The sequence below is a fragment of the Malaclemys terrapin genome, chromosome 11 (assembly GCF_027887155.1).
Source record: "Malaclemys terrapin pileata isolate rMalTer1 chromosome 11, rMalTer1.hap1, whole genome shotgun sequence".
Lineage (NCBI taxonomy): Eukaryota > Metazoa > Chordata > Testudines > Emydidae > Malaclemys > Malaclemys terrapin.
Genome location: NC_071515.1, coordinates 40,405,494 through 40,529,588, shown reverse-complemented (window position 1 = coordinate 40,529,588; position 124,095 = coordinate 40,405,494). Strand labels below are relative to the sequence as shown.

Genomic DNA, 124,095 nt, shown 5'->3' with positions numbered 1-124,095 from the left:
AGCCTAGGGTTAGAGATTGGGCAGATAGGGGATAGGACAGTGTTAAGGATGGGGATGGTATGCATCCCCAAAGGGTCACTTAGGGCCAGCAGGTGGTCACATGTTAGGGTTAGCTGGTAGCCCTAGGTTATGGTTAATTTGGGGCTTGGTAGGAGGCCATAGGGTAGGATTGAGATTAGTTGATGGGAGACATGATAATATACTTATGTATAAGGGTAATGTCTAGGAACTTAAACAATGGTACTTTCAGGAAGTGAGAGAGGTCTATATATGTGGAGAAAAGGCAACATTCATGCTTTTTCTGTTTTGTCTCTTCCTTGAGCAGTGAGAACATAGTGTCAGAAGAGAAGCGAGTCCGCAGATACATGAAATAAACTAAGAATATTACAAACGAACCAAAACACTCAGCATACCAGATCCTGTCCCAAAGAAAATGGACATGGGCTACCATGTGCTCCAACAGCATCTACATATGTCAGCAACAGATGAAGAATTCAAGTAAAAATCTTAGCTGTCCTCCCAAAGATTCCCCTCCTCCCCACAAAAAGTGTTCTATATTATAGTTATTTTTTCAACAATTGTGATTAAAAAAAAAAAATCAGGAGAAGCAATAAATCAGCATATTGCCAAACTGTGCAAAATAGCTGACTCATGCAATTATTATTCCTGGGGGAATTATGCACTACTGGGCATGCACATAATTAATGAGATGCACATACTTTAATTTTTTTGCACAGAAGAAAGCTTCTGCCAAAATGTTGCTGCAGTTCTGCCTCTTGCCCTTTGGAGGGCACACTGGTGCTAGAACACAGCAGCAGCTCCCAGCTAGCTAGCTAAGAGAAAGAGCCTGCCTTCTTCCCAGTACCTGTCAGGCCAGGTCAGGAGACGGGCTATGGGGAGACAGTGTGGGGTGCTGGGGGTGGAGGAGAGATCAGACAGAAGCTCATAAGGGCTAGTGTGGGGAGGACAGACTGAGGCAGAGGCTGAATGGGAGTGGAGGCACTGGGAGGAGGGAGGTGCAGAGCTACATAGGGACAGGGGAGTGGCTGGGTGAGGGCACAGAACCACAATTGTTTGTGAGTGGATGCCTGAGTTGGGGTGGGGGGACACATGGGGGCAGGGGCAGATGTGCCTGACTGAATGGGAGAGGCTAGGGGTCAGCTACGGTCTGCATGAGGGAAGCTCCCTAACAATCCCCCATTCCCCCCAACCTGTTTTATACTTTTCTCACCCAACGCAACAACCCTCCAAGTTCACATCCAGGCTTCTTCTCAGCAATTTACTTCCCTCTCCCTCAGCTCCTCTGTTACCCCGACTCCCCGAAGAAGCCTTTGCACTGCTTCTGAGGAGTGCAGGAAATACGGTTCTGTATTGTAGTTTACAAGAATTATTACTCAAAGTTCTGTATTAATATGCTTAGTAAGGAATCTATTTGTCAAAAAACATTTCCTGAATCTTTTTTGTTCTCTGTATTGTTACAGACATGCTTGTTGACAGGTATTTTGAAATAAATGACCAAAAATAATTGAAACTGGTGTGATTATAATGTGTCATTTTGACAAATAAAATCTGCAGAATTTTAAAATATTGTGTGCAGAATTCCCCTAGGAGTAAATTATCAGTTTTTAAAAGATTAACTAATTTGTGATAGATTAGCAAGAGGGATGAAAGAGGCAGGAGCTCAATGAGAATGCTCAAAGAGTCCACGCTACTCTACCAAGAGCTAAAACACATGGGAAAAACTCATGAACAAACTCACATCTAAATGCAGAGAGTAAGTGGAACAGACACAGGTAATGCACTATGTAACAAAGAAAAAAACAAAACAAAACACGAAAACTCATGCAAGACCAAATGCACAAAGCAGAGTACATGGAAAAAATTCAAAGGCAGACATGTGGGTACAGTAGAGTAAAACTATGGAAAATGCTCCACGTGTGGGGTCATACGTAATAATTGGGCAAGAGGAATTATACTAAAGCTTGCAGATAAGAAAGCCAAAGAAAAACCAAACCCACCATATTGAGGAAGTAAACAGTGACTCGGGATGAGATTTTGCATGTATATGACACTTGTGCAGTGCCAAACAGCAAAAGTTAATGGTTTGTAAAGCTCAGACTAGCACCAGTTGCTAAGAAAGGCAACAAACACACAAACCAGAAATTGAATGCCAGATAAACAGTGGGTCACCAGTGAATGTGGTAAGCTACGAAGACTTCCTCAGCATTATGCAACAAAGGAAAAGCAAAGTCAAATGAAAGTTACATGATGACATGATAAAAATACCATGAGGACAACATAAGTTACAAGTAGAACAAGAAAGTGGTTTGAGCATTGGCCTGCTAAACCTAGGGTTGTGAGTTCAATCCTTGAGGGGGCCATTTAGGGATCTGGGACAAAAATCTGTCTGGGGATTGATCCTGCTTTGAGCAGGGAGTTGGACAAGGTGACCTCCTGAGGTCCCTTCCAACCCTGGTATTCAGTACACAGGCTGAAATTTCAGGTCATACAGAAGAGACTGCTTTCAGCTAAACAAGTGAATTCCCAAAAACCTAGTGAAATTAAACCTGGGACAAAATGACTCATACAACAGAGACACAAGCAAAACTAAAAACATATCCAGAGCAGACAATTCACTGTGGCATACCTGCAGCAAACCCACTGAAAGATTACTGTGATGTTTTAAAAAGGACTGGGATGTCTTCCAGTTACATTACACCTGGAAATAGGTAAACCAATTCAGCCAGTACAGAATCTGGGATAGGAAACAATTTGAGTTGAAACTGACCATAAACCTCTAGAGAGCATTTTTTAAGAGCCATTGCTGAGGGGACCCAAAATGCCTGTAAGTACATGCTGCTGAAATTGCAATGCTACAACTTGTGTGCACACTACAAGAAAGGAACTGAGTCAGTAAGTAACTGACTTCTTATCCAGAACAGCCCTGCAGCATGAAAATATGGCAATGGAACAAGAATAGGAAATCCTCAACCTGACAGAAATACAGAAAACCTCGAAGATATAAAAAGCATCAGCCCAGATAGTTACCTGCCAGTTTCAAGACAGGGGCTGGAAAGAAGCAGAGAACAACTTTCTGACCTTAGAAGTTATGAAACCATAAAGTACAAAAATTTACAAGTGCCCACATCCCCCATTCTGTCAGGATGGGCAGACACCAAGGGAGAAACTCTACCTGCCCCTAAGTTTACTAGAACTATTGAGATGAGCATGCAGGATACCATCATATATACAGGCAATAAAATCATAGTACCCAGGATTATGGAGAAGAGAAACTATCTCAAGAATACATTGGAGCTATTCTGGAATGTATCCAGAAGCCTGTAGCCAGAATATATGTGGGGGAAATGCAGACCAAGCAGCATAAAGGGACAATGAAAATACACAGGTTCCCCAACAGACTTGTGTATTTTCTTGTTCCTGGTAAGCGGTCAGAGGCAAAATGCACCCTTCTGGATCCAAGACACAAGCTTCTGCTTATGTCTATGCTAGCAGCATTACCTGCATCTCTGGCCCAAACCATCCAGGACTCCAACTCTCTCACTGCACTGGGCAGTTATCTACTTAACTTAGTCTGGTCACCCATCTCGTCTGTGTGTCAAGTTGGAATCACACTGTTTTCACATGTTCTGCCCCCACTGGCTAGCAATCGCTGAAAGTTAATGTTCAAGACTTTGGTCTTCTAGTCTCTCTCTCTCTCCAGGGTAACTCCATTCATATATTGACACTTCTCGATAGTTCATTAATTTCACCCGTGTCTTGCCTACTCTCTCTGTGGCTCCTACCCAGTCCCAGGAAAGAAGTTAACCCCTTCAATCCCAGTAGGTAGCTATATCATCTTGAGTGGGGAAACAGAGTTACACATCTGTTATAAACATAATACTGAAATTTCCCACATTCTTGATGCTACCACCTCATTACAGAATACTATTTAGACTTCTGAGAACTAAGTGAACTGTCAAACCTGACAAAATGCCCCCTATGGACAAAGCTGTTACATATTCTTCATAGTGATACGATTATGACATCTTGCATAAAATGCATTATAATTAGAAGTCATGTGAGATGTCACTGAAAACGTTATGATTTGCTGAATGATTATCCTATTTGTATGCATGTATCATTTTTGTATCTGAAGTTATGAATATTAACTATGTCTCTATTTCAAATGTAGTTACACCTGGGTAACGCCCACTAGACAAGATGCTTTCATTCTAGATAGTGGGTGGGGAAGGGCCTATTCAGGGCAATGAGCTATTGGGGAAAAAACAATAGGTCCTAGGATGAGCTCATCTCCCATCTGGGGAGCCTTCCGTAGAATGCTACAGACAGCCTCCGAGCAATGGCTGCTATGACTTTACGAAGATGTGTGATGTGACATGTGTTTTGACCACGTCTCCAGATTCCATCTTTGGGATGTCAGTGTTTTTCCAAAGATCGGTCTGGGAACCAAGCTTTGAAACACAGGGCTACCGCCATATGTAAAAGCTATACCAGGCGGGGAGTGATACCTGATGTTCTTCGCTCCCCACACAGGACTCCTGAAAACATCTGAGGAATAAAGACTGAACTGGGGGAAGTGCTGGACCCAGGCTAAAAGGATTTTTAACCTGTGAATGGAACACTTGGGGATTCCAAGCTGAAAGCAAGTGCAGCTTGCCCCTTAAGAATCTCCTATTCATACCCAAATCTATTTAGTATATTAAGTTTAGTTTGTGTTTTTTTTTGTGTATTTACTAGGTAATCTGCTTAGATTTTTTTTTTTTTACTGATAGCAAACAGATCAATCTTTTGTAGTTAATAAACTTGTTTTTACTTTATCTAAACCAGTGTGTGGGAATCATAACTTGGGGGCAAAAGGCTGTTGCATATTCCTCTCCACATCTATGTAGGGGGCACATTTTTTGAGTTTACATTGTACAGTTCCCTGTGCAGTATAATTTTGGGTTTATACTCCAGAGGGAGTCCATGCCTGAGGAGCTGATAGTTGCTCTAGCAGTAGCCTTCCCATGCAGGGGGCTGGCCAATGAACCTGCATGTAACTGCACCTGGGTGTGTCCCTACCTGTATGTATGCTCATGAAAGTGCAGGCTGGAGAGGGCTTTGCAGCTTGTCAAAGCAGTAGGTCATAAAAGGGAGCCCAGGCTGGTGGGGTCAGTGGTACCCCAGTTCCAGGTGGCACCCCAGGGAGAACCCATCACAAAAGCAATGAAATATTTCAGCAGGTCTGGTATCCCAAACTGCATAGTATCAAACAACGGACTTCATTTTACTAGCAGTTTGTGTGATTTACCCACATATCATAGGATATCAAAACCATCAAATACAAAGTTAGAAGCAGTTAGAATTGCTAAGACTATTAAAGAAAGCTGCAAAAAGCAAAGAAAACAGTAGCTACTTTATTTCCCAATACTGCAGCTATCCCAGGAACCATAAGCAAAGCAGACCTAAAATACTACAGACTTGTGGAGCAGCTAGAGCTACAATGCGATGCCTCAGAGAGAGGCCTAGGAGCAACACTGATACAAAGCCAGCAGTGTTACCGGTCAGCTCTGTGTTCTTGCGGAACCAGGGCGTAGTACCCAGCCTGTCTGATTCATGAAAGACCTTCCCTCCAACAACCCCCCCGCCCCTCCCCCGGCCTCTGCTTGATCAAAGCTGATCAGAAGAAAGACTTACAAAAAGCAATGAAAAGGCCGTGGAAGACACACCTAAACTCCTGGGACAAGGGTGACAGGATTAAGGAAACTCCCCTAGCCTCATTTGCATCAAAGATGGGACACGGAGGCATCTCCATTAGCATACAGAATGGAGAACAGAGATTCCAAGGCAAGAACCGCATGGAACTCTGGGACCAGAAAAACAGGGAAGCACTGCATGATGGGGATCTCTGCTCCAGATGTTAATGAACTCACACCTGCACACACCCAGCCCAGTAGTTATCAGACAAATTATAGTAATAAATCCTTTATTGGTATCCAAAATAGCGAAGGTCCCTAACTGCATTGTGGGCTCCCTCCGAGAAACAACGCCCATAGCCAGGAATGATCAGTTCCCACTGTCTAGCCTGAACAAAACAACTTTGGCATACTCCATTGAGCCATCAGTTTACCCATAAACAAATATAGTGTTCTCCCTTGAACCACTGTTGTTTCCCTACAAAAACCCCTACCCATGCTCAAGTGTTCTGCTGCCTGGATCCGAAATCTGCATCAGTTCCATTGGGACTTCATCTTCTCCTGAGTGATAGTGCTGGGAGCTCTGCCTGTCTCCAGCACTCCGGCACCGCAGCTATTATCACCACCTGGGACCCCCCATTGATTCAAGCTTCATGGAGTGGTGAGAACCCATCTCTCTCTCTCTACGTATAGCCTTCTGACCCTGACTTGTGTGATCAGTTATAGTTTTCTAAACCTGACTTTTATAATCAAATTTATATTAGATTTAATATTATAACTGTTTTGTTTGTTTGGGTCCCCTTGTATGGTTATTACCTGGCAATAAAATAACTTTTATGGTTAAGCTAGTTGCTTCTCCCATCGAGGGTGTTTTTTTTTGGCTTCCCCATTAGCTCTGCAGCAACGCTCCTTGTACTTAAGCTAAAGATCCCTGCAGCACCCAAAAATCCTGTGGGGTTTGCTCATCAAGTGGGTTACTACCAGAACTATAACATGAAAGTGGGGATCGGGACATGCTGAACCTGGGACATATAAGGGTCGCAGATTGAAAGTGCTGCACGACCTAGCCTGCTTAGGCATACTCTGTTCTGGTGTGGTGCCCATGGTATATGAGGGTGGCAGCTTGGAAATACTGCTTGACTGAGTCCAGGGACATATAAGGGGTCAGCGTGGGAGTGCTGATTAACCTGCTCCTCTCAGACACGCTTTGTTAATGTGTGTTCATCACATTCTGGGGCTGGAAGAACCCAGGCCTTGCAGGATAGCTCCATTGGGAGGGAACCTACAGAAGAGAGACGTGGAGCTCCATATGAGAACACAAGTGACACAAGCAGTACATTGATAGAATTACACCCCACCCCCTGAAGAGTAACCCTAATAAATGAGCATACCCAGTGGTGAGCTGGAGCCAGTTCGCACCGGTTCGTGCAAACCGGTTGTTAAAGGGATGGGCAATTGGGAGAGGGAGATTTGTCTGTCATTAATCCGGCCCACGAGATAGTCCTATCCGGCCTACCTGAGCTCCCGGGTGGGGAGGCTCCCCCAGCCCCTCCCCCGCCTTCCCCCCTCTCGCAGAGCCTCAGCGTGCAGCACCGCCAGCACCAGCGCTCTGGACCGCTCCTGGGCAGCCCTGCAGCTCCTGCCGCTTTGAGTGGCACGGTAAGGGGATGGGACTGCATGGCATCCATACACGCATGGTAAGGGGGCCGGGGTTGGATAAGGGGCAGGGAGGGGTGTGTGTGTGTGTGTACGGAGAATGGAGGGGTTGGGCAGGCATGTGAGTTCCGGGGCTATTCCGGGGTAGTGCTGGATGAGGGGGTCGGGGCAGTCAGGGGACAGGGAGCAGGGCACGTTGGGTAGGGGATGGTCAGGAGACAAGGAGCAGGGGGGATTGATGGGTTGCGGGTTCTGAGGGGGGCAGGATGCGGGTGGGGGTCGGGGAAGAGGGAGACAGGCTGTTTTGGGAGGCACAGCCTTCTCTACCCGGCCCCCGATACAATTTTGCAACCCCGATGTGCAGGGCCGGCTTTAGGAAGTGCGGGGCCCGATTCGAACAGTTTCGATGGGGCCCCAGCAGGGATGACAAAAAAATAAAACACCACATAAAAAAAAACACCAGACGTGGGGCTTGTACTCACCGGGTGGCGCTCCAAGTCTTTGGTGGCGGGTCCTTCAATGGCAAAGACCCGGAGTGAGTGAAGGGCCCGCCGCTGAAGTGCCGCCAAAGATCCGGTAGGGAACCGGTTGTTAAGATTTTGGCAGTTCATCACTGCGTGTACCCCAAAGCAATGGGCAAATCTGGTAACAGCAGACCATAACATTTACAAGTAGAGCCCTGGCAGATACAGAAAGGGGATATGCTCAGATAGAAAAGGAGCTATTAACTGTGCTCTTTCATCACTTCACCTTTTGCTCAAAGGTGGACATGTGGACTGATCACAAGCCATTAGAAAGAAGCATGAAGCAATCACTGCTGAGTGCACCCAAGCAACAAACACATTATTGAGATTTCAGAGCTATGAGGCGAGGATAAGGTTCTGCTCAAGAAGTCAGTAATATTGGCTTATATACTGAGCAGAGCATACTTCCCAGAGTACAATACAGGACAGGAGAGAGTCTATTAACATGTTCCAACCTTTACATTTCTGATGGGAGGCTCCAGAGAGCAAAATGATTCATACTCTAAGACTTAGCAAAGCATCCAGAAGGTTAAAACCTACTATAAGGTGAGGGATGAGCTGTATGTGCAAGATGGAATTTTGTTTAAAGGGGATAGAGCAGTAATCCCAGGAAATCTAAGAGCTGATGTCATGAGATGGATACCCACTTCACACTTGGGGACAAAGGCATGTCTGAGATGAGCCAGAACATATTTCTACTGAGTGCCCAATTGACAGCATACATGGAACAGTGTGAGAGCTGCAAAGAGTATAGTGATTGACAACAAGGGACGCTGCAGCCTCATGAAATCTCATCCCTACTTAGGGAAAGGTCGGAATATGAGGTCACAGTTCAGGGAAACTGCACCTTTATTTCCCTTTAGTGCTCCAGCAAGGGCACCCACTCTCAGGATCAGGACCGGCTCTAGGCACCAGCAAAACAAGCAGGTGCTTGGGGCGGCTCATTTCCAGAGGCAGCATTCCCGCCATCCTCTTCCAGGAGTTGAGGCTTTCGGGTATTGCAAGGAAAAGAGCACCTGCCTGTGTGCTTACTCACTATTCACCAGGTTTACTGTACAATTGTCCACTAGAAAAGAGAAGCTGGGTGCATGGAAAGCTAGAAGGAGCTCAGGTGCTGGGAACAGAGCCTGGGGCTGGACCAGACAAATTTCTGCAGGGTCTAGTTCTCTTTAAGATCTTGCCATCCTTACTAATGGGACTGACCCCACTGGCTCCGGTGGAACAATTTGTGCGGTAAGGATTACTCAGGCTAGGAAGGGTTTGCAGAGCCACTTTCAAAATCCCAATGGAGCTGAGATCAAGAACCTCTCCGAACGCAGACCTCACTGTTTCCAATCAGGTTTACTTCTCTGGGCTTGAATCCATGTAGGGTTTAAACAGAAATCGGTACTGTTTCCAAGCTAACCAGTTTGCATCAAACTCAGAAGCCCTCAATCCTGAATTTTGGGGGTGTGCAAGGGGCCAGCACATCTGGAAAGAGGAGAGCACATAGGGGCTAGCACAGACGTGTAAGCCAATGCAGGGTCCCTTCACTGGGATGCCTTGTAACCGCAATGGTTTGTAATGTAAGAACGCAGTAAGGCATCTGAGGGGAGAGAACAAATAGCTGGTTTATGGATCTCCAGAGTGAAGTTCAGCGTGACAGCTAGATCCCACGTGCATCGACCCTGTCCTCTAAGCGAACGTGGACTGGAAGAGGAGAGCGAGATTTAGGAGCTGAACTGTCCAGGTGAGGTTTTTTTCATGGCTCTGGGACAGACTGAGTGGCACCCCAGACCCGTTGTCCTAATCACCCCTCCACACCCCCCCCCCCCACTTCCCTTTTGATTTGTAGGATATTTACCGACCCTGGACATGAGGCATTCGCTACAGGAGCAGGTCACTGGAAGGAGGGTGGTGATGGGAAAGCGGGGACTGGGGAGTCAGGGGACATTCCTTCCAATTAAGGTGAAAGGGAAAGACACCAGAAGCCTTTTACCGAAAGGTGGGAGAAGTGGGGGGAGGAAACACTTGTGGGTTTTGGACTTCGAGTGAAACTCTGATCTCGCTTCCAGTCTGGGTGGGAAGTGAAGTTGGAGGGGCATGCGCTGAAAGAAGAGCAAAATGCAAAAAGAGATTCTCCTTTAATAAGACAAGTTGCCCCCAGTAAACCAAGTAAGAATACAAGCCCCATCTTTCTTTTGAATCTAAAAGATGCCCTTGGAATGAGGTTAAAGAGCCATCATCAGCCATTGCTGAGCAGAGTGGAAAACAACGCAAATCAGGTGCTGTGCAAACATGTGTAAAAGCCAAAAAAGGGCTTTTCTCTAAGGGCGGGGAGGGGGGGGACGGGACTTTTTTGCTTGGGGCAGCAAAAAACCTAGAGCCGGCCCTGCTCAGGATTCCAGCTCCCCACCTGTTGTCTCTTTTGGGTGGAGACCCACATCTCACTCCCTTCGGACCAGGGAATGTCCAGGCCACACAGTTCCCTGCCTTCACTGTGAATTTCCCAGCAAAGAGAATCTGCCTAAAAAGACCTGCTTGCTTTCTCTTCAGATACTGGTACCAAGGGGATTGCTGAAGATATAAGTTACCACACAGTACTTTCTAAGCAAAAACTACTTTATTAGTATGTTTCTCTATAATACTTTTAATCTTAGGAATAAATTTACCAGAGTTCCCACTAACATGAATTCTGGCATGTCCTTCCAACCCTACCCGAAGGATTGTGGCCCTTTGCGGAGCAGGGTCCTGCCAATGTGCTGATTCAAGATGGTACCAAGTCAGTTTAAACTCAAGCTATTTATCCAAGAGTCATTTCCTGGTCGGTTGGCCTCTGGAGAATCCACTTTGAACAAATATATACACCCATCTCTCCAGGGGAGTTGCTCCAAAAGCTGATAACGAAGGAAGTTAATTAGCATACCTCTCCCTACTAAAGAAGGTACATATAATGCCATACCACCACATACACAATTGCATTTGTAATACAATGTACCCCAAGGGTATTAAGTTAAACCTTGCTGAATTAAAATTCAGCCAGATTTGTTCAGAACATTACAGCTACTGTTACATAGACCTGTACACTTTTACTGACAGGAACTATGTGGTCACAGTATAATAGTCCACCACGAGAAATTGGAGTATCTGGAAGAAACTCAGGCAAGAACTGTGTGAAACAAGGCACATTTCGCAAGGTATGGCACACCTGAAACATTCTGCTCTGACAATCGGTGCTCAGTATACTACAACAGAATTCAAAAAATTCAGCACCAAATGGGAGTTTGAGCACAAGAGGTCTTCCCCTAGGTACCTAAAAAGCAAATGGGAATGTAGAGTTGGTAGTAAAGTCACAAGATATTTGTTGTGCAGAGGCCTGTATTCTAAGCCAGGGGTGGCCAACCTGAGTCTGAGAAGGACCCAGAATTTACTAATGTACATTGCCAAAGAGCCACAGTAATAGGTCAGCAGCACCCCCACCCCCAATTAGCTCCCCCACTCTGCTCCCAGCGCCTCCCACCGACTCACAGCCCCACCGATCAGCACCTCGCTCTCCCTCCCAATCAGCTGTTTTGTGGTGTGCAGGAAGCTCTGGGAGGGAGGGGGGAGCGAGGGCACTGCAGACTCAGGGGAGGGGGCAGGAAGGGGTGAAGTGGGAGCAGAGCCTGTGGCATAGCCGGGGGTTGAGCAGTGAGCGCTGCACCGGAACACTGGAAAGTTGGCGCCTGTAGCTCCAGCCCTGGAGTTGGTGCTATACAAGGAGCCTCATATTAACTTCTGAAGAGCTGCATGTGGCTCGGGAGCCATAGGTTGGCCACCCCTGCTCTAAGCTGGCCAAGGTAACAAAAGTCCAACTCTACCTGTTATAAGCAATGTTATGTAAGTCATCAAAAACTACAGACAGACAGATTTAATTAGTCCAAACAAAAAGGCCTGCTGATACAAATGTAGGATTGTTTACCAGATGGGATCTTAAGACAAGAAAAGTGTGGACTTGAACTCAGTGAATCAGGTGTATCTGAAATTAAGTCTAATTGGCAGACAAAATAATGTGGGTGTGGCATATTCTACCCATAACTCACTTTTGTAGTCCTTAAAACAAGACTGCTGGGGGAGAATCAAGCAGGCTGGCTGGGAACTGGGCAATCAAGGAGTGAGCTTCACCATCATGACTACCATCCTCACAATCTCTTGGCGTCACAATGCATCATGACACCACTGGGCCTTTGTCATCCTGCTCCTGAGAGATAATTCTGCCCAGACTGGGCCAGAGAGGGACCTAGATGGTATCACCACTGACTCTGACTTAATCCTGAGCATTGCCTGGCATGAGACACTCCGGTTCCTGCTGTTACCCCTTCCTTTGTGTGTTTTTCCTCCTTCTCCACCTGATTTATCTTTCCTATCCCTCTTCTGTTTAATAAGGGTCTGACTTAGCTGGCCAAGACTGCATACACTGCTATAAGGCTGTGACCAGAATAATCACTAAAAGCAATGCCCTCAACAGCCTGATGCTGGTACAAGTTTGCCAACTCTCCGGGTGCTGGGCAGTGTTTCCTCTAGAACAGTGGTCCCCAACCTTTTTGTGGCCAATAGCATATTCATGTTTCCAGAAGAGTGTGGCGGGAACCATCAATTTTTCAAGGGTTATTTTGTATTTGTACAATAATACGAAAATCATCATATTTAATATTACATAATACACTTCTACCCCGATACAACGTGACCCGATATAACACGAATTCTGATAGAACGCGGTAAAGCAGTACTCCGGGGAGGGCAGGGCTGCGCACTCCGGCAGATCAAAGCAAGTTCGATATAATGCGGTTTCACCTATAATGCGGTAAGATTTTTGGCTCCCGAGGACAACGTTATATCGAGGTAGAGGTTATATGAATCCATAAGATAAAAAAGGTAATTTTACATGCAAAAAGGTATTAAATTATTCAGCAATGACTTTCACCATACCATGTGAATTTGCTCTTTTTTATCTACCTGTAAGAAAATTAAGGAGTTTTTACAAAATAAATATCAAACAGTTTTCATCTTATTTATTTTTAAAAAGTAAAACATTGTTGAACTGCTGGTCCAAATATACTTATTATTCTTACTTTAACATAGATAGCCAGTTATAGTTAATTAAAAAATATTCTTTGTATTGTTACTTGTATCTGGATTTCAATAAAAACAAAAAAGTTAAACGCAAGTTAATCATACGCACTCATCAGCACTTAATGGAAAATAGGTATAATTAATTCACGTGTTTTTTCTAATAAAGTCAGTGTGATTTTTGACACTGCATTTCTTCAGCCAATTTTTCGTAGTTGGGAGAGTAGGATGATATTCCCGTTTGTAAGCAAGAGGGGCATCTATAAGCCGAGATCTGTATTTTGATTTTATGATGTTTGTTTTTGAAAACAGAACTTTGCATAGATAAGTGGAACCGAAATAAAAAAATATAGCATACAAAATAAAATCTTAAGGCAGGAAACTTTTTTCGGTCAACCAGATTCCGAAAGTTTTCATCTGTTGTGCAGCATTTTAGAACAATATCATTTTGAAGGTCCAAAATCTCCAGTTCCACGTCTTCTGTTCTTACTTGAATGAGACTCGCAATTGATGTAGCCATTTCTGTTACCTCTATTTGGCAAGTGAAAGGATTCACAAGAAAGGCAACTACAGGCTCAATGATGGTGAACTGTTGAAATCTCTTTTCAAATTGTTCCAGAAGTGTTTGATGTGGATAACAAATGGTGATGGGTTAAAATCACCATCGCATACCATTTTCTTCATACTTGGGAAATGTACGAGAGACTTCGTCTTCATATGTGACATCCATAAGATCAGTTTTGCTTTGAATGATTTTACATGAGCCACATGTTTGTCTTTTCCCTTGAGCTCAAGATTTAAAATGTTCAATTTGTCAGTGATGTTGGCAAGAAAAGCCAAGTCCATTAATCAGCTGGAGTCTTCTAGTTGCTCAAAGTTCTGATTTGTGGACTTCAGAAATTCTTTGATCTCTTCAATTAGGCTTAAAAAACGTGCAAGAGCTTTACCTTTGCTCAGCCATCGTACTTCTGTGTGCAAGATCAGATTGTTTATCATCAAAATCTTCCAACAGGGCCTTAAAAAGTCACTGTTGCAAAGGTTTCGCTCGAATAGAGTTAATTATTTTAATAACTACTTTCATGACATGTTGAAAAGAAAGAACTTTGATGCACAAAGCTTCTTGGTGGATAATGCAATGAGAAGACAAAGTTTGGAAAGGATTCATTCTTCTTGCAGAGTGCAATGAATCCATTGGTGCTGCCCATCATTGCTGGTGCCCCATCAGTGGTGATTGCAGACAGCTTGTGTAGTGGCATACTAATTGATGTTGCATATGATTTGAATAAATTATAGCTGTCCTCACCTTTTGTTCGCCCTTTCATAGGCAATACTTTTAGTAACTCTTCTTTTACGGTGAAGTCACTAAATACCACCCTCACCATAACTGCCAACTGCACTGCATCCGATATATCTGTCGACTCATCGAACTGCAGTGAAAACCAGTTCACCTATTTCGAAGTCATCCTTTAGCTGAGTTTGCATGTTGCTTGAAATTGCATGTATCCTCCTCGTAACTGCATTGTCTGATAACTACAAGTCTTGTATTGCCGACAAAATCTCACACTTGTTAGGAAATCCTTAAATCAGGCAATCAGCACCAGTCAAAAATGCTTCCTTCAACAATTCACCATCTTGAACGGGTTTTTTCTTCTTTGCGAGCAGATGAGCAATTTTAAAGGAAGCAATAGTAGCACTTTTAGACTTTACCACTTGTCTAGTGAAAACAGATTGCTAGGCAGATAGAAGAAAATTAATCAACTCAAATCAAACCTTTCTCAACGCAGATTTAAGTGGATGGCTAATGTCAAAAGAGCCATGATTAGTTTGGAAATGGCGTTCGACATTATGTTTTTTTGGCACTGCAACAGTACCACCGCACAATAAGCAAACACATTTCCCTTTATTTTCAATAAAACAATAGGATTCTTCCCACTCTGCGTTGATATAATACGTATGTTGTCTTATTTGAATCACTCACTTTGGGGCAAAATGTTAAAAAAATAATAAATCGCAAAGCACAAGAAAACAGCAATATCAGTGCAGCAGAAGAATACTCACATACAGGGCCGGCTCCAGGCACCAGCGGAGCAAGCATGTGCCTGGGGCAGCACATGCTACGGGGTGGCATTCCGTCCATTCTTAGGGCAGCAGAGTCCAAGCGGGTTTTTTCCCCCCTCCCCCGCTTCAGCAGTTCAGGTGGGTTTTTCTGCACACTTTGGCAGTTCCAGCGGCGGCAGTCCAAACCGTTATTTTTGGGGGGGTGGGCAGGGTGGAGGGCCAGTTCTGGGCAGCGCGGAGAGAAGCCGCGGCCCTGCGCCTGCCGGGGACAGAACACCAGCACCCGCAGTGCCCCCCCACCCCCCACCGGTTTCTCTCGCCTGCTGGGCACTAGGCGGACGCACATAAATGTCCCGGTGGGTGCAGGCAACGCATTGGGGACCGCTGCTCTAGAAGTAAGGTTGCAAGTAGGAGTCAGCACTACAGAAAGAAGCTGCATTTCTCTCTTTCGTCTGGTCTTTTCTCCTCTTGTGTGTGGCTTTGTCTTCTTTTCTAAGACTTTAAACAACAGCAACAACCACCGCTCCAGCTAGGGTGACTAGGTGTCCCGATTTTATAGGGACAGTCCCGATTTTTGGGTCTTCTCATATAGGCTCCTATTACCCCCAACCCCCGTCTCGATTTTTCACACTTGCTGTCTGGTCACCCTAGCTCCAGCTCATCTCAACTGACTTTCTCTTTCAACTCCCCTCCCTCCAAAAGGGCAATTATTACCATCTTCTAATGCCATCTAAGAAACTGTCAGACAGAGGCTTTTTCCTTAAAAAAGTTCTATAGCTAAAAGGAATCAAGGATATTGTTAAAATCAAATCCTTACCTACTCCAGCCTAAAGGAGGAACAACGGACAAGAGTCTGCCAAGCTAAGAGTTAAGCAGCCTGCTACAATCAAGGAGACAAGGACTTGAGGCTACTATGCACAGGTGAGTATGTCTGGGTCTAACCATCAAATAGTCACAAAGCAATGGCAAAAGGCAACAGTCCACGTTGCAATAGGACACAGGTCATATGAGGTAGATACAGCAAGAGAGACGAAACTGAAGGCAACTGCGCAATAGGCAAACAGCATACCCAGACAGTCTGGGCAAAGGCCATCCAGAAACAGATGGACAGTCTCTGACATCAGCTGGCCTGATGCACAAGCAATAGAAGAAACTAGGTAAATGAGCAACACAGAGGACCAAGGCACAGTCCAACAGAATGAAGACAGTTTACAGTAACCGGGTGATGAAACCAAGTCCCTCACCAACAGCAGCTTCCATTCGGGGCCAACCATAATCCTCGCCAGAGACCTTCTACTGGGTTCAGTCCTACTGTCTACAGAGACCATAATTTGTCTAAATTCCTACTCCTAGATTGGTATGATCATCCATGGACTATTAGTTGCCTTTATAGTTAGTATCCCTAACTACAGATAACATGCAGTCTGTAAACACTAAACACTACCATCAGTCCCATGCCTAATACTAGACCACTGGTACTAATCTCTGTGGACTATCAATTGCTTTTGGTTAAGTTTAACGTTCTGACCTATTGCTGGCTCCAAGCACAGGTTACACTTTGGGGGACACCCCCACCCACCCTCAATCTAGGGTTTAGAGATGAAGCTGAATGATTATCCTGTACAAAGGTTGGTGCCAAAAGGCTATGGTTATTTTTGCATCCCACTAGGCTAGGGATAGTGATGGAGCCAGTTTGTGGGCCTGGGCCAGGGTTAGGATGGGGACTAGATGGCGGGACAGTGCCATAGTTGGTATTAGGGCTGAATGATGACCAGGAGCTAGGAGGGCTTGGGATCAAGTGGTATTTTCCATTTAGGGTTAGTGGTGGGTCAAGAGGGTGCCCCACAGTTAGGTGACAGCTCTGGGTACTAGATATTTCCTACACAAAGAAGCCAAGAGTGGCACTTCCAACTCTTATCTGAAGGAATAAATACTTCTCACCAACTTGCACCTTAAAAACTGTGGGCAAACTTTGCATAAGCCACAGCTTCCCACACCAACATCTGAAGGGCCTTTTTTCCTCCCTCTCCTTTCCCTGAAAGTCCCTGTTACTTCAAGTTACAGCTGATGTCTTTTCAAAATTTAAGGTAGTAAAAGAAGCATGTGGGGCAAAGTTCTATCTTAAATCCCTTTTTGTTGGCACCCAACAGGAAAAGAAGTTCTCAGTAGCTCCGAGTGATGGGAGGACTCTGAGTTACTACAGAGAATTCTTTCCCAGATACTTGGCTGCTGGATCTTGCCATGCTGAAGGTCTTTCCCCAGGTCAGGTAGGTGAAAAAATATCAAGGCCTCTGCCATCCTCTGCAGCATGAGGCATATGTCACTTGCAGCTTTAAGCTAGTGTAAATGGTGGATTCTTGTAACTTGAAGTCTTAAAAACATGATTTGAGGACTTTGGTAACTCAACCAGAGGTTATGGGTCTATTACAAGAGTGGGTGGATGTGGTTCTGTGGCCTGCAATGAGGAGGTCAACCTTTCCAGTCTACTGTACCCCTTTCAGGAGTCTGATGTTTGCGTACCCCCAAGTTTCACCTCACTTACAAAATCAGACAAAAATACAAAAAAGTGTCACAACATACTATTACTGAAAAACTACTTACTTTCTAATTTTTACCATAGAATTATAAAATAAATCATAGAGAATATAAATACTGTACTTACTTTTCAGTGTATAGTATATATAGCAGTATAAACAAGTCATTGTTTGTATGAAATTTTAGTTTGTACTGATTTTGCTAGAGCTTTTTATGTAGCATGTTGTAAAACTAGGTAAATATTTTGATGAGTTGATGTACCCCCGGAAGACCTCTGCGTACTTGCAGGGGTACATGTATCCCTGGTTGAGAACCACTGGACTAGATGATCATGATGGTCCCTTCTGGTCTTAAAGTCTAGAATAATGATGTTATAAGGTTTAATAAATTAATATTAAATGCATTATTTTTGTGCTAAATTAAAGACTTAAGGTACAGGGGAAGTTTCTTATTTGGTATTGCATAGATTTTAAGGCCAGAAAGGAACATAATGATAGTGTTATCGGACATCTTCCGTAACCCAAGCCAAAACATTTTATAAGGCTATTTATTCGGTCCTCAAATTATTCTCTAGGCTCTTCTCTGAATACTTTCCAATGTTACAACAGGCTTTTTGAAGTGTGGACTGGACATAGTAATGCAATAGTGGTCTCACCAATACTGTACACTGAGGTAATATCCTGTGTACTCATACATTTCTGGGTGAAGGTGTCAGAAAAATATTTGTTTTAAGATTGTCACTTGAGATGGCAGATTCTAAAAATGAAACCTACATCTATCTCTGAGCTGTGAAGAATATGTATTAAGGTTATAACACCCAACAAGAATACACTTTTATATAGAAATCCGTGATTAAATCCAGTCTTCCTGATGAGTGATTTAAATCAAATCCACCCTGCCTACATCCCAAACTCCTCATCCCCAGTCCCACCCAAGAGCCTGCACCCCCATCCGGAGCCCGCACCCCCTCCTGCACCCTAACCCCAATTTTGTGACCATTTTTGGCCTGTCATACAATTTCTATTCCCAGATGTGGCCCTTGGGCCAAAAAGTTTGCCCACCCCTGAAATAGAGCATATCTTTTAGAAAAGCAGCCAAACAAGAATTATTTCAGGGAAGTGCTATGGCCAGTGTTATATGGAAGTCAGACTAGATGATCACAGTGCCCTTCTAGCCTTTGAGGGTCACCAATTTTGAGGAGAAAAAACAGGGGCATTAAGTCACTGTCACAAAACCATTTTATGCAAGTTAGTTAATGAACTAATTTGCTTTGGTGTAATTTTTTTTTTTACTGATTTAGGGCTGGAGAAAGGTCTCTAGCCAGCCCTGGCAAATTAACGGTATGACAGGGCAGCAGTAGGGCAAACTTGCCACAGGCACTTCTCTGCCAGCATGCCTCATCTCTAACGGGGGGGAGACACGGGGAGGTCAGTCTCCCCTCAGGGCTTTCTTGCCTACGGACAAATGTATCAACCCAACTCACCGGAGCGTCCCAAGAAAATAAACTGCTGGCTGCTTAGCAAACCCAACGCCTCTCTCACCGCACAAAGGGTGTGTGTGTGGGGGGGGGGGGCTGTAAGTGACATGGACAAGTTCCCCGGCACCAACAGGGGCTCCCAGGAGGGTCAAGCGGGCCAGCCGTGACAGTGCGGAATTCAACGGGGGGTCCCTGGCGAGGTGCGGGGCCGGCCTTCCCCGCTAGGGCTCGCTGTATGGCCAGGCCCGGGCCGAGCCCAGGGTTCCTGCCTGGCGTAGCGGACGGGGGCGGTCCTGGCCCCTCTCTGAGGTGGTGTCTAGGTAGGGAGGCTCCGCTAATCAAACCTCTGCGCCATTCCCGCCCCCACCGGCGGGGCGCGGCGCCGAGCAGGGAGGGAGGCGGCGCCTGGCCGCCCTTGCCCGCCCGCCCGATCCTCCGAGGGACGCGCAGTGCAGGAGGCCGCGGCCCGGGCAGGAGCCGGGGCTCCGGGCAGCTGCACAGGCGGGAATGGTGGCCGGGCCGGGCTGAAAGGAGCGGAGCCGCGTCTCGAGGCTGCCATGAGGCTGCTGCGGGCTCTGCTGAGAGGCGCCTCCCCGGCCGGCCTCCCGCAGCAGGTGGATTTCTACGCCCGCTTCTCCCCGTCGCCCCTCTCCATGAAGCAGTTCCTGGACTTCGGTGAGTGCCCTGCCCCCCCCCCCCAGCCCGGGCCGCCAGGCCGCCCACCCGCGCTGAGCTGGGGGTGGCAGGACCCCGACGGGCTGCGCTGACCCGTCCGTCTCCCCGGGGCTCCGGTGCAGGAGGCGGTACCGCGCCACCAACGCCACGTGGGCAGAGGAGCCCCTGGCCCCCGTCTAGAGACCGGGCTGCAGCGTGAACGCCCCCAGCCTATGTGACCACCAGCGGGTTGAGGGCTGCCAATTCCGCCTCTACTCCGTGCTCACCCCCAGTCCTCCCAAGGCTTACCTGGGCTCCTCTGGCAGCGCCTGCGGTTCCTCAGCCCCCAGGCAACAAGCACCTCTTCTCCCCCTCCGGGGTGGGCTCTGCACCCTCCTCCCCTTCCCAGTCCTGCAGAGGTGGAGAGAGCGGACTGGGCTCATTGCTCACAGGCGGCGACCCCCGAGTAAGTTGCTGGGCTTCTGGGCTCCCCAACTTGGGCTCCCCCCCAAGAGGCCTGATTGGCTGCTCTTTCCCCAGGAAGCGGGATGGTGGGGCAGGCAGCCAATCAGAGGGGGTTTTCTGACCAGGCCAGGACTGAAATTCAATAGAGCGCTGACGCTTGAAGCCTCTTCAGGAGACTGGTTACAGCTGTGGCCAAAGTTGTCACGCTAGTGAACAAATGGGTGACAGTTGGCAAGAAAGCAAAATATCCCGAGTTTTTAAAATCAGATTTGCAGTCTACCACTAGAGAGCGAAGTGCCACACACAAAACAATCTTAGAGGCAGACATTAGCAACCTTATCAAGTCTGGGTATGGAGTCACAATGCAATTAATCCAGTTTCTGTAGGTTCATCTCTGATAAATTATATGTACACATACCTGGGGAACTGGGTCTAACACCCTTGTCCATCAGGATTCAAAAACACAGGCTTCTGCTATTTCAGTTAAAGAAGATACCCCTCAGCTGTTCAAAGTTAAAGGACCCTTTATCCAGTCAACATTTTTTGCATCATTATTCATTTTACAATATGTTATGTAAAGACAAAAGTGTATCCTTTATATATAAAGTCTATTCTAAATAATAAAAAAATAAATAAAATTATTAAATTAAAAAAATTAAAATGATAAATGATCGACAGGATTACACAGTAACAACTGTAGTCATTCTATGTATACTATATTTGAACAAGGATTGTAGTATTGTTCACAGGTACTTTTAAATACAGATATAGGCCCCAAACTACTGTCTCCCCCTTACAATGGGAATTTGCTTTCAAGGCAAATATTTCCCACAGCAAAGCAGTAATTTATGGACATCAATGCTTAGACATAAGGTCATGGATAACGTGAAAAAATGTTCAAAATATATCAACTTTTTGACAGATTCTCAAAAGCTAGAAAATCAGCTGCTGAGGCTAAAAATTGTAGTAGATATGATTTTGTGCTCAGAGGTAGGAGTCTGACAATAGTACATGATTCATAGATTCTAGGAATGGAAGGGACCTCGAGAGGTCATTGAGTCTAGACCCCTGCCCTCATGGCAGGACCAAATACTGTCTAGATCATCCCTGATATTTAAGAGTAGGTTAGATAAATGACTATCTCCAGAGATGCAGATTCCACAACCTCCCTAGGCAATTTATTCCAGTGTTTAACCACTCTGACAGTTAGGAACTTTTTCCTAATGTCCAACCTAGACCTCCCTTGCTGCAGTTTAAACCCATTGCTTCTTGTTCTATCCTTAGAGGCTAAGGTGAACAAGTTTTCTCCCTCCTCCTTATGACACCCTTTTAAATACCTGAAAACTGCTATCATGTCCCCTCTCAGTCTTCTCTTTTCCAAACTAAACAAACCCAATTCTTTCAGCCTTCCTTCATAGGTCATGTTCTCAAGACCTTTAATCATTCTTGTTGCTCTTCCCTGGACTCTTTCCAATTTCTCCACATCTTTTTTAAAATGCGGTGCCCAGAACTGGACACAATACTCCAGCTGAGGCCTAACCAGAGCAGAGTAGAGCGGAAGAATGACTTCTCGTGTCTTGCTCACAACACACCTGTTAATACATCCCAGAATCACGTTTGCTTTTTTTGCAACAGCATCACACTGTTGACTCATATTTAGCTTGTGGTCCACTATAACCCCTAGATCCCTTTCTGCCGTACTCCTTCCTAGACAGTCTCTTCCCATTCTGTATGTGTGAAACTGATTTTTTCTTCCTAAGTGGAGCACTTTGCATTTGTCTTTGATAAACTTCATCCTGTTTAACTCAGACCATTTCTCCAATTTGTCCAGATCATTTTAAATTATGACCCTGTCCTCCAAAGCAGTTGCAATCCTTCCCAGTTTGGTATCATCCGCAAACTTAATAAGCGTACTTTCTATGCCAATATCTAATTCGTTGATGAAGATATTGAACAGAGCCGGTCCCAAAACAGACCCCTGCGGTACCCCACTCGTTATGCCTTTCCAGCAGGATTGGGAACCATTAATAACAACTCTCTGAGTACGGTTATCCAGCCAGTTATGCACCCACCTTATAGCAGCCCCATCTAAATTGTATTTGCCTAGTTTATCAATAAGAATATCATGCGAGACCGTATCAAATGCCTTACTAAAGTCTAGGTATACCACATCCACAGCTTCACCCTTATCCACAAGGCTCATTATCCTATCAAAGAAAGCTATCAGATTGGTTTGACATGATTTGTTCTCCACAAATCCATGCTGGCTGTTCCCTATCACTTTACCACCTTCCAAGTGTTTGCAGATGATTTCCTTAATTACTTGCTCCATTATCTTCCCTGGCACAGAAGTTAAACTAACTGGTCTGTAGTTTCCTGGGTTGTTTTTATTTCCCTTTTTATAGATGGGCACTATATTTACCCTCTTCCAGTCTTCTGGAATCTCTCCCGTCTCCCATGATTTTCCAAAGATAATAGCTAGAGGCTCAGATACCTCCTCTATTAGCTCCTTGAGTATTCTAGGATGCATTTCATCAGGCCCTGCTGACTTGCAGGCATCTAACTTTTCTAAGTGATTTTTAACTTGTTCTTTTTTAATTTTATCTGCTAAACCTACCCCCTTCCCATTAGCATTCATTATGTTAGGCATTCCTTCAAACTTCTCAGTGAAGACCGAAACAAAGAAGTCATTAAGCATCTCTGCCATTTCCAAGTTTCCTGATACTGTTTCTCCCTCTTCACTAAGCAGTGGGCCTACCCTGTCTTTGGTCTTCCTCTTGCTTCTAATGTATTGATAAAAAGTCTTCTTGTTTCCCTTTATTCCTGTAGCTAGTCTGAGCTCATTTTGTGCCTTTGCCTTTCTAATCTTGCCCATGAATTCCTGTGTTGTTTGCCTATATTCATCCTTTGTAATCTGTCCTAGTTTCCATTTTTTATATGACTCCTTTTTACTTTTTAGATCATGCAAGATCTCGTGGTTAAGCCAAGGTGGTCTTTTGCCACATTTTCTATCTTTCCTAACCAGCGGAATAGCTTGCTTTTGGGCCCTTAATAGTGTCCCTTTGAAAAACTGCCAACTCTCCTCAGTTGTTTTTCCCCTCAATCTTGATTCCCATGGGACCTTACCTATCAGCTCCCTGAGCTTACCAAAATCTGCCTTCCTGAAATCCATTGTCTCTATTTTGCTGTTCTCCCTTCTACCCTTCCTTAGAATTGCAAACTCTATGATTTCATGATCACTTTCACCCAAGCTGTCTTCTACTTTCAAATTCTCAACGAGTTCCTCCCTATTTGTTAAAATCAAGTCTAGAACAGCTTCCCCCTAGTAGCTTTTTCAACTTTCTGAAATAAAAAGTTGTCTGCAATGCAGTCCAAGAATTTGTTGGATAGTCTGTGCCCCGCTGTGTTATTTTCCCAACATATATCCGGATAGTTGAAGTCCCCCATCACCACCAAATCTTGGGCTTTGAATGATTTTGTTAGTTGCTTAAAAAAAGCCTCATCCACCTTTTCCACCTGGTTAGGTGGCCTGTAGTAGACTCCTAGCATGACATCTCCCTTGTTTTTTACCCCTTTTAGCCTAACCCAGAGACTCTCAACACTTCCGTCTCCTATGTCCATCTCTATCTCAGTCCAAGTGTGTACATTTTTAATATACAAGGCAACACCTCCTCCCTTTTTCCCCTATCTATCCTTCCTGAGCAAGCTGTACCCATCCACACCAACATTCCAATCATGTGTATTATCCCACCAAGTTTCAGTGATGCCAACAATGTCATAGTTGTATTTATTTATTAGCACTTCCAGTTCTTCCTGCTTATTCCCCATACTTCTCGCATTTGTATATAGGCATCTAAGATACTGGTTTGATCTTTCCTCACAGTTTTGTCCTGACCCTCTTTTCTCTCTGCCAATATAGCCCATACTCCCTCTCGTTTCTGACCCATCTCCCAGGTCTTCATGTTCCCTGCTTACCTGTGGGCTTTGCTCACCTGTCCCCGTCGAACCTAGTTTAAAGCCCTCCTCACTAGGTTAGCCAGTCTGTGTCCAAATAAGGTCTTTCTCCTCCTCGAAAGGTGAACGCCATCTCTGCCTAGCAGTCCTTCCTCGAATAGCATCCTGTGTCTAGGAAGCCAAAGCCCTCCTGGCGACACCATCTTCGCAGCCAGGCATTCACCTCCATGATGCATTCCTTCCTAGACAGTCTCTTCCCATTATGTATGTGTGCAACTGATTTTTCCTTCCTAAGTGGAGCACTTTGCATTTGTCTTTGTTAAACTTCATCCTGTTTACCTCAGACCCTTTCTCCAATTTGTCCAGATCATTTTGAATTATGACCCTGTCCACCAAAGCAGTTGCAGTCCCTCCCAGTTTGGTATCATCTGCAAACTTAATAAGCGTACTTTCTATGCCAATATCTAAGTCGTTAATGAAGATATTGAACAGAGCCGGTCCCAAAACAGACCCCTGCGGTACCCCACTTGTTATGCCTTTCCAGCAGGATTGGGAACCATTAATAACAACTCTCTGAGTACGGTTATCCAGCCAGTTATGCACCCACCTTATAGTAGCCCCATCTAAATTGTATTTGCCTAGTTTATCGATAAGAATATCATGCGAGACCGTATCAAATGCCTTACTAAAGTCTAGGTACCACATCCACAGCTTCTCCCTTATCCACAAGACTCATTATCCTATCAAAGAAAGCTATCAGATTGGTTGACATGATTTGTTCTTTACAAATCCATGCTGGCTATTCCCTATCACCTTACCACTTTAATTACTTGCTCCATTATCTTCCCTGGCACATTGTTGGAGACAATGTGGCCCATTCACATACCCTGTAGCTTAGGGAAAGGTGCACAGATCTAGAAGACAGGTGATAAAGAGCTCTGGCCTTACCTTGAGCTATCACCCTGTGATTCTGGACATTTTATAGACCTTATTGCTGACAATGGTGTCAGGTCTCTACCCTAGCAAGTATCATCTAGTCCATCCTACCATGCTGAGGCGAAACAACAAAAGAGGTATTTTTTTATGACTGATAGAGGCCTGTATTGGGGATATGAAGGTCCAGGGTTCAGATCCTGTTGAGCCACATTGCTTTATGGTTGCATGTGATGACACCCTCCCCCGGTGCCACAATACTCTTTGTAAGCAACTGGCTTATTTAATTCATGGTCTTTTAAAACATAATTGTTCCTCAGTGACAAAGTAACTAGTATCTGCCAATTTTTGTTTTAAGGTGAAATAATAACAGTTTTACAAAGGGTCACATCCAAGTTATCCCTATGTTCAAACCTGGTCTAATTTAACCTCAGAGCTAGACCACAAAAATATGCAGGAAAATAGTGATCTATAGCTGTATAAAGATGTTCCACAAATGTTAACTATATTCTGATTTTTCCAAATATATTTTGATTTTAGGGTCTGAAAATGCTTGTGAAAAGACTTCATTTATGTTTTTGAGACAAGAATTGCCTGTAAGATTGGCAAACATAATGAAAGAAATAAGTCTGCTTCCAGACAACCTGCTAAAAACACCTTCAGTTCAGCTGGTGCAGAGCTGGTAAGAAGTGTCTTGTATTTATTATTTTACCTTTAAGGGTTATTGTTGTAGTAAGAAATACTAAGTATACTAAGAAACTAAGCTGCTGCGGAAGAAACTCTTCACGTACATGTTTGTTATATGGTAGCATTAAGCAATTTCTTCTGCATGTGATTGTTCCTATCTAAAATTCTATTTTGAAAACATCCTGGTCTATATTGATAGACTGAGAGAATGTTGAGTATTTTACTTCTAGCTGATCATCATGATTTTACTCCTTGCTTTTCTTTCAAGAAAAAACAGACTAGTCAGTTTCACTTCTGTTTGTAGTTCATGTTCAGTCAATTTCATTCATCCTTCTAGGTTGAAGACATTGAAAAGACAGGTGTTTATGTTTAAGATGTTTCCTAATTTTAAGGCTAGAAGGGACCATCATGATCTAGTCTGACCTCCATAACACACAGAATCTCAACCATTAGTTTCTGCATCAAGCCCATAACTTTTGTTTTATTATAGCATTTCTTTTAGAAAGATATCTAGTCTTGATTTCAAGATTTCAAGTGATGGAGAATTCATCATATCCCTAGATAAATTATTCCAATGGTTAATTGCCCTGACTGTTAAATTTGTACCTTATTTCGAGTCTGAATTTGTCTAGATTCAGCTTTCAGACATTGGCTATTATGCCTTTTTCTGCTAGATTAAGAAGCTGTCAGCTTTTTAAAAATCTCTTCATTTAAGTACTTATAAACAGATCAAGTCACCTCTTAACCTTCTTTTAGATTAAGCTTCCAAAGTCTGACGAGCGGCATGTTTCCCAGACCTCAAGTCATTCTTTTAGCTCTTTTCTAAACCTTTTCCAATTTTTCAACATCCTTTTTGAATTGTTGATACCTGAAGTGCAGTAATATCTCTCCATGCAGCATTAGTGAGACTATCACCTCCTCACTCCTGCTTAATGTTCCTGTTTATGCATCTTGTTTATGCAGGGAGTCCTCGGACTTACGACACAATCTGTTCCTCAGAATTGCGTTGTAAGCTGAAACTGCTTTTCCTATAGGAATCAACGGTATGAAGGGGGGATTGTTTCTGAACCAAGGCTTGATACACTATTTTCACCACAATAACCCAGATTTTTGTACTAAATGAATTATAGCTGACTAATGTTGCAACACCAATGTATTTACTGTACACTGTATTTTGTAAACAGCATCCAAATAAACATATAAACTCGTATATGATGCTGCTCAGAATGCAGGCAACACAGGCTTAGAAAACCAGGGAGAACGGCATATATGTTGAGCCTCAGCCAATTACTGTTCAAGCTTTCTGATTGGCTGAGCCCAGGGCAGCAACCCTACCCGGCAACAAGCTACCCTACTGCCTCAAAGCCAATCAGAAGTGACCCCTTCCAGCTCCATACAGTATAATGCAACCAGGAAGTGATTTCAAGCAAACTTTATGCAAACCGAGCGTCCTAAGGGGGAAACAAGCGTTGTAGGGGTAAAATGGGCAGTCAATTGAAAAGTGTTGTAAGTCCGAGGACTCCCTGTATATCCAAAAATTGTATTAGCCCTCTTAGCTACAGCATCACACACAAGGCTTGTCTACACTCCCCTATAGTTTGGACTACAAGGGTATGAATAGCAGCGTGCACCAAAGTGCTGCTCTCTAACTCCCCTGTCTGGATACTGTTTGTGTGAACGAAAAGGTTCCTGTTAATGTGAACTAGGAGCCTTTTAGTATGCGCTCGCAGTGTTCACACGGGGGAATTACAGAGCAGCACTTTGGTGCACACGGCTATTCACACCCCCATAGTCTGAATTGCAAGATACTGTAGACATCGCCTAAGATTTCATGTTCAGTTGATTATCTGCCATTACCCCATATTCCTTTTCACTGCCCCTGCATTCCAGGATACAGTTCCCCTTTTGTAAATGTGTTCTACATTCTTTGTTCCTAGATGTGAGTTTGCATTTGGATGTATTAAAATGCATGTTGTTCAAATGAGCCTGCCTTACCAAGCAATCTAGACCTGTATAACTGGTCTGCTCCCTCAATTTTCTACTGGGCCAATGTGTCATCTGCAAATTTTACCAGCCATTATTTCTTGATCAATAATCAAAAAAAATATTTAGTCGCTTTAAGCCAAGAAAAGATCCCTGAGGGACAACATTAGAAACACCTCCACTCGATGATGGCACCTTACTTAGTTATTTTGTGATCTGTTAACCAGTTTATAATCCACTTGATATGGACTACATTAATTTTGTGTAGTAGTTATTCCATAAAAATGTCGTTTAGGATTCAGAGACATGCCTTACAGAAGTCTAAATATATTATGTCAGTTACCTTTATCATTTTGGGTGAGATTATAACTTTGTTAGCTAAAGCTTGAAAAGACCTGTTTTCCATGAAATAATGCTGAGTGGCATTGATTATGTCACAGTCCTTTAATTCTTTGATCCAATGCAATAATTATGGAAAAGCTGATGAGATTCAGTTTCCTAACTGCCAGTTTGTACTCATGGCTATCACCTTCCTATATGTTATAATAGGGGGCCACTTAGGGATCTGGGGCAAAATCAGTACTTGGGCCTGCTAGTAAAGGCAGGCAGCTGGACTCAATGATCTTTCAAGGTCCCTTCCAGTTCTAGGAGATAGGATATCTCCATTAATTTGGGGAGGGATAGCTCAGTGGTTTGAGCATTGGCCTGCTAAACCCAGGGTTGTGAGTTCAATCCTTGAGGGGGCCACTTAAGGATCTGGGGCAAAATCAGTACTTGGTCCTGCTAGTGAAGGCAGGGGGCTGGACTCGATGACCTTTCAAGGTCCCTTCCAGTTCTAGGAGATGGGATTTCTCCATTAATTTAATTTATAATATTTTTAACAGCTACTTTCATTTCCTCTCTTAACCAGGATGGTTTTAACCTAAAAAGCCTTTGATTATGGAATTATATTTTTGGGGCAACTAGAAGCATTCTTAAACAACTCACAATTAACATTCGCATTTTGAGGTTTCAGTTTTCCTGCCACTCGTTTTGCTTGCAATTGTGTAACTTTGGGAAATTGGCGTTTTTAAAGCATTTAGTATAGGTACTACTGGTTAGGACTATTCTATTTGCACATAAATGGCATACAGTCATGATCATTTGCATCAAGGCAGCAGTCAATTTGTCTTTATCCATCAGAATGAGGTCCAGTATAGATTTACCCCAAATTGTTTGCAATACACCGCTACCTCGATATAACACGAATTCGGATATAACACGGTAAAGCAGTGCTCCGGGGGAGGGAGGGGCTGCGCACTCTGGTGGATCAAAGCAAGTTCAATATAGCACGGTTTCACCTATAACGCGGTAAGATTTTTTGGCTCCCGAGGACAGCGTTATATCGAGGTAGAGGTGTACTTGTTAGAAAGTTATCAACTATAATTTAATTATAATTAAAGTTATCATCCAAGGATGTTATACTAATTGCAACATGAGACCTCTGACTTATGTCTCCAACATTGAAGTTTCCCATCATAATGCAATTTTTCTTTCTATAAATTGTAAGTAGAAATGTAAGGAGCTGCTGATTCTGTTCCTTCAACTGATTTGGGGGTCTATAATGGACTTCCACCTAGTAACTCCATCTTGTAATTTATCGGTTAGAATGTTAATTCTTAATCATTCCAGGTCCTATTCTTCTGAATTATCAATATTTATTTAGATTCCTACCTGCCTCCCCTTCTGTCAACTCTCTTTCCTAAATAGTGTATCCAGTGATTTTAACATTCCACTTGTGACTCACCCTATCAGGTTTCAGTAATATCAATGTCAGATTTCTGATAGTAAATGAGCATTTCTAGTTCTTCTTGATTCCCAGCCGTCTAGCATTGGTATATGGGAGAATAAATTTGATTGCCATATGCCCCTCGATTCTTTATATGCGTGCTATCTAGAGTCTCAATTATATGCAATGTGTTTAGCCCCTTAGATGCACCCTCCCAACTACTCTAGCTAGTCTGTTCCCCCCAGAAGATTGGTTCTTCTTCTTCTGAGATGGAGGCACTTAAAAACCTGCTGATGCCCCAGGTCCTCCTGGGGGAATTCTGCACCAAAAAATTAAAAATTCTGGGCCCAAAATTTAAAATTCTGCGCACAATATTTTAAAATTCTGCAAAATTCTGCCTATTTTATTTGTCAAAATAACACAATATAATCACACCAGTTTCAATTATTTTGGTAATTTATTTCAAAATACCTGTCAACAATTATGTCTGTAACAATACAGACAACAAAAAAGATTCAGGAAATGTTTTGGACAAATAGATTCCCTACTAGACATATTAATACATAATTTTGAGTAATAATTAATTTAAACTACAACAAAGAAACTTATTTTCTGCACCCCTCAGACGCAGTTCAGAGGCTTTGGGGAGTCAGGGGTAATGGAGGAGCTGAAGGAGAGGGAAGTAAATTGCTGAGACGGAGCCTGGGTGTGAACTTGGAGGGTTGTTGGGTTGGGTGGAAAAAGTATGGAACAGGAGGGTTTTTTGGGTGTGGGGGAGGGATTGTTAGGGAGCTGGGGAGTCTGGCTGACCCCCGACCCTCTCCCATTCAGCCAAGCACATCTGCCCATGTCTCCATGTGGCCCTGCACCCCGTGCTCTCATCCTCATGTGTCCCTGCACCCCACTCATCCATCCCGCACCCCCTGTCAGCCCTGCATTCTCCTGCCCCCTGGTGGCCCTGCATCCCCACTCCTCCCTGCCCCAGTCTGTCCCCCAACTAGCTCTTCTGAACCCCAGTCTATGACCCCTCAGCAGCTCTGTGTGCCCCACTCTGTCCATCCCCCCCATATCCCATATCCCCTTATCTGGCCCCACAGGCATGTCGCTGTGAGAAAAGCAGCCTCTGCTGTCTCCCAGCTTCTATGGTGTGATGACTGCCCTCTATTTTGCTGCCACATCAGCCCCTGGTGGGTGAAAGGTGTAACTGCTGCACCTCTCCAGCAGAATGTATTTTCTGTGGGAAAAAAAAAAATCTGCAGGGGACATGAATTCTTCACGTGTGCAGTGGTGCAGAATTCATCTAGGAGTAATCAGGTAGAACTTATAATGAATTTAATAAGTGAAAAATTGACAGGGCGGCTGCTTATATAATAAAATACAAATGTGTCAATTAAGCAGTTACATTATGAAAGACTTACGGGAATGTATTTTATTGGGAAAGTCGCTTATTTAATGAACTTATTAAAAAAACAGGATAAAACATTTTAATATATATTATAGAAAAACTGACTTGTTTATGAGTTATCACAACCTTGAGAAGCAGTCTCAAACTTGTGTGCGTACAACCCTGCACTTAAAGGGTGTTTTAAATTGGCCAGGTAAATAGAACACTATGTTCAATCTGTTACAACCTGTTCATTGTAAAAATTGAAACTTGGCATATGCGTAGTTCTCAATAAAGCTGTCAAAATGGAGTGCAAGAAAAATGACTAACTTCAAGTGTGAAAAACATTTTAAAATGATTTTATTGAGTTTTAATGCTTTTTTTTATCCATTTGAATTATTAAAATTTTTAACAAACTTAAAAAAAATAAACTTTTGGTAGGAGAACAAGCCAAGTCATTTTCAGCATACAAGATATTATTTTGAAAGTTGAAAGTGCCTGAAAGTAGGGGCTAGTAATGAAAATGCCTCTTTAACCATAGCTATAACATGACTGTTATGGGTCTATGCCAGGGGTGGCCAGCCTGAGAAGGAGCCAGAATTTATTAATGTACATTGCCAAGGAGTCACAGTAATACTTCAGCAGCCCCCCATCTGCTCCCACCCCGCTCCCAGTGCTTCCTGCTCACCTGCAGCCCTGCCAATCAGCACCTCCCAATCAGCTGTTTTGTGCTGTGCAGGAAGCTCTGGGAGGGAGGGGGGAGCGAGGGCACTGCAGACTCAGGGGAGGGGGCAGGAAGGGGTGAAGTGGGGGCAGAGCCTGTGGCATAGCCGGGGGTTGAGCAGTGAGCGCTGCCCAGCACACTGGAGAGTTGGCACCTGTAGCTCCAGCCCCAGAGTCGGTGCCTATGCAAGGAGCCTCATATTAACTTCTGAAGAGCCGCATGTGGCTCTGGAGCCACAGATTGGCCACCCCTGCTCTATGCTGTTGTTCCTGATTACAAGCTAATAAATGTTAAAAGAAAATTGTTAATGTCTTTACAAAATCTGTAGATCTGTATGGAATATCATGACAAAAATCTACCATAGAGGATTTATGTTTTAGGTATGTCCAGAGTCTTCAGGAAATCCTTGACTTTAAGGAGAAAAGTGCAGAAGATTCAGAAGTTATTCATAGGTGAGTGTGGTTTTTAAAATACTTTAAAATATGTATATTTATAAACAATGAATGGCAATTGATGGTTCAGATGAAGAAAATTTCTAAGGGTATGTCTACTCAGCAACTAGACACCTCCGTCTGGCCCAAGCCAACCGATTTGGGCTTGCAGGACTTGGGCTGTGTAGACTTCCAGGCTCCGTTTGGAGCCTGAGTTCCGAGACTCTCACACTTTGCAGGGTCCTAGAGCCTGGGTTCCAGCCTGAGCCCAGAAGTCTACACAGCAGTGAAACAGCCCACAGCCTGAGCCCTGAATCCCGAGGCGGCTGGCATGGGCCAGCTGTGGGTGTCTAGTTGCTGTGTAGACATACCCTAAGGGCCTTGACCGTTTAGTAATGGATCATAATATGACCCACAGTTTTTCACTAAATCAAGAAAAATGAATGTTTCCTTTTGTTTGTTTGATTTACCAAAAGTATAATTCTGGTCCCCAAAACTCAGTTTCTGTGAAATTGTAGAAAGTGAGTATGAGTAGAATGGTGTGGTTTAGATAATGGTACATGCAACCTTTTACTTTTAGTCCAGTTCAAGTCACCAGTGTCTGAAGGTAGTTGCCATCTGACAGCCACATGGTGATCTGTGCAAACATTGTTGGTCTCACTTCAGTTCTTACTGAAAAATATCTATTAAACCCCCTATTATATATGGCACCTTTATTGGTAATTTCAGTTTAAATGAGACTCAAGAGTGACCTATCTTTTTCTGCTAGGGTGGTTCTATGCTATATCAGTAAACAGCGGGCTTCACTTTCCTTTGTTCATTAATGTTAGGTTTACAGATACTGTGATAACAATCCGGAACCGACACAATGACGTAATTCCTACAATGGCTCAAGGTGTGATTGAGTACAAGGAAAGCTTTGGGGTTGATCCAGTGACCTGTCAGAATGTGCAGTATTTTTTAGATCGTTTCTACATGAGTCGCATTTCAATCAGAATGCTCCTCAATCAGCACTGTAAGTACTATTGTTAAAGGGGGAAAATCATGAATGGAATGTGTTGGTATATCTTACATTTATCTTTAGGTATTGATTATTTACTCAAATATGCTGCTTACAGCATCTTCTGGATCCATTTGGAAACACCTATGTATGCCTATAAAGCATTTTTTTTTGTCATCAGCAAAGCAGATTAACCATTTTTCTTTAAGAATGCTACAGCCAAAAATTATAAACTATGCTTATTCTGTTCCATTCAGCAATGCTGAAGACATGAAAACTGAAAATTGTGAAATTGCATTGCCTACTAAATGTTATTTTCTTTGTTGGCAGCTTTGCTGTTTGGTGGAAAAATTAAAGTTAATCCAGCTCATCCAAAACACATTGGAAGCATTAATCCTAACTGCAATGTTGTTGAAGTTATTAAAGGTAAATTCAGGCAGACCAGCTGAACAAGAATTTTGAAAAGGTACATTAAAATCTATAGAGAGAACTAATATAAATCAGGTTCTTCTTATATTGTACTAATATCATCCTTATGTGGAGCAGAAAATTCCAGTTCAAATTTAATACGTTTTTGTTCTACCAATACTTCAGCTTTTGTGAGAAAATATGAAAGGTCCACAATAAGAGTGCAGAATGATTTTGGTTTTTAGTTGATGTTCTTTTCAACAAACTACAAAACATCTGAAAAAAGGAGGGAAATGTATTTTTTGTATTTACATTTTTCTGTTTTGATTTCATGTAGATGGCTATGAAAATGCTAAGAGACTTTGTGATTTGTATTACATGAGCTCTCCAGAACTTGTGCTTGAAGAGTTGAATGGTAAGTGTGTGTGGAAATTGGGGATCCTCCTCTTTCAAATGAGGAGCATCAGTCTGATCAGAAGGTTTAGGATAGTTTTCCACTGTTGGTCTAACACAGTGTCTAAGACAAGCGTTCTCAAACTGGGGGTCGGGACCTCTCAGGGGGTCACGAGGTAATTACATGGGCGGGTCGCGAGCTGTCAGCCTCCACCCCAAACCTCGCTTTGCCTCCAGCATTTATAATGGTGTTTATAAATTAAAAACACTTTTCTATATTTAAGGGGGTCGCACTCAGAGGCTTGCTATGTGAAAGGGGTCACCAGTATAAAAATGTGAAAATCACTAATCTAAGAGGTCTGCGAAAGGTTGTTGCTGTTACCATAAAACAGTGGTTTTCAACCTGGAGTCCGTGGACCATGTCTAAGATTTCCACTCCATTTGGACCTCCATTTGAAATTTTTTAGGGGTCTGCAAATGGAAAAGGTTGAAAACCACTGGTCTAACAACTTTTAACAGTCCTGTTCCCCCTTCCCCAAGATCTTTTGTATCTCTCCCCACCTTTCAGTCTTTACAGTACGTCTATAGCTTTCTCATACGCTCATCCTCTCTGTGCCTTTGTCTTATTTTTCCCTCCTAACTCCTTTTTTATTAGTACAATTCATAGATCCATTCACTATTAAAGCTGTATTCCAATTTCTCGCTTTCATTTAGCTATCAACTACTTGACTTATGGTCTAATTAGGAACTTAGATGTGGCCATGTAAACAGTTTAGGCCATGTAAACAAGTATTTGCACCACCAATTGTGACAAAACAGCTTTTGAAAATTTGACTACAAGCATTCATACAGAGATGCAGCAGAACTCTTATCTTAAAAACTAATTGGGAATTGAGGAGTTCATAAAATCAAAAATTAATGAAATTGAATATCTCAAAATTACAGTGGGCACAGTGCATAAATTGAAATATGGTGCACTGGATCACATTTTTTAGTACTTAAAATCCCGGCAAATCAATTTCCAATGCAATAAATGCATTTGAACGTGAAGGAATGTTGACTTGTTTTTTATCAATATCATTTTTGTTACGTGACTTTGGTTTTTTCCACCATTGGGAAAAATGATTTGTATAAAAGGTAATCTGTAAGATTGGGGTTTGTAAAATTGAGGTTCTACTGTACAGAAACATGCACGTGTATGCATATATTAAAGTTACTTGAGCTCATCCAAAATATATTGGTAGCATTGATCCAAACAGCAACATTCCTGCAGTTATTAAAAGTAAATTCATGCAGATCTGCTAACAAGAATTTAGAGTGATCTAAATTGCATCTACAAATAATTGCATGAGCAAAAATACACCCCCATTTAGGCCTGCAAAAATGAGGGCACACAAAGGAAAGCCTGATTAAGGTTGGACTAAAAGTGAGGCCTTAATTATATTTTATAAGCACTTACCAGTTTTATTCTTTTGACTCTGGTAAGTTTACCATTCCGTGTCAAGGTAAAATATGTTCTCCTCCATACTCTGAGCCTGAGGGTTGGAAATATTTGTAGAGAAAAGCATGTTAAATTGCTGCAGGTGCCTCTTAGAATTTTTGATCGTATTATGAAGTATGATAAATCACACTGTAGTTTACAGTGTAGTTACAGTTTGGATTTACAATCATAGAAATTTAGGGCTGAAAGGGATCTAGAGAAGTCATCAAATCCAGCCCCCGGCACTGTGGCAGGACCAAGTAAACCAAGGCCATCCCTGACAGGTATTTTATCTCATCTGTTCTTAAAAACCTGTGATGGAGATTCCACAACTTTCCTTGGAAGCCTATTCCAGAGCCTAACTACTCCTATAGTTAGAAGAGTTTTTCCTAATATCTAACTTAAATCTCCCTTGCTGCAGATTAAGGCCATTCTTGTCCTACCTTCAAGGACATGGAGAACAGTTGGATCACTATCCTCTTTATAACAGCCCTTTACATATTTGAAAACTGTTATCAGGTGCCCCCTCCATCTTCTCTTCTCAAGACTAAATATGCCCAGTTTTTTTAACCTTTCCTCACAAGTTTTGTAAACCTTTTATAATTTTTGTTGCTCTCCTCTGGCCTCTCCCCAATTTGTCCATATCTTTCCCAACGTGTGGGACCCAGAATTGGACACAGTACTCTATCTGAGGCCTCATCAGTGCTGAGTAGAGGGACACTACCTCACGTTACTTACCTCACATGTCTTACATACAACACTCCAGAATATTAGCCTTTTTTCACAGCTGCATCACATTGTTGACTCGTATTCAGTTTGTGATCCACTATAACCTCGGATCCTTTTCAGCAGTATTACCACTTGGCCAGTTATTCCTCATTTTGTAGTTGTGCATTTGATTTCTCCTTCCTAAGTTAAGTATTTTGCACTTGTAAATTTCACTTTGGTAAATTCAAACCAATTCTCCAGTTTGTCAAAGTTGTTTTGAATTCTAATCCTGGCTTCCAAAGTGCCTGCAATCTCTCTCAGCTTGGTGTCATTTTTAGATTTTATAAGTATATTCTCCACTCCATTGTCCAAGTCATTAATGAAAATACTCAATAGTACCGGACCCAAAACTGACCCCTGTGGGTCCCCACTAGATTCACCCTCCTAGTTTGACAGCAAACCATTGATAACTACTCTTAGAGTATGGTCTTTAACTAGTAGTGCACCTACCTTATGCTAATTTCATTTAGACCATATTTCCCTAGTTTGCTTATGAGAATGTCATGTGGGACTGCATCAAAAAACTTTACTAAAATCAAGATATACCACATCTATTGCTTCTACCCTATCTGCTAGGCCAGTAACCCTGTCAAAGAAGGAAATTAGGTTAGTTTGGAATTATTTGTTCTTGACAAATCCTTTCTGGCTGTTCCTTGTAACCCCGTTACCCTCCAGGTGCTTACAAATTGATTGTTTAATAATTTGTTCCAGTATCTTTCCATGTATTGAAGTTACACTGATTGGGCTTTAATTTCCCAGGTTGTCTTTTGTTCCCCTTTTTAAAGACAGCTGCTATGTTTGCCCGCTCTAGTCTCCTGGGACCTCAACAGTCCTCCAGGAGTTCTCCAAGATAATTGCTAAATGGTTCTGAGATTGTTTCGATTAGTTTCTTAAGTACTCTAGGGTGAATTTCATTAGGCCCTGCCAATTTAAAGAATATTTATATAAGTTAGATATATTCAACCTGTTCTTTCCCTATTTTGGCTTGCATTCCTTCCCCCTTGTTGTTAATATTGTGTTGAGTATCTGATTGCAATTAACTTTTTTTCTGAAGACTGAAGCAAAATAGGCATTAAACACGTCAGGCTTCTTGATGTCATCAGTTTTTAGCTCTCCTTCCCCTCTAAGTGAAGGACCTACACTTTCATCATTCTGTTGCTCCTAATGTATTTAAAGAACCTCCTCTTATTGTCTTTCATGTCTCTAGCTAGGTGTAACTCATTTTGTAACTTAGTCTGATTGTGTAGTTACATGCTTGTGCTTTTTTTGTATTCCTCCTTAGTAATTTGTCCATATTTCTACTTTGTGTAGGATTTTTTATTTTATTTTCAGGTCTCTTAAAATCTCCTGATGGAGCTCTATTGGTGTCTCACTATTCTTCCTCTCTTTCCTTTGTATCGGGATAGTTTGCGGTTTTGCCTTTAATATGATTCTCTTGAGAAACTGTCAGCTCTCCTGAACTCCTTTTTCCCCTCAGATTTTCTTCACATTGGACCTTACCTACCAGTTCTCTAAGTTTGTTAAAGACTGCTTTTTTTAAGTCCATTGTCCTTATTCTGCTGCTCTCACTCAGTTATGCTTTTTGATAACTCATCACTAATTAATATAACTGGAATTGTGTTTATTATACTAATTATGTGACTTAATTATTTGTTACTATGTTTCATACTTAGAATATATACATTTCGATTTTTAGGTACACTAATTATACAAGGTCCTGCTACACTGTAGTTATGCCTTAATGTAGTCAGCTGGTTTTATGAATTAGTGTTAATTACAGGCATTACATTCAAAGCATGGCAATAGTTTAATCACACTGTAATTGCAATGTAATTAATCATGATTGTAAAGTGTAACAATTTTTCAAGACTATCTTTTTAAAAACAATTATTTCCCCTTCCCAATTTTATTACTAGAAATATGTTCAAATAAGATCTCAGCTTCTTCCCATTCCCTGGAAGTTGTAGGGCTCTGCACTCGTGTTCCATAATCTTGTTTCTGAAAACTCAATCTCTACAACAACTAATCATGACATCACAAACACAGGATTTGGACTTCAGATGATGAATAAGCCTCAGGAACAGATTTGATGTTCTATGTCCAATACTTGCTAGCTCAGATTCTCCTGTGCATTATGGCTGCTATTTGCCATTCTGGCAATGCAACCTGGATCTAAAGCTGACATAGCCAGCTACAGGAGGATTGCCTCAGGTGAGGGAGAGCCTCTAGTGGAGAAAAGCTTCTAAACTTCACCCTATGGCTGGTGTAAAGTTATGGCCATGGATTCTCTGCACCTCAGGAATGCCTAGCTACTATAAAGGTACTGTGGGGCCATAGCAGCTAGTGCATCTTACACTGAGGGATGGGCTCTGTGCCCAATCATGGAAACACAAAGGTAGTTCAAAGCCATCTTTGCCCTTCCCAGATCCAGGGCCAGCTGTGCATTCTTCACCCACCACTTGCCTGGGCTAAGCTGAGAACTCAGGCCCCCTATATTAAGATTTGAATTTAAGGTAAAATAGCACTGCTAGCTTGAGTGAGTGACAAGGGTAGGTCTGGCGTATTTTAAGATCCAATATTTTTGACCTGCTAGTGTAAAAATAATGTTTTCATATTATTTGAAATCCCAGATGGCATACAGCACTAATCTCTAACTGTAGTGGCTGCTAAAACAGCATGGGAAAGACTATTACAAAGGTAATTAGCTTGGTGAACTGATGGAAATGTTTTTAGGGCCAGTAAACTTTTCCAAGCACTAGTCCTAGATTAGTGATCAAAATAGAAGAAAAATCTATTCATGAAAATATTCCTAGTAATTTTTGTTTGTTTTAAAGAGTGAGAACAAAGATTTGGAAACCAAGATGAGTAGAACTATCTACAAATAAAATTTATCAAAGATTTCTGGATACATCAGCAGATCTTTAAATAGACAAATGAATCCAAGAACACATTGTACTGCAGTTATTGTTCAGACATATTATGTACTCAAATGCAATGATATTGCTAGCAGAAATAGCTTTTAAAATTAATTTCTACAAATAAATTAAAACAAACTTTCAAAACTATGCAAGAATATAGATTTTGAATGAGTTTTGATAAACATGAGAGTAACAAATGTTTTCAAGATTTCTATTCAAATTTTCTTTTCATTTCTCTGTACTGTGTTTTATCAGTGAAAACAACCAAAACAAAACCAGATTCTATTTGTTATTTGAACTACTTGGATATTGCCAAAACTAACAGCGGGCTTCCAGTATGTTGTCTGATTGATTGGGTTACTTTCTTTTCCAGCAAAATCATCAGGACAACCCATGCAAGTAGTATATGTACCATCCCATCTCTATCACATGGTTTTTGAACTTTTCAAGGTTTGTACAGTCGGATTACACAATCTGCATGACATGTTTGTGTTCTGAGATGTGTATTTATTTGACATGTTGAACCAATTTTTAAATAACATGCAAATTTGTACCTGCAATTGCAAGACTCAGACATCTAAGTTCCTGACTGCACCCACAGATCAGGTAGGTAGATGTCTAAATCTCATCATTTGTACACAGATGACTGGTGTATAAAATCAGAGGCTTTGAAAATGTGTCCTTTATCTTAATCATTCATACAGGAATACTAAGACTTCTACATCAAGCCACATCTCTTCAGATACTTTTCTAACATACAGAACCTATTCATGCTGTAATTTAATCACACTATGAAACAATTCAGAACTAAAGCTACGCTTTTTCATATGCCTGTAGTAGACTAATAATTTTTTTTCAAATTGATTCTGGTTGGAAAACCAGTGAATTTATGATATCACACAACACTGATAGGTAATAATTGAGAGAGAGTCTGTGTAAAACTTTTTTTTATTAACAGTTGCTGGTATTTAACTCCAGTGGCTTAATTAATCCTTGGAGAGAGGATGTTTCTGTAAGAATTCAGCTCCTCTCCCATTAAAATAAGGCTAGCTCATGATATACATCTCTAAGTCTCCCCCAGTAAGACTGTAGCAAAGCCAGGGAAGAGCAGACTTGATATTCCTGATATTTCTGTGGTAAAAAGCAAGCAGGAAATGTTTTTGAAGAAGAAATATGATTTTTATTATATCTTTATACAAGTACAAAGTAGTAAAAATGGAAATACAATCTCTAAATGGGCACACATAAAACTGTTTTCCTAAGTTGACATATTAACAGCACAAAAGTTACAATCAAATCTATGATTTGATTAAAACTACTTATTTTACTTTAATTTTAAATATTTCTCAGAATGCAATGAGAGCCACAATGGAACACTATACTGATCGAAGCGTTTACCCTCCAATTCAAGTACATGTCACATTAGGCAATGAGGATTTAACTGTGAAGGTAACTGCTTTGTTGATGTTTACTTTGATGGAAAATAGTTCGGAACCTGGGGGAATATTTTATTATGAATGGGTGATGTGACACTGGGAGTTTGTACCAATGCTGATAATGTATTGTGTAAGGAATAAAACCTTTGTGGGATTTCAAGCCTTGGGTCAGTGATGAGTGGAAACATCATAAAGATCTCCCAAGTCTCATGTGAATGGGAGATTGTGGCATCACTTTACCCTTTCAACATATTTATTCTTTATGTAGCTATAATGTAAATAAACCATGTTTCTGTTAAAGGGTAAAGTGCCAGTTTAGGAATGGAAGATAGCCAGATTTGTAGTTTGTTCAGAGCCAGGTGTCCTATAGGTAGAAGTGACTACTTGAGTGAGGTGCAGAACAGGTGTGGAATAAAGTAAGTCCAGCACAGGTGAAGCCTGCCTAGGTTAGGCCTTGCCTTGCAGATATTTCTTTTAAGGGCAGCATCTCTGATATGGTTAGTGTTTGGACTTCCAAGGTTGGTTGTAGTATATAGGTTTTCCTTAGAATTTAACTTCATGCAAGTAGAAACAAATCTTCAGATTTGCTCTAGTAGTAAATGAGTACTAATATATTGCGCTGCTATGTAGCATCTTTGTTCCTAAAGTACTGGCTAAAGCACTGAGAACTTTGCACCCATAGGATTCAGTTGATATGGCCATTGTTGACTTTTACTGAACCTAACTTCCTCCACATGAAGATTAGAAATTGGAAGGAGGGTGAGGAAGAAAAAAAAGCAGTGCACAACATGTAAGTGGGATGTATGGCTTCTAAGGGTATATCTACGCAGTCCGCAGCAGTGAGCCTCCCAACCCAGGTCAAAATTCCGTCTTGTGCTGCTGCGCTAAAATTATCAGTGTAGACAGTTTATACTCTGAAGCCTAGAGAGAAGAGTGGGCTTCAGAGCCTGAGCACCAGCCTAAGCCATAACTTCAAATTACCACCTACACAGCTATTTATAGTGCAGTAGCATAAGCCTGAGCCTGTCAGCCTGGGTTGGGAGGCCCATTACTGCAGGCTGTGTAGACATAGTCTAAGTAATTCTGTGTAATTGTGGATGTTTTTGGTGACAGCATTTTGGGAAACATCATTAACCTCAGCTGGGGTTTTGTGTGTATATATTGCTGTGATTTATCAGATGATTTTCTTTATTACCATATATACTCGATCATAAGCTGGTTCGTTTATAAGCCAACCCCCCTCAAGATGGAGAAGTAAAAATGGAAATTTTTTTATGACCCGTTCATAAGCCGACCCTATAATTCAGGGATCAGCAAACTTTGGCTCCTGGGCCATGAGGATAAGCCGCTGGCAGGCCGAGATGGTTTGTTTGTTTACCTCAAGCGTTCACAGGCACGGAGATAAACCTAAGTAAACGAAGTGTACTGGTGTGCCAGCTGCTTACGATAGGCCGGGACAGCAACTGGTGGGGAAATTTTTTGGGGGGAGAAGCTGGGGGTCAGAGGAGTAACCTGTGACCACCCCCCACATGATCCCATCCCTAGCCCGGGACCCCCACACTCTCCCCATCCCATCCCTTCCCACCATATCTGGGGAGGATGGCTCTGGCCTGGCTGGAGCTGCTCTGGCGGGTGGGGCAGCACAGCCGCAGCATATTCCAGAGGGCTGGGCTGGGTGGCGCAGCCACAGCCTGCTCTGGGGGGCAGGGCTGAGCGACGCGGCCACAGGCTGCCAGCCCCGGAGCTGGAGCTGCTTCGGAGGCTGTGGGGAGAGCAGCGTGGCCAGAAACGGAGAGACTCTGGCCCCACCTCTTCCCTTCTGGCTGTGCTGCAACTCTCCTTGCTCCCTCTGTTCGGGGGAGGGGCTGTGTCCTACCTCTCCCTCTCTTTACCCGTTCATAAGCCAACCCCCTTCTCTGATGCTTCCCTTTTTTACTAAAAAAATTCGGCTTATGAACGAGTATATACAGTAAGTCTGATCCGATGATTTAATAAGGACAACTTGAGACTGTATAGTCTTCAGTCTTCCTTTATACTTTATTCTTTAAGAAAATCAGCTTGTGTTTCTGTTCTTTTATATACAGGAACCTAAAGTTAATAGCGTGTTCATTCATTTTGTAGATAAGCGATCGTGGCGGCGGTGTTCCGATGAGGAAAATTGACGGACTGTTCAACTATATGTATTCAACTGCACCACGTCCCCGTGTTGAGACGTCACGAGCAACACCTCTGGTCTGTAAGCCTTTTTTACTTTGTCCTCTGATAATTGGGAAGGCAAAAATTACCTGTATCTTTGTACTACTACGTGTTTTGCAGATAAGTGAATAGTCTAGCAATTCTGGTGTAAAAAGTTAAAAGTGCCTTTCTGAAAGGGAAAAAAAAATTGTAGACTTACAACATTAAACAGAATTTGTAGCCTTAATGGTAAGTAAGAAAAACACTATTTTTAATATTTACCAAAATTTAAGTTTGAAATTCTGTTTCTTCAAGCTCTGAAGGAGGAGAGAACAAGGAGCGACATTCCTTGAACTGTTGTAGGAGTTCCAGTAATCTGTTTCTGGGCGAGTACAGGACTTTGAACTTTGGTTCTGGAAGCAGAGTAGAAAAGGAAATTAATTTAGGGATAGAAATTAATTTAGGAGTTTAGGAACTTCTGGTTTTAAAATTGCCCCTTCTTTTGGATCAAGTCCATACTTGTCGTTTTGAGTGAAATAGCTGTTCAGTTGTATAATCTTGACAAAAACAAAAGTATATAGTATATGGTTATACTGATAAAGAGCTTACTCCCGTGGTCCTTGCAAACTCCTAGTGGCTTCAATAGATGTTTTAAGACAGGGGTCCCCAACGCGGTGCCCGTGGGTGCCATGGCGCCCGCCGGGGCATCCACGTGCACCCACCTACTGACCGCTGAAATGCCGCCGAGAAGCAGCAACGTCAAGAAGCGCTACCGCCAAAATGCCGCCGATGACGCTGCTTCACGGCGGCTGCTTGTCCAGTGGCCACGGTCCTCAGCGGCTAGTCGTCCGGTGCCCGCTCCACGGAAAAAGTTGGGGACCACTGTTTTAAGATATGTAAGAAATGTAGCATTGGACCCACTGTCAATAACTTCCAATTGTTGTTACCATCACATTACTCTGCCTTGGACTCCTTTTTTCCCTATGACGTTCAAACTATTGGCCTATTTTATTAATTTTCTATATCCAGTGATTGGATAATTCCCACTAGTCTAAACCCATCAAAATAAACAGTGAAAGTACCTTTAATTCAAATTATTTGGTTCTAGAGCTATTGCACAAATTAAGCTAGTGATTAAGTGAAAGGCATCATAATATTTCTAACTTTTGCTTAGTGTTTAATTGTTAACGATTTGGGACAGGGGTTTGTCAGACTTTCATAGTGTAGGCCACAAGCAAATTTAAGGAGGTTGCCTCTTGGGCCTCTCATTTGCAATCCTAACATCTGTCTTCTCAAGATCAGCAACAGCCAGACTAGTGGCTCCATGGGGATAGAGAGAGTCATCCAATGTTCCGCAGCAAGGCAGAGTACTTCCACTAGTGCTCTTGCTGTGGGATAGCTGCAAGTAATAGCACCAATGGTGTTGTATAGCAGCCCGCACAGGGAGGGTTTACTCCTTGCAGTCCCCTCCCCTCCCAACAAAGAGCTACGGTGGTTTTGGGGAAAATGGGTAGGAAAGGAGGGAAACTTGGTAACATTGGGGTAGGGAGGAGAGGTAATACTTAAGGTTTGGAATCCTCACCACCTCTCTGGCCCTATATAAGTGATTACTTTTCTCAAATGCTAACATGTGTCCAGCAATATGCTGACCCTAGCTGGATTGCCTCTAAATTTAAGTGGTACAGATATTGGTCTGCTATGCTGACAAATCTTCTGCAGATGATGCAGTTAACTCAAGTGTGCTTTTATCTCTCTGCCCCCCGCCCTCTCCCCTTTTATCAGGCTGGATTTGGTTATGGTTTGCCTATATCACGTCTGTACGCACAGTACTTCCAAGGAGATCTGAAACTGTATTCCTTAGAGGGGTATGGTACAGATGCAGTTATCTACATAAAGGTATAATTTACCACTTTTTGGTATCAGTCTTAATGTAACTTGTAATTTTAATAAAAAAATTTAATAAATGCTCAGCAAAATAGACTCCACTATATCTTCTGCTCTCTTTACAGGCTTTATCAACAGAATCAATCGAAAGGCTCCCTGTGTATAACAAATCAGCTTGGAAACGTTATGTGGAAAACCACGAAGCAGATGACTGGTGTGTGCCAAGCAGTGAGCCAAAGGACATGACCACATTCCGCAGTATATAATTGTACAACAGTCCAGAAAAAGTAAACATGCTTTTGTCGTCTGTTTGCAAAGGGATTGTTTAGCAGGTTTATACCAAACATGGTTCAAATACTTCATGTGGAAATGTTTTTAGTAGGGAATAATAGGAAGTTGAAGTCCATAACTGTTTTCCAATACTACTTTAAGGAATTAACTGAATTAAAACCAAGTATGTAGATTAAAAAATACACTCGTAATTTGTTCCACTTTGTACTTCCAATTTACTTCTGTAGCTAGATCTAGGGAGCAGTAATTTTAGATTTTATACAGGGTCTAGGGTAACTTATTTCACAGCTGGCTTGAAGAGCACAGTTCACACAACTTAAACTCTCCTGATGGAAGCATTAGTGAAATAGCAACTCGCCAGAACTGCTAATACCAGTTCTTTGCATTGAGCATTGGATGAAGTTATCAAATGATCTAAACATTGATGTATGAAACTTTAAAGTAATTATTTAAAGCATTAATAGATTTATAAAACCCATTATGCAACCTTTCACATTTCTCCACCATCTTCTAGCCGAGGAGCTCAAAAGCACTTTACAAACCTAAATAAATTTAGCAAAATTAGAAACAAATATTTGAATTTAAGTACAGAAGCTCCAATAGGCAATCATGTGTTGTTTTACTTTGTTCTGAAATCAATGAATCTGTACATACTACTAGTAGTAGATTATTCAGAGGGGCAAGGCAACAGCTGTAAACTAAACGATTCTCAAGTTGTATTTGCCTATAGTATTTATCAGCTCTCTCTTTTTGAAAATCCAATCTTAACTGCTGCCTCTGGTATAATGCATTTCATGTATACAATACCAGTTACGGGTTTTCTGAGAAACGTATTGAAAATTCATGAGAAACAGAAGTTGGCATACTTACTTACTGTGAAATAGCAGCTTCTGAGGGTTTACAGTAAAGATTTGCAGGTCTTCCTCTCTTTCTGCAGGTAATGTCCAAATAAGTTTGTGGTAAAGCCTCAAACTCTGGGATCATAGATTAGGTGACAACAGTAACTACTGTTAATATGGAGAAACTCTATTGCAAAATCTGCATCTTTACTGAGCAGATCAGTGTAATAGTAGGACAACAGGACCTACCAGTTATCCAGGTGTATTTAAAGAGTGCAATTAATGTCAACTTCATTTTGCTATGCTCTTTTTTCCTATAATATTTTAGGTACATCAGCTCTCTCTAGTGAGGGATACAACTGTGTTGATAGCTTCAACTTTTCTGCTGACCAGACCAGCTATTTAAGCCCATATAATATCTCCACGTCATGCGTGTACATCCCACTGAATTCTCTCATCCCCAAAAACTTAGAATGCTGTGGAGAAGCACTTGCAGTCCCAGCACCTAACTCAGATGACCAATCCTTAACTGCTCTATAGATGAGGGTGAGAGATGTGCATGTGCCAGAAAGCACACACTATGTTTCAGCAGTCTACCAGGTCAAAATAGAGCAGAGGATGGTGAGACTTACACAGGTCTGCTTGATCACAACCCTATGATTTCTTGTTATTGAATAGATAAGGAAAGAAGCTGGAATGGTAAGTATGCTATAGTCCTAATTTTGTGAGGGATGACTTCAGGTGAATTCCTCATCTGTAAATTGAGGATAGATAGGGATGTTGTGAAGTAAATTTTGTTTGTGTGGCATATCACCATTGTATATAAGTGCCTAAAAGGCAATACAATGTAAGACTATTTCCTGCTCAAATTAATGCCCAAATCCAGGCAGGAAACGGTTTGCAGAATGGGGTCAAAATTTATATAAAAGGAGGGAAGTGTTTGCTAAACATTTGCAACTGTCACTCTTGACAGCCTAATGCTAAAAGTAACTTTTTTATTTCAAAAATAAAAAGTTTTGAAATATATATTAACACATTGTTCTGAAAAGATCTAACATGTTAATAAAATTTTGAAATCTTTAATCATATTTCCACTTAATTCAATTGAACTGATTTTAGAATGATTTTCCATATTTGGTCTTAGACATTACTAACAGATTGCCTGCAATGAAAATGAAAATACAAGAGTTTTCATGTGGAATTACTGAAGTAGAAACCTTTGCTTGTATCTTTGCCAACTATGGCTTAACAATCAAAATGTATCAGAACAAAAGTTCTGGGCCCATAGCAAAGTATTCCAATGTAGATATTTCAATAGTTTTTTCCTCCTCTGCTGGCTGTGGTGGAAATTAAGTGTTTAGTAAATTTCAGAGTGTGCAGTATTTACTCCTAGTCATTAGAGTTGACTTGCTATGTTTTATTTACTTCACTATAGTAGCTGGTTCAAAATACTGATTTTATGTATACACATCTTCATTACTGTGCTGAAAAATAATCACTGCTACTTGGCTGTTAAGTATCAAAAGAAAATGAACTGGTTGCAGATGTAGTAAAATGGATAGTTATACTCTCTTGAAACACTGTAATTCAACCCTATATTTAGAATTTTTAGTTTGTGTGTGATAAAATTAAACTGCAATGTGATTTTTTTAAATCATATTGAAGCAATAAATGTGTCCATTAATGCAATTTATAAAAATCAAACTTTCAGTTGACTTATTCTTTGGGTGACTGGACACTGAAAAAGTTCTAAGGAGTCATCTAACCCTTTCAGGCCTCAAGTGCCAGGGAGGGAGGTTCTCTTTCAAAGAGTAACTCATGCAGCACAACCAGTCACCTTATCTGCACCTGTTCAACTGTCACAGCACTGCAGAGACAGGCTTGTGAAACTACTATTCAGATATCCTCATAAATACAGCACTTAGCTTAATGGCCCCAACCTTCAGATACTATGGAGCTGGAAGAAGGAAAAACCCTCTGACACTACATCAATAACCTCCATTCCATCGATCAGCCCTTCACTCGTTCCTCACATACACCAAGGGGGAGGGGACCCAGGGATGAGAGGGGAAACATTACCTGGCATTACAGGTCTTGCACCACTCTAGAATTCTGACCAACCTGTCCCAGCAGACAAAAATTCTCCTTTGCAAGCAACAAGAACTCCTCTGGCCACTCAACCTCTGGAAATTGATTGATTGACTAGATGCCAGGAATCATCTACCTTAAACTCACTAATTTCCTAAGAATTAAAAATAAGCAAAACAATAAGCTTCTTTTCTTAATTAAAACACAGAACTAAAAATAGAGAAGACATTTAATAGAAATATGAACTTTAAATTTTATTTGAAAATTAGTAGAGTGAATGTGCATTTCCACAAAGTCCTTTTCCTCTTCTGAATTCCAGAGAAATCTTCCATATTTTAAACACTTGAGAAATGTCAGAAGTGAAAGGATCATTTAATTAAAAATGAAAAACATTAATTCATATATTTAAAGGAGAACTTGGTCCACATAATTGCAATATTTAAACCAGCAATTCAGAATTCCAAGATCTTATAATTTTCTATTCCACTCCAGGATGGAATTAACATTTTTATTCCATTATTTTTCTGGAAAAAAAAATCTAAGGAAGTGCTTTTGTAATATTTCTACAAGCTATTATGCAATTACACAAGAACACACATCAAATCATGTTCTAAACTATTCCAAGAATCAAATCCTCCTTTAAAAAGAAAGTCTATAATAGTCTACAATTTAACAATTAAATACAATGCAGAAACCCAGTGCTTCATTGATTAAATTTTTTCTACAATTCTCATCTCCGTATTTTAAGTATGGAAAAACAGTATTGTTTAAAATTAGCAAATATATAAATTTGGTCCCCAAAAATCTTCTAGTGAGTAGAAAAAAGAGAAATACTCATTGCAAATGGATCTTATTCATAGCATAAAACTATAAAACTATATTATTTAGGAAAAATATGTAAAAAAGGATCTTTTATTTATGTTTACATCCTGTTCCAACATCCCATAGTGTAGCTTACAGAGAGAATTTAGTGTTATGCTTGGCGTAAGTAGTCTGTGAAAACTACTTACATACTATTTTCAGTAAACTGCAACAAATGAAATTCAAAAATCAGCATTACTACAGTCAATTTTGAATTAAAAATGGACCACTGGGAAAACAAGATTTTAAAGAAAACAATTCAATAAATTTGAAATACAGGCTTTGTTTTTTTAAATAAATTTGACATTGCTGTTTTCTTAAACTTAATTTTTTCACTATACAACATTAGTGGCAACAGATAAACAGTGTCACACTGAACTTGATGGCAGGATTTTCTATTGTCCATATATCAGATTAAACCCAATATTTATAGTTTAAGTCAACTGCAAGAGTTTGAATGAATACCTCCCTCCCCCCCCTAACGTCACATCCCACTTTCCACAAACATATAAGTTTCAATTGATATTTCAGGGATATGGTGTTTTTACATATCAGTCATAAAAGCACGCACAGTACTTAAGGCAGAAAATTAAATTGTCTATTAGTACAGGCAGAATCAACTAGATATAAAAATACTGAAAACATTATTTCATTTTAATGGAACATGTAATGGGGAGGGAATACAGAAATTAAAGTAAATAACCTACCATGTTAAACTGTTGCACTTTACCTCCCCAATTGTACAATTATATACAATTTTGTTGCACTTCTTCAAGTTGAAGTAAGTCTGTGCTAAAATAAAACTAAATCATTTTAACAGCTTGATTCTACAGCAGCTACCACTCTGCCAGTCTTGCGAACTTCTCTTTCCTTCTTTTGACCTTTTTCTTTCTGTTTTTCCAGTTTTTCTTGTGTTTTTTTAATATCCTTAATTTTCTTCTTTATTGTGGATCGGTCATTTTGGCTGGAAACCCCCAGAGCCTTTAAGAGAAATTGTGTTTAGTTACTCTGGTTTCAAGAAAGTATTACAGAAGCTGCAAGAAATTGTACAGCTCTTTACATCTGAGATAAAGGGAGTAAACCGATAGAAGATTATTTACAATTTTTAACTAATGTGAGATGGCCACCTTGCTGATAAATGGGGTGGTGGAGGTGAGTAGCCTAGGTTTTGTATTGTTGTTGTGAATAGTAAGTTTCACCTGGCACTTAAAGTGGAGTATCAGAGACTTTCTAATGAGTGATATAACAATCAAATTAAACTGTTTTAAATTAATCTTCTGCTGGCTCCCTTGATGCAGCTGCACTTTACATACACTAACTGCTGTTACCGTATTCCTACTTCCTTTACAGAGAAAGGGCTGGTCCACACTAACCCCCCCACTTCGAACTAAGATACGCAAATTCAGCTACGTGAATAACGTAGCTGAAGTCAAAATATCTTAGTTCGAACTTACCGCAGGTCCACATGCGGCAGGCAGGCTCCCCCAGCGACTCCGCGTACTCCTCTCACGGAGCAGGAGTACCGGCGTCGACGGCGAGCACTTCCGGGATCAATCCCAGAAGATCGATTGCTTACCGCCGGACCCGGAGGTAAGTATAGACGTAGCCAATGTTGCTGAACTCAGATCAATCATCTGCGATATTTAATAGCTTGAGAAAACTTCTACCTATGAAAACAACTTGCAGGACTCTAACAACTGTCTTAACAGTGTCACATTCAGTTAATTGAACTGCCAAGAATTGTATGAAACAAAGCTGCTTAAGCTAATGGGTGAAAAAATCCCTCTTCTCCCCCCACAGTAATACCTTTAAAATGCCAAAATCCAACTTGATTTAAAAAAAAATTTTTTTTTTCAAATCACTTCATATAGAAGCAAAAAGGGGCAGGCTCAAAAGATTCTGAACGCCCAATATTTTTTTTTAAAAATGGGACTGCAGGGTGATTTTACATTGGAAATTCAGGTTTTGTGATAATGTCTCCCTGGGCAAACAAATGAAGTTGAAAAGACAACACTGAGACATTACTTCAGATTTGAATTCAATTTGAATTAACATTTGTGAGCTCCTTCCTACCTCCTCCTCTGCCAGCACTGACCCTAGTCTCCCACAATACCTTCACCTGCCACAATGAGCCCATTCCAACCTCTTCTGCATTATTCCATTCTCATTCCCTTCCTAACCCTTTTTCTAGCTTCTCGTTGTCCCCTGATTCCTTCCTCTCACAATGCAAGCCCACCCTGGTCTCTTCTATCCTCAAAAAAACCACAACACACATCCCACAACACTGTTTGTCTCTCCAATTGTTTCACCATCTCTCTCCTCCCAGTCACCTCAACTTTTCAAATATGCAGTCTAACACTGAAGTAGTTAAAGCACTGATGGAAAGGGATTATTTCAACCCTTGCAGTCTCTTTTTTCTCCACTCTACTGAAATGATTGCAAGGTCTACCAGTCTCACGGCAGGGAGGGAGAGAACACTGCCACATGTAAGGGGGCCGAAGCCATCGCAGTGGCCAGGCTGTGGTGGGGACCAGCAGCCAGGCTCGCGGCCAGGTGATATTCCACTCCTGCCCCCCCCCTCCCTCCCGCCCCCAGCCTTGGCCCCAGGCTGGGAACAGAGTTGTGCTGAGGTTGGGGATGGGAGCAGGCGCGGGGACTGGAATGCCACTGGGGGCGGGGAGGGGCCGGCCGGCGCTTCCTCCCCAGAGCTGCGGCCCCGCTCCCAGCTCCGGGGGATGGTGGTGGTGCGGAGAGGGATGGGGGGTGAGGGGGGGGACGGACGGGACACAACCCTCAAAAGTTTGGAGACCACTGCTTTAAAGCTTTAATGTAATTGGGAACTGATTATCTGAGATTGCCTCTCACCTTGGTGCCACATTTTTCCCATGGGTCTGTCATCATCTTGGATCGGTTAACCTCCAGGTAATATTGTAAGGGCCAGATTTCCCCCCAGACATTTAGGAAGGGAATATTATTTACTTATTAGGAGCCATTTGTTGTGATGGAAAGGGACTCTACTTGTTATACTGAATATTAACATGGGATGGTCTATCTCAGTTATTGTAAGCATTGCAAGAACACGGTAATGTCTTTTAATAGAAGATAACTTTATAAATCAAAAGGATTAAATCAAAATAAAGGGCTGAAATCAGTACTCAGTGAAGTCAATGGCCAGACTCCTATTAATTTCAGTGAGTATTGGATCAGGCCCTAAATCACTACACACATTTTTCAAAGTAATTTTGAAAAATCACTTGCTGAGGTGATACTATACTATAAGGTATAGTAGCAATACAATCAGACTTTTGAACAAGGGTTGATTGTTCGTTCGTGCAATGTATTAATCCAATATTAGGCTAATATAAAAAGGAATCCTGTCAGCTTAATAGTTTTTTAAAAAATAGGTTTCTTTGACTGTTACTTAAACCATAATAGATCATTATAATGGAATCTACAAAGTAAATTATCTTTCTTTAAACACTACTTTGCTTGTTTACTTTTTGCATTTCTCTCAGGTAGGACAGTGGAAATAAAATAGTTCACTTATTTATAGACGGTTTCTTTTTAATTTCACTTCCAGGTTCTTATGCATTAGCACAGCATTCAGTGTAAACAGGTACTGCAGTCCCTTTAAAAAAAATTCCATTGGCCTTCTAAATAAATTCATGGAAGCATTTCTATTAGTCTTGTGTTTGCAAAAGCATGTTTATAACTTAAATTTTGAGTAAAACTGGACCTTACAAGGTACGCTTTAGGCAACTAAAATGAATATTTTAAAAGGTGGATGTAGTAAAATTGAAAACATTTTCCATAATTTTAACCTGCAAGTATGTATACATTTCATCTTCCCTAATGACACTTTTGTATTAAGTTGGACAGTAACATTTGTGAGTAGAGTGCATTTCAATTTTTGATCAGCAGATGGCAACATCGGATTTCAGTTCCCAAACAGCAGTGTTATTTTATATCTGGAGAACTCCAGTGCAATACTGTGACTGTTTGAAGCACCAACATGCCACACTTCCCGTAGTTATCTGTTAAGACACTGAATATTGTTTTCCCTGTTGTCCAAGGAAACATTTCTATGTTAAGTTATAGGAAATTTAGAGTTGCAAATCCATTCTAAGAGACAGATGCATTTAAATGGCAAAGTTAAAGGTTCATAAAACTACATTTTGTCTTCATAGAAAGATATTCTAATCCCGCTATTAGTCACTAGATTTTGATTTCAGACTTTACTGAATTCTGTCAGAGAAAACCTCCTTTTAGAATAACACCTTGCCAATCCAAAAGTAGTCTAATATGAATGAACAAACAAGAGTGGAATGGACATGGAGCATGCAATTATCAGAGGCAAAATGACCACCTCAAGGCCGCAGCTGGTTGTCTCTCTTGGGTTTTGTAAAAACCCAGCTATGTATCAAGAAAACATGCAAGGAAAGGCTTCTATATTAAATAATAAATAATAATAATAAGTAGGCTCTTCAATAATGGCCAAATCAGAAAGTAGTAAGATCTTAAGGAAAGGGGGCTGAATTTTTATCTGAGGGGCATGGATCTGGATGAAAGTCAGATTTCTGAACTGAAGCCTACTGTGCTATGTATATGAGCTAGTTGGGACCTATTTTGCTACCACCTTTGAGATAAACATACAAATCCCGCCTTTGGGGCTTTAGTTGCTTTGAGTTTTAACATATTGTCACAGAGGAAGAACTGTTTAGTTTGTGCTTTCATTCTGTTATCACATCCTTTTCATATTATTTTGATACACTTCACCTTTAATTTGATGTCATTCACTGACATCTATTCTACCATGCCAAGAACACAGCAGTAACTGGGACTCTTTTAAAAAAAAAACAACAACAACAACGCCTGAATAGGAAAAGGATAAGTATCTATATTTAAAAGACGTATATATGAACTGGCAATCATAAACTTCTAACATTTATAAATTACAAATACACACAGGGGCATGTACTTACCTTTAGCTTATCACTGTCAAGCAGCATTAATTGCTGTCCATCTATATTCTTGGCGGTAAACTCTGCAATATATTGCTCCATGTTCATCCCCATCAACCAATGGCATACCTGTTGGGTTGTCCACTCTGAAATTGGTCTACTGTGCCACTGATTTTGTTTTCCTGTTGCTGCACAATCATCATCTAGTGCCTAACCAATCAAGAAAGTTACAGTGAATAGTTTAAAATGAAACATTTTTCCTACTTAACTATACATCTAATTTCAGTTACCAACTGAGTTTGGGTAACAAAGTGCGTATTTTCAATATAATTCTAGCAATTCTATCACGCAAAATCAATTCACACAGTTCTGAACTTGAAAGTTAAGTATCGTAATGAAAATATTTTGATCTAAATTTAAGTAACTGGATTTTAAAAGTTTTAAAAATGGTATTTTTCCTTCTACAAAACTTAACGTTTGTTTAAAGTCTTACAGGGCCTCAACTTGTAGTCACAGTTACATTTTTTTTTTAAATTCAAGACATATAAAAGCATCACAGTAGCCAAGAGGACAAAATTCATTACAAACGTAAGAAAGATGAAAATCTGCAAGGCCTTTTAGTTCTGTCTGAGAAGTTTATTTCTAATGAAAGTCTAAAACGCTGACTTAAAACCCAGGATTAATGTACCCCAGTGCAAGCTTCCTCAATTAGTTATTATAGCACAATCCTGACATGTAACAATGTTACTCCTCCTGTACTGTGTCTAAAAAGAAACAAGTGACAATTGAGTCATATGCTGTGGCAATTTGGGAGAATGCACAAACACCTATGAAACAATCCAACTCATTTTCCTTTGTGACCAAAACATGATTTTTAAATTTCCAGTTCTCAGTTAAAAATATATGTTTAACATAAATAACTATGGTTATTACTAAATTTGGCATATTTCTCCAAAATCAGAAGACCTGTTTATTCTCTTACTTCATCCTGACACACCAATATTTTATCTTTACTTTCACAGTCTAGCCAGTAGGTTACCTGAGGAGTATCAGGACTTGTAGTATTCCATTGAACCTGTACCGCTATCGGCATGCCTCCCTGGCGAGGTAACATTTATACTTTTTTGGGGGGTGGGGGAGGCTGCTGCTGCTGCCCCCACCAGCTCAGCTTTTCTGGCTGAGCTACAGCTGTTGCTAGATGCCAACTGGTAGCCTCAGCTGCTAGGACTGGACTACGGTTCCAGCTGCCCCCAACAGAGGCTGCTGCAGGGCTTGCTAGCCCCTACAAAGAGGCTGCTCCCTGCCTGTGAAAAGCCTGAATGGTGTGGCCCATGTGGGCCGGTGGAGCAGCAGCTGCCTGCACCTTTCATTTTCTCACACAAGAGAAGGGGAGACAAAGGTGAATTAAGTGTAGAGCTGAAGGGCAGGGACCCACGAGAATGTGCCTCCCTCCTGTCCAGACAATTGCAGGGTGTACTGGACCATGGACAGGGAAGATGTGTAGAGAAGGGTCTTTCAATTACTGAGTAGTGAAAGGAAAGACAGTTCCCGCATACTGTGTATTTGTTGTACTTTTCAGCTCAATCACAGCCCTTCTACTTTACCACTTGTATTCTTGCAATGTATAGGATTTTCAGTTGTTTGTGTTCTTTTAACCTAGGGGAAGGCACAACTACACCTCTACCTCATTATAACGCTGTCCTCGGGAGCCAAAAAAAGAAAATCTTACCATGTTATAGGTGAAACCACGTTATATCGAACTTGCTTTGATCCGCCGGAGCACGCAGCCCTGTCCCCCCGAAGCGCTGCTTTACCGCGTTATATCCAAATTCGTGTTATATCAGGGCAGAGGTGTATTTATTCCTTAGCTTAGGGAGGGTCACTATGTCAAAGTTTGAGAACTCTTCTCTTGCTTTTACTGGAAACAATGAGGTCTTTGTCTATTCAGGACAAAGGAGTTTGTGCCTGCCTCCACTCTAGTTGATATACACAAGAGAGACCTCACAACTGTTACAAAATAGCTCAGTGAGGAAACAATCTTCTAAGCAATGTTGTCTGAAGTACTTTATGTAATGCCTGTATCTGGATAGAGACACAGTGAAGTTTTCTACCTAGGGCCTGGTCCCCACTAAGTCCCCAAATCGGACTAAGGTACGCAAATTCAGCTACGTTAATAACGTAGCTGAATTCGAAGTACCTTAGTCCGAACTTACCGCGGTCCAGACGCGGCAGGAAGTCTCCCCCCGTCGATGCCGCATACTCCTCTCGGCGAGCTGGAGTACCGGCGCCGACTGTGAGCACTTCCGGGATCGATCCGGGATCGATTTATCGCGTCTTAACCAGACGCGATAAATCGATCCCAGAACATCGATGGCGTGCCGCCAGACCAGCCGGTAAGTGAAGACTAGGCCTAAGATATCAGGCAGTAGATTCCTGAAGAACAGAGAGAAAATCCCCTGTATAAACGGCTAATGGGAATGGAAGATAATTTAAAAAACAAAAAACAAACAAACAAAACCAGTTTTGAAAACAAATATACTTTTGAAAAGTACTAGAGTTCAGGATTTCTTGATCTAATGCAGTAATGCAAAATATATATTAGTAGAACAGGAGTTCCAGATGTCTGTGGTACCAAGAGACTCAGGATAAAGTGGTTGTTTTGTTTGTTTGTTTTTTTAACTGCAGCTCAGGTTCATGGGGATTAAAACTCTGATTGCAGTAAAGGCAACTAAAATTATCTGACAATTTACACTTTAAGATCTGTGAAGTGAATGTATTATTCAAACAAAGACATTTTCATATTTGATTGTGAGTAATGGACACTGAGTACAAGCATGTTTAAACTGAACAGCTATTGGGAATCCTAATTTTTGTGAACACAGCTTGGGCAGAGTATGAACAAGTCTACTTGACACCTATTTTCCAGGACAATCTTGAATGTGTTCATCTAGGGGGAAGAACCATCAGCACAAAGAACAGGGTTTGTTATAGGTCCCTTCCAACCCTGCTATTCTATGACTAAGTCAAAAGCAACATTACTTTTAATCTCCATGCCATACTAGCAGCTGCTAGAGATACTTAGAAGTCTTAATTTGTACTTTCAACCCTTCAGGTTTGACCACGGTGTGAGAAGGTTAATGGAGAGTCCTGTGGTGGTCTCCTCAATAGAAGCAAGAAAACAAGAATATATATGTTGTCAAAGCTAAAAGTAAAATATTATCCAAATATATTTAAAGTTATATAAAGTATATGAAATCTGGAGTTAAAAGTTTACTTATCAGATTTATATTTTGATTCTTTAATCTACAGTGCCTGAATTACAATTGTATTGTTGCCAATCCAGAACATCAATACTTAAGAGGATGTATTCCAGTTACATAAACAGGCCCAGATTCTCTGATACACTAAGTTTCCACTTGATACAACAGGAGAAATCAGGTCCCTCAGGGAGTGTTACAGCTATCTGGCTCTCAGGGAGGATCTGTGCTGCTGGCCCCCAAGCTGTGCTAACCTACCCCTGCTGGCAAAACTCCAAGGCACTGTAACCCAGTCATATCCTCAGACACTCCTTCCTGACCCAGATCCTCCTACGTTAGAGTCGCAGTGCAAAAGCCAGGTACATTGATTATGCCAGCTGAGAGCTCCCCCACACCCAGGGAATTCTCAGCTGGCCAGATCCAGCTGCTTTCCAGTACCTTTGCATCTCTAGAATACCACAAGAGGGCCAGAATCTGGCTCATACTTTTTTCCTTTACTCCTATAAAAACGACATGTTAACACTACAGTATTATATTGCTTGCTATTTGCTTATTACATACAATAATTTGTAAAATCATCTTATTTACCCTCAAGACTTAATTTTTTATTCCTCCAAAACTCTTTGCCCTTTGGTGCTGACAGGTCTTTCATTCTCCGCCAGCTAAGATTGACAATTTGAGTCAGAAATTATAGATTCAGGCTAGTCTACACTAGAAAATTAGCTTGGCATAACTGCATTGCTCAGGTGCGTGAAAAATCCACACCCCAAGCAGTGTAGTTATGCTGACCTAAGTCCCCAGGTAGACAGATTTATAGGGTTCTTTGAACATGTATTATCTATCTATCAGAGGAAGTAGGGTCACTAAAACAGTCTAAAACACACCCCCACTCCCAAAAAAGGGCAGAGATTTCTGACCCTACACACTTTTTTTTTTCCATTGCCACACAGGGAAAGCATGGGGGAAGGTAGATGAAAGAAAAAAATAGCTAAAACTTCTTTAGAGGAAGTTGAGGGGCTGGGAAAACAGAATGCTAGCCTTTTGTAATTTAACAGAGCTTATAATACAACAATGAATGTGATTAAAAGAACCAAACTTGTGGGTGGGAAGGCTTAAAGAATGGAGAAAAAAGATTAGTCACTGTGTGCAGTAACTAGTTCTTTGAGATGTGTCCCCCATGGGGGCTCTACTTCAGGTATGCATGCATCCCACACGCCTCTGAGCCGAAATTTTCATTAGCCGTGTCTCTTCAGTCCACGCATGCAGTGTTGATATCCTCGTACCCTGCACCAAGGCTGTATCAGGGAAGAGGTTTCCCACACCTTTAATGAATCTTACAGTTGTTGTAGAGTGAGAACAGCAAGAACCCTCAATTGTGGAAAGAAAAGTTGTTAAGGTAACCAAATGAACCTTAAGAGAACTAACTGACAATTCCATTTTCTTTAATCGCAACAGATAATCCAGAACAAGCAGAAGCTAGATGGATTCAGGAACAACTTTCCAGAGTTCACACCAGTGACTAAATCCACACTTTTGAAGGTAAGCATTTCTTGTTGAATCTTTCCTACAATTTAGAAATATCTGCTGTAACTCTGCAGAACAGGCCAACTAATTCCTGCAAAAGGAGGAGGCGGAGAATTTTTAGATTATGATACAGCAGTCAACTGGTGTCCTGGGATGCGGAATGAGTGGAAGATTTGTTGTTGGACAAAGAGCAAGGTGAAACAGGCAAAGGAAACTATGCCTATCTCGACCACGTCAGGCCTATTAGGACAACTCTGGCCTTATCCTGTTAGATTTTGTTCACAATTCTGACATCAAAACTGCCAGGGGAAATGCATAAAAGAGTTGCTTCGTCCTGAGGAGGAAGGCACCTAACATCTCCACCCCTTAACAGAACAGATGACATTTCCAGTTTGTAGCAGTGAAGAGCTCCACCTCTGGGAATCCCCAAGTTTGAATTATACTGACAAGAATCTGGGAGTCCAATTCCCATTTGCAATACTGAGGAATAAAACCTGCTGGGAACATTGGCATTCACATTTTGCCTGCCCAGGAGATACATTGCTGAAATTCTTATGTGATTTTTTTTTTTTTAAATGCACTAGTTCCATAACCTTATTGCTTTGGTACAGAGGGAAAGGGATCTCACTCCTCCATGCCGATTGATACGCAGACCACATTGTCTGTCATGAATCTGTCTGATGAGAGGCAGAAAATGGAGGCAGGCATTTCTGACTGCTCTGAGCTCCAGCAGGTTGATGTGGAGGATGGTTTATTGGGGTGATGCTCTGCCCTGTACCATGAGAGCATCAAGTTGTTATCCCTAGCCTAACAGATGCATCTGTGGCTACAGGTACCCTTAGCATAAGCTGAAGGAAGGGAACTTCCTTCCCCTACACTGCAATGGTCCTTCCACCAATCTAGAGAGTGCTTCACCTGTTGGAAGAACTGACACCCATTTGTCCAGGCTATGTCTCTTTGTGAGCAAACTGATCTGAGCCATCCTGGAAACAATGAAAGAGTAATCTCACATATTCTGTCACAAAAGTGCAAGCCACCATGTGACCTAGAAGTTGAAGACAGTTTCTGATTGAAGTCTGAGAGCTCCTTTGAATCGTTCAGACAAGACGTGACAGTGTCACGAATCTATTCATGAGAAGGAAGGACTTGGATACCAAAGAATCCAGGGATGCCCCTAGAAATCGTATGTTCTGTACAGGAGTCAGATTTTCCCAAATTCAACTGAAGGCCCAAGTCCAAGAATGAAGAAAGTGCCCTCAGCATGGCAACTAACACCTCTTGGTACAACTGACCCTTGAATAACCAATCATCAAGGTATGGGAATACTACAATTGCCTGATGACACAGGTAGGTGACCACAACCAACTGAACCTTTGAGAACACTCCTTTTGCTGAGGAGAGTCCAAATAGAAGTACCCGGTACTGAAAATGGACCTGACCTATGACAAAAATGCAGGAATTTTCTGTGGGATGGATGTTTCTCTATGTGGAAGTATGTGACTTGAAGGATGAGGGCTGAAAACCAAACCCCTGAATTCAGAGGAGGAATTATAGCTTTCAGAGTCACCATCTTGAACTTTTGAGACTTCATGAATTTGTGTAGGAGTCTTAAATCCAAGATCACTCTCCAACCTCCATTTTACTTTGACACGAGCAAGTACATTGAGTAGAAGCCCCTTCCCTTGTGCTGATCAGGGACTATCACCACAAGATAAAGAAAGGAGTTTGTCTCCTGTGAGAGGGGTCCCTGAAGAGAGATGGGGAAGGTGAAGGAGGAGGAGGGAGGTAAAATGGATAAGGTAGCTTGAGGATATTATTTCCAGTACCCATTTGTCCAAGGTGATTCACTCCCATGCTTGCCAGAAATGGAAAAGTTAGTCTCCAAATGGGGGGGGGAGGCAGGCAAATAGTTGCAGCTGACATACTAAAAGACAAAGTCTGCAGTGAACTTGCATCAGGTGGGCTAATGGATCTCTCTGAAACCTATGCTCTTTCTTGGAAGTTCCATTGGTCTCTGAAACCCAGAGATTTGCATCGGGCAGGATCGTTGGGCTGATTGCCATCTACTGAATTTTCTTTTGTTTGCAGGAGCTGTAGCTCTGACCTTGTCTCAGTGGGTCCCACGCTTCCAGGCGGATTACGCTAGCCTCAGAGGCTCACTGTGACTCTCCACGTAGCCCTTCTCTCTCCAGAGGCAAGGGTCACAGCCTACTGAGCCATTTTCATCATAAGCCAGCAAGGGAGGTGGAAAGAAGCAACCCTCCCTCACAGTCTCTGTTGTCTCACAGTCTCTGTGATTAATCCGGGGGGGGGGGGGGGAGCTCAGGCCCAGCCTCTACTCCAGGCTCCAGCTCAGGGACCCTAATAATAGCAGCTAGTGGTAGCTGACTTTTTGAAACAGGACTAGTACAATTCCCTGAGCCACTTCTCCACAGCAGCCCCCCACTTCCTCAACATCTATTTCACCCTTACCTCAGGGCCTCCTTCCTTGTGCCTGATAGGGTTTGTACTGCTTAGTTTCTCCAGCAGCATGGCTTCCTCCTACAGCTCCTGACACGCATGCCCAACTGACTAACTAGAAGGCTTTTAACTACTTCCAGCCAGCCCTTGATTGGCTTCAGGTGTCCCAATCAACCTAGTTGTCTCCTCTGCTTTTTAGAATGATCTTAATTAGCCCCAAATGTCTAACCTGGAGCAACTGCCATTTGGTTATCATGATAACGGGGATTTGTTTAGCCTGGGGTTAACATACTTTCTTACTACTTTCATACTAACATACTGTTTTACACTACTTTCCTATAGCCATCTGGTCTTGCCCCATCACAGAGCGTAGATGCCCAATGAACATAATGAGACCCTGGAATCTGCAACAGCTTGTCAGTATCCTCCATGAACAACTTCAGTCCATCAAACAGGAAATCCTTTACCATATTCAGGACTTCTCTGGGGAAACCAGACAACTATAGCCAAGATGCCCTGTGCATTACCACTGCCGTGGAAATGGAGCAGGCTACAGTGTCTGCATCATCCAGAGCTGCCTGAAAAGATGTCCTCGCCAGTACCTGTCCCTCAGCAATGGCAGCCTGACATTATTCCCTTTGGTCTGGAGGAAAGTGTTGAATGAAAAATGAATTTTGCATAATTTTTGAAGTTATATTTGGCCATTTCCTGTAATTCATAATGTGGAATTTTATGGTTGTAGATGAATAAGATTTCCTTCCTAAAAGGTCCAGGCACTTCTGGTCTGTCATACGGTGGGGGTGGGGCACTTATACCATTTGTTCACTGGTGTCAACTACCAGAGAGTTGGGTGGAGGGTGGGAAAATAGAAACTCAGAGTCCTTGGTGGGAACATAATACTTTATCGGCTCTCCCAAAACACAGGTGTTACTGTGGCCAGAGTTTGCCAAATGGTTTTTGCAGGTTCCAGCAGAGCCTCATTGATAGGAAGGGCAACCCTGGATGGTGTTGCAGAGTGAACAATATCCAACAGCTTCTGTCGTGATTCTTTGATCTCCTTGAGAGGTATCTGTAGGGAGTCTTCCATGTGTTTAATGAGGTCTTGAAATCGCTGACAATCATTGGCCATAGGAGAAGCGTCATTACCACCTCTTTGGGTGATGAGGATGAGATGGTAGTCTGAGGGGTGGTTTCTTCATCTGCCCTTGCCTCCTGATTTTCAAACCTTTCCTCGAGTGGTGTGATGGGAGAGGAGACGCTTGAGTCTCCACCATCATCTCAATGGGAGTGAGTTGAGGCCTTGGAGAACTGTTGACAATAAGCTATCCAGGGGTCACATATGGTTATTGAGCACCATATCTGGGGGCAGGCATCCAGGGTTGTTTCCACCAAGAATGATGAGCTCCCTAGAAATCCTCTGTCTCTTTGAGAAAGAGGTTCCTATGTGGGTACACAGGAGAACCTTGGACAGATATTAGTGATACTGAAGGGAGGTCTCCATCACTCTTCCTCCTCTAATTGGGGAACTCCAACTGAAAAGGAAGGTGAATCAGAGAGGTATATGGGTCTATGACAGTGATTCTCGGTACTGATGGAGACTCCAGTTCCATAAGTCCTTTGGGTACTTAAAGTCTTGCAGTACTGAGCAGAATTGTGGTAACCATTGTGGTACCAAAGGCGTGGTATGCTCATCCCTGCAGAATGGTACTGAGAATTTCAAATACTTTACAGAAGGCACTGACATAGATGGAGACTTAGTCATACATGGTACTGAAGAACCCAACAGGGGTACTGGAAGAGAGGTTAAGTCCAGTGGTACTGGTGTTAGGTATTTGTTCTGGCCATTTCTGCTAAGCGGTAGTGGGTTCTTCTCAGAGAGACATGCTTACCCTTAAAGATATGTGATTTCCCCCCTTGCCTTTATCGGAGAAGACTCTATAGTAATGACTCTCAAGGTTGAAGAAGCTGTTCACCTGCTCAGAGAATGAGGTCATTCTGAAGTACACTCCTTAATAGGAGAGTTAGAGATCCTCTTTCGGGGACCTTTAGAGAAGGTCTCTGAGGCTTTCCCTTTTCTGGGGGAGTACTGCACCAAGCTCGAAGGGTGCAAGATACTCCCCAGGGATTGATATACTGAGGGGAAGGGAGGCTGTTGTTCTGACCTGGCTCTGAAGTGGGGAAAAATGACTGCTCTACCATCAACAACCACAGCTTGATTTTCTGGTCTTTTAGAGGCCTGGATTTGAGGGCGAAACAGAAGTTACCCTTCTGCGCAATGTGCAACTTCTCTAGGCAGCAAATGCACTTAAGAGTGTCTGTTGTTGACCAAAATGACCTCTACACAAGGCAGCATTTAAAGTCTGGTGAACTGGGCATAACCCTTGCATGGACGAGCTCCCTGGAGGAAATAAAACAAATCTTTTAAATAACCAGTTGAACTAACTACAAACTAACACACTCACTAACTAAAAGTAAAATAAATTAAGCTATACCAAAACAAGTAAGTGAGACATGACCAACGTGGATACAGTAAGTTCTGTCTCAGGCCGAGGCAGCTGAGGAGGAACTGAAGGCAATTCGCCTGCAAGCCTGATATAGCCTTGGTATGGGGCATGAGGATCTCAACAGTGCATGAACAGGTTGAATGAACACTGCTAATGAAAATCTCCAAACAAAGACTCATGGGGCACATGCATACCTGGTCACTGACCAAAGAAGAATCTAAATTAGTACACCTCTACCCCGCTATAACACGACCTGATATAACATGGGTTCACATATAGCGCGGTAGCAGCGGGGCTTGGCCAGCGATTTAAAGGGCCCGGGCTCCCCACAGCGGCCGGAGCCTGGAGCTCTTTAAATCACCGCTGGAGCCTTGCTGCTGCTACCCCAGGGCCGCAGCAGCGGGGCTCGGCCGGCGATTTAAAGGGCCCGGGGCTCCGGCTGCTGCGGGGAGCCCCGCACCCTTTAAATCACCGCTGGAGCCTTGCCGCCGCTACCCAGGGGCTGCGGCAGCGGGGCTTAGCTGGTGATTTAAAGGGCCTGGGGCTCCCCACAGCCAGAGCCCCAGGCTCTTTAAATCACTGCTGGAGTCCTGCCACCGGTACCCCGATATAATGGCGTTTCACCTATAATACGGTAGGGATTTTTGGCTCCCAACGACCACATTATATCGGGGTAGGAGTGTATAAGATAATACCAAAATACCAATACTCTCCCCAATTTGACATACTGTTACTATGACAAACTCTGACCTCAGCATACAGTGTACTGCCTTAGATTCTGCTCAGTTAAAGCATTTTAAAACGTAGCTTCATGTAAATATTTTTTCCCTTGCATGTGCTGCATCACAAGAATTTTTTTTTAAAAACTGGGCCCACAAACAACATACAAGTGCCTCAGCTGATTGCTCCCCAACCAGTCACTAAATGCTAGCCCAGTTTTCCTCTATCTTCACTGAGGAAAATGGCTTAAAGCGTGGATGGACTTCTCTTTTTATGAAAACTGAAAAGCAGCAAAAAGAGAGTCAGGGTGAGCATATGCCCTTAAAAAAACAAACAAACAAACAAAACCCACCACCAGCTACAGGTATGTTAATTTTTAACATTTAAGGATCCCTAACTGATCCTCTCCGTTTCATAGGCAGAAGAAGTGCTGTCCCTGACTGTTTGTATATCAACAGGAGTGAAGCCAGTCACAGGAGCTGTTGCAGAAAAAGCAGCTCCTGCTTGCAGAAAAAGATGACTGCCAATTCAAAGAACAGGATCCAAGAGAGTTGTGGAGAGTGGAGACAAGGGAGATCAACTTTCCTCACCCCAAAGTATCTGGGCAATCTTGGGAGTGACTGAGGATAAGACCCCACAGTGCCCAAAGACTGTAAGGGGATGGTGAGACATCAGCAACAGATCAAAAGGTTCCCAAGAGGGGAAGAGGGGAGCATCTACATGCTGGGTGGTATCCAGTTCACTAGCAAGACACTTGGGAAGCTCAATATGCAGGACTGGCTTCTCTGCAACTAGCCTGCAGAACTCCCCAGAAGCACTCCTCTTCAGTCAGTTCTCTATATTTTTGAGAATATTCTTGTGTTCTACCTACCCTCAACTGCAATAGAGGGAGGAGTCATAGGGTCAACTCCTTTCTCCAGCCAACTCATACAACCTTTAGGAGGTATTTCATCCCCAGCCTGTTCTAGACTTTTAAAGGGCATGGAAGAGGTGTGTACTGATGCGTCCCCCTTTTCCCTCTTTTGCAGCAGCTTTTTGAAGTAGAAGTTTGTTCCTCTGAAGGCAGGGGATGCTATTGTGGCTAGTTCACCTCTGGTGATGATATATGAAACTACCTGAGCAAGGTGGAACTTCTACCTGTGAAGGAGGTGCTAAGTCCGAAGCCCTAAATGTCCAAAATTAATCTTTAAGAATAACCAAAATTGGCCATTTACTTAACCTGACCCTCACTTATACCAGAACTAATAATAATGAGTGGAAACAAATACTGCTTACTTTTTACCATGTAAAGTCATAATTGAGGAACAATTTTAATCTTTCTACCATGCATATGCAGTTGTTGAGCAACTTTTTTTTAAACACAATTACTGTACAAGTCATAGCATAGTTTATGACAGGTACCAGTTTAACAGCCTCTCACTGACTACCAATTTTTCTGAAGTTGGAGAGCTGCAAGTACAGGTAAAATACCTCTCTCATTGAAAAAACTGCTTCATGCACAAAAATGCAGCAAGCTCAGTATTTCCAAATACAAATTTTCTTGGGATAGGACAAGGATATTTAAGATAATTGCTAAAAAAAACTGGTGTTTAAAGATAACTTTCACTTGTTGACATACAAAGCTCATACAAATATCAAACGAACAAGTAACAATACTGGTACCATGAAAGAGTTACATTTACTAGTACAATCTAGGCTTAGTTGCAATTTTATAAACACTATGTCTGCATACAGACAACTATTGCTGGAAGTCTAAAACTGAGAATTGGCTAAAAACTGCATTTGAAACTTAATGATCAAATACTCAAGAAAATATTGGGCTTAGTAATGCAGATTTGTTTAAAATCTTTACTTGACATTTTTAGCAGTATGAATTCCATCCACTAACCTCAAAAGAGCACAGTCCTTTCCAGTGGTATGTACTAAGATACCCTTGGATTTTGATTAGAAATATGACTATTCCCCATAAAAAAACCATCAGAAATTATTCCAGTCCTGAAACTTGTGACCAATTAAGATATATTTTTTAGACACCATGTAATTTTTGTGCTAATGGACACAAACTTGTAGCATCATGCATAAAAGTCTATCTTTTCAGATAATAAATATCAGAATATATTTTATGCACTTTACCAAAATTTGGTTTAAATTAATTATCTAAGAGCATCAGATCATTTATGACCTGCTGTTAAAAATTTTCTTCAAACATTATCACTATCAGTTTAGCTGGCTTGCAGGCACTAAAACTCTCATCTGAAAGATTACTGAAGTATAGTTTTTGCAATTGCTTCCGTTCCTTTACTGTTTGTTCTATAAAACATAATGACTAATTCCTTTAAACAGATATACTTTTTAAAATGTATAAAAGACTAGATTAAGTCTAAGATTTCAGCTGAAGCAAAGAAGGTGAGAGTTTTGCCAGAAAAAGAACTCTGACTTTTAAATAGATTAAATGCTTTGTATAGATTAAATATATCTAAATAGTTTGTTATCTTATACATGAAAAGATGTGCACTGATTTGAGGCACGTTGAAAAATCCTGCAAATTTCATTCACCCACTCAAATTTTTGGGGTTACATAGCTCTGAATTTCATAATTGTAATTTATTGTACAGCATGACTACCAATTAAAGCTATATTTGACTATAAATTGTGACGCAAAGGCTAAAATGCCTCCTTACAATCTGAGTCCTTAGTTAAGTAACTATTTCAGTATTAAAGATGATAAAAAAATACTAAGATACTGTGATAACTATCTAGTTTCATACAAAACAAAGCCTATTATATTAATAGACAGTCCGTAGTACAAATGGTAACATCAACAAGACATATACACACTTTGAAACTCACCTCATTTGAAGAGAAGGTTAAAGTGTGTGAACGCCCTGACAGATTTGGTTCGGTCACTAACCCTGACAGATCACAACTTGGCCTGCTATGGTATGAATCATCTATGACAATTCTACTCTGCAAACAAGTGAAAATAATGTTTTATTAACTGAACCCTTGGAATAGTAGATCACAAGGAGACATTCTAGTACCCTTGATACGTTGTAAAAAGAAATTAAACGTGAGTTATCTATACATTTTAGATCTACCATGTATGAAATATGTTCACTTCATCAGGAGTCTTGACTTGTTTTTGCTGAACTCCCAAATTAACAACTATTATAGCAGTAATGCCACTTTATGCAGCAAGTCAGTCATGTTAAAGTTAAGTAGAACTGAACAAGGTCAGTACTTGGAAAGAATATTTCAAAGGTACATCCAGGTCATGCAGGAAGTGGTTAGAAATTCAGCTGGTGGAATTATTCCCTCTGAATTTGTATGAAACTAAAGATACAGCATGGTATTATGGGACACAATGTACTGTCTTTTGAATGACACAAAACTAAAATCCTGACCACTTATGATCATAAAGATTTCCCTACCACAACAGTAGCCCCGTGCCTTGGGGAAATTTCTACTCTTGTAATTATACTTAAATTCCCCCTGAAGTTTTAATCTTGTCTTAAACTGTTGTGTGGTAATGGTATGCACTTAAACAGTATCATCATTTCATCTTGGAGGTGGCTGCATTTCTGTAGTAGATAAAGTGATCAATGCATAGTTAGGTCTGTAAAGTATATTGGAATACAAAGTACTACATAATTGTATAATATCAGCAGGAGAAATTTAAGAGGAGATATAGCTGCACTGTTCTGGTATTTTTTAAGAAAAGATGTGTCAAATCTTCTATTTATAACCAGTTTCAGTCAAGATGGCTATACATAGTAGGAGCCCTATTTTTGTACTGAGCTGAACTGATCACAACATTTTAGAATGTAAATTAAATAATTTTTCAGGAATCTTCACAACAAATGCTTTGTCTGTCTTAATGTGGTAACATTTACAGCAGCAACTCCATTGGATAATCTACATATAAGTTAATACATTTTTCTAATTATCTCCCAAATAGTAAATTTTGGCGAACATATTCTTAAGTACTTGCCATAAGTGACTACACCTACTATACTATTATTCAATATTTCTGACTATACATTGTTACTCAAGTAAATTTCAGGTTAAAAACAACTAATGTAAAGCATCATTTTTTATAGTTAGCAAATGTTTAATCTTCATACTGTTAAACTTTTAACCTACTTAAATCAGTTACTACATTTAGTATGTGCTTAGTCAGGAAAGCATTTTCACCAATAGGTCTTGGCAAGGAGCTGAGAACCTAAGCATTTTGGGTTCAAATTTAGCTACAGCCACTAACTGACACCTTGAACAAGTCACCTGACCTCTTATTTTGACTCAGTCACCTTAGCTGTAAAGTTAAGATAAAACTAAAGCCTCACAAAAAAAAGATATTGTCGCTGACAAACTTTTCAGAGTAAGCCATAGGATAAACTCAGCATTCCAAACAAATAAGATCCTAAAAGAACAGGTTCTAAGCCCCTAATCACAATCTTTTATTTTTATCTTGCTGAAATAGAATTCACTGAGGCATGTGATCAAATGAAGTTAGTCTTAAACTTTAAAAGTGCTTTTGATTATAAAAGCAAAATAAGAGTTGTACATGCAGGACTAAATTTTGCTCCCAAATACATACCTGCTAGTCCACTGGAGATGTGTGCGCGTATGGAGGGCAGCAATGGTCTCCATAGTATATTATTGTATATATTTAGGCAGCAATTCTGCAGAAAAGGACCTAGGGGTTACAGTGACGAGAAGCTGGATGAGAGTCGACAGTGTGCCCTTGTTGCCAAGGCGGCTAATGGCATTTTGGGCTGTATAAGTAGGGGCATTGCCAGCAGATCGAGGGATGTGATCATTCCCCTCTATTCGACACTGGTGAGGCCTCATCACAGTTTCTGTTGTAACCTTTAGCACCATTCTGTGTTTTTCTTCTCCCCCGCCCCCCTCTGGCCATTACCCTTGACCGAGTTTGGCAGAGAACTGTGTTGTTCAGCCTTGCTCAGGCTTAGGCCTGTACCTCTCTGTGTAAGGGCAGTCAGCATAAAACAGATTTCTGTTGGAGGGTTTATTTCGGGGCCTTCAGATTCACAGCTCTGGCTATCAAAAAGTAGACCCCCCCTGTTCTATTTCCCCACATGGAGTACTGTGTCCAGTTTTGGTCCCCACACTACAAGAAGAATGTGGAAAAACTGGAAAGAGTCCAGCGGAGGGCAACAAAAATGATTAGGGGGCTGGAGCACATGACTTATAGAGGAGAGGCTGAGGGAACTGGGATTGTTTAGTCTGCAGAAGAGAAGAATGAGGGGGGATTTGATAGCTGCTTTCAATTACCTGAAAAGGGGGTTCCAAAGAGGATGGATCTTGACTGTTCTCAGGGGTGGCAGATGACAGAACAAGGAGTAATGGTCTCAAGTTGCAGTGGGGGAGGTTTAGGTTGGATATTAGGAAAAACTTTTTCACTAGGAGGGTGGTGAAGCACTGGAATGGGTTACCTGGGGAGGTGGTGGAATCGCCTTCCTTAGAGGTTTTTAAGGTCAGGCTTGACAAAGCCCTGGCTGGGATGATTTAGTTGGGGATTGGTCCTGCTTTGAGCAGGGGGTTGGACTAGATGACCTCCTGAGGTCCCTTCCAACCCTGATATTCTATGACTGCCTGCAAATGCTTAACATGACTATCAATCTGTTCACAGGAAAGAGGAGGAAAATTCTAAGTAAACAATGAATGTCACCAAAAGTTTACACCTCACTAGGAGAACTATCCTTCCTGCATAAGTGCTCAGGGGAAAAAAAAAATTCTGCAAGAACTCTGGAGTGGTGTAAATGATCTCATTTCACCTTTGTTCCATAAAGATTAAGGAATTTAGTAAGATGATTATAAATATATGACACTACAATGTTTTTCATAGCAATACAGTATTGTTTGGTAATGTGTGGAATTTTTTTGTGCCTGGCTAGAAGCTTAGGAGGCAGTGCAAAAATATCTAAGTTACAGCAAACATTATAGAAGTTAATTATTATCTAAAAAAAATGACCTATGTGAATGGTAGATACACACCCTGGGCTCTACCACAGGAAAGGACTGTAAGTAAAGTAGTATTAGGAAGAACAACACTGAGTAACTTGTCAATCTCAAAGGGCAAACTACTGAACAGACAGTTGAAGCATGTTGGCAGGACAGTGTAGGAAAGTTTGTACTACTGATGCCCTTGCTATGCCTGAGAATACAATACTTAAGTCTCCAAAGTGATCACCTTTCACAAACATTAACATCTCTTCAATTTAGAAAAATTGCTATTACACGGTAAATTGTAATTCTGTACATTAGTGAAATAAAATCCTAACGCTAGAGTAGTTATATACACTATCAAAAGATTAAATGCTACATTTACAAATTCTCACACAAGAGAATAATCAGAAATAGTTCTTACCATACTTTCAGGGTTTCTACATTCCACTATTTCTTTTAAACAGTATATTTTCACAATGGCTGTAAAATATTCTCCACAATGGCTTAAAATTACCACCAATAAGTAATAAATATTACACAACCAACCTCAACTTCAACAATATTATTCCCCTGGAAAAGCTGAAATAGGAAATTTGTCCATTTTTTGTGTTACTTAAATGACAGTGTGCATTACTGGGTACACAACTCAGCTACATCTCTATCTTAATTTCATTTTCTTCTAAAATTAGGTTTATTTGTCCAAAACCTTACTATTTGTAATTCAGTTAATACAATTTGATTACTAACTGCCTGTGTCAGTAGTTCCACTAAGCCAGAAGAAGAGACCACAAAGCTGATCTTGGTGGGACGGTTACAATATTTGGTATCCCACTGAGTGTGGATTTAGGGCCAGTCAGTACACAGGTAACAGTTAAATAATTGGTGTCCATTTCCACCACTAGGGGCCTCTACAGCATAGCCTAACGACTAGCTAAAGACTGCTGTGCCCTCCAGGCAGAAAAAACTGTCTCCTAAGCCAAGAAAAGAGCCAAGAGCAACCATCAAGACTGAGGTCTGAGAGAAGGGAATGGGAAGTGGAATCACTTGGCGGTGGGACACAATCTATTGGAATGTTGAAGGTGACAATGAACGGGATGAATCAGTTGGGGGTTTGGAGGGAGAGAGATAAGATATCCCCAGACGCACAGAAACTGAAGTCAATACAGGGGAGAACAGGCTCAGCATCCTCTACCTGAGCATGCTTTAAGTGGGGCATGTGCTGGCACATCACAGCACTGGGCTTTCTGCCACCTATCAATAAAACTATTCCTCCAGGGGGAAGGGTTACATAGAGAGAACCTCAGGTTTATCATGCCTCAAATGGTTCATGAAATGCTGAACTGCTGGTACCCAAACACTTTAGGCAAATTCTATCATTTCTTGCAATATCATAAAGAGATATCAATTGTAAATCCCTTATAAGTTATACATTAAGAATAACCTAATATTCACCAGGATACATACACTCACTCTAACAGAGGGCCTGGTGACCCCAAAGCCCTTTGAAGGAGCATCCCTGGGGGTAGGGGAGGAAGGGAGATATTATGGCTCCTACTACACAGATACAATAATGGTTGGAGAAGAACAAAGATACACAAGTTCCACAAACAAAACCAAAAAAAAAAAAAAAACCCCAAAACTGCACAACATTCTTTAAACTAAAAGGCCAACATGTTCCACTTTAGGGATTCTCAAACTTTTCATGATAAGGACCAGATGTTTATACGAGAGAGAGAGAGAGAGAGAGAGAGAGAGATCTTGCAATAGAATACTTTCCATCCTACTTATAAACTCACAGACCACTTCCCCTCCCACTTATAAGTATGCAGACCCCTTAACTGAGTCCTGTGACAACTACTGCAATTCCTTACATGAAAAACATCAGACCAGTTTTTAACGTATTTTAATTATATTTTCATGTAATTAGCAACTAGACAAGGAGAGCCAGCACTATGTTATCAGCAAACTCCACACATTGATCAGTGGCTTCCCTATACTATAGTATAGAAAAACTCTGTTCTATATGTTCCATATGCCCTAGATTAAGTGTTAAAAAGGAGAATGTGAAAGCCCACTGTAGAGGACCGAAGACAAAAAAATCAGTTGTAGGAATTAAAACTGAATTTTGTGGAAGTTTGATATTTTAGTAGTTTATAGTCTCAGACAAGAAAAAATCCAAAGGGAACACAGGAATAAAGATAACAGATAAACAGGTAAATTAAAAATGGAATTTAGTGATTAGTATTATTTGTGTATCTATTTTTAAATGTGTTTAGACAACAACCAGTGTTTTATGGAAATTACATTCACTTTAGACTTTAAATATAGCCAAATGAAAAGTATTTAATGGGAACATTATCAGAATTTTTAGTAAATTTCAGTTACTTCTTCCCCTAAGCCTAACAATACCCTTACCCAAATAGTTCAGACTGTCAAGACGGAAACTTGATAGTAGTAATTTTAATTATGTAGTGTCATTTTTTACAGAATGTACGAAAAGCTTTTTTTTTTTAAAACTCAAATCATTAGTAGAATTACTCAGTAGAAACTTTCAAAATAGCACTGTCAATGATTTAAGACAGCATTTTCCCTCCCCTCTCCCCAATTTAGCAATGTGGGAAGGGCAAGGTGGTCACAATTCCCTACACCTGTTTGCAACCCCAAATTGAGAACCCCAGTTCAAGGTATTTAACAGACACTGGGTGAATTTTTCAAAAGCACCTAAGTGACTTAGGAGCTTAGCTCCCATTTTCAAAATAAGCACTTGAAAAAAGTTTACCCATTTTCAAGTTTTACTTTCTGTACTTGAAAGTAAAATTTATTTTATTTTTCCTTCTGGCATATATTGTTTCCTCTGCTCTGCCACCCCAGCCCTTTATGAATGCTGAAGTCAACAGGCACCATTTTATTTTCCTTCCTTTTCTTCTGCATAAAATTAGGTGACCATCAAAAATATGCACAGTTTAAGGAACTGTTAACTTGTGCATAACCAGCTGAAGGAACACAAAACAAAATACATTGTTCCTGAGCAGGACCTATTTAATTCCTTGGCAAAATATAAAGTAAGGTGTTTAGAATTTGGAGGATAATTCTCACCACATGCTTATTTTATACAAACTCAAATGTTGGCTCTCAATTACTTACAGAATCTTGTAATCATTTCTCTTACTATCTGAAAACACTTAGAGTAAGTATTAGTTTTCAAGATCCTAAATACTTAGAACTTGGACCCTGAATGAGTAAAACCATATCAAACCCAAATGTTCAAAATATAGCTTATTTGTGTACGTTTACCTTGCTTCTGTTTTTCTCTTGACCCTGTTCGAATACAGTGGCCTGTCCACTCTGAGAAAAGGTTAGGCTGCTACTGGAAACCTGAGGCTCTTTGTGACTGTCCCCAAACCAAGAGAAAGGTATGCAAGTAGGAACAGGAGAGTCTGAATCTGATGCAGATTGATTGTTGCCAGAGTCTTCCAATAACTCTCGGGAGCCTCTGAAATAAATAAATGGAATGATAATTGTCTTGCAATAACCTGCTGTATGTCTTTAATAATTGTCTAAATGGCATATTAATCAAAATGTATGTATCTTAGAAGGTTAATATAAAAATAATTGCTGAGAGTTATTTAACAGCTTTAAAAACATTCAAGATGGCTTAACACTTTCAAACCAGTATCCTGGGACTACTGAGAATTACTCCCGAGGTGGCTTTTCTTGCTACATTACAATATAATTTTTGCTTGCAAGCTGAATAGAATTTGTTTCATAATATGAGTAACTAACATGTAAAACTATTTTCCTTATTTCATAAGCATAGAATCCCATCTTCCCATCAATGTACTGATTTATGCGATATTTAATTGCTCTTATACTAACATGTACTTGAGCCTTAAGAATAACAGTAATGGTAGTTAATTATTTTCAAGAATACAATATATATTTATAAAAAATACCGGCTATCCAGAGAGCTCCTTGGATTTTCCTTCTCTTGTTTCTTGCCTTTACCACCAGATTTCCGTAAACCTCTGGAAAAAAACAAAAACAAAACAAAACAAAACAAAACCAACAATCATTTTTTTAAATACAATTACTACAATTTAATGCTTTATATCAAAAGGAGTTAAATATTTGTTAGGTATTAATACAAATTTAATTCATAACACATTCATAAAAGTAATTTAAAAAATACTATACACAGTGGAGCCCAATTTTGCAGAAAATCTTTCATGTGATTTAAGGTGCATTACTACGTACAGGCGAAGACACGCAAGAAGGAAGGAAAAGATTTAATTTAATAATTACACTCCTATAAAGTGTATATGCTAAAGAAATAAATAGATACCAGGTCCCCACCCCAAGCAGTTTACTATATAATGGATAAAAACACCAGTACTGATACGTTTACCATTGGGAGATAGAGGAGGTCAACAGAGAGAAAACCAGTTAAAGGGAAAAAAAAAAAAAATGTTGGACTCAGGGCCTGTGTACTCATTTCACAATGGTACCAAATTCCATGTGAGCAACCCCTACGTTCCACAGCAACATTTACTCTATGTCCATATATTTAATGACCCAAACTTGAAACAAATTTCACATCAAGTGGCATTTTAAAGGACAGGGGTGGGGGGTTTTCTTTTGCTATGCTCTCCAGTCAGTCTGACTCCATCCTCAGGTTCCTGCTATGCTGGATAGGTGGCTTGGCTGCGTTGCCCTCCAAAGTACCATGGAAAGGGGGAAGCTTATATAGCTGGCTTTGTCAGCTGTTCTCCCCCATCTCCCCAAATCTCAGCTGTTGCACCATCCTCCCAGCAAGCCAACATCTTAATCTATACTTTTGATTCTCCCCTGACCCTCTCTTCCCAGCCTTAAACTGGACTGCAGATTTGACTCCCTGATACCCTGCTGCCTGCCTCTGTGGAACAGTGTAGTGAGCATGCATTATAATCTAATCCCATCCATGTGAGGAAAGGTAGGGCAAAATAGGCACCTGCAAAATAGGTAGAACCAAGCAGAGAAACAGAAAATACTGGGCTCCTGGCTCCAGCAAAAAGGTTACATTCTGAACATGGTAAGATACGAAAACAAACAATTAAAGCACCCAAGTAAGCATAACTCTGCCCTGTAGTGTTGCAATGCAACAATCTTATGGTTAAGGCATTTTAGTGTTTAGTCTAATTTTAGATTAAATTTATTTTTTTTAAAAACATTTGCTAACCTCATATCCTGGGGGTAATAAAGTAAATAGAGACAATGGCCATATTTGCTAAGGGCAGTTCATGGCTTCAGTTCCATTAATAATAATCATAATAAAATTAGAGAGACATGGTGAGTGAGGTAAAATCTTTTAATGGACCAACTTCTGTTGGTGAAAGAGACAAGCTTTCAAGCTCTTCTTCAGTTATACTGCTACAACACTACTGCACACAATAAGATGGTGGCTGTTTTGAAAGAAGGCAATTCTTTGAGGAATTCTCTGACAAACCACTCTCCAACCTCTGCTTAAAGGAGGAACTTTAACTTACGAAGATTAGTGGCAAAAAGTGATCACTAATCCTAAAAAATATTTCAAACATTTGAAGAGGATGCATTATTGAGATACTAAGATCATTCAGGAGAAAAAGTGTCTGTTTTAAGTGCAAAACATAATTTTGTGTGTATGTATTATGGAGCTGCAGCTGGCACCTCCATAATACACATAACACAATTATATTATAAGTACACTGTCCCACAAACTATGTATGTGTTTACACATTTTGTTTTGGTAATTCTACCATGCCAAGCACGAGAGCGAAAGTGGACAAGGACCAAGTGGGTATTAATATATGCTATTGGAGCTGGAATTACCGCAGCTGCTGGCACCAGACTTGCTCTCCAATGGATCCTCATTAAAGAATTTAAAGTGTGCTCATTCTAATTACAGGACCTCGTAGTAGACTGCTAGCTAAAGGAATTTAGGAATCTAGATATCGGACCTTGGGGGCAGGGGAGGAGTGGGAGAAAGAGTATCACAAATGCACAGGAAAAGTATGTTTTACAATATTTAAAGAAGATGGTAACTTAGCATAAGTAATATTTAAAGCCTCCACCAACTCATAATAGTCTCTTACCCAAAATCTGGAAATCTCCTTTTGGCCTTTCCTGATGACGCAACATCATTTGTTTCTCCTGTCTTGTCTTCATTTCTCTTGTCATCTATGTGAAAAAAGAAAAATAAATAAATATTCTGTAAACTTACTAAAGCTATGTGTAAGCTTTGAGTGTATTTGTTAAGATGCATGCCGTTCCCAACAACAACAAAATTTAAAAAGAAATTCAAAGCATAAGTTCACAGTAATTAATTCACATCCACTGTACAGCTACAGGAGTGGAAAACTAGTGTTAACTGCATGAAGTGGATAGATCTTTCAACTTCCCATTTAAAAAAAAAAAAAAAAAAAAAAAAAAGCAATTGCATCTTGTACAATAATTTTACTTGATGTAAAATCCTTAAATTCCTGCCACCTTGTTTTGATACAAGAATGGCTTAAAAAAATTACATTTTGTTATGTATTCTCTCAAAAAAAACTGTTAATGAAAACTTAAGTTTTATACCCACAGAGTCCAGGAAAATCTAAAGTTAAGGTTGCCTCACCATTCCTTCAGTCTGTATTCCATTTTCTCAAGCTATACTCATCTGTGTCCTTTCCTTAGGAGTTTTCAATCAGGTCTTTCTGATTATCAAAACTACACAAGTCTGTAAGCACCCAAATTGTTGGGTAAATATTAACCCTTTAGGTTAGCCATAAAGAAAGGAGATATTTTACACCCTAATTTTACTAATTAGCATATAGATATACCGACAAGAGATTTTCCTTCTGTTTTCCTTTCATTCTGGTTCTGCTATACTGCCATTTGTCAGTAACATTGTTTTTGGTAAGTAGCATATTTTAGCTCCTCCAAATGATAAACTCTGTCATCTTAAATTTGTTTTGCTCAAGTCTTACTTTAAAAGGAGGTACAAAGAGAAAATGGCTTCAGAATGGCCAAAATATAAGTTCTCAATTCACATTATCTGTCACACACCTAAGCTAATACACACAGAGAGAAAATAAGCTGTACTAGGTATTAAAAGCAGCAAATAATATAATAAAGCCGTTTGGAAAATATTTTAATTGAAAGTGAGCACACTAGCAAAAGAATTGGTATGGGGGTGTGATTCAACGTCATTGGTGAACTAATGGCAAGGAGATGGGTATTTTGTTGGGTCAATGTTGTCTAAATTTACGATACTATTACTTTTATGTTAGAATAGATAAAAAATCATTAATAATTTAAAAAATTGATTTTTAAAAAATTAAATAAAGATTTACTTTTTTAAACTAAACATTTTAAATTTGAAATTGCTAATCTATTAAAATAATTTAAATTAAATACAAAAATAATAGAGTAGTACATATTTGCTGCCAAATGTTAATGAAAGTCAAACCACTAAACTGATAGAAGTCATTGGCTAAGTATCTGGAACCAGAGTTTGCTGAAGTGCTAAACCAGCTTTTGATAGCAGTAGTCTCTTTTGCAGATGCACAGAGTATTTTCTTCATGTCAGTTTACTCAACTAACTCAGTTCAATGACTAGTTCATAAAAACTAGGTGTGAAGAGGAGACCGACTAGTTCTAAAATCTTGAAGGACCCAGTGACCAGAAATAATCAGCTCAATTCACTAAATACAGATAATAATTCCTGTGTTTGATCAGTTTTTAAATGCAAAAGATGTTTTGATAAAAACTTTTCTCTTTTGCTTCCCAGGACACTGAAAGCATTTTATTTAATAAAAAATTTTGTTCTTGTTCATTTTTAATTGAATTTTCACCCAAGTAGAACTTGACACAAATCACAAGTAAAAAAATTAATTTAGTAATTAAGAAATGCTGTCACCATTTTCTAGCATAAAATTTAATTTTATATTTTAATATAAAATTTATGAGTCTGAATAAATGTAAATGTAACTATATAATTGCTTAAATAAATGCATATATAGTGCGTCCTCCTGCTTAGCAAAAAGAAGCACCAAATGTAGTATAAAGACCGTATTTAATCCACTGAAATCAACATGTTTTAATGATTACCATCCAATGACACTCAACCTTTCTTTACGAAAATAGCTAAAAACTATAAATTCAAATCATGATTAAAATCAATGGTTTAAATCGAGGTTTCCTGATTGCTGATTTAAATGATTAAAATCAGCAACTCAAATTGCTTTAATACAAAACAGAGTGGACTGATTTAACGTTTGTAAGGAAATTCACTTAACTGTAAGCCTTTTTTTTTGTAAATGTATGAAATATTTAGGTTTAATAAGGGTAACCCTCTAAGTCAGAGCCTGAAAAGTTGTTCTGCCATTGATTTAACTAACTAGTACATTGGAACTGCCACACTAAAACAGATCAGTGGTTCATTCAGTACAGTACCCTGCCTATGACAGTAGCTAATACAAGAGGCTAAAGGAAAAGGTGCAGACAACTACAACCATAGTTGTAGCTCATATGGGAAATTTTGTCATAAAATCCTATCAGTTGTTGGCTTATGCCTTGAACTATGAGGATTTACACTCCCTCTAAAAAATATTTAAAGCCTAGCTAATGAAACTGTGGATATTCCCATTTCCCAAATAAGCATTTGATTTTTTTTTAATCCCCTAAACTCCTCACCTCGGTGACATCTTATAGCAATAAGTTCCACAGGTTCATTATGGATTGTTAAAAAGGTATTTTCTTTTATCAATTTCAAATTTTCTGCCTTTCAGTTTCATTGACTGACCCTTTGTTCTTGTACCTTGTAATAGGTGCATAGGAGTGCTCTATTTATTTTCCCTATACTATTAATGGTTTTGCAAAGTTCTATCATGTTCTCTCTTATTTTCGTCTTCTCTAAAATAAAGAGCCCCAGTGTCTCCCCATATGGAAGTTTTTCCATGCCTGTAATCATTTGTCACCTTTCTCTGAGCCCCTTTTATTTCTGCAATATATCTTTTCTGATATGGAATGAGCAGAACTAAACACAGAATTACAGTGAGACTTCACAACTGACTTATACTGAAAATATTAAATGCCATTATAAGTCTACTCAATTCTTCAAGTATCCTAAAATTTTGTTAGCTTTTTTGATCACTGTGCATTGAGTAGAGATTGTCATTGGGCTGGATGTCCACAATGACACACAGGTATTTCTCTTGAGTGGTTAGAGTTAAATTTAGAACCCACTGAGTATGAATAGTTGTAATTATTCTTTCCAATTACCTTACATTTGTCAATAGTTAATTTTATTTGCCATCATGCTCTCCATTCAGATAGCATTGTCAGTCCTCTGAAATTCCTCAGTCTTCCTCTTGTCTTGACTAACCTAAGTAACTGTATCACCTGCAAAATTTGCTACTTTACTGTTCACGTGCTTTGGTTTGCCGATAATACCAAGCCGGGAGGACTTGCAAGTGCTTTGAAAGATAGGATTAAAATTCAAAATGATCTGGACAAACTGGGGAAATTCAATAAGGACAAATGCAAAGTACTCCACTTAGGAAGGAACAATCAGTTGCACACATACAAAATGGGAAATGACTGCCTAGGAAGGAGTACTGCAGAAAGGGATCTGGGGGGGTCACAGTGGATCACAAGCTAAATATGAGTCAACAATGTAACACTGTTGCACCCCAAAAAAAAAAAAGGCGCAAACATCATTCTGGGATGTATTAGTAGGAGTACTCTAAGCAAGATACAAGAAGTAATTCTTCCACTCTACTCCACTCTGATTAGGCCTCAACTGAGTATTATGTCCAGTTCTGGGAGCCACATTTCAAAAAAGATGTGGACAAATTGGGGAAAGTCCAGAGAAGAGCAACAAAAATGATGAAAGGTCTAGAAAACATGACCTACGAGGGAAGATTGAAAAACTGGGTTTGTTTAGTTTGGAGAAGAGAAGACAGAGGGGACGTGATAACAGTTTTCAAGTACATAAAAGGCTGTTACAAGGAGGAGGGAGAAAAATTGTTCTTAACCTCTGAGGACAGGAAAGAAGCAATGGGCTTAAATTGTAGCAAGGGCGGTTTAGGTTGGACATTAGGAAAAACTTCCTAACTCCTCAGAGTGGTTAAGCACTGGAATAAATTGCCTAGGGAGGTGGTGGAATCTCCATCATTGGGGATTTTTAAGAGCAGGTTGGACAAACACCTTTCAGGGATGGTCTAGATAATACTTAGTCCTGCCTTGAGTGCAAGTGACTGGACTAGATGACCTCTCAAGGTTCCTTCCAGTTCTATGATTCAGTAAATCATCGCCTTTCCAAGGATACAAGACCCATCTAGCATAAAGTAGATCTCAGTTATATCATATTCATATCATAAGCATATTTTCATAAAGAATATGGAGTGCAAGGAACTGAACCAGAATTCCATTTTTTAAACTGGAACAAAGACAGAAGTATTGATTCCAAGAAGCTGAAAATTCCAGCAATTTTACAGTTTCTTCAGGATGGTCTATGCACAGTCCTGATGTACAACTCAGTAGGATCCAGCTTTTCACCCTAGGAAGGGTCTTCAACTCAGACTACCACTTTTCTTTGGCTTACTATCCCCCATGTTATCAAATTTAAGAGCAGTTCAATTGACAAAACCTCTGCATCAGCCCATCTTTTCCACTTGGGATCTCCCTATAGTATTGTAAACCCTTATGTTTACTTCCTTTGAACCTCTCAATTTATTGGATCCATTTATTTTAACAATTAAATGCATTTCTTATTGGCAACTACATCCGCTGGGTGGATGTCTGAAACCGCTGCATTCTCTGTAGAAGAACTGTACCATATTTTCATGAGGCAAAGTAGCTCTTAGAACAGCTTCTGATTAAACTTCAAAATGAACACTCCACTCCGTACTTCCCAAGACACTGTACTACTTTCATTTTGTTCTAATACAGCCCAACAGAAAAAAAGCATGGTACAAGCTGGATGAATCTTGCTCTCTCTCTAAGCAATGAATATAAGAAACTATGTCCCTATTCATTTAATATTACTCAAAGCATGAAGGAAAGCAGTCATTAAAAACTCCTGTAAGCAAGAGGATATATTATATTGCTGAAATATGTGTCTACCCCATTTCCTGAGAGGATCAGGGCCCATATCACAAGGTTAATGAAAACCTCTTGCAAAAAAAGTATTGGCTTCAGTGGATATGATATGGTAAGCAACAACCTGATTTTCAAATCACATTCACTAAATGTTACAAAATGGATCTTCAAGCATCGACACGAGGGTGTTTCAGTCAACAGTCCTTAAGTAGATATTTCAAAGGCTTCAATCAGGGCTATCTGTCCTTACCTCATTTATTTCCCCCCCTCATTTATTTTCCACTGCTCACTACTTGTCTATCAGGGAGGAATAGTGGAAAAATTATCAAGAATCGAAAAATTACTTATCTGCTAATTTTCTTTATTCTAGGAATCTCTCAGCCAATTTGGCCCACTCAGTGGAAAGCAAAATACATGTTTTTCATTAAAATATTAAGCTTTTATGGCAATGCGTAAAATTACTTTTTTTTTTAATAAATGTGTTAAAATAGAAAGTTATTAAGTAATGTTTTTATGATTTGGAATAGCTTCTGGAAGGCAGACAGAACAAATATCACCCTGAAAATATTACAGCCACCCCAAGGCCTGTATATAGAGGAAGGTACAATACGGTCAACCGAGGATTAGTGGAGAGATTGCTAATTTCCTTTCTTTTAGTAGGTGAGTAAATTTTTTCATTCTAGGCACACTTACCATGCACTTATCTGCCTCCATGTTACACAGTTGCCTCACGTTTTTTAGATCTTAAATTACTCGGAGTAATTTAGAAAATGTTACTGGCAAATTTTTCCACTTCACTGTTCATCCTCTTCCAGATAATACATTAAATACTTCCTAGGTGCATCATACTAGGAATCTAATTCCATGTTGAACACTGTATATTTATTCCTACCTCTTATTTTCTATCCTTTCACTTCAACAATTTCCAGTCAATGACAGAACTTTACTTCTCATCTCATGACTTAGTTTCCTTTATGGCACTTTAAATCAGGTTATTTTGCAACAAAAAAGTTTAAAAACAGACATTTATTCCTCCAAGAGAATTTTATAAAGAAAGGTAACATTTTCCAAAATGTGAAAGAGCAGTGCAACTGTTTAAAAAATAAACAGACCAACTGATACAAGCTGTATGGCTGGGATAGGAGGTAGAAAAGATTGTTCCTCCACCATTAAATATAATTGGTAGGCATTAAATTTCATTAGATAGTTAGAATCCAGCCCACTGAAGTACCATTTAATGTCATTTTGTCCAGAGAATAAACGTGCAGTATTAGTAATCTATCATCTTTGATGTACGGCGTTAAACTCTACAACTCCACCAGTTTTAAGACAAGCTCTTGAAACACTTCCTCGGGTCACCAAGGGAAATTTCCGTACTCTGTGACAATACCTGCTTATGGTTCAGTGCAGAAGAAAACAAAATCATTTGCACCTTATGTATACGCTATGACAAGACAATTGTTGTACAGTCAAGTGTACAGACCACTTCAGTGCTAGCACTCCAGAGATATGCTGAATCAGTAGATTACAAAACAGCTGCTGTTGGCTGAGGATCTAAAAATGATATTGTCCATTGCAATAGAGTGCAATCATTATCTGCCTTAACACAGCTTGTTAACTGGTGAAGGAAATATTTGCCTTACAAAATATTTAATCTGGTTCCTTTTTCAATTACTCTATGAGAAAAAGACCATATACTTTTCTTGAATTATGACTATTAGTGAGCAGCATGATTATAATCTGATCAGCCTTCTCACATTCTTTGCATCCTAAAATATGAAAGCCCTAATACAGTAACTCGCCAGAATGTTCACAACCTGCTATTTTGCTTGAACATTCAGCTCACCTTTGGAAAAGGTCAGGTCATTGCTGAAACTTTGCAGGAGTTAATTGACATCAGCTAAATGAATAAGTCTAAGGTCATGGCCCAAGGAAATGATGAGCTAAACTTGTAGTACGTGTACAGATGATAAGTTTTTCTAAAATATGTACTCTAATTCAAATAGGAATTATTTCAGGGAACTTCTGTGGCCTGTACGATACAGGAGGTCACATTAGATTATCACAGTGGTCCTTTCTGGCCTTGGAATCTATGAACTTCCCCCTTCCCTACTTCATTAATATACAGCATGCTGTCTGACTGCAAATGCCCACCCTAGCAGGGAGCTTGCTATTTTTCAGCGGTGCTGTATGTACATGATTTCTAAAGTGCTTTTGGATCTTTTAGCATGAGAAGCCTATCAAGGTACTTTGGCTAGGCTAGTCTGTTATTTTAAAACTTGAAATACTGTGATAAACTTCATGCAAACCAATGTTTGGATATATACTTGAAAATATTTCAAAGGGAGAGACATGGTCTAAGGAGACTGAACACAGGACTTCGTGCTAGAAATCCATGACTGATACAGACTCTCAGGCCTTGGCAAGACAAATTCTGCCTCAGTTTCTCCTTTTGAAAAAAATGGAGATATAATCAATCTAATAATGCTGTGAGGGTTCAATTAATATTTGTAGAACACTATTTTTCATAGTTTTAAGTATTAGCATGATACATATTGTTCATATCATGAATAAGAAAGTCCAGTCTCCATAAAAAAGGAGTTGTATCAAGCAAACAGTAAACAGAGCCGTACCCTAGGTGTCTAACACTGAGATTTTGTCATCTAACTTCATGCTCATGTTGTGAACCCAAAGCCTGACATGAACTGAAGTCAGAGTACCATTTTAATTTATTTTCTGAAATTTTCAGCAGCTTATATTTAGCAATTTCAGAGCAATCTAGCCTGTGTCTTTTGTTACCAAGCATCAGGTTCTGAATGCTAGAGGCTGCAGTATTACTTGTGTAATTACTGTTATCAGCATTTTCTTTTCTGTACTATTTTTAAGCTCTTTATTCTATTAAATTTAACATTTTTCTTTCTATCAAGAGTCTTGTTCATTACAAAATACTGTGTCAGCTATTTTTCTATAAGAACAGGGGAAGAGTTATTTATCAAAACACCAAATGAAGTGTTTAATATTTAACCCCTGGATGCTGGGATGATAGTTTGCTTCACTGAGCTATGTGTGCCTGTGCAAACTAGTCATCTTGGATTCACTGCAAAATTAGCTGAAAATGAGTCTTGAATGGTTTGTTTCAAAGGGACATTGAATAAGACGCTTTTAGCCACTTGGTTGCTGCAAGATGTATCAAGATAGGGAAACTCACCTCCAGCATTGCTCCAGGTATGAAACTGGAATGCTGGCATTTAAACAGCAATGTAACATATATGGACTTTAAGAAGTAATGTCCCCCTCTGCACAGAGGCTGCCACTATTCAATCATCTATATCTAAACCCTGTTCCAAAAGAATATAACCCACATCATCTCCATTTTTCAGAGTAGCAGCTGTGTTAGTCTGTATCCGCAAAGCTTTCTTAACCTTGCTACGGTATGGACTAGGTATCCAGAATATGACAGTAATACTACATTGCTAAAATTTTTAACTAGTCTCATAGCATACAATTAATTTTACACCAAGAATAAATTTTACATTAGAATAAGTAGCTTCTCCTTTTCTAGGCAGAGAATGCAATAGCTACTGTTCAACACTAATTATATAAAAAAAAAAAAAAAAAAAAAAAAAAGCATTTTGACCCAAAGACCTTCAAAAAACCTTTATGACTTACCTTTAGCCTCTCTTCCTTTCCCTTTTGATTCTCTGTGCTTGACATTCTTGGAATATGCTTGAGGAGAACTGGGAGTTACATCATCACTAGGAGGAGAGTGAGTAGTACTCGTGTTGTTTTCATTGTTTGGTTTGTGTATTGGAGAAGAGTGAGTGGAAACAGAAGGACTTGACTCTAACAAACTCTCTGTGCTTTCCACTGGTTCAAACTTTTCAATCCTTTGATCTGCATTGTTCAACTGGGATAAAGTTAGCTTTTCTGTTACTTCTAAAGACTTGACTTGACATGCTGTACCAATTTCTCTATTGGGGATAGCATCCTCTGTATCCTCATCCTATAAATATATTTTAAAATAAAAGAGGTTATGGTAAATATAGTATTCAATTGTGCAGTCATAACATTTATAGTAAAAGCCTTTAAAAAAATAAAGTATTACAAAAATCAATCTTAAAACTTAATATGCCAAAGAAATTATGTCGACTGTTTTCTGTTTAAAACGCAGGAGTTTATTTTTCCTCAATGCACATGGAGATTGACCTTATAAACTACCTTTATTGTAATACAACATTTAATTTTAATAAAAACAGACTTTCCATATTCCTTAAGCTTTTATGATCTGAGGACATAGATTATACTGGGATAAGGGGCCTGCATACAGACAGATAATTATACTATCACAGAACACAGAGAGCAGTCATCAGTAACTAAATTCTGATTTTATTAATCATTTGCAGTTATCATCTGGAGCGAATTTTCAACTTTCTCCTCTTTCTACAGTTCCAAAAGCCAAAATTTCCTCTTCATCTGAACCAGTAAAACCCTCAGATATGCCTTCGTTATCTCTTGAAAATGGTGATTTCATTAATTGTGTCATCTTCCTAGGCTCCTCTCGGGTCCAACTAAATAATTCTACTAAAATCATTCAACTCCTGCCATTTCACACACTCCTGAAATTCTTTAACTGGGGCTTCCCCGCATCATCTGCATCAAGATCACGTTTTTTGACCTAACCTTCAAGGCTTAGCCAGAATGTTCTACTCACAACTCCAGTCTCTTTCCTTTCTATTTCCCCTCTCGGTTTTCCCAGTCAAGAAGCCCCCTTTCTGAAATCTGGTCTTTTTGACATCCACAGTGTGGAGAAGGGCTTCACCAGAATACACATGCCAGCATGCAAAGAATGTTGACAGGACATTAAGGTGGAATGCCAACATTCTCTTCAGAAAAAAAACAAAAAAAACCAGGAAGGGTCTCTAACACCACCTTCTCTTTGCACAACTTGGTATAAGGTAAAGCAGTACCTATGGCCTAAAGCTCACCTTTTGCAAGCTTAAGTCACTGCCACTAGGATAATGACCTTCCACATAAGAAATGTAAGGTCACAGAAAAGGAGTTGTCATCAGTTACCAGGACTACACGAATATGCCACAATACAGAGTTGTATCCTTGATGGGCGAGTTTGTCTGGGTTAGTGAACACAAGCACTCCCAGCCCATGCAGAAAGACTACTGCCAAGCATTTCATGAAAACATGGCACCAATGCCCAAAATCACATTTTTATTTTTTGAAAGGGGGAAAAAAAAACAAAAAACCCCACACAATATAAACAGGAACTGACAAAGAAAGGCAAATAATTTTAGAAAAGGATATACTATGAGCCAGAATGGAGGTAAACAATCAGGCAAAAGGAACTCCTTCTCCAGAAGAGGAGAGCAAAACTGGCTTGAAACACATGGGCAGCAAAATATATAGCCGGCTATGTTCCCTTTAAGCTGCGCAGCTGCCAAAGAGTCAACCAAGTGCTGCACACTTGATTAGCAGAGACATGCACATCCGGCGACATGTGTTCAGGTGCCCCTACTCCCGCTGCTCTGCAACTGCGTTGCTCCTGCCCTCTGCCTTGGAGCTCCTGGCCAGCTGCTCCCACGACCCTCCTGCTCGCTGTGCAGAGTGGGGGAAGAAGGAGGTGCTGATGTCAGGGTGTCCCTCTCCTCCCTACCCATGTACCCCATCTCTGCAGAGCAGGGAATGGGAGACAGGGCTCAGGAGCAGGACAGAGCTGCTGTGGTCTGAACGAGCCTTCTGGTGAGTGCCTCTATGCTTAAAGGAGACAACGCACAGTCTCTCACACTTCCCCAGCAGCCAGCACACGCGCACGCACACTCACACACAGTCTTTTTCACATTCACCTCCCAACACGTGTTGTTATTATTGTTTTCTTGGTACTTCCTGCAATGCACATATATTCTCTATAATTCTATTCTTTCAAAGTGCTGTTATTTTAGTTTTTTGAATGGTGTATGTATTTAATAATTTCATTTCTCTCTGATGCTTAAATTTAATTCTTTGAGTAGTGATTCTAAAATGCCTAACCTGTCCTGGCTGGTTTTTCACAAAGGCTGTTTTTAAAAAGTTATGCATAGAGGGTGAACATTGAAGGAATTGTTCACCCAACCTAGCATGAGCATCAGTTTTAGCTGATTTGATCTAGTTTAGTTTAAGAAACGTCAAAGTTGTGTGTTGAACAGCTTACACATTTCTAGCTTAATGGTAAATAATTCTTTAGTGGATTTACTGATTCTAGTCAGAAGTCACAAAGTAGAACTTAATTTTGGATAGTTATTTTAAATGGCGAATATAAATGAAAACAGTGTACTGAATATATATTATACATAGATATTGGTACCTGTAGAACGGATTTCTGCTGTCCAGTTCCAAGAGATTCTTTTAGCTTTGATCGAGAAGGTGGCTGACGTTTTACTTTCAGAGCAAGCTGAGCTTTTGCTTTATGGGCACTAGTATCTAATCTTGGAGTATCCCCCATAAAAGTATCAAAGTCTGCAACAAACATAAAATACTTACAAAAAGTTGTGCCAGGAAAGTTCTCAAACAAATTAATCTTAGCAAAAGTCAAGTATTTTCTGTTACTTTCAGTATACATCTTCAAAAGTAAAAACAAAATTTCTCTCATCTGCTAATTGTTTACCATTATGAGAATACCATTTCATATGAACGTTGTGTCCCTATATCTGTCAGTCAGAGATGTGGCAGCCAATCTGAAAGTAGGCTCTTTCAGTCCCTTTTCCTCCAACAGACATCTCCCCACTCCCACCCTCCCACACCGGAGCTGAGAATTTCCAAAACTGCAGAAAAACAAGTTAGGCTCCTCCAAGTTTTCCAAAGAGCCACCTTCCCTGAGCCGGACACCTGACTGGAAGCAAGAGATCATGAAAACCTGAATCTTATTTGTAGATTCTCTGACAGCTTCTGGGCAGGAAAGGAGGGGCATCTGAGTTCAGAAGAACCAATCTCAACAGTTTTAAGAATGGAGTAATACATTGGCAGTAACTGTTCTGTAAAACCCTCTTACCAAAAAACTGGTAGTCCATCATCATCCAAGCTTGATTTTTGCTCTCCTAGACACCTTCTGAGTGTTAGTGAGGCTGGAAACTAAGTAGCCTATTCCTTGGGGGAAAACCCCATTAGGATTTTCCAAGGAATGAGAGGGAGGGGTAGGACAAAGATCAGGGAAAGGAAAATTAGAATTTGGCACAGTTCTCCCTTCTCCAGGAAGTCCACTCGGGGTTGGGGGGGCGGGGGAAAGATTTTCCCATTGAGAGGCAGCACACAGGTCCCTGGAAACAGTGAAGAAGGAGGTTAAGTGTCCTGTTTCAGAATCTTCTTTGGAGAAGATGGGAAGGGAGCCCCAAAGGAGGAAGAGATGAATAATCTCAAGTTAAGGGCCATTGCTTGGGTTAGGTGAAATCTCACAAGCTGATGAGCAAGGAGCAGCCCGGGATGTCTCAATCTCCAGGATGATCCTTGTTGTGATTCTCTGAGCAGGTGTCCTCCTCTTTAATGTCTGGTGGTTCTTCTGTTCTCAGAGTCCCGAAACTGAAAGAGGCTATTAGAGTATGGTAGGGGCACCCTATTCAGAGCTAATCATTTTCCTCTTCTTCCTTGTGCTCACTATAGCAGAACTGTAGAAGAGGTTTGGGGAGAAGATGGACACACTGAACAGTAAGGACTCACTGCAGGAGTTGAACAGAATAGGCTTTTTTTGGTATCTCTGCCCTCCCCCTCCGATTCTTTTAAAAGCCTTAAAACTACTTCTGCTTCACCAGAGCTCTGAAGTACGGGGTCTCAAGAAAACACAACCACCACATCTAAAGACTGGGCTACTGCCGTTGTTCCAGAAAGAGGCAAGAGAATAAATGGCAGAAGTCTGCTTGCCTTTCACAGATGGGGATGGGGGGAGACTAGGCACAAAAAAACTCTAGCTCTGGATTGGTTGCTACCTGCTTGACAGATGAGAGGACACATGTATATCGGACACATGTGACAAAAGCTGGTAATTGCTGCAGATGCCATATGCACGGATATACCGTTACACGTTAAAAGTTGAACATTTCACCTGTCCATGCCAACACCTCAAATTTTTTTTTTTTTTTTAAATATGGCTTCCATTTCTCCTCAGAGACCATCCAGGAACTTTGAAGGCTGTAAGTTGAGGGCAGTGTATATGAATGTCTGTAGAAATTCTACCCCATCATTTTTTAAGAATCATAGCGATGGCAACTCAAATCCTATAAAATATGGATGTATCAGAAGAGGAACTGCTAGTAGAGAAAGGAAGTATTAAATGCCATAGTACAAGGCATTATTAGTAATCCTCATCTAGAATACTCTGTACTGTTCTGGTCACCCATGTTCAGGAAAGATGCATTCAAACTGGAACAGGTGCAGAGAAGGACTACTGTGATGATCAGGAGACTGGAGAGTCTATTTGAGAAGAGATATTCTCTCTATAAATACACCAGGAAGGTAAACACCAGTAAGTGAGAAGAAATAGCTAAAGGATAATGTTGGCAGAAAAACAAAAGGGTATAAAACTGGCTATGAATAAATTTAGGCTGGAAATTAGAGGAATGTTTCTAAACATCAGAGGAATAAAGCTCTGGGACAGCCTTGCAATAGGAAGCAACCTACGCAGCATTAAGATGGAGTTTGTTAAGTTTGTGAACTAGATAATATGATGGGGTTGCCCACAACAGCAGGGGACTGCACTCAATAAACCAGGAGATACCTTCCTGTCCTATGTTGAACACAGAACCATTATTTGTTTCAGATTTTTTTAGGTCTCAGATAGCAGTTAACTGCAAATCTCTCCCCTCTACTCCTCCTATAAACACTCTGAACTACACAAAACTTCTGGAACTGGTACAGTAAACCTTGCAAATCCCAGTCCCACAGCAACTTTTTACAGGATGGTCTTATGTTATCTTTAAGTCTCACCAGTCTACCCTAACAATTCACTGGCCTATTAGACCAAGAATCATCATCAACTTAGGGCAAAAGTTCTCAACCTTTTCCAGGATCCCCTTCCCCTATTTAGTACTATGGAAGGGGTAGGATGGTTTTGACCTCTTGATACCGGTTTGCAATCCCAAGCTTTAGAACTCATGCCATTGAGTATTAAAAAGAAGCATTCTTCCCCCCCCCCCCGCCCCCCCAGTTCTATTTCCACTTTTTTCCCTCTAATACCTTGTATTTGTTCAGTTCCACACTGTCCAGTGTCTAAATTGGCCCTAGCAGCTAACGTGAAAGGAATCTACTGCAGTTCCTAACAAACCCCTAACCAGTCAATCAAGACCAAATTTGCACATCTTCATAAATAAAGCTGACCAAAGTCAAAGTCATCCCAATAACCTGATGGGAGTTTAAACATCTTTTCACAGGTATTTAAAGGGAACTGCTAAGTGCTGGATTGCCTGGGGTAGACAAAGCAAAGCAGAAACTAGAGGAGAATGTTACATTCCGTCTCTCTCCCGGGTTAGCATTCTCTCTCTTGCGCATTTATTTGTATCCAAGGAGATAAGACATGGTTAATCAATCACATATAGGTAGTGGAGTACAAAATCACCTTAACAAAATAAGGACAAATAGGAGACTCTAGTAAATATACATGAACCTGGGGGGGGGGGGGGGGGGGGGGGGGGGGAGGGAAGGTCAGGCAATGTTTTCCATTGGAACATGCATATGAGCATACTTTGAGTTAGACAGATGAAATATTCAAATGGCTGACAAATTTTCATCCTGTAAAACTTTTAGGCATGAATTTGTTTAGTCATTTAGATCCAGCACCAAAACAAGTCCATCCATCCTTCAGTACCGAGCAAACAGATGTAGATTCCCTGAAGTCCACAGACTGTGATTGGAACAATGCTTTCCATAAAGATGTGCAAAGCTATAAATAAAAAAAAAGATGCTCCTTTGGAAAGATTCTTAGGAAAATTGGATAAGTCTTCTGATCACCAAACAGACATTCAGGAAATGGGATAACACTGCATTAGAAGCTTCCATTAATTTAAAGGTTTCTGGACAGCCGGTCAGATCTCAATATTTGAGTCAATTGGGTAAAGTTTATTTACTGAACTCATAAAATCTTCACATTGAAAGGAAAAAAATTATTCCATTCAGACTTGGTGATTTTATGACCTGGAAACTGTATTCCCAATGAGGACACATGATAAATAAAGTTACCTCTATCCAAGAAGCCAGTTTCCCGGCAAATAATGACCCAAGACACTAAAGTAAGCAAATACACTTCCTAAGGTTGTAGCAAAGGTGTTGCCAAAAATGCCTATCTTTTTACTTTGTGTTTGGTACAGCATTCTGATAAGATCCCTATCATATAATATTGCCTATCATGTAAATCGTCCTTTTCTAGTACATTAAGAAAACATCAAAGAGCCATTCAAAGTAGAACTTAACGCTTGTTTAAAAATAAAAAAAAAATGTCCAGGGTACTTAAGCAAATACATCACAGTGTCCAATCTACACACTTCTTTTCATCAAGGTATGTATAATGCTCCATTAAAAAAAGACCACAGTCAACTTTGTGCCTATCACCTCCCACACAATCCCCAAAATCCAGTATAGGTACAAAACATTTTCTGTACTACGGTTTTTAACTTTCTCTTTTTTAAGCACACAAACATAGCTCTCTTCCACCACACACACCCCTATTAACTTATTTGGTTACAGTTGATGCTTTAGAGCCTTTTTAATCTCTTTATTACTGCTCAACTTACCAGTATCTGAAGAAACTAATTTTTCCACTGCTGATGAGTCTATTTCTTTTGTATTTTCTTCTTTAATCTCTGAGCATTCATTTAGTTTTTCTGGACTTTGAGAGGCAGTGTCCAGCAAAATGCTACTGCTAATCATACAAGGTATTCGCTCATATATTTTTAATTTGTTCTGAAGCTCTGAAATCTGCAAATGTTAAAATTCAAAGTTAGATGCCACTTCTCAAGAATGAGAAAACTGTATTAAAAATATTATATTGCCTACCTCCTCTTGGAATATGTTCAGTTGCGCTGCATGTTTCTTGTCTCTCTCTTCAAGAACCCTTGTATGATCCTCTTCTTTTTTCATAAATTCTATTTCTCTAGTGGGGGAAAGATACAATTGTACTGCAACATTAGAAGGGTTTCAGGTGATAAGGAAACGTATTAAAATTGGTTATTTATCAAATTAATTATACTTGTTGCAACATCACTATTTAAACACTGCAAATGGTCATCACACAACTTCCAGTAACGGTGTTCATTATTTTTGTAAGCCCACTCTCCCCTCAAGTATGTGCATAATATTTTATATCACACATGTACACACACACACCCACCAGGAAAAACAGGAGTTATAACTGTAAAGTTTACTCTGGGCTGAAGCTTAAAATGCTATACAAGGTCAGTGGCACTTTTTCACTCTTAAGATTCTTTAGAAAATTCCATTCGGCTATTTTCACCTGTAAAAATTCAAACAAATATGTATGAGTATAAGATGTTATGTGGATATAGAACCCAAACTATTGGAACTGCTCTGCCTTTTCCTAAGTTTTACATAAATAAGATGGTGCAGCTGCCAAAGTATTCTATATGCATTCCATAGGTTGTGATAGAGTTCCACAGTTAAGCACCAATATCCTGTCAACTTCCTTTTTAAGCCCATCCGAGTGAGTCTGGAATGGCCTGCGGTTTATGCAATAACAAAAATTATTCTGAAATTGCCTACCAAAGAAAGCGAGAAGGACAAAAGCAAATTGTCCCGGGGAGAGAGGGAACATCTTACAGTGAAATAAAATGCAGCAATACCACTGTGCTGGAGAAAATCAAGCAACTAAAAGAATCTGACTGAAAATAATAGTCCAGGTCAGACAGACAGACAGGTAACCGTGTACACAATGCTGTGTGGAGCTGAGAGCCAGAATGTAAGCAGACATATGTTTGAGCTCCAGAGCAGGAAAGCTTCAAAGAACAGGAGAGGGACCTTTCAAGACTCTTAAATTGTGTGAAAAGGCACAGGGTAAGAGGTGGTAATTCTAGATGTGCATAGTAGAGGTAAACATCACAGACTGCACTCAGAGAAGCAGCAAGTGCAGAAACTGCATTGTGCGCTCACAGCAACTACTCAAAACATGCCACAGGTGTGTTTCGCACTATCAGACACTTCCAAGTTGACTTCAGGGATAGCTCAAATTTCAGTAGTCTACCTTGGAAAGAAGAAAGGAGTTAATGACCGTTGCTATATCTGAAAAAGAGCAGACTATTCACAGCCTCTTAGGAAGCTATGGCTGATATTTAGATACCAAATCACAGATAGAGCAAAAAACGATCTCCAGCTCAATCAGGACTCGCTATGGGGACTCATGGACCTTTTCTTAGAGGCCTTACGTGAATGGCTCATGGGTAGCTCCTTGGGATCTCCTCCCTTCGAAGTACAGGGTTGTGGCTAGGTCTCCTGCCATGGTTTGGGTGGTTGAAGGGCAGACTCCGTGGGTAGGAGTTTGAGCCTCGGTTCGCTGTCCTTTCTGGATCTGGGCTTCAGTTGCTGACACAAACCACACTTTTGTGGGATGTTTCTCTCCTAGGTAGCAGATGCACTGAGAGTGTCCGTCAGTCACTGGGATAAATTCCTTGCAACTGAGACACTTCTTGAAGCCCACAGAGCCCCCCAAACTGGGGCTTGATGAAAGAACAAAGTCTTTTCTTTTTCTAGACAATGGCCAAATAAAAATGTAAAGAAACTAAAGGAAGAAAAGAGGTTTCAGAAGGAAGCTAAAGATTAGGGATTCTAAAAAAAGTTAACAATCCGTGAACAGACAGCTAAAGCGCAGTCTCTAACCGAGGTGGTTGAGAAGAAACTGAAAAGGGTTTGCTCACACACACTGGTTAGTCTCGTGGCAGAGGCTGAACTGACACGGCTACCGAAGTTCTCTGATTAGCAGCGCAGGGACGCAGATATACCTACAGTGGAGCACCCACAAGGACACTATTCGAAGAAGAAAGTTAAGTAGTTAATACTTAATGGGGCATTTACTAATCAATTAATTTATTTAGCACCTAGGGACATCAAACAGGGATTATGGCCCCATTGTGTTCAGCATCATGCAACAAAGTTTCTCTTTCAGAAACATCAGCTAGAAAGAAACTATGGGAAAAAACAGGAAAAGTATTAATGCAACTGTGATGGTATCTGATTAAAATATGACCATATAGATCATTGTTGCAACCACTGTTATATATTTGCAACAAATCTTATACAAAATGTGGCACGTAAGAGGTCTATGGAAAGATTATGATTTGCTGAATATGATTATGCTATTTGTATGCATGTATCATTTTTGTATTTGAATTTATGAGTATTGGCTCTATACCTGTATTTCAAATGTTTGCCCCTGGGGTAATGCCCACAAGGTATTTAGCCTAGGGTTACCATATTTCAGCAAGCAAAAAAGAGGACGGGAGGAGCCCCGCCCAAGCCCCGCCCCTGCCCCTCCCACTTCCCGCCCCCCCAGAACCCCCAACCCTCCCCCCGTTCCTTGTCCCCTGACTGCCCCCTCCTGGGACCCCTGCCCCTAACTGCCCCCCAGGACTCCACTCCCTATCTAAGCCTCCCTGCCTCTTGTCCCCTGACTGCCCCAACCCTTATCCACACCCCCACCCCCAGACAGACCCCTGGGACTCCCACGCCCCATCCAACCACTCCCCACCCCCTGACAGCCCCCCCCAGAACTCCCAACCCATCTAAACCTCTCTGCTCCCTGTCCCCTGACTGCTCCGATCCCTCTCCCCACTCCTGCCCCCTGACAGCCCCCCCCCAGAACTCCCAACCCATCTAAACCTCTCTGCTCCCTGTCCCCTGACTGCTCCGATCCCTCTCCCCACTCCTGCCCCCTGACAGCCCCCCCCCAGAACTCCCAACCCACCTAAACCTCTCTGCTCCCTGTCCCCTGACTGCTCCGATCCCTCTCCCCACTCCTGCCCCCTGACAGCCCCCCCCCAGAACTCCCAACCCATCTAAACCTCTCTGCTCCCTGTCCCGACTGCTCCGATCCCTCTCCCCACTCCTGCCCCCTGACAGCCCCCCCCAGAACTCGCAACCCATCTAAACCTCTCTGCTCCCTGTCCCCTGACTGCTCCGATCCCTCTCCCCACCCCTGCCCCCTGACAGCCCCCCCCAGAACTCCCGACCCATCTAAACCCCTCTGCTCCCTGTCCCGACTGCTCCGATCCCTCTCCCCACTCCTGCCCCGACAGCCCCCCCCAGAACTCGCAACCCATCTAAACCTCTCTGCTCCCTGTCCCCTGACTGCTCCGATCCCTCTCCCCACTCCTGCCCCCTGACAGCCCCCCCCAGAACTCCCAACCCATCTAAACCTCTCTGCTCCCTGTCCCCTGACTGCTCCGATCCCTCTCCCCACTCCTGCCCCCTGACAGCCCCCCCCAGAACTCCCAGCTCCCCACCCCCCTGCTCCTTGTCCCCTGACTGCCCCTTCCTGGGACCCCTGCTCCTAACTGCCCTCCAGAACCCCACCCCTAAGCCTCCCTGTTCCTTGTCCCCTAACTGCCCCCTCCTAAGACCCCCCCCAACTGCCCCCCAGGACCCTACCCCCTACCTGTACCCTGACTGCCCAAAACTTTCTCCACCCCCCCCCCAAAAGCCCCCCCCCGTTTCTTGACTGCCCCCTCCAGAACCTTCCTGCCCCCGGTCCCCCTTACCCTGCTGCTCAGAACAGGGTGTTGGGCTCTGTGCGAGCGGAGCCGGACACGTGGCTGCGCTCCCCAGCACAACAAAACCCGGTCCCTGGCCCTGCACAACAAAACCCGGTCCCTGGCCCTGCACAGTGCTGCCGGACCGGGTTGCAGGGCGGCTCCGGCTCCTCTACAGCTGCTCAGGAGTCCAGCCCGGGATTTTTCTGCAGCCCTCCCAGCCGCTCGCTCTGCCAGGGGAGGGGGAAATCCCGGACATTGTGAGTGCTTTACAAATTCCCCCCGGACGCTATTTTTAGCGCGAAAAGGAGGACATGTCCGGGTAAATCCGGACGAATAGTAACCCTAATTTAGCCTGCACATCTTGAAGGGACTATTCAAATTAAGTGACTCATTAAAGAACACTTAACTTACAGTGGAAGACACCTATCCACTGTTAATGGAATTTCCTGCCAGGACTAAGTGAAGTCATCCATGGACATGTGACTTGCTCATGTGACTCCAAACTCCATCTTGTACCTATAATTTTCCACTAGCACTGACGAGGGCTTTGTTTGAAACAATGGATTTCTCTCGACATGGCAGAAGCTATAAAAAGTCCTGGAAACATCTCCATTTTGCCTCTTTCCTGCTCAAGCCTCTGGACCAGAGGTGGGCAAACTGCGGCACGCGGCTCCTGCCCGGCCCCTGAGCTCCTGCCCCGGGAGGCTAGCCCCCGGCCCCTCGAGGCTAGCCCCCGGCCCCTCCCCTGCTGTTCCCCCTCCCCCGCAGCCTCAGCGCACCCTACCGCAATGCTCTGGGCAGCAGGCTGAGAGCTCTTGGGGCAGCGCCGCTGCAGAACCCGGCCTGACCCGGTGCTCTGTGCTGCATAGCCTGGCTGTAGTGTCACCAGCCACCGGTGCTCCAGGCAGCATGGTAAGGGGGCAGGGGGGGTTGGATAGAGGACAGGGGAGTTCGGGGTGGTGGACGGGGCGGTCAGAGGGCAGGGAACAGGGAGGATGAATGGGGGCAGGGGTCGCGGGGGGGCAGTCTGGAAGGAGGGAGAGGTTGGATGGGGCGGTGGGGGGCAGGAGTCCTGGGGGCAGTCAGGGAACAGGGGATTGTGGGGTGTGGATGGAGCAGTGGTCCCAGGGGGCCATCAGGGAACAAGGTGGGTTGGATTTTTAATGGTAATTATCACCATATTACCTGAACGCTTCACAATTTTAATTTTCACATTTTGAGAGGTAAGGTGGAATTATTATAGACATTTAAGAGATGGAGGACTGAGGCACAGGTTAAGGGCAAAAATGGTCAGAAATATGTACTATAATTCTGGGTGCTCAATTTGTGATATCTGAAAAATCAGGTCCTAGAGTATTCAGCATTTCATAGCCCTCCATATGTTCAAAACACAGCTCCCATTGAGTACATTTGTTGTTGAGAGTGCTCAGCACTTCTACAAACCAAGTCCCAAGTGTCTCAAGATAAGCACCCAGAAAACAAAGAGCATAGTTAGTGGCCGGCTATTGAACATTCTAGTTTAGGTGACTTGCCCAGCATCATATAGGAAACTGTAACAGAGACAGAGAGATAATCTGCTCTTCAGGTGGTATTCAGTTGCCTTAACCATGAGACCATCCTTTCTCTTCCTGAAGTCCTCTGCCTCTTTCACTACACATCTTCCAATTTTTGCAACAAATGAGGCAGAGGTCCTATAAACAACCTCTGTCAATGCAGAACCCCAATTCAATCCGTGTGCCCCCATCAATTTTATGAATGAGGCAGGAGTACTGAGGGAAACCGTATGGATCATGCAATTAAACACTATCATAATGCATATGCACAAAGGGCTGAATTAAAAGTTGCACAGACAGCCTTAACTCTGGTATTTCCTAAGTTTTGAGTATTTGACTTTATAAACTTAACATTCATTTAATTTAGGATTTTGCATCCCATTTCTTAAGTTTTAAACAAGCAAACTGAAAAAATAAATTCAATCCTGTGGAATTATATTTATCCCCATATGGGTCATTATAAGCAATTTGGGGGCAGGGACGGTCTTTTTGGTTTGTGTATATACCCCCTAGCACAATGGAGTCCTGGTTCATGACTGTTGCTCCCATGTGCTACAATAATACTAGCACAGGTTGAAACTTTTAGAGCCACACAATAGCCTTCTACCACTTGAAGTAACATAGTATTTGGTAGCAGTAGTAAGTTATTATCCATGTGGACCAGCCATTAGTGGAGGATGAGACACACTTTGCCTGCAAGTCTCACAACTATTTGCTAGACAGCACATGAATGCTGAGACTTAGGAATCCTGGGTTCTAAGATTATGTCTTAGACAAAGACTATGTCTGTTGGTTACGGGCCCATCAGCCCTGTCCCCGGCAGTACATCCCCTTCTGACACTGCTCCGGTGTCCCCAATTCTTATCTCCTCAGCTTGTCTCTGTGCCCCACTGCTAGTATACAGCCAGACCCATCCCCCACTCATGATATGATTCTTTCCCCCCCTCCTGCTTATTTCCCTTCTGCATTTGAGTCAGGCTGTTGCTCTTTTCTCCTCTACGCTGCTGGGATACCAGCAGGGAGAACACTGCAAGAACAAGACAGACAGACAACCTCCCTACTTTCAGATCCAATGCCTGATATCACAGCAACCAGGGGTAACAACTGAAGGAAAGTCTTGCTCAGACACTGCAGTCCTTGGCTGCAACATACTCAGTGCGCATAGAACATTTAGAAAATTTTGCTTCCATCTTATAAACAAATCTCTATAGAGTATATGTGAACAGCAATTTTCAAAAACTTTTAAATTGACCAAATTTGGATGGATTTTCACAGGATAACAAGAGGCACCTCTCTGAACACAAGAAAACTTACACGCTAATTTCAAGTCTGTCTTCCAAACATGGAGGGTCTACACTTTCTCTTGTGAATGTACCCATGTCCACACCCTACACACTATTGTAATAATCTTTGTACAAGTATGCCTGTAAGGTATTATTTGAAAATTCATAATTTGCTGGACAATAGTATCCTAATAAAATGTGTGGGGCAACGTTGTATGTGAAGTTAAGATTTCCTTGTATATTAACAACACATGTTCCAAAGGCACAGCCCTACCCAAACAGAAGTTGGCAAAACAGGTCCATCCTAGATAAATGAATGTGCGCTCTGCTTAATTTGCATTTAAGCAGTAAACAGAGTCATCAAGCAGGAAGGGGAGAGAAAGAAAGCTCAAACGGATGAGAAAAAAAAGAGCAGGGAACATCCTTCTCCATAGACTTTTTTGTCTCCTGATACCCAGCTGGAAATGTTTTTCAAAAGGGGTACTGAAACTAGAAAAAGGAAGGGCCAACACCCCAAGACACCCCCCTCTCTCCCTCGCTGCCCCTGGCATTCACAGCAACCCGGGGTAACAACTGAAGGAAAGTCTTGCTCAGACACTGCAGCCCTTGGCTGCAACATACTCAGTGCGCATAGGGTTAGGATTGAAGCATTCATTGGATTCTGGGAGAAGGGGTCCTGACCTAAGAAGTTTTGTCCGAAGACTGTTGAGAGCATGTAGTGAGAAAACTTTGCTTTGAATTTAACACAGTTTAAGATAGGCACCATTTGTATTTTATCTTTATTTTTCTTGTAACCATGTCTGACCTTTTAGCCCCATTACTTGTACTAACTTAAAATCTCTCTTTTTAGTTAATAAAACCTGTTTTATCTAATCCAGTGTTTAAACTGAAGTATCCAGGAAACTCCATTTGTGGTGGCAAGTTCTGTGCATATTATTTCTATTAGAGAAATAACAGACTTTATATAAACTTGCATTGTTCAGGAGAGGGCTGGGCAGTACAGGACATGCATATCGGGGGATGGGGGGGGAGAAATAAGAATGGGGGTGTGTTGGGGTCACCCTGCAGGGTGGCAAGGTAACCAAGGCTGATAAAAGCTGGTAAGAGCCAAAGTGTGGCTGCAGCGCACACACAGACATAGCTGAAAGTGACTTGCATGCTGGAGGCTGTTTATGAGCAATCCAGGCTGGAGGCTACAACAACGCATTTTAAAGGGCATCCCAGGTTAGAGGGCAGAGGTGACACAGCTATTCAGTCTGGATTGTACCATGGTATGTCACACAACTAAACCGCTGTTAGAATTTTTAACATTGTTCTGAAAATATATTTTTTCCTACCTGCATTCACAGAAACAGCTGAACCGTTTTGCTGAAACTTCCCCCGCAAAAAGTCAGCCTTTGGCAGACTAGTGGCATGGAGAAATTCAGCCTGAATGGTTAAAGTTTGGAAGAATTATAAGCAACTGGAAACAGGATCTTATAATGGAGAGTACTAAGCAACCTTAACTAGAGGTGTTGCTACTAGCTCTGCCTATGTCGGGCAGATGGAACCAAGAAAGAGACCAGTTTTTTTAAATCTTTTCATGAAATTATTTCACTTTAGTGTACTTACTTCTGTTGATAATCTTTAAGTAATTTCTTGGCCTTGTTGTATTTCTTCTCCAGGGCATCATACTGTTCCTGGGTTTCTTTAAGATGTTCATTTACAGTCTTGCATAAACTTTGTGCCTCTAACCAATAGGTCTCCAACTTCTTAATTTTCTCTTTGCTCTCTTCTAAAGTTTGCTGAAGCTGGGATTTACTTGACTCCCATTCAACTTTTTCAGCTTCAGTAGTTTTTAACTTGAAAGGAAAACATTCAGAACAATCCTTAAGAACTAGATCTTAAGATAAAAGTTAAAAATCAAAACAGCTGCTTAAACAAGCGTGAGTAGATAATAACGACTAACTTACTAACCAAATCTCAGCAGTATTAAAAGACCACCTTGAATAGGTATACAACCTTTCATCCAGTAGTACCTAAAATGTTTTAAGTCTCTTTATATAGATATCACTTCAATACATCCATCACTTTCCATGTTGTGTGAGTTTTAGAAATAAAAGTCAAGAATCTCCCACATGGTACAGAAGTGGAAGAAACACACAAGGCAGCTGGTCCAGCCTATTTCCTTATTAGTGTACCTTCTTGCCAAACAGATACCAAAATAAAAAGAACCCGGGTTTTCACCTTATATTAACCTTGCTGGATATCTAATTTTCTGTTAACTTTTCTGAGGAAGGTCTACCTAAAACAGCAAAATAAGCCAACTTGTAAATTACTACTTGCTTTTCAATTCTGATCTTAGACCATGCACCTGATGACACCACATTTCCACTTTGAAGCCAATGGGAGTTTTCTGTACTGTTTAATTCCCAAAAGGAAAGCAAGGAAAGGAAGTCATTCTGGAAAGTTGCTAGCAAACATGCAAGGAAAAAGGTACTGAATCAACCTCTAGCCCTAGAATGTCAACAGAATATAGTACTTTTATCTAAAGCAGCAGTTCTCAACCAGGAGTCCGGGGTCCATGAGCAGGTTTCAGAAGGTCAGCCAAAATAAGCCAGAGAGCCGGGCCTGTGTTAGCCTCGCTGGGGCTCATGGCAGAAAGCCAAAGCCCAACCTCTTGAGGCCACAGGCAATTGCCCTGCTTGCTATCCCCTAATGCCAGCCCTGATTTTTAATCTACCATATATGCAAAAAAACCAGTTGTGACAAAGCTGGGACGTGGAGGTTTTATAGCATGTTGGGGGAGGGCCTCAGAGAAAAAAAGTGGAGAACCCCGATCTACAGAAGGTACAGACACACAACAGACTACTGCTCAATATGTTTTCCCCTTCCCCTGCCTCAGTATTTTCCTTCTCATTGTCAGATTCCCTAGCAAGTCACTAAGGCCCCGATCCTGCAAATAGGTCATCATGTGTGGAATCCCTACACTTTCTCAAAGCCTAACAACATGAGGCCAACTGCAGGACTGGGACCTAAATTTATCTTTTTATTAAAGTTTCCTGTTTAATTTTAGTAGTAGCAGCATTTTAGTGTTCCATCTCATGTTTCATTGAGAAGTATTGTCTTTTTGGTTTAAAAATAATTATCCTCTTGATTTCCCTTCTGTCAAGTTGGAATGTAAATTTAACAAATTAATAAAGAAATGTTCTATAGTTCCAAATATCTGTGTGCTAAGTAGTGTATTTGCACACATGGCCATGGCCCAGTTGTCTAGCTTCTGTGCTGAGGCTGAAAGACATGCAGCATACACCATTGTCACATGCACAGGATGCTGATGAATGCTCTTCTCACCACTAACTGGCTGATGAATGCCCTTCTGGAGACAGCAGTAAATGGCCAAAATTCACCTGGTTGTAACCTGGCTCACTGAGAAGAATGAGGTAGAGACACGCTGCTGTACTTTCTCCACACCCTAAGACCAATGTTTCTACACATAAGAAAATGGCTGCTCACAGCTCTCTGTCCCCACCTCTCCCAACAACATGGAAGAGGAGACAAAACTTCCCTTTCCCAGAACAATCAGAAACTGTAAGAATGCTGAGCTAGCCCTCATCCAAGAAGCTTGTGTATTTGCATCAGGGGGAGGTTGGCCAGGGGAATCTCCACCCCAGTTCCTCTTCCTATAACACTCCAAAAACTCCTTCCTAGAAGTGACCACTGCCCCAAAGTGGCAAATACATCCACTGCTCTCTAATTTCTACACAAAGACACCTAATTTTTATGAAACACCAATACTGAACGGAGGCAAGTTTCTATCCATTGAACTATTCAATTCAATAAATTCTACTTTAAACAATATTATTCAAGCATTTTATCCTATTATAGAATTTCTTCAATCTGTCACAGAATTCAGTATTTTTGTAACCCAGAATTTAGGTTTACAAATTTGTGTCTAGTGTGCCCAAAGTACATGGTGCCCTAGCCTTAAAATAGACATCGACTGACCTTCATTCGGTTTCCAACTTTTTCTCCTCTAAACATTAATCCTATCATGAACAATGTGAACATTAAACATTGCAAAACTTTAAAAGAAGTAACTTACTCTCTCTTTTAGTTGGTTAACTTCAGCTGTTGTTACTGCATGCTTTAATTGTAGCTAGAATGAAATGTAACAGTTTTGTCAAGAAATATACAGAAAGATATTTGAAAGATGGCAAGTTTGTTACTAAATATTTAAGGCCTGATTCTCCTCTCACTTAAGTCAGTTTTACATTAGTGTAAATCCATGCACTTGCTCAATAAAGTTACTCATGATTTTCACCAGCATAAAAGAGGAGACCAGGCTCTTACACGTTATATGTTTTTCCAAAATTAAGCTCCCAATTTAAGAAGAAAAGGTTTATAAGGTCTTATGATGGTCATGATTTGATTTTTTTTTTTTTATTACGAATATGGACATCTGTATTTGAAAAATTCACAAATTAATTTATGGAAATAGCTACAAAAAGCAAGCAAATTAAAATCATGTTTGAAATGAAGTGAACATGCCAAAAACTGTGAAAGTCAGTAATGCTTTGTAACTGGGCAAGTAGTAAATGCAGTCAAGTGAAAAATACATTAGTGCTGGGTTTTTTTATTTAAGTTCATAAAGAATATCATCATGAAGTATTTTTACATTAAGCTGTACGTTTAAGGAGCAAGACTTCGGTATCAAGAGACTTCAGTAGATTACAGGGGTACATAAAGGCTTCATTTAAGTCAAGAACACAATTACAACAGTATGTCTTCAGAAATCTACTATTAAGTATGCATACATAAGGGCAATAGCAAATTTGTTGAAGACAACCTCTCAGCTCTTAAATCTCACCTTAAATATGTGACTTAGAGGCACAGAATACCAAACGTATGTTGAAACAAGTGAAATTATGAGTCTGAACACTTGATTTAGATTCACTATCAATAGAGAATGGATTTCCACCTAGAGTCATGTCCCATCATATCCCCAAGTGTATAAGATATTTATGCATGGATGTCCCATTATGGTCTATCAGATTCTCACCATGCTTCTCCAACTTATAACATTGGAAGTGGTCTCCAGTCTGGAATCCAGACTCCCTCAGTATCACCAAGAAAATCAGCTTCATAAAGCCTCTAATAAATCCAATCCTCATTAGAAAGTATTTGAAGCAAGTAGGGAGAAGCATCCACCACTGCCACCACGGGGTGGCATAGCTCTTATGCAGAGCATATTTTGCCCAAAAAGCAGTCTGCAAAAATCAACTTTGCACATACTTGCTTACAAAACAGCGTGTTAATCACGTTATGGGAAAGGACTATAGTTCAGATACCCTCAATTTTTGTTTAGAGTATAGGAAGAATATTCCTAGATTTGCCTCATATATCCTTTTAACAATTCCCACACTACACTGATGGGGTAGACAGAAAAATCAAGCCAAAGAAGATGGTTACTCCTATGTCTGGAATATGTGAAAATAAGTATGAGATTTATTTTTACTTTTATCAGCTGAAGCTGGGACCATGGTACACTGGGAAGGCAGTATAAACAAAGCCCTATAATTTCTGATAGTCAACACCTTTTGATCCAATGCTCTGTCAGGTTCTTTTTTTTAAGCTTCTGAAACATTTATTTTGAATTTTATGTATGTCAATTTTGACAAAATCCCCAAATTTGAAAGGTCATTTACAAGAGGCCTTTTTTGTCAGAGGAAAAAGAAGAATATGATGAGACAGGGCACAAAGGAGATTCATACCAACTTTAGAAGACCCAGATGCTCTTCGGCACACCACATAAGATTTGTAAGAAACTTAGGTTATGTTATTGTACCTCTTTAAATTTAAGAAGAAACTGTGCTGAATCCATATCCAGTGGCAAATTCATATCTTCATTTTCATTTTCAGGAAGATAAAAGACTTCCACAGACTTTCCATGTAAATGTGACTCAAAAGCATCATCATCATCATAATCATCATCCTAACAAGATATAAAAACATTACTTTACTGAAGTAAACCACAGACCTTTCTTTAATGGCTAAACTTTATTTTCTGAAACATACAGTCTTCAAATAACCCAAAATCATAATTACATCACTTCTGTTGACTAGCAATTGTCCTCTCTCTCTTGTTGGTTGAGCAACTTATACTTATAATGTACTGTTAAGGTAATCTGCAAACATTTTATATAAAAATTCCCTAAACAGAAAGGGCAAGAAACAACTATCCCAAATGACAGTTGATTTTTAAAATTAACTTCCTCTCTTCAGGTTCCCTTGAAGTTTTCTCCTAGAAGACTGTGTCCTGCTCAGATAGGATACCAACCTGAGGCCTGTTGGGAATGTATTAAGTAACATTATTATATGGAGTGATATTTCAAAGTTTATATGTTACTATTCTCATTTTTAATCAAGTTGCACCTTTTCACTTTTATCCCTTGGTTGTCTGGTTCAAAACATCTTTAGTCCATTTTTTGTAAAATATTTCCAAGTCATGATTAAAAATACAAAATTACTTTATATACTATATAGCTATTTTATTGGTAGCTATACCTGTTCTGTATCATCATTGGCATAGTGCTGCTCATATAGGCATCTCTCTTGCTCTAATGTCTCACTGATAAGACGAGCTACTTCACTCTGAGTCCCAGGTTTCTCTCTTCCAATTAGAAACCTATAAGAAAAAAAAAACCAATTAAAAGGTAGTACAGGGCAAGTGTATGTTTAATATATGGTAGCCTGTTACCCTGTTGTCTTTGGTGACTACATATATTAAATTTATATAAAAACATTTTACACAATTTGCTGCTTCTTTCCCTTCATCTTTGTTAATGAACAATATATTCCCAAGTAGTTTTTAAATTATAAAATATGTATATATAAAGAAACACATACCTCACACTGCCTTTGGTGTTTTTTAGCACAGTGGCTGCAAAAAGCTGAGTTACTCCTACTAAACTTATACCATCAACCTCAACAATCTGATCATTTACTTGGATTCTGCAAGACAAATCATTTAATCTTTAGCAATAAAGCTGACAAAAAGATTTTGGTTTAACAAATTATCTGCACAGTGTAAACTGAAATTATTATTAATTCTATTTGATGAATATCCCTTTCAATTCTGCAGTATTTAATTTGACAATTTGTTGAGCCCCAGAAGGTTAACAACTAAAACACTGATCTCCTGTCCCTTGACTCCTATGAAGTTAATCTATTTTAATTTGTTTTATATTTGCCTTGATATTTTCAGCAATTTACATTCTTACTGGCGTTTTGAGTTGTCAACATTATTCTTGTGGGAATGTTTTGTACTTGCATATACTGCAAGTGTTTTCATTGCTGCTAGGCAAACCTAACTTGTGCCTTGTAAAGGTGATAACTGTTTGGGAATCTGAGATATATAGTTACTAAAAAGCAGAAAAGAAAGTTGAAGCAATCAGATAGTCACATGAATTCATAAATAAAATATTCCTACCTCGGAAGACATAACTGTATCACAAGCATATTAAATTATAGTCTTTTCAAGAGGTAAAAAGATCACGGCTTCTAGATCAATGCATTAGTCGAAAGGTGTCACCATGCAGGGGTGGGTAAGCCAAGAAAAATAAATGGCCACCTTTTTCCACAGGCATTGCCAGTAAAGTAAGTGGCATAGGTGGACAAAAATGCCCTGCAAATGCCCTTACCTAAAGCCAACCACTATCTTGGTGAACAGAGGAATCTAGATTTAGTTTTCCTTATTTTGGAGTAGACTTCATAGGTATGTTTACTGATACATTCACAGTTTAAGTCACATGACTTGGGAAAAAAAAAAAGTCCAAAATGAAGTTAATCAAATATTAACTTTTGCAACACTAGACATAGGAATTAGCAAACTGTATCAAGCCAATGGTCTATCTAGTCTATTATGCTCTGTCAGCAACCTACATCAAATGCCTAAAAAGGAAGGTGTAAGAAACCCTTTTATGGATAAGTATTGAACAATCTTACCATAAGGGAAGGTTCTTCCTAATCAGATAATCAGTGACTGGCTTACGCCTGAAACCATTTATTTCTCTTCTTTTTCTTAGGGTAGGTCTACACTACCTGGTAGTTCGGCGGCAAGCAAATCGAACTTCTGGGTTCGACTTATCGCGTCTTGTCTGGACGAGATAAGTCGAACCCGGAAGTGCTCGCCGTCGATTGCGGTACTCCAGCTCGGCGAGAGGAGTACCGCGAAGTCGACGGGGGAGCCTGCCTGCCGCGTCTGGACCGAGGTAGGTTCGAACTAAGGTACTTCGAACTTCAGCTACATTATTCACGTAGCTGAAGTTACGTACCTTTGTTCGAATTGGGGGGTTAATGTAGACCTGCCCTTAGAGTAATTGTGTACAAGATGGAAGATAAAGGGTGAGATTTGCAGCTGGTGTAAATCAGTCTAATGCCACTTAAGTCAAAACCATTGTGCTGATTTACACTAGCTAACAGGTAGAACATGTTTAGAGTTTTGATATTTAACTTGATATGTCTACGAAGGCTTTTTCATGCTTAACTGAATACCAAAACAATGGAAGATGAAGAAATCGGAGATGTCTGATATTAAAATATGCTGTACTGTATTATGGCCTCCTGTACTTTGGGATTAGAATAATTTATAAGAAGATTTGAGAAGTTAAATTCAATGAAAATTGCAGTTAGTTATCTGATTAAATGTCATAATATTTTAAGAGCATAATACTATCAGTTTTTTGCATTCCGGGTTTCTACAATTCATACGCTGTACATCTAAAAAAGAGAGAATTACTATATTACATTTTATATATATTTTACTGAAGAGTCCTTGAGTGTAAATCATTTTTGCAAAATCAGTTAGTTAGCAAAATGGTATGAGCAACTTGAATGAAAACTCACCGTCCATCTCTTTGAGCAGCTCCACCTTCAGTTATTGTTTTTACAAAAATTCCCAGTTTTTCCAGTCCCTGATCTGCACCAACACCCATTCCAATAATACTAATGCCTAGGCCACTGTCACCTATGGGACTCAAAAATTCTAACATTAGCCACAACACATTTTAAAAGGTAGTTTTCATAAATTATTATAGTCATCAATGAAAATGCACATGTGCTATTCCTTGTCTTCATCTAACATGCTCACTGGCTTGTTGTGTCTTCTCGTTAGTAATATTTGCAACATAAAGATACCTCAGACTGCCTGTTTCCAGTAAGATTACAACCCAACAGACTAATACAAAATCATACACCTCTACCCCGATATAATGCGACCTGATATAACACGAATTTGGATATAACGCGGGAAAGCAGTGCTCCGGGGAGTGGGGGCAGGACTGCGCACTCCGGCGGATCAAAGCAAGTTTGATATAACGCAGTTTCACCTATAACACGGTAAGATTTTTTTGGCTCCCGAGGACAGCGTTATATCAGGGTAGAGGTGTACTTAATTAAAATGATCCAGATCAGCAAAAGCTTTACATCCCCATTATGAAAGTCTGTGTATTGTGAAGAGTTTAATGTTACTATTCTATCTAGGCGCCCAACTTCGGAAGCCCCCACACTGTAGTATCTGATAACTTTGGATTGAATTCTAAAGTTTTAGGGGTTTGAGCTACTAATGGTTTCCATTTTACAAACACTTATGTACTTTATGCATTATGGGCCAGATCCTCAGACTGGTGTAAATTGTCATACTTCAATTGGACTGTAACTGAGCGACAACAATTTACAATAAATACTTAATTCAGTGAAACTATTCTGATGTAAAGTAAAACATGTGCGCAGGTCCTTCAAAGATCGAGGCCTAAACACAGTAGAAATACATCTTCAAATAGCTTCAGCCTATATAAGAAAAATCATTTTCACAAGCAATTATTTGACATTTAACTTGCACCTTTTTCAATTTCCACAGGAAACACTTCCATTTTTTCCACCCTCTTCTCTAGTTCATACTCTGCTGATGCTGCCACAGGGTCAACCTCTTCATTACGTCTATCATAAACTTCATTTGAGTAAGTGCTGAAAACCTTAGAAAGACAAGAGATCTTATTTTAGTGCAGTTTTGACTCAAACATGAATATCAGAAAGAAAGCAAACCTAACTATTTCATTGTCCTACACACTCAACTTATCTGAGCAATAATAAAGAGGTTGCAGGATTTCGTTTTCAAATCACATATATAGGATAGTTTCAGAGGGGATAATATTTATAAGTGTCAAGCCAAATACTTCAGCACCTTTTTACTTGGATATGAAACAAATATGCACCAGAACTCATGGAGGCATACTTCTCTCTTCTTAGATAACTAGGAAATGCTATTATAGAGCCTTTATAAGATCGCTATAAAAAAAAATAGAGCATAATCTGCCAATCACTTTGTGCTATGAACAGATGCAGTTTGATTTTGCAAGAGATTCAAACTGTCTCCCAGAAAAAGGAAATACCATGTTACATACATTACTATATTTAGTAATCACTGCAGTTGAATATTTGTTAAAAATAAAGTGGTAATAATAAACACTAATGAATAACCATGGGGGGAGGGATAGCTCAGTGGTTTGAGCATTGGCCTGCTAAACCCAGGGTTGTGAGTTCAATCCTTGAGGGGGCCACTGAGGGATCTGGGGCAAAAATCTGTCTGGGGATTGGTCCCCCTTTGAGCAGGGATTTGGACTAGATGACCTCCTGAGGACCCTTCCAACCCTGATATTCTATAACTAAGATGGCAGACCACAAAGGAGAAGAAATAAATACTATATCGACAGTGGTTTTTATTTACAATGAATTAAAATGTTAATGCTTAAATATATAGTTTTATGCTGAAAAAATAAATAAAATCAAGGTATAAGGTTTGGGAGAGGACAAGTCCCCAGCAGCAGGGGAGGCCACCCCGCTGCTGAAACAGTTCCTGCCCAAGGGCACCCACATTCCTGGATGGTGAGTAAGGCCAGGGCTGTCCCTACTCATACGCAAAGTATGCAGCTCAAATTTCCTGGTGCCCTATGTAGCTCCGTGCTCCTCCAGCTCCTGCTCTGCCTCTTCCCCATGGCCCCCACCCCTGCTCCGCCCCACCTCTTCCCACCCCTGCTCTTCCCCAGCCTTGCCCCCACTCCCCTGAGGACTGCAGCAGGGTCAGGTCTGCATTCACCGGCGGCGGGAAGTGCAGCAAGGGAATTGCGCAGGGCATCAAAATGGCTACGGACGGCCCTGAGTAAGGCCATGACAGCAGAGCTGCAGAGGGCTCCCTGCATGGCTGTGGGGCCAGTGACACACAATCCTTGCAGGCACAAAGTGTGGGGGAGGCTGCAGTCTTGGTGAGGCAGAGCAGAGAAACCCAACCAGGACAACAAGGAGGACAACAAGTAGGGTGACCAGATCAGCAGTCCAAAATATCGGGGGGGGGGGGGGGGGAGGGAGAGGGGAAAAAAGGGAAGGCGGAGGAAAAAAAAAAAAAAAAGGCGTTTAAAAGGGGCCGGGGGCATTAGCAGGCCCCGGCCCTGCATGCTGCCCTCTCCACGGAGCTTCCTGCCCCCCACGGGCATATGCGGCACGCGGTGGATCCGGGCGGGGGCAGCGTGGAGCAGGCAGGAGCCAGGTGGGTGGCAGGGGCCGAATCCCCACTGCTGCCAGGGAGCCCCGCACCTCTGCCGCCCGCTCGCGGCTGCGGCTCCTTCCCGGCAGGACACGCCTCCCACTGCCCCGGCCACATGCGGCGCGCGTCCCCCCGCGCCTACTCTCCCTCCCACCGGGAAGGAGCCACAGCCGTGAGCCGGAGGGAGAGGCGCAGAGCTCCCTGGCAGCAGCAGGGATTCGGCCCACAGCGCCCAACAGGCCCCTGCCCGCTCCACGCTGCCCCCACCCGGACCCACCGCACTATCCCGCGGGCTGCAGCAGCCTCCAGGCTGCGCTCCCGGCCCCGGGTGCAGCGGCCCGGGCAGGAGCCCTCTGTCACGGCAGGGGGCTCAAAGCTGAGCCCCGTCTCCCTCCCTTGCCAGCCCCCCTTTGTCCGCCGGGTGCCCGGGTGCCGGAGCTGACTCACCAGTTCCAAGATCCAGGCACCGCCGCCATCCCCTCCCTCCCAGGCTTGCGCTGCCATGCTGCAAGCCTGGGAGGGAGGAGGAATGCTGCGTGGTTGGGGAAGAGGCGGGGCCAGGGCGAGGATTTGGGGAGGGAGCCAATGGGGGAAGGTGGAGTGGAGCCAGGGCGGGGTGGGGGGGGGGTGGAGCGCAACATTTCTTTTTTGTCCAGTGTCCCGACCAAACATCGGTCGGGACACGGGACAAAGAAGCAAAAATCGGGACGTCTGGTCACCCTACCAACAAGCCTGTTGCTGAATGGCTTCTGCCTGGGGATGGAGCCATTCAGGAGCAGAGTGGCATCTCCTGCAGCTGAGGGCTCATCCTCCTCCAAGTCCTGGCCGGGGGGTTGGGGGGGGTCTCTGCTCTGCTTGCCAAGACCACAGTCTTCTCCACACCTTGTGCCTGCAAGGATTGGGTGTCACTGGCCTCGCTCTATCACTCCAGTGACGGGGGAGGTTGCAGAGGGCTCCCTGCACAGGACTGGTGACACCCAATCGCTGCAGGCGCAAGGTGTGTTGGGGAAGCTGTTCTTACTGTTAACAATGGATTTTTTTCATTGATTTCAGCGTGTCCGCTGAAATCAACCTTTAGGAACATCTACTGAGTTAAATCTAATCCTGCCAAGCCTATACTGCACTGCCAAGTTCTAGCCACTTCTATGCCTTTAGTCCAAAGGTAGATTACATCAATATTGGTCCAAAGACAAAAATTAGTGACACTAAACTTGTTTTCCTGTGTGTTTGTTTCCACCAGTGTGGATTCTGGGCTCTGTCTAGCTATATCACTCAGGTAGGGGAAAAGGCACTAAAATGACTGGCCAGAAGCAGTGAAGAAGAGTGGGATAGAAAAAAGAAAAATAAATCACAGTAGGCTTGGCCTACACTGGGAATGAGGAAGTAGTGAACTAGAACTAGTTGCTATTTCTCATCTTCTCTTTCTACCCCCTCATCGGCTGCTGTGGAGTACTCCCTTAGGCTCAGGCAGAATCAGTCAGGCTCTTATCCTGCTCTTCCTAGGATTCCCACATCCCAGAAGGGAACTTAACAAGGGAGCAACCAGCGATACTTGCTCCTCCCTTCCTGCAATTCAGAAGATGTCTAGCACAGGAGCTGATGGGCAGCAGGAATGCTCAGGGAACTCCCAGCTCAACCAGTGCTACTTTTGGGATTACAGGGGAGGGAGTGTACCATAATTATATGGCTAGTTTAAACGGTTCCATTTTTTAATTGGTCATGGCTCAGGTAACTTTTTCAATTAATAATCAAATATTAGGTTTTCTTCTTAACACAGCTTACTCCTGGGGGAATTCTGCACCAAAAAATAAAAATTCTGCCAATTTTGTCAAAATAATACTTTATAATCATGACCGTTTCAATTATTTTGGTAATTTTTTTCAAAATACGTTTCAGCAACTATGTCTAACAACAGAAACAAAAAAATTCCTCCAGGAGTAGAGTTAAGGAAACCCCTATGATAACCCAGTTCCTGTTTCTCGGCTCCCTATCCCCCAGAGCCCAGCCACCGGGCACCCCCCAGCCCAGAAACCCACAACCATTCCCCCTAGAGCTCAGCCATAGGGCATCCCTCCAGCCCAGACACTTGCACGCACCCCCTCCCCCAGAGCCCAGCCGCAGGGCACACCCCAGCCCAGACACTCACATGTGTCCCCTACCCCCAGAACCCAACCACGGGGCACCCCCCCCCAGCCCAGACACTCGCACGTGTCCCCTACCCCCAGAACCCAACCACAGGGCACCCCCCCCAGCCCAGACACTCGCATGTGTCCCCTACCCCCAGAACCCAACCACAGGGCACCCCCCCAACCCAGACACTCCCTACTCCCCAGAGCCCAGCCGTGAGGCGCCCCCCAGCCCAGACACCCACACGGTCCCCCTCCCATCCAACTGTGGGACCTCCCCAGGCCAGACCCTCGCACCCCTTTCTCCCCCAGAGCCAGTGATCCACAAGGAGAAACAGCCTGATGCTAGGTCCCACGCTTGTACAGTTTCCTGTAAGCCTCCTCCTTCCTTCAGGGTGTGCTGGGAACTACAGCTGTTGGGAACCCTTCCCCTCTCCTCTCTTTGAGAGCGAAGCTCTGTGGGTCCAGGTCCAGTGCCCCCTGGTGACAGCCAGCAGCTCTGCAGCCTATTTCGGGGGTGGGGAGGGGGGGTGAGGTGGGCTGGGAGAGAAGGAAATTCTGTGCATAATATTAATTTCTGTGCAAATTTTGCATTGCGCAGGGCACAGAATTCCCCCAGAACTAACAGTTGCCCTGAAGTGCCAAAAGTGGCTTATGTGCCACAGCTTAGACACTACTTCTATTACCCCAACATACGCGCCATTCTAGACAGTGCTATGTCAATGGGAGAGCTTCCGTTGCTTGCAGAGTTGGTTTTATTATGCCCACAGGAGAGCTCTTTCCCATCAGCATAGAGCATCTTCACCAGACACACTGCAGCTGGATCAACGCAGCTGTGCCACTGCAGCGCTGTACATGTAGATATGCCCTAAGTTACCACACTGAAACATTGAGAAAAAGGCGCTTTTAGGACTGATCAGAACATCTGTGCCACTTCCTAAGTACAAGACCCAGATTCCATGCCAACCCAATTCTTGACATTTCTACTTCAAATTGGCTTTTCCCCCCCACTATGTTATGCTCCTCTATGGCTGTTTCAATGGATATACACCCTTTCCCAGACAAGGCAGCAAGCTCTCATCCCACCTACTGTCAGCAGCCACCATAGCATAGACTCTGGGGTCAGCTTTGTGCCAAAAGTCCCAGGCATCTGATGAAAGCACATACTATCATCCACTGCTGCTTCTAGGGTAAGGAAGAGAAAGCAGCAGGAAGAGACTGCTCACACCAAGGAGGATGACTGGGAAAAAATGTTTGTGGTAGTAGAGAGCAAAGCAGAGGGAATCACTGCAGGTAAGGTTTCTCGAGTCAGCCCCTTCAACCAGCAACTCCAGCCCTCCTCCCTAGCACATTGATTTACCAAAACCCTAATTACATCCATGTAGAAAATGACCAGTTTTGTAATATTTAGACACACAGTCTTGGAAATAATGACTTAAGTATTTCTTACTTTGTATTCTACCGGCCAAGAAATCGTAGCCCTATTCTAATTGCATCCCCTTACCCCCATTTCAGCAAATCCCTTAATCAACTTTAAGAGACTCTCTGAACATAATCTGGAACACCAAACACCTGTCTTAACTTGATTATTTGTTTTGACACTCTCTTAAAATAAAAAGTTAGGAAGGATTTTATATAGTACTGACAAGAATAAAGGATGCAGTGTATCAGGTTCAAAGGGGCCAAGGATCAAGTCTAACGTTGTCCAAAAGGATCATACGAGGAGGTACAAAGAGGACTGAAGTCAAAGCATTTGTGAGAAGAATGGACATTCCACTGCCAAAAAATGAAACTTCTCAGGCTTCAAACAACAAATGCTGAAGTGTTAACACAGCACGTGTCAGATTAAAATTTTTCTTTCCAGCCTGTTAAGATCTCACTGGAAGACAAGGTCCTCTGATATGGTTAGAACCAAAACAGGATTTTAAAAAGTAGGTATGGAAACTTCTAAAATCAAAAATACCTTATGTAAACAATTAAACATTTTAATTGCAGTTTACCACATTCAGAAAAATGAATCCCACGCTGGAAAACAAGTTAGATGTCTTTAAGGTAACACAGGTTAGGTGATAACGTATATTCTGTATTAATTCACAGCTATTCATATAGTTCAAGAAAGTTAACCTAAATATTTTTAAGAAAAGACTTAAGTTGTTCATAACTTTGAATACTCAATCCTGTTTGCTCACTTTTCAGTCTGTTTCTAGATATAAACATTAAGAACTTTCACTGATTTCTCAAATTATTAATAATCAGATACAAAAAAAATGAGTATACCACCTATGAATTCTGCAACTTAATTAGATTTTATATATCTTTTAAGTTTAAAAATGCACCCATCACATAAGAACTGTAGATTAGTTGTAAAAATAAATTATCTAAACTGACTAACTCAGAACACCAAGAGGAAAAAAAACAAAGGCCACACACGAAACTCAAACTCACTCAAGTTATCCATCAGAAAACACCACATCCTCCTTGTCAAACAAAGATGAAAGACTACTCTTAGCTACTGCAGTTATCTTTTGGAATCCTCAGTCTCTCCAGGATTGCAGCAGGATTCAAAACTGTGAACCCCTGAAAAGACATACAGATACTGCTTCCAGGACTGCCCTTTACTACTACCACTTCCATTACCAGAATCTGTTTCCACCTCTCTACTTTCCAGGTTGAGTAGCTCTTATCCATAACCCAACTTGATCAAAAATAGGGAAAAAGCAAACATGTTATTTCATGCAGGTGCAATAAGGCGATGTAGAGCTAAGTGTCATCATTATACTGGCATTGCCACTCAAACCATCCCATGATCTTCCTTAGTGGCTTCACAAATACTTTGAACGGGAGAGATAACAGAACAAACAGGTGGTCTTCAACATCATCCTAAAAGCAGATGAGCAATCACTCAATACCACCCACCCTCTGCGATGTCAGAGGAAAAACAAGTCACTTGCTCAGTACCCTGTATCTCCACAGACACCACAAAGCAGTAGGGCTTGAAAAATCCACTCACCTAGGGGAAAGATTCCTACTACCTATCTGACAGTATCTGCAGAATCTATGCTTTTATTTAAAAACACCTCTAACCCTCCTGGCTGAGAAGATAACCCTCCAAGCTTAAATGCACCGTAAACTAATGCAATGTTGGCTTCTTAAGTCCTCACCCAGCAGTCCTCTTCTGCTGCTCAGAATTTTGTTGGTTTCAGTGTTGAGCACAGGGATCTGAACCGCACAATGAAACGTGATAAGAATAAGATCAGTTTCATGCTACTGTTGCTTGAGAAACTCTGAACAACAGTACAGCCAGGCACTCAAGCTATTTCCCCTCCCCAAAAAGAGAAGCTGGCAAGCAATAAAGCAGCAAAGACTACCCCCTCCCCATCTCCCTCCCTCCCGCCACCCAACAACCAGGAAGCAATGGGATGAGACTGTAGAACAGAGAGCGAATATGTCTCCCTTCAAAACATCCAGAGTATGCATTTTGAGATGCTTTAAATTTATCAGATATCTACAAGCCAGAGGCTATAGAACAAGACTGAGGCTTTGGAGGGAGGGGAGGAGGGGAAATAGTAAAGCTATTCTCCTTGCAGCCACCAGAAAGCTAAAAGAGGGGAAGAGCAGCAGACATGACATAGGGATGGCCACAGCTAAAGATGAGATATTGGGAGAGGGCCAGGGCTCACAGGTGGCACAGAACATTCTCTCTCTTGGGTACTTGGCTGGCTGGTTCTTGCTCACATGCTCAAGGTCTAACTGAGCACCATATGTGGGCTGGGGAAGAAATTTTTCTCCATGCCAGACTAGCAGTGACATTTTGATTTTTTGCCCTGCTCTGCAGCATGTGGGTGTGCATCGCTTGCCAGGATTTTCTGGGTGTATCACACTGCGTCATTCCCCTGCCATTGCGAGGGTCTCAGGTACTGGTGCACCTCAACCCCTCCTATTCTCTGCCTGTGGCACATAATAGACTAGTCTTCTGTGAGTTGAAAAACCTTGATCTAATTTTGGCTGTTTAGTTTAGGGTGTGCGTGGTGTTGGTGGCCTGTGATACACAGGAGGTCAGACTAGATGATCTGGTGGTCCCTTCTGGCCTTAGTCATAGTGTGTATGAGAAACAATCAGTTCAATTTGCTAACTTCAGATAATACGCTCTCTGTTTAATAAATCAGCTTTAAATGCAAAACAGGTTTTGACAAATGCCTTTTTAATGTATCCAACACATTTAAGGTAGTTTTATTTAACTAATGCATAATTTTAAAATGCTCTTTTTGTGCATTTTAATTGAATTCCAATTTCCATCCAAATACAGCTTAACACAAATCTCAAGTAAAAAAAAAAAAAAAATCATTTTTCCTTCACAGACAACACAGTTCGGTCCCAGAGTTTAATTAGGATCAAGCCAATTACTAACTCTGTACCTGAACCATGCTACTGCCCTGCAAACATCTACTTCAGCAGAATAGGTTTGGGAACATGATTAGAACAGTTTTAACTAACAGGTTGATAGCACACAACTGTGTCTTAGCTCTGTTGGGAAACTATGGAGTCCTCCACTATAGGAATTACAGCATAGACTAGACCCTTTTTAGGTCCCGCAGTTCAAAAGGAGGGAAAGCAAGCCCTAACACGGTAAAAATCATGACTATAACATAGATGAAATCCGTATCCCCTGATCATCATCATCTAATAGAGACAAGTATGCTAAATAATCACACACACCCCTTGCATTTAAAGTACAGCTGGAATAACTCAGGTTTGCTAGATGACTCCAGGTAGAGAGGGGGTTGAAATCCTGAAGAATTTTGCAATGAACTGTAGAGGTGGTAATTCTTGTTTACAACTCTATTCAATATTGCTTCATTTTGCAATTTAATCTAATACAGTAAGAAATATAAACACCATTTTAAAAGTTCTGAAAGGTGCATAATCAAAATGGACTTCCTGTATGGTTAAGAACATGTTTAGAAACAAAGCAAAACATCATTACGACATACTTTACCTTGATAGGGGCAGTTGAAAACTTGACTCTTCTGTCCGGCTCAGGATCTTCCTCTTCAGATAGCCCAGGAAACTCCTCATAATCACTGTCATAGGTATACTCCTCTTCCCCCTCCAATGTTTCTTTACCTTCAGGGCCCTGGTTTTCAGACTCTGTATCCCGGTCATCATCAAAACCTGCATTCTCTATTCCAAAAGCACTGACAGAAAATGCAATGAACTTCTCTCTCTGATTTTCCACCACATGCTGCTCCTCCTCCTCTTCAGTGTCTCCCTCCTGTTCTAGATTGTCCGGCACCTGTGTGATAAGAACCTCCTTCAGAGACACTCCCTCTCTTATTTCCTTCTGACTGGGCTCACTGCATACTGTTACCTCTTCCAGTCCTCCAAATGAATGATTGTTCTCTTCCCCAGTTTGGTGCCTGAGTGGTTGTTCCCCATGAAAGACACTATCTTTCCTCAAGGTATCTTCTTTATTTCCTGAGGTTTCTTTTTGCACCGCAACCAGTTCAGCCCGAACCATCTCTACCTGGGAGATCTGTGGGGGGGCACTGTCCCCTAACCACTTGGCCTCATCAGATGTGTTGTTCACATCCTGCTGGCCCCTCCCAGGAGCCACTTGCTCCCTTGTATGCACTTCTTCAGGTGACTGACTCAGCTCAACCCTGCTGCTGCTACTGAGACAAACAGGCTCTTTGGGGCATGGACTCTCCTCTGTGCATCCTTGAATAGCAGCAGGTGACTCCCAGCTACAGGGGAGTATATACCCTTGACTTGGGGTACCCTCACTTTTGGAAATTTCTTTGGATTCTTCAGTGTCACTGTCACCAAGAAAACTTTCCAGCCGCCTAGAAATTGGTCCTGCATTCAAAGAGGAGGATCTTGGGCCACCACTGAGATGCTGCTGCCTGTGCTCATCATTGCCTTGACTTTCAGCTCTTTCCAGGGCCATATGAGGGATCACATCTATATTGAAATTAAAATGATCCACCACACTGCTGCAGTCAGGAGAGGCTGAACCACGTCTCGTCTTATCTTCACTTCTTTCACATTTGCTGGGAGAATATCTGTCCACTGAGCTCCGCTGCTTTATGTTCCTCTCAAAAAGTTTCCTGGTCTCAGAAAACTTTTCTGCCAAGGCAGCTTTATCCAAATCACCTTCATCTTTGCTGCGGATGATTTTGTCACCCATGGAAGACACAGGCAGTGAGTCCAGGGGGCTGCAGCAGGGGCTGGTATTAAGGAGGTTATTTTTTTGGACACTGTGGAAAGATGGACTGCTGGGAGAAGGTACAAGATCAGTTGGTACTGCCCTACTGATGATCTTGGCCTCAGTGGGGGAGCTGCTTTCACACGGTGGTGTGGCAGAGGAGCCCCCCATCTGCAGAAACATGTTTTTGATCTTGTGTACTCTGTTGCCATAGGTGGCAGCTCTGCCTCGGCTATGTGGGTCATTCCCCACTCCACTGGAGGTGGTGTTCAGCTTCTGCTGGGGGCCCACTTTGTTGGAAGCATTTTCAGGGATGTTTACCCCATCGAAGGAGCATTTGATGGCATGGAAATCGGATTTATAAGTATTTCTGTGTGGAGAAGCGCTTCTCAGAGTCCTTTCCCCTTTGCCTTCAGTTTTCATCATTGTCAGAAACAGAGACCCTCACTCTGGGCAAAGAATGTGGAGGAAAATCCACAGCACCAACAGCCTCTGCCACCCCCACACTGCCTAGATATGATCCTATTGTGGCTTGGAGAGGATAAGACTTGAAAAGCAGCCTCTAGCTGGGTTATTCTTCCATGCTCACATTGAAATGAGTTATGGGAGAGAGATCAGGACATATCTGGATATATATGATATTAAATCCTCTGCTGATCATGGTATCCAGAAAGCCATCTGCAGAGAGAGAAAGAATAATTTAATTTACTTGGGACCTCACCAGTATGTGACATGCGTCTCAAAGGGCTTCAAAGGGAATTTCCCACCCTGAGGAAGGGCAAGAAATAAGCCCATTGTGTTCCCCGTCCCTGCAAGGAAAGAGCAGATCAAGTTCTCTACATGTCTGCCTGCCCGGCCCACGAAGAACTTGAAGTGCAGCGCCAGACTAACCCTCAGTGAGTGTGTCACTCTCACTCCATGCCCTCCGGGGGTGCCACGGCCCACCACGCCCTCCACAGCCGGCACGGACTCGCCTCCCACGGGCCACCCCATGTCCTACGGGGCAGCCAAAGCCAACCCGCCCCAGTGCTTGTCCCACCCACCCCGGTTGCCGGGGGACACGCTGGCTAACCCACCCCGCTCCAGTCTGAGCAGCTGCGGCCAGCCTGGCCCCTCCCGTGCGCCGGCCCCGCGGCGTGGTGTCCCAGGGGCGCCGCGCTCCCAGACTCGCTCCCGCGGCGCCCTGGGGGGCAGCTTGCTCGGCCCGGCCCGCCCCCGCCCGCCCCTCGCGGCTCCGGGCGCCCCGCGCTGCCCGGAAGGGAAAAAAACCACAAGTTTCGGCCCCGAGTTGGAGCGTCCCAGGAGAGCGAGTCCCCGGAGGAGGAGCCGCCTCCTGCCGGGCTGGGAGCCCGAGGAGCCCCCGGGACTCGTGGGGCGGGAGCCGGGCTCACCAGAGAACCGATCCCCGCTTCCCAGCACCTCACCCCAAACTTTCCAGCCCCGCTGGGGGCGGGGGGTGCTGCCCGGCTCCCTCCCCTCAGCTCTCCCGGCCGCCCAGCGGCCGCACGCACAGCGCCATCGTTACCCACCCCCAGACAGCCGCAGCCCGAACTCCTTTCCCCGCCCCACTCACCGTCTGCATCACGCCCGTCCGACTCACTCTGCCCGGCGCCCCCTCCTCCCCGTGTGTGGCGCCCGCGCGCTCCCACACAAAGACTGGCGCGACGAGCACGAGCCTATTCCGCTCCACATTGGGGGGAGGAGGGGTGGCGAGAGAAGCTCCTCCTCCGCTGGGATATACCACGCTGGGATAAGGGCTTGGTTGGGATGATACCATCTGGGGAAGGGTAGCAGAGCGCTCGTGTGTCTAGGTCACTCTGCTCCCGGCTGCTGAGAGGAGCCCTCAGCCCTAAGGCGGATTCTCTCTGATCTATGGTTTCCTCTCCTATAGTAGCCGATATAGGGCCCGCTCCTGGAGTCAGTAGCTCCCATTTCCACTGGGCCCGCTTCTGAGAGGGGTTGATGAGACTCAGCTCCTGTTGAACTCAGGGGCCAGGTGATCAGCGCGTCTCGGGATTTCCCCCGTAATTCCTGAACTGAAGCAAAAACCATTTCAAAACGCTAAATGTTAAAATAAAATTTCCGGACCCCCTCGCAAAAAATATATTGGTACTTCTACACTAGAGCTGTTTGGCAGAGTTGGAAGGGATGGTTGTGCCCCCAAAAGTTTTTTTGTGATACACAGGAGACCCAATCCTGCAAACTGCTCCCTACAGACGCACGTGTCTCCTTGCAGGATCGCCGCCATGGAGTGAAGAAAAAACATTTTTTAAACACAAATAATAATGTTTTACCTAAAAAGAGTCAGTTTACCTACAAATAAACACAGTGCTGTCAACTCTGGAGATATTTGGTTTTTTTTCTGAAAGTCCCAGCCCCCAAAGTTATGTGACAATCTTAACTTACATTTAAAAAAAAAAAAATCCAGCCTTTCTGGTTGCAGCAGGGAAAATGTTGAACAATGAATCAGAAGGCAAAGAAAAAAATATTTTTTTAAAATCTCACGATTTTTGAATATGCAAAATTGTAAACACCAAAAAATAGAAAAAGTAAGTATCAGAATCCAAATATTGTATAATTATCAGACAGGTAGGCCCCATTGACTTCAATAACTTCAATAGAGTTGAATCAAGCCTATTCAGAGGAGAATGGAAGGAATGGAATGAAAGTGGAAGGAATGGAGTGGGAGGTTTAATAGGAAAAGACTTCTAGCCACCTTATGCACACAGTTAACTGAGGGCATAGAAACCAAAAATGGGCCGTTTTGTGTTTGGAATAATATTGTAATATACATGGCTGGTAAGTGTACACCTGTTGCTGATTTCCTCGGAGTTAAATATGCTAATAACAGCTTTCTTCACTCTCTGGGCAAGATCATGGCTTGCTGTACATATCTGAGACTGCACAGGGAAGTAAATGAGCTTAAAGCACCCCTTTACTCTTCTGTGCAGGCTATCTATATTGTGGATTACAGTGTAGGAGGAGCTGCAGCCTCTGAGGGGCTGCTACTACTGTTAGACAATAGAAACTGACATTCCGCATAAATAATATTGCATATATCAAATTCTCTCTTCAAGTACACCCAGGCAACACCAGTGACTTCAGCCTGGTTGCCTGGATGTAATTAATGGGAAAATCTGGCCTATTGTCTGCTTCCTGGAATAGCCATTCACATATGACACATATGAAAGCACACTAAGGAGCCAGAAGAGTCTTTAAAGAATCAAAGAGCACTTGGCATCAGTGACTGAGACAATACTGAAAGATTGATAGAGCTGGTCAGAACCCAGAATTCTTGTTCTGTGGGAAATTGCTTTTTTGTTTGTTTTTTGGTTTTGAATTGGAACAAAAATGCAAAATTCCCATGAAATGGGAATTCCAAAAGTTAATTTTGGAAATCAGAACAACATTCATTTCATCCTTATCAATAATTAGCTGTATATTATGTTATATTATATTATTATTTATTCCTGCAGGACATTTTGATTTCATTGAATCATCATTTTCCAATGAAAAACTGTTCCATCAGAACAATTTTGATTAGATGAGTACTTCTCAGCTGACTTCCTGTTGGCTTTAGTGGGCATTGCAATGCCCAGAATATCTAGGATTTAGTCCTAAAACCATAAAGCAATTTCTAATCTGTTTTAATAATAGTTTAGCAGCAGTAAAAAATAACACAAATATTTAAACATGATGTTTCTTTAATATTTAAATAGATGTTAAACTTCAAAATTTTTCTTCTGATAATAAAGCAGAGTGGAAATTAGTTTACAGTCTCTTCCATTGTTTTTACACATTGCCAATGTCAAAAAATGATACAGCTTTTCACCATGTGGCTGCCTCCAGAACTAGACTAAAGGACAAGTCTACAGTACAAAATTAAATCGACCAAAGTTACATTGACGTATAGCCGCCGCAGTAATTAAATCACTTTTGCATGTCCACAGTATGCTCTTTGTATAAGCAGTGCATGTCCTCACTACCAAGGCTTGCATTCATGCAGAGAGCAGTGCACCATGGGTGTGACAGGTTCGGTCACAGAGACCCCCTTGGGACTGTCACCTGATGTGCTGAGACTACCTCTGAGCCTGTTTTCTCTGCCAGTTTGGGTCTTCAGAACCCTGCATAACCTATTGTCCTAGCTGATGGGAGCCATCAAGATTCCAAACCATCATTAATGGCATAATTGCATAATTACAATAGGACCTCAGAGTTATATTTCATATTTCTAGTTTCAGATACAAGAATGATACATTTATACAAACAGGATGACCACACTCAGTAGATTATAAGCTTTGTAATGATACCTTACAAGAGACCTTTTGCATGAAGTGGGCTGTAGTCCACGAAAGCTTATGCTCTAATAAATTTGTTAGTCTCTAAGGTGCCACAAGTACTCCTGTTCTTTTTGCATGAAGCATATTCCAGTTACATTATATTCACACTCATTAGCATATTTTCATAAAATTATATGGAGTGCAACATCACAGTGGGTATCTATCCCACTGTGCAACTTGCCACCATCTAGCGCAGGGTGTTTTGGGAAGGATTTGCAATGCCTCATGGAAGCAAACAAGTTGCGCAGGGCTGATTTGGAACACGGTTTCAGCATCATGATGTAGTTTTCTCCATCTCATAATTTTATCTGCATCCCATAATGTTTCATGCCTCTTTTCAAAAGCCCCACAGATCTGTGCATCTGCCATAGCTGTGAGACGCCTGATCCTACACAGCTCTGCACTATAGTGATGGGTATTGTGAGCACAACGTGCCTGATCTTGCAGTATTTGCAGAGCCGCCAGAGGAGCCAGGTGGCAGAACAAGACAATTCCTTGGAGGCTGCCTTGCTGTGGGACATAAAAAGAAACAATTCATGGTTGTTGTTGGCATTTACAGAGCAGCTGCAGATGGTGGTGCACTGGTTCTGGGCCTGAGAAACAAGCACTGACTGGTGGGATTGCATCGTTATGCAGGTATGGATGATGGGCATTGGCTGCAGAACTTTCACTTGTGCAAGGCCACATTCCTGGAAGTGTTTGCGGCGCTCACCCCATCCATATGGCACAATGACACCAAAATGAGAACTAAACTGACAGTGGAGAAATGAGTGGTGATTGCTGTGTAGAAGCTTGCAACGCCAGATTGCTACTGATCAGTCGGGAATCAATTTGGAGTTGGGAAATCCACCGTGGGTGTTGTTGTGATGCAAGTGTGCAAAGCCATTAATTGGGTCCTGCCATGAAGGACTGTGACTCTGGGCAATGTGCAAGACATAACAGATTTGTGCAGGCCCATTTCCAGCAATGGGGTTCCCAAACTGAGGTAGGGTGATAGATGGCACACATACCCCTATTTTGGCACCAGACTACCTTGCCACAGAGTAAATCAACAGAAAGGGTTACTTTTCTATGGTATTGCAAGTGCTGGTATATTACTGGGGACTTGTTACCAACATCAATGCAGGGTGGTCAGGGAAGGTGCATGACTATACATCTTTAAGAACACAGGCCTGTTCAGAAAGCTGCAAGCAGCGACTTTCTTTCCAGACCAGAGGATCATTATTGGGG

The 124,095-nt window shown here is 41.7% G+C and overlaps 2 protein-coding genes across 7 annotated transcripts; one reads left to right on the top strand and one right to left on the bottom strand.

The window, feature by feature from the left end:
- Window positions 1–19,457: 19,457 nt before the first annotated feature.
- On the top strand, window positions 19,458–47,266 carry PDK1 (pyruvate dehydrogenase kinase 1). Of its 2 annotated transcripts, XM_054043579.1 has the most exons (11): window positions 19,458–19,709; window positions 25,581–25,722; window positions 31,967–32,038; window positions 32,848–33,032; window positions 33,348–33,443; window positions 33,763–33,840; window positions 39,358–39,434; window positions 40,335–40,433; window positions 42,542–42,652; window positions 44,378–44,491; window positions 44,605–47,266. In XM_054043579.1, exons 1-11 carry the CDS (start codon window positions 19,592–19,594, stop codon window positions 44,743–44,745), a joined length of 1,233 nt encoding a protein of 410 aa, XP_053899554.1. In that variant the 5' UTR covers window positions 19,458–19,591; the 3' UTR covers window positions 44,746–47,266. The 2 variants fall into 2 exon arrangements, with proteins under 2 accessions (XP_053899554.1, XP_053899555.1); XM_054043580.1 differs by lacking the exon at window positions 40,335–40,433.
- Window positions 47,267–47,936: 670 nt separating this feature from the next.
- Window positions 47,937–120,200, bottom strand: LOC128845186 (neurabin-1-like). 5 transcript variants are annotated; one of them, XM_054043573.1, is made up of 19 exons: window positions 120,099–120,200; window positions 117,317–119,203; window positions 108,497–108,629; window positions 107,503–107,623; window positions 105,505–105,609; window positions 105,163–105,283; window positions 104,444–104,590; window positions 102,701–102,754; window positions 100,228–100,457; window positions 92,077–92,173; window positions 91,815–91,998; window positions 87,407–87,558; window positions 84,724–85,057; window positions 76,062–76,146; window positions 73,908–73,979; window positions 73,249–73,447; window positions 66,835–66,951; window positions 53,541–53,729; window positions 47,937–49,539 (listed from the first exon to the last, which is right to left on the bottom strand). In XM_054043573.1, exons 2-19 carry the CDS (start codon window positions 118,949–118,951, stop codon window positions 49,372–49,374), a joined length of 4,143 nt encoding a protein of 1,380 aa, XP_053899548.1. In that variant the 5' UTR covers window positions 118,952–119,203; window positions 120,099–120,200; the 3' UTR covers window positions 47,937–49,371. The 5 variants fall into 5 exon arrangements, with proteins under 5 accessions (XP_053899548.1, XP_053899549.1, XP_053899550.1 ...); XM_054043574.1 differs by lacking the exon at window positions 120,099–120,200 and adding an exon at window positions 119,950–120,035; XM_054043575.1 differs by lacking the exon at window positions 120,099–120,200 and adding an exon at window positions 119,917–119,998.
- Window positions 120,201–124,095: the final 3,895 nt, after the last annotated feature.

What these genes read in the sequence shown, in the direction of transcription:
- PDK1 (XM_054043579.1), top strand. Translation starts at nt 19,592, where the DNA reads ATGAGGCTGCTGCGGGCTCTGCTGAGAGGCGCCTCCCCGGCCGGCCTC. An exon ending in GAAGCAGTTCCTGGACTTCG is followed by an intron (nt 19,710 to 25,580) that starts GTGAGTGCCCTG and finishes TTTTGATTTTAG; the next exon opens with GGTCTGAAAATGCTTGTGAA. An exon ending in TGTTGTTGAAGTTATTAAAG is followed by an intron (nt 33,444 to 33,762) that starts GTAAATTCAGGC and finishes GATTTCATGTAG; the next exon opens with ATGGCTATGAAAATGCTAAG.
- LOC128845186 (XM_054043573.1), bottom strand. Translation starts at nt 118,951, where the DNA reads ATGATGAAAACTGAAGGCAAAGGGGAAAGGACTCTGAGAAGCGCTTCT. An exon ending in TCCTGTGGAAATTGAAAAAG is followed by an intron (nt 107,624 to 108,496) that starts GTGCAAGTTAAA and finishes TGAGTCCCATAG; the next exon opens with GTGACAGTGGCCTAGGCATT. An exon ending in ATTAGTTTCTTCAGATACTG is followed by an intron (nt 87,559 to 91,814) that starts GTAAGTTGAGCA and finishes TGTTTGTTGCAG; the next exon opens with ACTTTGATACTTTTATGGGG.